Source organism: Ranitomeya variabilis, chromosome 5 (genome assembly GCF_051348905.1).
Source record: "Ranitomeya variabilis isolate aRanVar5 chromosome 5, aRanVar5.hap1, whole genome shotgun sequence".
NCBI classification, from domain to species: domain Eukaryota; kingdom Metazoa; phylum Chordata; class Amphibia; order Anura; family Dendrobatidae; genus Ranitomeya; species Ranitomeya variabilis.
The window spans coordinates 250,413,732-250,520,938 of NC_135236.1; the positions used below are offsets into that span (position 1 = coordinate 250,413,732).

A 107,207-nucleotide genomic window follows, 5' to 3' on the forward strand; every position below is an offset into this window, starting at 1 on the left:
CTATAGCTGATCGCTTCCAGAGCACATACCCCACTATTTTCCTCGACTTCTATACTATGTCAGATGAAGAAAAAAAAAGACATAGTGCCACCCTGCACAGTAGCAGGACCCCCTTTTGTTCTCCCCATGGAAGACAGTAAGTTCAAAAATAAATTACAGCAGTAATAATGTCCCCTGATTGGCCCCTACAGTAATTATGTCCCCACTTGCCACCATAAACCAATAATGTATGTACCTCATCCTGACCTCAATACAGTAATTATGTCACCCCTTTATTTAATAAGTTGCCAGATCCTTGGCCCCTTTATTTAATGTCTCCATCTTGGACCCGAATGTCCACCTTAATAAGGTCCCTATCCTGGGCCCCTTCCAGTAATAATATCCTCATTCTGGGCCCTTTATTTAATGTACCCTCCCTGGGCCCCTATGTCCGTTCCTTGGCCACTACCTTGCCCAACTACAGAGGGGGGATTCTTCTCACCTTCCTGTGCTCCCCAGCATCCTCTTGTGGCTTCATATTCGGCGTGGTCGTTACAATGGCTGCCGACTGCAGCTGTGACAGGGTGCTCTGCTCTGTGACAGGCCGCGCGCTGACGTCACATAGCAGTAGCATTGAAAGGCCGCCGGCATATCAAAGGCTGCACTAGTCTTTTAACAAAACTGCTATGTGACTTCAACACATGGCCTGTCACAGAGAAGAGCGCCCTGTCGCAGCTGCAGCGGGCATTCATCCTGATGTGCGTTGTCGCCAGGGTCGGCTCCAGGTTTTCATGGGCTTCGGGCGAAAGACTATCAGTGGACCCCTTTAACACATGCCACGATTCCTGATGCACAGATAAAAAAAACAGATATAGTACAATATATAGGCACCACACGGTGCACCATACAGTATTATGGTCAACACATAGTGCTCCATACAGTATTATGGGCACCTCATAGTCCTCCATACAGTATTATTGGCCCCATATAATGCTCCTCCATACAGTACAGCAACCACATAGTCCGCCATACAGTATTATTGGCCCCATATAATGCTCCTCCATACAGTATTATGGGCACCTCATAGTCATCCATACAGTATTATGGGCAACCACATAGTGCTTCATACAGTATTATGGGCACCACATAGTCCGCCATACGGTATTATGGGTAACCACATAGTCCGCCATACAGTATTATGGGCAACCACATAGTCCTCCATACAGTATTATTAGCCCCATATAATGCTCCTCCATACAGTATTATTGGCCCCATATAATGCTCCTCCATACAGTATTATTGGCCCCATATAATGCTCCTCCATACAGTATTATTGGCCCCATATAATGCTCCTCCATACAGTATTATGGGCACCTCATAGTCCTCCATACAGTATTATGGCCAACCACATAGTCCGCCATACAGTATTATTGGCCCCATATAATGCTCCTCCATACAGTATTTTTGGCCCCATATAATGCTCCTCAATATAGTATTATGGGTCCCATATAATGCTCCTCCATACAGTATTATGGGCACCTCATAGTCCTCCATACAGTATTATGGCCAACCACATAATCCTCCATAAAGTATTATGGGCCCCATATAATCCTCCTCCATACAGCACATCATGGGCCCCCTGCTCCTACATGCAGTATTGTGGGCCCCGTGCTCCTCCACACAGTATTATGCCCACCCCAGCTCCTCCACACAGTATTATGGGACCCTGCTCCTCCATACAGTATTATGGGACCCCGCTCCTCCACACAGTATTATGCTCCCCCGCTCTCCTCCATACAGTATTATGCATCCCTGCACCTCCATACAGTATTTTGGGACCCCCCGCTCCTCCATACAGTGTTATGGGACGCCGCTCCTCCACACAGTATTATGCCCCCAGCTCCTCCACACAGTATTATGCCCTCCCGCTCCTCCACACAGTATTATGCCCCCCCGCTCCTCCACACATTATTATGCCCCCCAGCTCCTCCACTCCACACAGTATTATGCCCCCCCGCTTCTCCACACAGTATTATGCCCCCCACTCCTCCACACAGCATTATGCCCCCCTCAGCTCATCCACACAGTATTATGCCCCCACTCCTCCACACAGCATTATGCTCCCCCCCCCCCCTGTTCCTCCATACATTAAAAAAAAAGTTAAATTCTCACCTCTCCCATTGACCATCGCTGGTCCGGTGCACTCAGCGTCCCTCCGGCTCTGCAACGCTCAGGACAAAGAGGCTGAGCGTGCAGTGATGACGTCATCGCACCCTCTGCCCTGAAACGTCGCAGAGTCAGAAGGCGCTGAAGACACTGCAGCTGCCGCCGGAACGAGTAGAGGGGAGTATTAGAAGGGGGGTCCGATGCCAGCACTGGCACCAGGGGGCCCATGGTCATGGCGGCAGTCGGCGCCGCCCGAAGATTTAAAGGGCCCGCATCCTTTTTTTTTTCCTCCTCCTCCTGCTCTCTGGGGCGGGGACCACCGGGCATTTCACCGGTGTCCCGGTGGGCCAGTCCGACCCTGGTTCTGATGACAATAGTCTAATGTGTATAGAGACCTTTAGGTTCATCAGGAGACCACACAGAGGAAAGGTACATAAGGCCGTTACATAGTGCTTGACATTCCATTTTTAAGAACAGACAAATGTAATTAATGTCAAAATGAATCTGTTGCGTAAATGATGCTCTTGGAAGCAGAAGGATTCTGTTGATTATTAAGGGATCCATCTGACTTCATTTTTTAGAATGGAAAAAAGTTCTCCATGAAGTGCTGTTTGTTCCATTCTACAAACTGCTAATAAAAGTGATAGAAATACAATGTCCAAATGCAAGTGTGCATGTAGCCTTACATGGGACTGCAATAGCTTTCTGTAATAAGAGAACCTCGTGTGAAAAATACATCAGGGTCGGACAGGGACTGAAAATCAGCCCTGGCACACAAACCAAAGCAGCCTACACGCAAATCTTTTTTTGGCTGTAGGGACCACCAGACTGTATGTGCAGGGGATTATTTTGGGTGCCATTACACTATGTTGGCGAACAGTAGGAGCCATCAAATAGTGTTGGGGCCACTGGAGATCTTAATGTGTGTGTATGGGTGGGGACTGTGGGGTCATCACTGTGTGTGGGCACTGAATGGGAATCATGCTGTACATGTGGAGGGTACTGTGATGGAATTCACTGTGAGGGTATCCTGTGTTCATGGAAAAATGTGTTGGTATCATTCTTTATGGTGACCATTAATGGGTTATCGTAGTGGGTGAGATCACTAAGGGGGTGTAATAGGGGAAAATGACTTTGTAAGGCTACTTTCACACTTGCGTTTACCTGATCTGCGGCAGGCTGCGGACTTCCTCCGTGAAGCCCCGCCCTCGGCCGCACCTCCGCCGCTAGCTTCGCCTACTTCTGCATGCGGCCAGCATGCGACCTCTGTACCTATCTTTAACATTAGGTACGCAGGTCGTGCCGCTGTATGCGGATGCTGCCGCATGCGTCGTTTTGACGATGCGGCGACCAGCGTAGGACGCAGCCTGTAGCATTTTTTTTTCCGCATCGTCAAAATGACGCATGCGGCAGCATCCGCATACAGCCGCATGACCTGCGTACCTAATGTTAAAGATAGGTACGGAGGTCGCATGCGGGCCGCATGCAGAAGTAGGCGGAGCTAGCTGCGGAGGTGCGGCCGGGGGCGGGGCTTCACGGAGGAAGTCCGCAGCCTGCCGTAGATCAGGTAAACGCAAGTGTGAAAGTAGTCTAAGTGCTACATGTCCCTCTCTCTGCCTTTAAGAATCTGGCAGATACAGCCTTCTGTGACTGCACCTATGTGCTGTGAGCCCACTGACATTTTTTAGTTTTGGAAGGGGAAACCCCAAGTAGGATGTCTGCTTTGGAGCCCCATGACTTCTATGTATGCCCCTAGCTGCAGGAGGACCTAAGGTCAGGTCATATTATGATGATTAGACTTTATAGACTCAGCCCATCCTCCCACCTTATTAAAGGGGTTTTCCACCTAGTGAAAATGTTTAGTCACCAGTGCTGAATACTAACAGAGTGCAATGATCAGATTTAGCTTTATTAGGTGGCTCAAGCAGTTGTCACATGGCCATAAGTATGCTTTTTATCAGATTCATTTCCATTTCTCTTAAAGGGGTTATTTAAGTCCCCAAGTCTGCATTTACTCTGTTACTCTATGTGACTGTAGACTTGTGATTCCTCACGTCGTACACACTGCACGCTGTGGGGATTCTTTGGTGTCGGAGCTGGGAATGGTGGTCAGTCGGTCAAGTGACCGCGGGTAGGCGATATGCAAACGCCGGGCCATATTCGCACTTGCAATATACATACTAGTGAAACATAGCATGAATGCAGACACTTGTGGATTTAGACTGGATGACCCCTTTAAGAGATATGGATGAGAATCTGTTTGGTAAAAAGCGTACTTCCAGTCACATGTCAACTGCTAGTGCTCCTAGTAAAGCCAAATCCAAATATTACACTCTGCTCGTATTCAGCACTGATGACTAAACATTTGCACTGGTTGTAAAATTCCTTTAATGTTACAACCATATAAAGAAAAAATTAAAGTGGTTGTCCAGTCAGGAGATATTAATGACCTTTCCACAGGATAAGGCCGGCCTCACACTCAGCGTATGTAAATACGGTCCGTTTTTTACGGCCGTAATACGCAGAAAAGTCCCCAAAATAGTGGTCCGTATGTCATCCGTAGTCAGGGTGTGTCAGCGTATTTTGCGCATGTCATCCTCCGTATGTAATCCGTATGGCATCCGTACTGCGATATTTTGTCGCAGGCTTGCAAATCCGACATAATGGATTTATGTGCTCAAATGTTCGTTAAAACATATATACAGTATATATATATGTATATATATATATGTCATTGAGACACATATATATATATTCTGTATTTATATTTAATTCAGCGCGATATATGTGAAAAGCCGGTAATTCAATTGCCGGCTTCTCATTTCTCCTTCCCAAACCCGACATGATATGAGACATGGTTTACATACAGTAAACCATCTTATATCCCCTTTTTTTTGCATATTCCATACTACTAATGTTAGTAGTGTGTATGTGCAAAATTTGGGTGCTGTAGCTGCTAAAATAAAGGGTTAAATGGCGGAAAAAATTGGCGTGGGCTCCCGCGCAATTTTCTCCGCCAGAGTGGTAAAGCCAGTGACTGAGGGCAGATATTAATAGCCAGGAGAGGGTCCATGGTTATTGCCCCCCCCCCCCCCCCTGGCTACAAACATCTGCCCCCAGCCACCCCAGAAAAGGCACATCTGGAAGATGCGCCTATTCTGGCACTTGGCCACTCTCTTCCCACTCCCGTGTAGCGGTGGGATATGGGGTAATGAAGGGTTAATGTCACCTTGCTATTGTGAAATAAACCAGCAAACTATATAAATTATATATATATATATATATATATATATATATATATATATATATATATATATATATATAAGTAAGGTGAATAAATATAGTAAATCTATCTATCTATCTATCTATCTATATATTAAACAAGATATATGAGGTACAGGGTAAAACTAAAACCCAAAACCATAGACTAAAAGAAGGAAAATAAATCCAGGCTAGGATATACGTATATTTATCTTGATAGCAGAAGGTCAAATTACAAAAAATATAGAAAAATGGAAAAGATGTGCACTTCATGACATATAATAGTACAATTAATAAATATAAAAAAATAGCCCACAGTAAGGTATTACAAGAAAACCTGATGCTGAAAGAAGTAGAATAAATAATGAGTGAACATGAAAAAGTGAGGACCATCCAATAAAGTAAAAAGAATGTTATTTAAAATTTGCAAAAGTGCATCAAACATTAGCATAAAAGTAAATATTGAAAAGGTGAATTAATAAGTAAGGTGCACAAGTGCCACAGCAAAAAAAGGGGGAGAAGGTGTTCACACCGGCCAAGCATAAATAAAAGGGGCCAATATATATATATATCTCAGAGTCAGTGCTCTGCCAAATACAAGATCAGTGAATAATGTAACTAACAATACCAGCATACAGGATACCTTTAGGGGTTAATGTCCGTGTGTATATTGGCACCATTTATTTATGCTTGGCCGGTGTGAACACCTTCTCCCCCTTTTTTTGCCCCGTTTTTGCTGTGTAAAATACCACATCCTAGATATCACTGAATGAAACATTTCAGTTGCAAATCTTTAGTCATTACATAGTGGAATGTGTTGAGAACAATAAAACATAAAAATGATCAATGTAAATCAAAATGAATATCCCATGGAGGTCTGGATTTGGAATGATACTCAAAATCAAAGTGGAAAATCAAATTACAGGCTGATCCAACTTCAGTGGAAATGCCTCAAGACAAGGAAATGATGCTCAGTTCTGTGTGTGGCTTCCACGTGCCTGTATAATCTCCCTACAACGCCTGGGCATTCTCCTGATGAGGTGGCGGATGGTCTCCTGAGGGATCTCCTCCCAGACCTGGACTAAAGCATCCGCCAACTCCTGGACAGTCTGTGGTGCAACGTGACGTTGGTGGATGGTGCGAGACATGATGTCCCAGATGTGTTCAATCGGATTTAGGTCTGGGGAACGGGCGGGCCAGTCCATAGCTTCAATGCCTTCATCTTGCAGGAACTGCTGACACACTCCAGCCACATGAGGTCTGGCATTGTCCTGCATTAGGAGGAACCCAGGGCCAACCGCACCAGCATATGGTCTCACAAGGGGTCTGAGGATCTCATCTCAGTACCTAATGGCAGTCAGGCTACCTCTGGCGAGCATATGGAGGGCTGTGCGGCCCTCCAAAGAAATGCCACCCCACACCATTACTGACCCACTGCCAAACCGGTCATGCTGAAGGATGTTGCAGGCAGCAGATCACTCTCCACGGCATCTCCAGACTGTGTCACGTCTGTCACATGTGCTCAGTGTGAATATACTTTTATCTGTGGAGAGTACAGGGCGCCAGTGGCAAATTTGCCAATCCTGGTGTTCTGTGGCAAATGCCAAGTGTCCTGCACGGTTTTGGACTGTGAGCACAACCCCCATCTGTGGACGGCGGGCACTCAGACCATCCTCATGGAGTCGGATTCTAATCGTTTGTGCAGACACATGCACATTTGTGGCCTGCTGGAGGTCATTTTGCAGGGCTCTGGCAGTGCTCCTCCTGTTCCTCCATGTACAAAGGCTGAGATAGCGGTCCTGCTGCTGGGTTGTTGCCCTCCTACGGCCCCCTCCACGTCTCCTGGTGTACTGGCCTGTCTCCTGGTAGCGCCTCCAGCCTCTGGACACTACGCTGACAGACACAGCAAACCTTCTTGCCGCAGCTCGCATTGATGTGCCATCCTGGATGAGCTGCACTACCTGAGCCACTTGTGTGGGTTGTAGAGTCCATCTCATGCTACTACGAGTGTGAAAGCACAACCAACATTCAAAAGTGACCAAAACATCAGCCAGAAAGCATTGGTACTGAGATGTGGTCTGTGGTCCCCACCTGCAGAACCACTCCTTTATTGAGTGTGTCTTGATAATTGCCAATAATTTCCATCTGTTGTCTATTCCATTTGCACAACAGCATGTGAAATTGATTGTCAAACAGTGTTGCTTCCTAAGTGGACAGTTTGATTTCACAGAGGTTTGATTTACTTGGAGTTATATTATGTTGTTTATACATGTTCCTCACACGCACATGCACATGTTCCTCACACCTAGCTCTATCCACCCATCTTATCCTATCCTTCACCAACCTTGATGCTAATCAAATGTACTATTAACTGCAATCTGTGAATTGCTCCCTGCTGTGAACTGCCCCCCACCTCCTTTCTCCTCCCTCTTCCTCTCTCACCTGGCTTCATTTCATGGACTCTTCAAATGGTATAAGTTGCATGGTACTGGTCAGATATGGCCTTGGTCAGATGTGACATCATTTGAAGTGACATCTTTAAAGTGTCATCAGAAATATTGCAGAAATAGTCCAGAAATCAGACAGACGGTAAGACTAATCACTATCTTCTAAATTTACTTGCCTTTCTTTTCCTCCCCTGCTCTTTAACCATACTCACATTTTCCCCACCGTTTTTGCTCCACTAATCATCACTTGCCTTCACCTACCTGTTTCCCTTTCTCCGCTTATTCTCACTGCTGGCGACACATCCCCCAATCCTGCCCCCCCGCCTCATACATTACTACCCCTCACACTGTCCTTCTCACACTATGAGAAACTTTCGCAACCCCTCACACTTGAAACCTGTGCCACTGACCCCCACCACCCTGCTTCCCCTCTCTGGGGCACTTTGGAATGCCCGCTCTGTCTGCAACAAGCTCCACATGGTCCATGATCTCTTCGCTTCCCGCAACCTTTCCTTCCTGGCCCTCACTGAGACCTGCCTGACGCCCCCTGACGCGGCCTTGCCTGCAGCACTGAGCTACGGTGGCCTCCAATTTACCCACACTCCTCGCTCTGGCAACAGACATGGTGGATGAGTGGGTATCCTTCTTTCTAAAAACTGCTCCTTCAACCCTATCCAACCCCCACCCTCCCTTATCCTCCCTTCTTTCGAGGTTCACTCAGTCCGTATTTACACTCCCTCCAATCTCCAAATGGCCGTCACCTGGCTCAGCCACTGCCTTCATCGACCAATTCTCCACCTGGCTCCTTCACTTTCTCTCTGCCGACATCCCAACCATCATCATGGGCGACTTTAATATCCCTACTGACACCCACCAGCCAGCAGCCTCCAAACTACTGGCCCTTACTTCATCCTTTGGACTCACCCAGTGGTCCTCCACAGCCACCCACACAGACGGACATACACTAGACCTCATCTTCACCCGCCTCTGTTCCTTATCTAATCTCACAACGTCTCCCTTCCCCCTATCTGACCACCATCTACTCACCTTCTCATCCTTGTCCTCCTCACCTGCCCCCCATGTCCAGCCATTACCACATCCTCGCAGAAACCTCACACATCTAGACATTCACAGACTCTCAGACTCTCTCCTACCCCTGTCCTCCATATCTTCACTGCACGACACGGACAGCGCCACCGCTTTCTATAACTCCACCCTCACATCAGCCATAGACTCAGTCGCTCCTCTCATGCATGGCACAGTGCGACAAACCAATAGGCAACCTTGGCATAACAATCTCACAAAAAAACTTCGACAAGCATCCAGGGTTGCGTAGCGGCGTTGGAAGAAAACACGCCTGCCAGACGACTTCACTGCTTTCAAACAAGCTACATTTGACTTCAAATCAGCCCTCACCTTGGCTAAACAGACCTATTTCACTAACCTTGTATCTTCACTATCCTACAACCCAAAACAACTGTTCAGCACATTTAACTCTCTCCTCCGCCCACCACTACCACCTCCAACTCCCTTCATCTCTTCCGAGGACTTTGCCACCTACTTCAAAAACAAGATCGACCAAACAAGGCAAACCTTTACTTGTCCACCACCCCAACCACTCCATATACCAGACCTCTGCCCTTCCCTAATAACCTTCCTCTCCAACATCACCGAAGGACAGCTTACTCGCCTCTTTTCCAAATCACACCTTACCACCTGTGCACTTGACCCCATCCCTTCCCACCTGCTCCCCAACCTCACTAACACGCTTATTCTGGCCCTAACCCATCTCTTCAACCTATCTCTCTCTTCTGGTACCTTCCCCTCTGCATTCAAACATGCCACCATCACACCCATCCTCAAAAAAACTAACCTTGACCCAACTGCTATGCCCAGCTATCGCCCCATATCACTGCTCTCTTTTGCTTCAAAACTCCTTCAGCAGCATGTCCATAGTCAACTTTCCTCCCACCTCTCATCTAACTCTCTCCTTGACAGCCTCCAATCTGGCTTCCGCCCCCACCACTCCACCGAAACTGCCCTGACAAAAATTACAAATGACTTAGTCACAGCCAAAGCTAACAGACAGTTCTCCATTCTCCTCCTTCTTGACCTGTCCTCTGCTTTTGACACAGTCGATCACTGCCTACTGCTACAGATTCTTTCTTCTCTTGGCATCAAAGACCTTGCCCTGTCCTGGATTGCTTCATACCTATCCAACCGCACATTTAGCGTTTCCCACTCCCACACTACCTCCTCATCCTGCCCTCTCTCTGTTGGAGTCCCTTAAGGCTCTGTCCTAGGGTCCCTACTTTTTTCCATCTATACCCTTGGCCTAGGACAACTCATAAAGTCCCATGGCTTCCAGTACCACCTGTATGCAGACGATACTCAGATCTACCTCTCAGGACCAGATGTCACCTCCCTGCTGTCCAGAATCCCGAAGTGTCTGTCAGCCATATCCTCCTTCTTCACCTCTCGCTTCCTAAAACTCAATGTAGACAAAACCGAATTCATCATCTTTCCCCCACCTCACGTATCCCTCCTACCCGATCTATCTATTATGGTAAACGGCATCACGCTCTCTCCCGCTCCTGAAATTTGCTGCCTCGGGGTAACTCTCGACTCTGCCCTGTCCTTCAAACCTCACGTCCAAGCTCTTGCCACCTCCTGTCGCCTCCAACTCAAAAATATTGCCAGAATCCGTTCCTTCCTCAGCCCACAATCTACCAAAACTCTTGCGCATGCTCTCATCTCCCGCCTCGATTACTGCAACACCCTCCTCTGTGGCCTCCCAGCTAACTGTCTTGCACCACTCCAGTCTGTCCTCAACTCTGCTGCCCGGCTAATCCACCTCTCTCCTCGCTACTCCCCTGCTTCTCCCCTCTGCAAATCCCTCCACTGGCTCCCAATCCCCCAACGAATTCAGTTCAAACTACTAACACTGATCTACAAAGCCATCCACAGCCAGTCCCCTCCCTATATCTCTGAACTAATCTCCCAATATCTTCCCTCACGTAATCTTCGTTCGTCCCAAGACCTCCTACTCTCCTCCACACTTATTCGTTCCTCACACAACCACCTCCAAGATTTCTCCCGAATATCCCCCAACCTCTGGAATTCCATGCCTCAACACATCCGATTATCCACCACCCTCGGATCCTTCAGACGGAACCTGAAAACCCATCTCTTCAGGAAAGCCTACAGCCTACAATAACCATACCACTGCCGGAGCCACCGCCGCCAGAGCCGCCGCCTCACCACCGCCAGAGTCGCCACCTCACCCCTACCTTCTGTCTCTTCCCCACTATCCCATAGAATGTAAGTTCGCAAGGACAGGGTCCTCTCCCCTCTGTACCAGTCTGTCACTGTAAACCTGTTTACTGTAAATGATATCTATAACCCTCTATGTAACCCCTTGCTCATGTACAGCACCATGGAATTAATGGTGCTAAATAAATAAATAATAATAATAGTCTGTTGTTTAAGTGTTCCCTTTATTTTTTTGAGCAGTGTATATTGAGTGAGGTTATGCAAGCTATTCAGAATATGTCTGTAAGTATGCATCCTGCATATTTAATCATGTGACCGCCTGCTCCAGCCAGCGCTGGAGAATCCTCACAGCTTGTGTAGTCATATAGAATGCAGAGTGCAGACTTTGCGATAAGCCTGGACAACCCCTTTACGGGTATGTGCAGTCAGTAATTGGCAGCACTTTGGATGCAGCACACGTATGCTGCTGTAACATCCGGACGCTACGTATTGAAAGCTGCGGATGTACGCAGCGTCCAACCTGCAGCGTTTACTGACCGTGTGCACCTACCCTGAAAATTATTGTTCTTAATTATCCTTCAATATACAAGCAGCATTATTGTTTCACACTGTCCTCCCCCAGCCCCATCACATACATCATGCAAAAAAACATTGGTGATCTTTGTAGGGGCTGATTGTGATAGGACTTCACAAAATTTATGGATAGGTAGTCAGTGTGTTAGCTGCACTGTAAGGTATATAAAGAGAACATATATAGGTGCCATCCCTATTCAGAGGGGTACGTATTGTACAGAGTTCAAAAACATAAAAGACCTAGTACGCCCTGCACATTAGGCAGTCTGATGTACTTCATAAACTAGGTGAGCTACAGCTCAGCGCATTTTTCCTTTTGGGCTCATTTATTAAACACGGCCATATGTATACCCAGGACCATTTTCTCCCTGGCCCCATATGCTCTTCCTTGATTATTTCTTACATAAATTTTTTTTGCAGACGCCTACACCATTATTAATTGGTATTCTAGCGACTTGATGCCACAATATACATGTTACAGTCTCCTCACACATGGTGAGGTCTTTTATGTTTTTGAACTCTGTACAATACGTACCCCTCCGAATACCTTACAGTGCAGCTAACACACTGACTACCTATCCATAAATTTTGGAACCACAGTGGATGTATAGCCTCTTCATGTTCTGTCCACACTGAGCGACTTGTATTAGGTGAGAGTTCCTATATATTTCCCATATATTTGGTACTTGTTTGCATCTTCCCTATACAATGGGTATTTACCAATATCTATATGCTATGTTTCAGCCACGGTCGATTACTAACCTGACGCTTTAGGCCCAAATGTGACATTGGTCCTTAACCACACCCGGTTAGTATACAGACAGGACACATTACTTGCGTCACCTATACTGGACACCTAACCACGGAATTCATTTCTCATCATTGCAGGGAAACTATCTTTCCTGTTAAGTCCATCTATGTTCTAATCCCATGTTCAAGGACCCACTTAATGTCCAAAGACATCTAACATATTTACCATATAAGCAGTCGGGTATGTAAAAGTTACCTCTTATCCTCTCCTTAACTCTCCTACCCTCTGATCCATCACAATCCACTCATTTGGTATGAGATTTATCTTGTTATCTCTCTTTTTTTGTTTCTTATTTGACTTTACCTATTATTGTATGATATACAATTATTTGTATTCTGTTATGTATTTGAATGCAGTTTACTGAAGAAGGTCTGGTGTTGACTGAAACGTTTATTAATTTAGGACTGCCACCAAAATAAAAAGCTATTTCAAAATCATCACCATAAACAAGTTGCGTGCCAAGTTATTTATTTCCTATAGAAATCATAGCATCTCTTGGACAAATAAGCTCCTGGTGCAGAACTGGCCACTCACTTTAAGACGGGGAACATATAATTATGATAACTCATAAGCCCCAGTCCCAGTAGGCAGCCTGCAGCCAGTTCTGGAGCAGGTAAGGGAAAAGGCCAGGGAATTAGCTGCACAGCTCGACCAACTGCTGCAGCCTCCGTTATAGGGGAGGGAGAGCAGCGTGCGCTATCTCCGCCCACAAAGAATGCCCTGACGTGCCAATGTCAGAGCGTTCTTAACCATATGAGCATTGACTGCTGCGTATGTGCGCCTATAGATCTGCTGTACTCGCAGATTTAAAGGGCTGGTGGCCGGATGAGCGGGTTGGAGGCCGGATGAGTGGGCGGGTGGCCGGATGAGCGGGCGGGTGGCCGGATGAGCGGGCTGGGGGCCGGATGAGCAGGCTGGCGGCCGGATGAGCGGCCGGGTGGCCGGATGAGCGGGCTGGCGGCCGGATGAGCGGACGGGTGGCCGGATGAGCAGGCTGGCGGCCGGATGAGCGGGCTGGTGGCCGGATGAGCGGGCAGATGGCCGGATGAGCGGGCGCCGCCGTCCTGCATCCCAGTATGAATGGACACATCGCGGCCCAGCGGAAAAATGCCAGGTGGGGCAGATTATCAATCCAAGCCTGGAATACACCCACGCTACACATTAGTAAAGCACTTCCCTTCCTAAAGTCATTTTACGGCCAGGGTCACACAACCGTATTCTCTCATCCCAGGGAATCAGGCTGATTTTGATCATATTAAGAAACAAAAAATTGGAGTTCCATACACATAAATTAGTTAAAAAATATAACACAACAATAGAACAAACAAGAGACCCTAGTAAGAGACAAGTCCCAGGCATGAAAGTAAATTATATAAACCATCACAATGGTACTAGTATAAACCACTGCAAATCATAATGGCTATAAATCTTTCTGACACCCAATACAAGTACTGTTCATATAAAATCAGTGCTAACCTAAGTATTGGATGTCCTTAACATAGTGCGTTAGACTTACTTGTCTCTTACTGGGGTCTCTTGTTTGTTCTATTGTTGTTATATTGTGATAAATTGTGCAATAGTATTTGTAATAAAATGTACACTTTTTTAACTAATTTATGTGTATGGAACTCCAATTTTTTGTTTCTTAATGTGCATTGAGAGTATACACTTATTATCCGGTTACTCTATGGGTAAATACACGAAACCACTTGGATATTATTTGTTACTATATGGGACCCATATTTTTTTTCCGTGAGTTTTAGTATATTACTGATTTTGATCATAGTGTGATCCAATTTTTTAAAATGAGAAGATGGAAAACAAACATGTCTCCATCTTCATTCTGTGAAAATCGTTCTGCACTCATCTGACTGCAGTCCACTGTTTTCCACGCACTCCTTGTTCTGTATGGGTGAGTAAAGTCCAAACATTAAATGCAAACAAGGCATGCTGCGATTTTTACCTCGGACAGACTCCGTCGGAGGACAAAGTTGGATATGTGCACAGCCCCATAGAATAACATTGGTCGGAGTGTAATGTGATGTTTTGTTGGATCGCACTGGGGCCGATACTATGATCGCCTACCCGAGCCTCCCTAGGAAGATTATATTAGGGAATTGCTATTTAAGCATACACTTGGATTAGTAGCTAAAAAGTGTGAGCGTGATCCAAACAGTTGCTCAGTGTGTTCTGTACAGTGGCTCTCCCTGGACTCGGGTGTACCAATATGGCCGCTAGACATACAAGTATGGCCATGAATTTGTGGAGAATAAGTATTTTCTCGACTTCTCGCAATAATCAGTTTTGTGGACACAGAGCGCCTAATCGGTAAATAAGACAAATGCGTCGGTTACGTCTCCAACAGCGCACACTATGGGGCCTATGTGGGTGGAGCAATATGGCCTCCACTACTCAGCCGCCATGCGCGTGGCAGTCAGAGGAACGTGCTGCCGTTTCGATGTGCGCGATGACGTCATTTGAATCGTTCGCAGTACGGGAGGGGCCTAGTGCAGCCTGGAGGTTGGAGTGAGACGGAAACGGAGGGGAAGCCGGGGCGGGCGGCTAAGTGGCTACAGGAGAGTGCGGTGCCGAAAGGCCTGCAGACTGACGGGATGGTGGAGAAGGCCGGCTGCGGGAGAGACTCTATGGTGAGCGGGAGCCCATGCATGCACCGTGGGTCGTACGGGGCTGGAAGTGGGGAGGGGTGAGGAGGGCGGGGGTCAGCGCACACAACACACCGCACCTTGGCGACACTCGCTGCCCGCACCGTGCACTGCTGCGCCCCAAGGTGTGCGGGAGCCGGCGGGGCTGGGCCCCTACGGGCTGTGCTGCGGGGCATCCGCTACGAAGGGCGGATATAGCCAGTGCTGCTGCCGTGGGAGCCGCCGTGTGCCCTCAGCCTGCTGGCCGCCCTCCGGTGCTGTGTGTGCAGGAAAGTTTCTCCCTGGCCCCAGCTGGCATATGTTCCCACATGTCCTGCCCGGCCAGGAGCCCTCAGAGCTGGGGCTGCAGTCAGTCCCCAGTAGGAAGCTCTGACACACCGCAGTGCCTGGAGGCTTCTGATGAGCTGGCCCATTCTCACTGTTTGGGCAATCAGAGTATCTGTGTGAAGGCTCGTTAACAATGGCCGACACCAGGCCATTGTCTGCCCAGAGTGTGATCTGTCATGTCACTGAGCCCACCAGTGAATGTCCTCATCGGCCGATTACAGGGCTTCTGATTTTCTTCTTTTTGTCGCTTTGCTTGTGTTTTTTTTTAAATTTTTTTAAATTAAATATTTTTGTAGTCTGGCTTCTCGATAGGCCAAGTGATCATACAAATGATCAAAAACACAATTATCGCCCCCTTTATTGCTGGCCTTGCATGTGTGGCCCGCTTGTCCTGTGCGCACACATCACATACACTTGCATACTAAGTTGTCATTAGCCGGGCACATAGTGAGAATCTGTTGCATCGCAGCTGGCACGTACTTCAGATCATCTCTAAATCCTGTGAATTCCTGTAGGATGAAAGCTACAATATGGCTGATTGTACATGTAATCAATGCAGAGACTGCATGCGAAGTGGAAGCTCCTGTTGTTGCAGTAGTGACGTCATCACGCCATGACCATTCATGGTTTATATAACATGATGGGTTTGCTGTGACTGTAGTGGGATGAAATCAGCATAAAGTGTATGTTCTTGCATCTTAACAATGTACAGGACACTGTTATTTCTCTAGTTCTGTTTTGTTTTGTAATAAATATGGCAATACTGATTCCAAGAATATAAACTAGTATTCCTATTATTGATTATCCTTTTTTCTTTTTTTTTTTTTTTTTAAATTCCTCTTTGATTGTAGCCCTCACTAATACCAAGTGGATTGAGCCCTGCCCTTACGGGTAGTTCACAGATGCACTCGAAACAGGGCATGAAATTGGAGGCTGTGATGGAGCAACTACAAAAGCAGCAACAGCAAGCTGCTCGTAGTATGCAGGAACGGGAGAGGCAAATAAGAGAAACACAAATGCTGTATGCCCAACAGCTGGCATCACAGCATGCAATGAAATCTACACCTGGTCCTGCCACTTTGTCAGCTGCTAAGGCCCGCCCGCCCATGGCACCTCCACAGGTTCCTAGTGATCCTGATGAAGATGAGGACATGGAAGATGATGAAGGTGATGAAAGAGACTCCTATGAGGAAGACAGTAATCCCAGGGAAGGTAAACCATCTATGTTGGCACAGAAGTATCTGCAGGCACAGAGGGAGCAGCAGGGAATAGTCACTCCTAATCCGCAAGGGAGCCTTGGTCAACGACATCTTGCTGTAAAAGAAGAACCCCAAGATGAAAATGTGAATCGTTCTCCCTCTAAACATCCAAAGCAAAATATAGAGGAGCATATTAAGCCGGTAAGAAAACAGTCCGTTGTATATATTCCATATGTCTGTAATATTTGTAGTAAAAGCAGGTCCAAGACAAAATGTCCTTAAAGCTGCACGCTATTCTCTTTATTTTTACCCTTTATCCAGACGTCACTTGTAAATACCCAAAGTCACAAGTACAAGCAACAAAACTGGAGAAATTGATCCTACATAGACAAGGGGGTAATAACCCTTAAAGCAGATTATATAAACTGAGGCTACATACAAAGATAACGTGAAAAAAATATTAAGTCAATAACCTCACATAGTAACAAGGACATACCTGCCCCAATATAAAATAACACAAAATTACAATAATACGACTGAAAGCTTCAAAGGGGAAGGAACCAGGCTGTACAATTACTGATGAACTCCAAATTAACTACGGTGAAGTAATACCATATTGCACTAATCACCAGATAGGTAAATAAGTAGTTAATATATGTAAGGCTATGTGCACACGTCGCGGATTGGGCTTAGGAATTTTTGGTGCGGATTCTGCATCTCTTGGCAGAAAACATAGGTGCGGACTTTGTGCAGATTTGCTGCATTTTTTACCCCTGCGGATTTCTACAATGGAATGGGTACAAAAACTCTGTAGATCCGCAAAAAAGTGACATGCTACTTTTAATCCGCAGCGTTTCCGCACCATTAGCACAGCATTTTTTTTTTACCATTGATTTACATTGTACTGTAAATCACTTGCGGATCTGCAGCGTTACTGCACCGCAAAAAACGCTGCGGATCCGCAGAAAATCCGCAACGTGTGCACATACCCTTAGTCACTGGACAGGCCATGATAAATTACTCAGCCAGTCCTTGTGGACTAGTCAATGAATTGCCAGTAAACATTCTCCTAAACATCAGGTATTAAAGTGCTTCCCATAGTGCAAAAAAGCTAATGCTTACCCATGTGGGGAGGGGGAAAACGTAGGCAGTTGTGCAAACCAAAAGAAAAAGCCCTGACGTGTGTTTCGCGTGGTGTTGCTTCCTCGGGGGGCTGAGAAATGCATTAATCAACCAGCAAAAATGTATGTAGCCCCATTACCGAGGGATTTTTCCACATGTGACCGTTACACTTTTCCACAGGATAAGTTATAACTGTCTCATCTCCGGAACCCCAGTAATAACTAGAATAATCTAGTCACAATGTCCCCATTCTGCCTCACTACATAACTCCTTGGTGGTCAAGTATGCTCTATGCCTATGGGGCTGAGGGAATTTATTGAGCACTGTGCTCCGCGGTCTCCTGTCAGTCATAGACTTTAAGTGGAGTAATACTGTGCGTGCTCCACTGCCTCTCTTTAGAAACCTTAATCTGGTTAGTGTGGTAGTCCTAGAATTAATACAGCATAAAGGGACTGCAGTGTTGTTGACCCAATGATGGAACATTTATCACTTCTCCAGTGGATAGGTGATAAGTCAAAAGGTGAAAAACCACTTTTATGGCTTAGTTTTTTTCTTTTTATCTCACTGTTTGTTTTTTCATCACTTATAATAACCACCACTCATTCGGATAGTGCCTCTCCTCTGATATGAATTTAATTATTTTTGCACTGAACCTTTCCTGCACATCCTTGCACCCATTTATGCTGATCTTTTGATTAGTGGTACTACTTGTGGGTATTAGCTTGGAATATAGGTTTTTGCCCAATAACATGCAGTGTTCTTGATCGCAAAGATCAATCTTTGGCTACAAGAGAGATGAGTGCTAAGGGGAGATCTCCCATTGATAATAGAAACAGTAAAACTTCCATTCACTGTTCTTCCATTTACTTGAGGTTCTTATTGTCCATGGGTCACATCTTAAATGAGATCCTCCAATAACTGTCTTGTCGGTGGTCCACATTTAGGCATAGTGCTGCTTTATGGCATCACTTCAGTGATATTCTAAAGAGTTGCTTAAGGGGTCCTCTTTATGCCTACTAGTTCTAACATTGTTTTATATTGTGCTACATTTAAAGCTGTTGTAAATGGAAGCTAGCAACCTTTAAGGTCTTCTCTGTCACGTGTAGTGAGTTTACAGCTTTCAATGACAACTATGAAGTACCAAGGCCTCTCAACTTGTTGTTGAGCAGTTTTATTTTAACTAAAATTTTATTGAAGGTCCGTGTGTTTCAATGACTTGTATTCACCCAATGCATATCACTAAAGCTATTTTGCAAATAACCTGGATTAGAAACCTGCTACTGTTTGTGTTTTGCAGCTCCAATGTAAACCTGTTTATCTTCATGTTTACAGACTCCAAACTACTCTTTTGTAGTCCCAGTCATAACTTCTATCCAACTGGCTACTCATCTGCATTATGGAGGCGATCAAAACATAAGTGATTAGTAGTTTGGCTATATAATATTATTAATTTATACAGCACCATTAATTCCATGGTGCTGTACATGAGAAAGGGGTTACATACAGGGTTATAAATATCGTTTACAGTGACAGACTGGTACAGAAGGGAGAGGACCCTGTCCTTGCGGACTTACATTCTATGGGATAGTGGGGAATATATAAAATATATTTATTTTAGAATAATACTGTCAGGAAAGGCTGTCCTTATAATGTGTATGGTGGCACTCTGTCCTGAATGGGGAGACGGATGACGATTGGGCATGTCCGACTTTATTTTCACAGCAAATGTGTCTGGCAGTTGCTTATTCCCCTCTCCCTATTGGGAACGCATGCAAGCTCTACCAAGCTGGGCGGAGAGTATCATGACATCTATTTAAAATATGGATTTTAATTTATTTGCATAAAATCTTATTGGATATAACATCATGACACGTAGAATTGTGTTTTTTAATCAACTCTACTTACAAATATATTTGTGTTGTAGTTTTTATTTTGTTGCATTGTAACATTGATAACAGTGGTATTTGTACCAGTATTGGTCAGCTGAGTTGTTTTACACATACTGTACCTTGCATGCATTTATCTACAGAAGATGACCCATTGTTGCGGACTTGTAATTCACACTGTCAGAATGCCTACAATGCAAGATCCAGTAGCCGTCTTTTATTAAATAAATGTCTCATTAATGTTAGTCTGTGAATAAAATGAGAAGTTCTACCGGCAGCACATATTACACATTTCTCTTCTGTGTCCGCAGTATATCTAAATTTATCTATAGTGTGATGGTGCCTATTAGCCACCACCATCACTCGCCACACCTCGACAGCCTCCCCCCTCAATGGCGGCATGAAGTCTCTCCTTTTTTTTTTTAAATCAGAAGGGGTTCTTCAACAGTTACAAAGTATCACCTATCAATAGATCCTCCGTTCTTGTAATCAATGGGGGTCCCAGCAGTAGAACCAACAGCAATCGGACACTTACCGCCTATCCCACAGATAGGTGACACGTTGTAAATGTGAGACACCCCCTATAAACTCTATGGCTGTGAGAAGGGGGCATGCAGCTGATACAACACCATTCACTGTGTGGTTACAGAAAGATCTGCTTCAATCTACTGCAGTCGAATTTCCCCTGAAGCTTTATAATGAACTGGCACTAGACCTATTGCGAAACTGTCATCTTCCTTAACAATGGAGACAAATGCTGTAAGGGAGTAGTTGGTTGCCCTAAAGGGTTTATGTTTAATATATCTAGCAGAGTGGTTATTAAATGTATAATATTTTTATAGTTCTATATGATATCCTGGAATACAACATTTTTTCCACCCAACAGTGACAGCCTCTTGAAATAGGAATCCTTTTAATGGTAAGCACTGCCATGTGGTAAAGGCTGATTCTTATGTAGTCATTGGGAGGGATCTCCTAATATTTGTCACCTCAAGGTGTGGTCTACTTGGGAGACAAATTATGAAGTTAAGGGACTTTTTAGATGTAGACAAGGCGGGTGAAATCTATATTACCTAAATGTTCATTAGTGCTGAGCTGCACCAGTTTATATTGGCCCTGATTAACCTATTTGAGTATTATTTATTTAGCACAGTTACTTTTACATGTCAGTGGTATTTTAAACCACTGTTGAAGATTTCTAAATTTTCTAATCTGGGTCCAGTGTCCCTCGTACTTTATCACCACAAGATCGGGGGGCCACAGATACTCTGGATCCCTTCTCTAGTTATCGATTATTTCCCATCCGTAAAGGGCATCCTTTGATCATAGATTATCATACATGACGTAGGAAACACTTCAGTATATGTGTATTTGAGAAAAGTTATACACAAGTCATGTGCAAGCCCTAAGTTCCTAATAAAGCTGTCATGTGACCATTTAAAGTAGCTCAATACGTGTCGTCCTTGGTCATTATTCCATTCCAAATACTTGCATTAATATGCTGTGTACCTAGTAAAATGGATTTCGCTCCATGTTTTCACTATACGCTTCCAGATAATGAAATTCTGTCGTGCCAATATCATGTATTTAACTGCGGAGGTCACTTCATGCTGTGCTCGGATTAATCATCATTGTAGCAACCGTGCAATGCAAACTGTTTTCTTTTCAGAGGGAATCTATTTTGAACAAATGGGTTATCCTTTGTGTGCTTTCTTTATTGAGGAAAAATGGTAAATGAGGGGTTAAGTTTTGGTATTTATTATCGACTCCTCCTTCATTACAAGCTGCCACATGTTGGGTATGCAACCCCTAGACACTTTTTAAATGGATTGAGAGACCAGTTTAGCCTGACCAACTGGCCACAGCAGCGCGCAATTCTCCATGCTTTCATACAATCTGGTTTATCTTCTTATTTCAAAACAATCTCTTCTGACCTCCCAGAAGATTGCTGCTTGGTCAGATCTCGCAAAATAGACTGACAACATGTGTGTGTTTCAATTCAGCATTCTCTTTTTTTTTTTTCTTTTTTTTTTATAAATCTTTCAAGCTATATGGCAGCCGACAGGCAACTTGGCATAGTAACTTTCACATTTTCCACTTTTGTAGAACATCAGAATTTTGTAATTTAAAATGATTCTGTACAAGTTAAAAAATGTACCGTAACTCTTTTTGACCTTTTATTCCGCTGGAAGATGAAAATTACATTGATACTTTAAACATTGTCTGATACTTTAACACAATAATATTTAGGTTATATTCACAGTCAGTGCATTTGCAGCGTTTTTTTTTTCTGCAGCCATAACCTTCCCTCCTGGTAGTAAAAATGTTGTCTGTAAAACTACATGCTGCAGTGTTTTTATGGTGTGGATTGTGTGATATGTCTGCAGTACTTTTTTGATAGTTAGTTTTATTCACCACAAAACACAGCAATTACATTTTTGCCATGTTTTTGAATTTTTTAATTGCTGCTTAATTGCAGTAGTCAAATTCTGGAAAAAAAAAACTCGTGGGCATGAGATTTCTGAAATCTCACATCTTTTGCTGATACTGTAAAATGCAGCCTCTTTTCTGCAGAAAAAAATGCAGCAAAAAAAAAAAAACATTCTGCAAGAAACTTCATGTATGCACGTAACCTTATATGGTTTCCACCTTTAGGAATCTCTCTTTTCCTTCCATCTTTTCAGTGCCATTGAAAGGTATCAACCACTGAGGACTCTCAATTCTAAATATTTTTCTTTTCCTTCCACACATGTATGAAAATACTGGAGATAAATGTAAAAATTTTAGGTTAAATATTTTAGGTTGTGTTGGTCTTGCTCTATTCACACTACAGTTGCGCTTTGCTGGATCTTTTTTTATCACAGATACCATTGGTAGCAGAATACCCCATTTTGGGGTCATTTGGGTTTTGGCATAGTTTTTCACCATTGTAGTAGAGAATAGGTGGAGAGAATGTAAAAACACACACTTTTTTTTTTTTTTTTTTTTTTTTTTTTCTTAAATGAAACATGGTTTCTGTTAGTCATAAAACCTTATACAGAAGTCCTTAACACTATTACGGTTTTGTCTGGTTTCACACATCTGTGTTTTGCGGTTGTCTGAGTATATATGTATAGATGCCTTTTGAGGTCTGGGGACCCTTGGCCAGGACTTGCATCCAGAACATGAAGCATGGATGTTTGAATTCTGCCATTTAGTGATAACAAGAATAAACGGTGTCATGCTAGAAAGGTGACATTGCTTATAGTATCCAGCCTGCAGAAGATTTCAGCAGATGTTGTCTGTGTTAATTACCTATGGAATGGGTCGTCATAAGCTCTTAGCTGGCTCTACCTTCTAATTTCCAGGCTTTTGGCCAAATATAGTTTATGACTAGTGCATTTGCTCCTTGATTCCCAGGGGGTGGGGGTGCAGCTGCTGAACCACTTGGGACTTTCTGTTTGAGGTATGAAGATGTTAGTAATTTACAAGGCATTGTGTCTGGGAGGAGGGGAGATGATTGTAGGACAAGTGAAGGGACAACAGGGATGGCTTGACCTCTGATCTCTGACAAGGGTGGATGTTGCTCATCAAAAGGCTGATTAGCTGCCGTCATTATGTATAGTGGCTGGTGCATGTAAGCCAATGTACTGCCTGTTAAAGCCCAACATTTAGGTCAATGAAACACATGAGAATAAAAAAAATCTTGAGTCTGTTAATGTGATCTTTACACATAATTAGAATGCACTACCCAGGACAATTAATCCCACAGTTTTACGTGTGCCGTGTATCAGAGATGCTAATGCTCAATTGGACTAATAGGTGGGGACAAATCGTCATGGAAAATGACGATCAGAAGTCCCCAAATAGTGAAAAAATGTAAAATATTTTGGTGAAGAGATCAGTAACATTTTCATTGTTTGCTACATTGCTTTTCTCCAGGTGAGTGAATGATGAAAGAATAGACATGCTACAGATTTCAAATTCAGCCAGAAGCCAGCCCCCCCATCCCCCCCCCCCCCCCCCCCCAAAAAAAAAAAAAAAAAATCATGTGCATGAGATTTTGAAAAATCTCATAACTTTTGCTGGTATTGTAAAAAGTAGCTTTCAATTTGCCTAAAGCAAAAGCAGGAACAAACGCAACATGTGAATATAGCAACATGTGAATATAGCCTAACAGCATGTAGCAGAACCTAGGTGGAAACCCTAAATTTTCCTCCAAAAACTTAATGTCTGCTGAGAAAACTCTGCAGAAGGACTCCCTTTGCACATATCTAAAGGCATTTTATAGAAATTCTGATTTTTTTTTATTTTATTTTTTACCATGCAAGAAAAACAACCTTTCATCAGTGTGCTAGACCAGATTTTCATCCATCTTTGTGTATATTTTAAACAGTGTGGTATCTGTTTTTTTTTTTTTTGTATCCCCCCCAAAAAAATTCCATGCTTCCCCCTACTTATTGAAAAGTAAAAAAAACAGACTGCTCTTGTATGACAAATAGCATCCGTGCTCGGCTTGTTTTATTTTCACAGACCAATTGCTTTAAATGAGTTAGGGTACCGTCACACAGTGCCATTTTGATCGCTACGACGGCACGATCCGTGACGTCGCAGCGATCGTATGAGTATCGCTCCAGCGTCGTAGACTGCGGTCACACGGTGCAATCACGGCGCTGGAGCGATGCCGAAGTCCCCGGGTAACCAGGGTAAACATCGGGTTACTAAGCGCAGGGCCGCGCTTAGTAACCCGATGTTTACCCTGGTTACCAGCGTAAACGTAAAAAAAACAAACAGTACATACTTACATTCCGGTGTCTGTCCTCCGGCGTCTCAGCTTCTCTGCACTGTGTAAGCACAGCGGCCGGAAAGCACAGCGGTGACGTCAGACGTCACCGCTGTGCTCGCTTTCTGGCTGGCCGGCGCTCACAGTGCAGAGAAGCTGAGACGCCGGAGGACAGACACCGGAATGTAAGTATGTACTGTTTGTTTTTTTTACGTTTACGCTGGTAACCAGGGTAAACATCGGGTTACTAAGCGCGGCCCTGCGCTTAGTTACCCGATGTTTACCCTGGTTACAAGCGAACACATCGCTGGATCGCTGTCACACACAACGATCCAGCGATGTCAGCGGGTGATCAAGCGACGAAAGAAAGTTCCATACGATCTGCTACGACATACGATTCTCAGCAGGGTCCCTGATCGCTGCTGCGTGTCAGACACTGCGATATCGTATGGATATCGCTGGAACGTCACGAATCGTACCGTCGTAGCGATCAAAGTGTGACTGTGTGACGGTACCCTTAGTTTGATCTGCGACTCAGATCAAAAATGGACATTTCTTCTTCTTTTTTTTTTTTTTTTATTTCTTTTTGTGGACTTTCTGCAAAAAACAGCCCTATAAAATTTAATGGGCATGTGTTTGATATATGAAAAAAATGAAGCCTGGACAACAGGGACTTGCCTTTCTTTTGGACCTTGGCCCCAAGTTGCAGAGAACACAGAAGCTTGCTCAGTGATTTAAAAAATACTTTTTTTTTTTTTTTGTGTCCTTTTTTTAAAAAGTTTTTTAATCGCTTCTTGATAGATTTTTTTTTTTTTTCATGAGTTTTTATGATGTCTTATTCTAAATGTCCTTTTCCGGATGTTTTTTTTTTTTTTTTTTTTTTTAACCATTCAATAATGAGGTCACCGACGCTAGCGTTGTCTCCGCCGCACAACGGGGGCAGCGGATGCATTTTTCCAGCGCATCCGCTGCCCCATTGTGAGGTGCGGGGAGGTAGCGGCGGAGTTCCGGCCGCGCATGCGCGGTCGGAAAAAGCGGACCGTCGGGAGCAAAAAACGTTACATGTAATGTTTTTTTTGCTCCCGGCGGACCGCCACAACACGGCGCAACCGTCTCACGACGGTTGCGACCTGTGGCAATCCATCGCAATGCGTCGCTAATGTTAGTCAATGGAGAAAAAACGCATCCTGCAAGCACTTTTGCAGGATGCGTTTTTTTCTGCAAAACGACGCATTGTGACGGATTGCAGTTAACGCTAGTGTGAAAGTAGCCTAACACTGCCCGCATGTAAAGCTGCATTGGTGTCCCGGAGGTGTAGGGCGGCTAACCCTGAGGAAAATCTGCAGGCAAGGAGCGATCCCTGCAGCTTGGCAGCGAAGCGGAGGTGCAGGGATCCGATGCCGTCCTGCTTCCTTCCCGACGCTTCCTGACGTCATCATTCAGAGCGGCTGTTTCAGAAAGAAAGCTGCCTGCGATTAAAATGCTGCTGTGATGTGCTGCGGCTCCGGGGAACATGCGGATCAGTGAGTGTTGCTGTGTCTGTTTTTTTGTCTGCCTGCTTGAATGTGTGTGTGTTGATGTGGGTGATGGCGAGACCAGTGATGGAATGGTGGGGGAGAAGGCAATGTTGGTGGTGGTGGAAAGGATGGTGAGGGAAGAGGCAATGATGGGGGTGGTGGAAAGGACAATGGTGGTTGTGAGTGAGGAGGCAATGATGGAGGTGGAGTTATGGGCAATGATGGGGGTGGTGGGGAAGAAAGCAATGATGGAGGTGGTGGAAAGGAAAATTATGGTAGTGATGGAAAGGACAATAGTGGTGAGGGAGGAGGCAATGATGGAGGTAGTGCAATGGGTAATGATAGGGGTGGTGGGTGAGAAGGCAGTGATGGGGGTGGGGGAGAGGACAATGATGGAGGGGAGCTGCGTTATACTTTGAGGGGGCTACATTATATTCTCTAGAGGGGGCTCCAATATTTTCTGTGTGGGGCCTCATTATTCCTACATTATATTCTGGGGGCTACATCATACTATATGAGGGGGGCTGCATTATGCCCTGAGGGGACTACAGTATATTCTATGGGGGGCTGCATTATACCTTATGAGGGGTTTCATTATACTCTGAGGGGGCTACATTATATTGTGTGGAGGGGCTGCATTATACCATATGAGGTGGGCTGCATTATATTCTATGGGGGGGCTGCTTTATACCTTATGAGGGGTTGCATTATGTTTTGTGGGGTGCTGCATTATACCCTATGAGGGGGCAGCACTGTATTCTATGACGGGGTGCTGCATTGTACCCTATGAGGAGGGCCGCACTGTATTCTATGAGGGGGGGTTGCACTATATTCTATGAGGGCGGGCTGCACTATATTCTATGAGGGCGGGCTGCACTATATTCTATGAGGGCGGGCTGCACTATATTCTATGAGGGCGGGCTGCACTATATTCTATGAGGGCGGGCTGCACTATATTCTATGAGGGCGGGCTGCACTATATTCTATGAGGGCGGGCTGCACTATATTCTATGAGGGCGGGCTGCACTATATTCTATGAGGGCGGGCTGCACTATATTCTATGAGGGCGGGCTGCCCCAACTCCTGCTACATAATTAAGACATGTACTACCTTATACCCTGATATTAGCGTTTTAATACACAATTGGTGGTCTTGTATTTATTTCTTTGTAGCTGCATAGTGGGCCCCAAGAATGATTTTCTCTGGTGGGCTCAAGGTGCTCCAGTCTGACGCTGTGTAGGTTTCCTCCAGTTGACTCCACACTCCCAAGACTTGCTGATGGGTCATTCCATGGTAGCTTACGTTACAGCACAATATAGTAACTTACGTTACAAAGATGATGGTAAGTTACCTTACAATAAGTTTAATCCATTTGATGGTAACTTACTGTAACATAAGTTACCATCAGCTTAGTAACGAAAGTTATCTATATTTCTTGTAATAAAAACTGTTAGTTTTAACTTGAGAGGTTAAAATACATTTTTTAAAGTTGCTGGAACTATGGTGTTTTAATACAATAAAAATATTGCTTCACCCATTAACCAGAACAGAAAATTTGGCAGACTCATGAAGGACAATTGCCTTTCCTTTTTTTGTAATGTAAGTTACCAAGTAATAACACTGTATTTTGTATTTAATTTTATTGTTGAAAAATCAAACTGTGTTGAAATCTATTGAGAATAGTTTAATATACATTCACTCCTTTTTGTGCCTGCCTTCAAAGATCAATCTGTAGCCAGTTTTCGGCTTGTGAATGTAACGTAAGTTACCATGGAATGACTGATGGTGAATTTAGATTGTGAGCCCCAATGAGGACAGTGAAAATGATGTCTATAAAGTACTATACAATTAATAGTGCTATATAAGTGAGTTAAAAGGTCATAAGACTGGACAGTTGGAATACAACCGCCTGAAAAAATGTGCACATACCTGAAGCCTTCTTTTTATATTTCCAATTTCCTTTTAATCAACTTTTGACTTAGACTCAAGTTCATCAAAAACTGCTATGAAAACTGCATTAGTGATTCTAGCCTAAGGCTATGTGCACACGTTGCGGATTAGGCTTAGGAATTTCTGGTGCGGATTCTGCCTCTCCTGGCAGAAAACGCACCTGCGTTTTTTTGTGCGGTTCCGCAGCGTTTTTTTGTTCGTTTTTGCTGCGGTTTTCTATAATGGAGTGGGTACAAAAACGCTGCAGATTCACAAAAAAGAAGTGACATGCTACTTCTTTTAAACCGCAGCGGATTTTCCGCAAAGTGTGCACAGCATTTTTGTTTTTCTCATTGATTTACATTGTACTGTAAATCAATTGCGGATCTGCAGCTTTTCTGCACCTCAAAAAACGCTGCGGATCCACAGCAAATCCGCAATGTGTGCACATACCCTTAGAGTATCTTCAGAGTTTTTCATGGCAGTGCAGTCAAAAACATTATTGAACTGTGCCTAGTTTGCAGCATTTCCATCAGGAGTAGACTTTAACCCCTTAAGCCCCGAGGGTGGTTTGCACGTTAATGACCGGGCCAATTTTTACAATTCTGACCACTGTCCCTTTATGAGGCTATAACTCTGGAACGCTTTGACGGATCTTGGCGATTCTGACACTGTTTTCTCGTGACATATTGTACTTCATGTTAGTGGTAAAATTTATTCGATATAACTTGCGTTTATTTGTGAAAAAAATGGAAATTTGGCGAAAATTTTGAAATTTTGCAATTTTCCAACTTTGAATTTTTATGCCCTTAAATCACAGACATATGTCACGCAAAATACTTAATAAGTAACATTTCCCACATGTCTACTTTACATCAGTACAATTTTGGAACCAAAATTTTTTTTTTGTGACGGAGTTATAAGGGTTAAAAGTTGACCAACAATTTCTCATTTTTACAACACCATTTTTTTTTAGGGACCACATCTCATTTGAAGTCATTTTGAGGGGTCTATATGATAGAAAATACCCAAGTGTGACACCATTCTAAAAACTGCACCCCTCAAGGTGCTCAAAACCACATTCAAGAAGTTTATTAACCCTTCAGGTGTTTCACAGGAATTTTTGGAATGTTTAAATAAAAATGAACATTTAACTTTTTTTCACACAAAATTTATTTCAGCTCCAATTTGTTTTATTTTACCAAGGGTAACAGGAGAAAATGGACCCCCAAAGTTGTTGTACAATTTGTCCTGAGTACGCTGATACCCCATATGTGGGGGTAAACCACTGTTTGGGCGGATGGCAGAGCTAGGAAGGAAAGGAGCGCCATTTGACTTTTCAATGCAAAATTGACTGGAATTGAGATGGGACGCCATGTTGCGTTTGGAGAGCCCCTGATGTGCCTAAACACTGAAACCCCCTACAAGTGACACCATTTTGGAAAGTAGACCCCCTAAGGAACTTATCTTGATGTGTGGTGAGCACTTTGACCCACCAAGTGCTTCACAGAAGTTTATAATGCAGAGCCGTAAAAATAAAAAATCATATTTTTTCACAAAAATGATCTTTTTGCCCCCAATTTTTTATTTTCCCAAGGGTAAGAGAAGAAATTGGACCCCAAAAAATGTTGTGCAATTTGTCCTCAGTACGCTGATACCCCATATGTGGGTGTAAACCATTGTTTGGGCGCATGGCAGAGCTTGGAAGGGAAGGAGCGCCATTTGACTTTTCAATGCAAAATTGACTGGAATTGAGATGGGACGCCATGTTGCGTTTGGAGAGCCCCTGATGTGCCTAAACATTGAAACCCCCCACAAGTGACACCATTTTGGAAAGTAGACCCCCTAAGGAACTTATCTAGATGTGTTTTGAGAGCTTTGAACCCCCAAGTGTTTCACTACAGATTATAACGCAGTCGTGAAAATAATTTTTTTTTTCTTTCTCAAAAATGATTTTTTAGCCCCCAGCTTTGTATTTTTACAAGGGTAACAGAATAAATTGGACCCAAAATTTGTTTTCCAATTTGTCCTGAGTACGCTAATACACCATATGTGGGGGGGAACCACTGTTTGGGTGCATGACAGAGCTCGGAAGGGAAGGAGCGCCATTTGGAATGCAGACTTAAATGGATTGGTCAGCAGCCGTCACGTTGCATTTGCAGAGCCCCTGATGTACCCAAACAGTACAAACCCCCCACAAGTGACCCCATATTGGAAACTAGACCTCCCAAGGAACTTATCTAGATGTGTTGTGAGAACTTTGAACCCCCAAGTGTTTCACTACAGTTTATAACGCAGAGCCGTGAAAATAAAACATCTTTTTTTTTCCCACAAAAATGATTTTTAGCCCCCCCAAATTTTTATTTTCCTAAGGATAACAAGAGAACTTGGACCCCAGAAGTTGTTGTTCAATTTGTCCCGAGTACGCTGATAACACATATGTTGGGGTAAACCCCTTTTTGGGCGCACGGGAGAGCTCAGAAGGGAAGGAGCACTGTTTTACTTTTTCAACGCAGAATTGGCTGGAATTGAGATTGGACGCCATGTCGCGCTTGGAGAGCCCCTGATGTGCCTGGACAGTGGAAACTCCCCAATTCTACCTGAAACCCTAACCCAAACACACCCCTAACCCTAATCCCAACGGTAACCCTAACCACACCCCTAGCCCTGACACACCCATAATTCTAATCCCAACCCTAATCCAAACCGTAAATGTAATCCAAACCCTAACCCTAACTTTAGCCCCAACCCTAACTTTAGCCCCAACCCTAACTTTAGCCCCAACCCTAACTTTAGCCCCAACCCTAACTTTAGCCCCAACCCTAACTTTAGCCCCAACCCTAACTTTAGCCCCAACCCTAACTTTAGCCCCAACCCTAACTTTAGCCGCAACCCTAGCCCTAACCCTACCCCTAACCCTAAACGTGACTGAAATACGTGGCACTGAAATACGTGGCACTGAAATACGTGATACGTGGCACTTAAATACGTGGCACTGAAACACGTGGCACTGAAATACGTGATACGTGGCACTGAAATACGTGGCACTGAAATACGTGATACGTGGCACTGAAATACGTGGCACTGAAATACGTGGCCCTTAAATACGTGGCCCTTAAATACGTGGCACTATGACTGTCAGAAAATGTTCATTAAACGGTTAGGGGTGAGGTTAGGGGTAGAGTTAGGGTTAGGATCCCTTTATCACCTTGATGGTGGTGGGTGGCTTTTCAGTGTGTTTTCTGTTTTTTTTCGATAAAAACGCATGCGTTTTTAACGCAAACAAACGCATGTGCTTAAAAACGCAAGAAAATACTGCAGGTTGTATTTCTGAAAATGAACGCATGCAGAAAAAAAACGCATGCGTTTGAAAACGCGACCAAACGCGTACAAAAAAACGCATGCGTTTTCAATGTTAAATATAAGGAAAAAACGCATGCGTTTTTTTGTGCAAAAAATGCTGCAGACAAAAACGCAAGTGTGAAACCAGCGACGCTTTTTATAGCAAAAAAGTTTTTGCGTCTCCACATTTTGAGACCTATAATTTTTCCACATTTTGCTCCACAGAGTCATGTGAGGTCTTGTTTTTTGCGGGACGAGTTGACGTTTTTATTGGTAACATTTTCGGACACGTGACCATTTTTGATCGCTTTTTATTCTGATTTTTGTGAGGCAGAATGACGAAAAACCTGCTATTCATGAATTTCTTTTGGGAGAGGCGTTTATACCGTTCCGCGTTTGGTAAAATTGATAAAGCAGTTTTATTCGACGGGTCAGTACGATTACAGCGATATCTCATTTATATCATTTTTTTATGTTTTGGCGCTTTTATACGATAAAAACTATTTTATAGAAAAAATAATTATTTTGGTATCGCTTTATTCTCAGGACTATAACTTTTTATTTTTTTGCTGATGATGCTGTATGGCGGCTTGTTTTTTGCGGGACAAGATGACGTTTTCAGCGGTACCATGGATATTTATATCAGTCTTTTTGATCGCGTGTTATTCCACTTTTTGTTCGGCGGTATGGTAATAAAGCGTTGTTTTTTGCCTCGTTTTTTTTTTGTTTTCCTTACGGTGTTTACTGAAGGGGTTAACTAGTGGGGCAGTTTTATAGGTTGGGTCGTTACGGACGCGGCGATACTAAATATGTGTACTTTTATTGTTTTGTTTTTTTTATTTAGATAAAGAAATGTATTTATGGGAATAATATTTTTTTTTATTATTATTTATTTAGGAATTTTTTTCTTTTTTTTTTTTACACATGTGGAAAAATTTTTTTTTTACTTTGTCCCAGGGGGGGACATCACAGATCGATGATCTGATAGTGTGCACAGCACTCTGTCAGATCACCGATCTCACTGACAGGGCTGCAGGCTTACCAGCGTCTGCTCTGAGCAGGCACTTGGTAAGCCACCTCCTTCCCTGCAGGACCCGGATGCCGCGGCCATCTTGGATCCGGGACCTGCAGCCAGGAAGGAGGTAGGAGACCCTCGCAGCAACGCGATCACATCGCGTTGCTCCGGGGGTCTCAGGGAAGCCAGCAGGGAGCCCCCTCCCTGCGCGATGCTTCCCTATACCGCCGGTACACTGCGATCATGTTTGATCGCGGTGTGCCGGGGGTTAATGTGCCGGGGGCGGTCCATGACCGCTCCTGGCACATAGTGCCGGATGTCAGCTGCGATAGGCAGCTGACACCCGGCCGCGCTCCCCCCGTGAGCGCGGCCGATCGCGTATGACGTACTATCCCGTCACCGGGAATTAAGTCCCAGGTCACCTTGACGGGATAGTACGTCTCACGGGATTAAGGGGTTAAAGGAATTACTTACACCTCCATTGGTTGTGTTTGCCTGAAAATGATGCATGACAGAACACATGTTGACTGTCGGTACCATTAGGGTATGTGTCCACTTTCAGGAAACGCTGCGTGTTTGACGCTGTGCAGAGCCGCAGCGTCCAGATGTTACCGCATAGTGGAGGGGATTTTATGAAATCCCGTCTCCACTATTCGTGGTAACACGCACTCGGCGGCCCTGCGATTCCAGACATGCAGCGCGTCTTTTAAGATCACAGCATGTCCGTTTACCTTGTGGCGCCGCTGCGCCGCCGCAAGGTAAATCACAGGGCCCTATGTGTGGGGTGCGATGATGCCGGATGTGTGCAATGAACACATCCGGCATCATCGCGTCACAGAAGGGGGCGGAGCGGGTTTGCCGCTCCATCCAAACTGCCGGCCATCCTGAAAGTGGACACATACCACCCTTACAGTCCATGGCCCTGTTGCACATATGCCCAAATCCCGTCTTGTGGTGGGTTTAAACATTAGCCGTGACGGGGCCAATGAACGTAGGATAAAGCGCAATGTGAAAGCACCTTCAGAAGCTTACCTAGACTGTTTATAAATGTATCCAACGCTGAGAAGTGTTAAGCCGCATTCAGACATGGTGCACATGTACAGTACAATGACTAGATAGAGATTTTTAAATGGTCACAAAATAGCATGTCCTTTTATTTGGTGGATTTGAGCCATGGAGTAAAATTTTGGCATGTGCATATAACTGGCAGTTTTCCCATTTTTTTTTTAGCATTTCATTATTGTTTATTATACAATGATTAAAGACTATGTCCTGCCCGACAGACAGCATGTCACCAAGAACGGGATTATGGGTGTCTCTCATTACAGTAAGCTGATGGGCCACGTTAACGTGCCAATAATTGGGAAAAGAACTTCTATAAGATGGCCTTCTAAACAGGCTGGCAAACGCCCAACAAATGAGCAAAATTCTACTTTGTCAGATGCAATGATTTTTAAGCTGATGTAAAAATATTCTGAAGCCTATCGTCCTGTGTAAACAGGTGATGCACTGTTGACAGCATGATATTTTGTGGCACAGCGATTGTAAACAACCACTGATCTTCAGTCGTTTAATGACCTAAATCGTGGCTTGTAGACCTGCCATTACACTGTGTATGGATTGTTTGTATTCTGTAATCATGGAGACTCATGATTTGAAAGTAATGCATAATTTTTATTTTGGTACATTTCTTTGGTCGATTGAAGCTCGTCCTGCACTGTTATTTTGATAACACTGTTTTGCAGCCAAATTGGTTCAGAGATTAAGAGAGTTAAACTCAACTAATCTTGTGGTGCTGAAAACGAATAAAATGCTTTAAATTTGCTGGTTGGCTCTAATTTTCAAGATCCAGAGCAGGTTGTAATTACTTATCACATCTTTCATGCAGGCTTAGAAAATTTGCATCTTAATTATTTCATCATCATCATCATCATCATCATCATCATCATCATTGCATTGTTAGTAGCTAGTGTATTACATCATCTATTTATCTACTAGCCTTCAGTACTCTAACATCAAAAAACACCAACTCCGCTCCGATGATCTAACCCTAATTACAATGGCATCACCTACTATTATGAGGGTATGTGCACACGTCAGGATTTCTTCAGGATTTTTTGCGTTTTTTTTGCGGATTTCCCTGATAAAAACGCTATAATTCTGCATAAAAAAACGCATACATTATGCATCCTATCATTTAGAATGCATTCCGCATTTTTTGTGCAAATGTTGCGTTTTTTTTCCGCAAAAAAAAAAAAAACGCATTCCGGAAAAAGAAGCAACATGTTCATTATTTTTGCAGATTTGTTGCAGATTTCCCATGAAATTGGAGTGTCAGGAGAAAAACGCAAAAATTCCGCAAAAAAAAAAAAAACGCGCAAAAAAAAACGCATGCAGATTTCTGGCAGAAATGTCCGGATTTTGTCAGGAAAATTTCTGCAAGAAATCCTGACGTGTGCACATACCCTAAATGTTCTGTGTGTAAGGTATGCAGTTTGAGGATTTCTTGTCTTAGGTTCTTAGCATATTTACATGTTTCTATGTTTTTTCAGATATGCCTTGTTCTTGCATTAACAAAGCAGATAGTTTTTGCTACATAGTGTATCTGGAGAAGTCACTTTTGCGTCACAAAAGGCAAAACTTGACTACCATGAGAAGGAAAGCTTACAACCTGTATTTTGGTTGCAGAATAGGAAACAGGACAAGAGTTGGGCTCCACACATATGCTGCAATAGATGTGCATCACATCTTACCCAGTGGTTACATGGGAAGAAGCAATCTTTTACCTTTTGCAGTCGCAATGATCTGGAGCGAACCAACTGATAACACTATTAATTGCTATTTCTGCATGGTGCTCCCCATTAGGAAATGAATTTCAAGGAAGAAGTAATGGATTCTACCACATCCAGACATTCCATCTGCAATACATCCAGTACAACACACAGAAGAACTGCCGGATGCAAAAGCACCAGAAACCTTTTCTGTCCAGTCAAGTGAGTGAGAAAAGGGCACTTGGTATCATGAAGAGTCTTCCTGTAATGACCTAGACTGTCGGCAGCCTCAACTGAACCACCTCTTACAACACAAAGTGAACTGAACGATCGTGCTAGAGATTTGGATATGCCCAAGAGTAATGCTGAGCTCTTGGGTTCCAGGCTACAACAGAGGAATCTCCTAGCTGGCGATGTTCAGGATTTCTTTTTTTCTGCAACAGTGCTAAAGATCTTGTCTAATATTTCTTCATGGAGAGCGATCTTGTGGCATACAACTACATCAACATTTTAATGGAAGCTCTGAAGACATAATCCAGAGCAATGGAGGCTCTACATTGATTCATCCAAAACTAGCCAAAAAGCAGTCTTGCGGCATAAGGCTATGCGCACACGTTGCGGATCTGCAGCGGGTTTTCTGCACGGAATTGCACCAATTCCTCAAAGGAGTGCCCAAGCAATGTTAATCAATGGGAATCCAGAATTGGTGTGCACATGCTGTGGAAAATTCCGCACTGATTCGCAGCGTTTTATTTTCCGCAGCATGTCAGTTCTTTTTACGGATCTGCAGCATTTTTACACCCATTGACTTACATTGAGTCAGTCAAATCCGCAGCCAATCTGCAGGTGTAAAAAGGTCTGCCGATTTGCAGATGCTGCAGAAAGGAAGGAGGAAGAGTATGTGGGCGGAGAATCTGTCTGTCTGCAGGTGTCTGTGTTTGTAGCTAGGCATCGTCTGATGGGACTACTACTCCTATGTCTGCTGTCACATAGAACAGTGACAGCATAAGCTGATGATGTGACAGTAGTCCCATCATCTGGCGACTGTTCAGTTGTAAAGCAAAAAAAAAAATCATACTCCCCAAACATCTAATCCCTGAATCCCACGTCTCCTGCAACAAAAATAAAATAATAAACCAACATATACTTAACCTTTCCGCTGTAGTCCATTTGAGTGTCCCACGACGATCTCACGTGCAGTGTATCGCTGCACTACCGTGAGATTTCACTGGAGTACATCAGCTGATCAGCTCCAGTTCTCACTTTTGGCACCTCTGCGTGACAAAATTCTCATTCAGCGGTGCCGTAAGTGAGAGCACAAACTCCGGTGAATTCTGTGATAGACTGCGGGCGCGATTAGCTCCTGTCACTGTATCGCCGGCAGCCAGGTAGAGCAGTCACATCTCCCGATGTGACTTTTTTACACTTGAGATTGTTGTGGGACACTCGGTAAATGGACTACGTCGGACATGGGAGTATTTATGTTGGTTTATTTTATTTTTGTTGCAGGAGATCGAGGGATTCGGGGATTAGGCGATGCAGTATGTATGGTAAATTAAGATTCAATAAAGGAGTTTGATTATTTGAATTAAGGGACTTTATTCTGGCTTTGTCTTACTATACAACTATAGGATTAGTAATGGATATGTGTCTTATTGATGCTTCTCCTTTACTAAGCCGTGGGTTTGATGTCACCTGTCAATACAAAGGTGACATCAACCCCACAAATATTACCCCACTTGCCACCGCTACTGGGCAAGTGGGAAGAGAAAAGCTAAGTGCCGGAATTGGCACATCTTAGAGATGCGCCATTCCTGGGGCGGGTGGGGGCAGATGTTTTTAGCCGGTGGGAGGGGGGCAATAACCATGGTCCCTTCCTAGGCTATTAATATCTGCCCCCAGTCGCTGGCTGAGGCTAAGTGCCAGAGCCCCATCAGAGAATTGTCACCTTGCTGTGGTTGATATGCACACATGAATTGGCCAATTTATGCACTAAGAACCTCCATTTTTGTAACTGTCTTACTGAGTATCAACACAGCTAGATTTAATGCTTCCAGTGTTTTCATATATCTTGGCCCTCAGAGTGCTGCAGTGTTTCTTTTTAGAGTATGTGCACACGTTGTGGATTTCCTGCGGATCCGCAGCGTTTTTTGTGGTGCAGAAATGCTGCACATCCGCAAGTGATTTACAGTACAATGTAAATCAATGGGGAAAAAAAAAAATGCTGTGCTAATGGTGCAGAAAATTCCATGCGGAAATGCTGCGGATTAAAAGGAGCATGTCACTACTTTTTTGTGGATCTGTAGCGTTTTTGTACCCATTCCATTATAGAAATCCGCAGGGGTAAAAAACGCAGAAAATCTGCACCAAATTCGCACAAAAACGTGTCAAATCCGCAACTGCGTTTTCTGCCAAGAGATGCAGAATCCGCACCAAAAATTCCTAAGCCTAATCCGCAACGTGTGCACATAGCCTCATATGCAAAAAAAGGTGTCACTGAATGAGGATAACATTTTGTAGTGCAATTTTCTGTAACTGTTCATAATTCACAATACTTTTGGACATGTTATAGTTTATTTGAATTGTTGCTAAGTTTACTTTAAATAAATATCAGAAAATTGGCAAAAAAGTCTTCTGCATTTTTATATTTGGAAAAATGATTCAACAAAGTACTGAAACTTTTATGCATCAATTGTATGTAGCAGTAAAAGGAAAACTCTTTGACTATTATAGAAACAAGAGCCAACTAAAGATTTTCATTGTGAGATTTGAATTCAGGAGGTCAAAATCATTAAGAAATGGCTCATTTCATAACTGAACCTGGCAACTTTTCAGAATATGTAGAACAGTGTAATTATGTTAGTTTTCCTTCTAATTTAAAGGGGTTGTCCACTACTTTGACAATCCCTTCTTGATCTAAATGTTTGGCCCTGATAAAATTAATAAAACTATACTTTCCTCCCGTGCTGGCGCCGTTCCAGCAACATCCGCACTCGCAGTCCCGGGGCTCTTGTGCAATTGTTGTGACGTGTGACCCTGGCGCCCAATCAGCACCTGCATCACAGTCCCCGCCTTCGGACAAATCAAACACGAACAGGAAATCCGGGCTGCAGCTGCTCTCTCTCTTCCTCTTCATGATCAATTCGACTGGAGGCGGCATCAGTGATGCCAGTGTGGATTGGGCACCGGGTTCACGTGCCACAACAGCACAGGAGAGAGCAAGTGCAGACACCGCGGGAACGGCGCCAGCACTGTTTTTTTTTTGTTTTGTTTTTTTTTTTTGCGGAAAAAAACGCGTCATGTGCACAAAAATTGCGGAATGCATTCTAAATGATAGGATGCATATCCAAGCGTTTTTATAGCGTTTTTATTGCAAAAAACACGAAAATTCCTGATCGTGTGCACATTCCCTAAGGGTACGTGTCCACGTTCAGGATTGCATCAGGATTTGGTCAGGATTTTTCATCAGTTTTTGTATGCCAAAACCAGGAGTGGAACAATTAGAGGAAAAGTATAACAGAAACATATGCTCCACTTTTGCATTTATCACCCACTCCTGGTTTTGGCTTACAAATACTGATGGAAAATCCTGACCAAATCCTGATGGAATCCTGAATGTGGACACATACCCTAAGACTTGGTTTAATTTGACTGACTTTGATGGTCTCCATATGGATCGCAGACAGGGCTGCAGGTCTCCTGAGCCCATATTATATGCCTGTGAGATTGTTGATTGGATCGCAAGATGTGGTCAGTCTGGCGTTTAGCTCTACATTCACACATCCGTGATTCACAGACTGAATACATGTCTTCTGACCCAAGCTCAACAGCCTCCTGGGTGTAAATATAAGGCTGTCGGATCTGGGTTGGGGGTTCCGCGGCCAGTCCATACATCACAGTCCGTCCTTGGACTGTAACAAGCGGATGTGTGAATCCGGCCTACCAGTTCATACGAAGTGGATGTGATCACATGAAAACTCGTATCCACAGTGCGTTTTAAGACTCTTTTTAACTTTTTGTATTTACCCCCCTCATAGATTTCTGAGAAGAAATGCATGTGACACAGCACATTAAAAATAGCGAATCTGCTTCAAAAATGGGAAATGTAAGGAAAAATGCAATAATCTGTGCAGATTGATAATTCATATTTTTGGTGCAGAAAAATGCAGCATTTTCCCACGTTGTGTACATGGCTTTTCATGCTGATTCTTCAGGTAGTTTACTTTTTCCATGGTAGAATTGCTTGGATAATTACACACCCTAATCCATGATGTATAGGACATGAGATGTGAAAACCTAAATGGTCCTGGCTATGGTTGAAGTACCTCATGAATAGACTTTTTAATAGTAAGCGAGTTTCACAGACCAAATATAGAAATTAACGTCACTTTTTGTGTGTAGAGGTGTTTACAAATGTCCGCATTGTCTGCTTCGTACTTCAATCAATCTTCAAGCAAAAAACTCCTCTTTCTCCCACTATTACATTTAACTGATTTTTCAGTGACACCCTTTTGAGTGTGAATTGGACCTCGTAAACCTGTCATCTGTGTGAGTACAGCAGCTGGACCTCACTGATTTCCAGAATGAGTGGTTTCTGAAAGCGAACTGGGCTATATGTATAGTCCCTCCCATTGTTATAAGGGGGAAACTACTGAAGCCACTCATCTTTGTTACCCAGTATTACTCGTAAGGTCCTGATTACATGACATTTAAAAACCTAGGCTTTCCTATATAAAGGTAACTTTGTTTTATGCTCATTCTGCTGACAAGTCTATCTGCATCAGCCCATACAAGGGTATAGAATGGAAAAGTGTATGGCATGTGCAGTTTTATTTTACCATTGAATCCAATTTTGATGTATCTCATTGTTTCACCATCATCTACAATTTGTCACGCATCATTTTTTCATTTTCGGTTATCTGCTAGGACTGCACGTACAAGTCTGTTTAGCATGGTAGTGGCCTTCAGAGATGTTAGAAATTGTGTTTTGGGGTGTCCAGGTGCTAAGACCACCAATGGTTGCTAGAATGAAGAGGCCCAAGCACTGAATGCTCTGTCTTCTCCCATTGGCTTTCCTTGGCTGAAGACCCTCCGTAAGGATTTCCAGCTTAAGGGTATGTTTCCATGGTTAGTAAACGCTGCTAATTGGACGCTGCGTACAGCTGCAGTGTCCAATCCGCAGCGGTTAGATGTTACAGCATAGTGGATGGGATTTTATGAAATCCCGTCTCCACTATGCATGCACGAACGTCTCTAGCTTCCCTGCGGAGACTGACATGTGGCGTGTCTTTCTAGACCGCAGCATGTCAATTTATCTTGCAGAGACCCTCAGTCTCTGCAAAATAAATATCACTGTCCAATGTATAGGATGCGGTGATTCCGCAAGATTCAATGAGCACATCCGGAATCACCGCGCATACAAAAGCTGGCAGCACTTTGATCGGAGCTGCGTCCAAAGCACTGCCAATACTGACCATGGAAACATACCCTCGGTGTTTAGAATTTATTTCTTCCTTTCAGGTACTGTACCCCCAGATGTGCTTATTCTTTTCTTATTATAACACTTCATGTACAAAGAATAGGAAAGCCATGTTTTCTGCTGCTCCCAGTGCTACTTCATGCTTCCGCTGGTGGTCTACGACAGCTCTGTAACTTAATATAAATGTCAGATTTAATGTGACGGCGTTGCTATCATTAGTACAATTGTAAATATTCTCATGGCTCACTACTGTGCATTCCTTGTTTGGTGCAGAATGGAAGGTGATTGAGGAGAGGGGGCTGGGACATTTCCAGACATCTGAGATCCTTTCTAAGTAGATAGACCAGGTGGTATGGTGGTAATCCCAGCTGTGTCCTCATCTCCTTTAATTGCTATAAACATCTCACACTTCCCTTGATCTGTTGTGGATTTGGAATTGTATAGTTTGCCTGCAAAGTGTGTTTCTGCCTCACATGCTTGCTTATCGCCTCTCATCCTACTTGCAGTGTAGACATGTAGGGTAACTTAGAAGGCTTTCAAAACTACAGGTGGCACAAAAAAAGGCACATTAGAGATTTAATATATAGCAGTCTATAGATTTAGAAACCTTAAACATTTCTGTGGTGTGCTCCAACTGGCTGAATGTAGTTTTGATTTTCTACTGCGAAATCCACATGAACACATTGTGGATAAAATCTGTGGTGTAAATTGAGGGGAATTGTGGATTTGAGATCTACAGTGTCAATTTGTTCTACATATATCACACAAGATTTCACCTTCTGCCGCACAAGGTGTTGAAACACTGCTGTATTTCAGTAACGATCAACAGGTTTGTATTTTTAATGTTATGAATTTCCTGCTATGAGAGTGTGTGTAAAATTAATCACAATTCAAGGTTGAATTTAGCAGTGCATCCCCTCATGGAGCGTGTAGATGTGTCAATTTTCATTAGTCAGTGCTCCGTTAATGAGTGCCAATTGACTATACACAAGTTGTTCAGCATTGGTTTACAGCACGGTGGCTTAGTGGTTAGCACAGCAGCCTTGCAGCGCTGGAGTCCTGGGCTCAAACCTCACCAAGGACAACATCTGCAAGGAGTTTGTATGTTCTCCCCGTGTTTGCGTGGGTTTCCTCCGAGTTCTCAGGTTTCCTCCCACATTCCAAAGACATACTGATCGGGAATTTAGATTGTGAGCCCCAACGGGGACAGCGATGATAACGTGTGCAAACTGTAAAGCGCTGCGGAATATGTTAGCGCTATATAAAGATTATTATTATTACCGTCCTGTTTGCACTGACTGAACAATGAGTGGGACCACAGAATCCCTGATGCATTTGTTCTGTCTTCATATAGTATCATGTTATCGGCAGCACTGTTTTACATGTTGAGATGTGCTGCCGATAACAATGATTCTCTCTTGATGGTAAAAATAATCTGATCACACTACAGACTCCTTTTCACAGATTATGTAATGGTGTTTTTTGGTGTGTTTTTAAGCCTATATTACAGCTTGGCAAGTTGAAATGGCAAATTGTCAACTAGCTTGATTTTAGCGCATATAATGCAGTCGGGAAAATTAGGGGTCGTTCAAATGACCAATTTACATCTGTTCACTACAGCAGAGGTCCCCAACCTTTTTTGCACCAGGGACCGGCTTTAAGCAAGACCAGTTTTCCATGGCCCGGTGGGGGTGGGGCAGGGGCGGGGCTTTGGTCATATGGGGGTGGGGTTATGGAGGGATGGAGCTTATATAACTATCCTGCACTGATACATTATGACGAACCCTCTGCTGTGTGATGGTTCACTAATAATATTGTAACTCAGATGTAGCAGGGCTGGATTTGTTCTTTTTCTTTAGCTCCTTGACAGTTTCCTGATCATTCCATAACATTTCCTCCGGCACGGCGGTGCGGATGTAGCAGACCTGTGTTAGTCATTGATCATGTGCTCTCAAGAGAAGTTATCGGTCCACACTGCACTGATAAAAGTACCACAAAGCTTTAGCATGAGGCCAGATGTAGCAGAGAGGAATGTGTCACTTGTAGATTTCATACACAGAGTGATTCATTTGTCGGGTTTATGAAACACTGAACACAGATGTAGCAGAGCTGATGGTGTCACAGCAGAGTACATTCATTAATGATTAATCAGTTGGTTTTTTACTGATGTAGCAGAGCTGAGTTTGTTATTTATTAAGTTTCATGGCCACTTCATGAAATCATATCACCAAAAAAATATTCAGCACTGCTACATCTTGTACCCCAGCTCCCCACACATGGACCCTGCACAGCCGCCGGTAATACCTTCATTCAGAGGGGCCCAGCCCGCTGTTCCCGCACACACGCACAGGCACCCATGGTGACTCCGGAAATACATGGCGGGCTGTGGAAGCCGCCCGCCCTGCTCGTACAGCGGGAGATGGGAGGAGGGAGTGGCGGATGAGGGGGAGGAGACTTCCGCCCGAACTCCACGGCCGCCCACCAAAGGGGGAATGACGAACGCTGCGGCGCTGGAGTGTGACGAACGCTGCGGCGCTGGAGTGTGACAAGCCGCACAACCGGCGTGTTTAGCCGCTGTCAGCGGCGCCGCGGACCGGCTGCAAAACCCCAACGGCCCGGTCCTGGTCCGCGGACCGGCGGTTGGGGACCTCTGCACTACAGGACCGCAGTAGGGCTTCCATAAAGGCCCATACACTTTCCCATTGTGTACTTCCAAATTCACATTTATGAATCTCACTGAAGAAAAATATTTGCGTACCTGTCACCATGTAAAATGTGGCCAGTTTGTGACCTTGTTTTATTCCTGCTGCTCCCATGCTTTTTTTTTTATATCCTCTATTCAGTTTCACCGATATTGATCCTTTTATTTAGTGCTAATTTTTCTGGTCTGTACCAAGGGACCAGAGTTTACATGGAAGTAATGCTGGTCATCCTAATGACGACCCCCCCCCCCCCCCATTCTCCAGAAAATTTTGTGAGCACTAAATAAAAAGCCCCTTAGCGCTGAAATCATATGGCAGATTAAAAAAAACAAACTAAAAACACTTAACTGGTTACTCGTGAACAGTGGTAATAACATTAAAGTAGAAACTGTCCATTTGTGACCTGCTGACAGGTCCCGCTTTTAAGCATTATATCCTACTTGGTTTGCTTCTAGGTGAGAATATATTCATGAAAGTAAGCTGCTTAGAATATTTAGTAACAATTATCTAGCCAGTTCCTAGTGCTGAAGCTATAAATGACCATTGCTGATATTAATGAACCACTAAAGCCCTTCAGATGGGACTAGAATAATTTATTGGAGGGGTCTCTAGAGCTCATGCCTTGATCAATTGAATGGGGGTTGTAAAAGAAAAGGCTGCTGATCTTGATGGACATGGGATTTCTTTCGTCCTCTTGCAGTATATTTTCTTCTGGTCATTAAAGATCACATACCTGAGATGGCTTCCACACAGCACAAACAAAAGCTGCCTTAAAAGGTTGTCAGTCAGCAAATAAATGCTAAAAAGGGGAAAAATAAGACACCTTCTCCATTTTCCTTTAGATCTTGCATCATCTGTGAAAAAGTTGGAGAAATAGACAGTTAACCTGGAGTCCTATCTTTTACTAAGAATTGCCGCACATTTTGCCCCTTGGTTTCCATGGCTGTTTTCCATGCGTAGTCTAGAGGGGCCTATAAAGCTGACTCCGGTCTGCTGAAATATTTTGGTATCCTCTTTAGATACATATCTAGGCTTGTATTCCGAACTTGTCTCTTCTGTCTTTGTTTTTTTTTTGGTGTTAATTTTAGTGCATGTGATATTTTATTTTTTTTAAATCTTTTACTTTTCAAACTTCCGTTTTCAGTCGCATCTGAGTTCTTCTGCTTATTTCAACCCTAGTTTTGTACAGAGCTGTCACAGAGGTACTTTATATGCTTCTGATTCCAGATGCTCAAATCTGACACATAGTGAGATAATCTGAGATAAATGGTGGAAAAGTACCGTACATGGGATACTATGTGTGCAGATGTATCTTTACTAGAGCTGTTGCTGGTTATTGTACCAGATTGGAGCACTGCTATGGTTTGGCCGATTTAACTACATAGAGAGTTTTACTGTGGGTAGTTGTAATTCTGTTTTTTCAGTTTTGATTTTACACTTTTCATTATGCAGCACAAATGACCTGAGCGCATGATTCTCTGTGTAAATATGCATATTTCAGCAAGACAATACTAAGCCACATACTGCATCCCACACAACATCATGGTTTCTCAGAAGAGTTCGAGTGATGAACAGGCCGCCTGCAGTCCAGACCTTTTACCAATAGAAAACATTTGGTGCATTATGAAACGAAAAATCAGGCGAAGACCCCGCATTTGTTATTCGGCTAAAATCCTACATCAGACAAGATTGGGACATTTCTCTCCCAAAACTCCAGCAATTGGTCTCCTCACTTTCCAAACATTTAGAGAAAAGTGAATGCTACACAATGGTAGACATAGCCTGTCCAAACCAATTTCAGATGTGTTGGTGCCATCAGTTTTTCATTTTTTTTTCAAATGAAATGGAAAAGATTTCTGTTGTGAATAAAATGAGGTTTCCAAATCATTGCGTTCTTATTTACCTTTTGTTTTAAATGTATGTGTACATGTGTTAATGGCTAACAAAACTCAGAATGTTGTTGCAAACTTTTTTTTTATTTTTTTATCAACCTTATCTGTGACATGTAACCTTTTTTTCTTGTTTTGTTTTTAATACCGTTTGATAACCTACTGCAATACATAAGTGTATATAATAAAATTGATGATGTTCTTATGATTGTGGTGACTGGTACCTTCGGGCAGCTCTCGGATGCCATTGTAACCTATTTGCACCCCTCAATCATGCCGCACAGATTACATGTTAAATTCTGCTGTCAGATAGTGACAGCAGCTTCTTAATGTTTAAACATCCGCCTTCTGGATCCAGTGTGTGTAGAGCAGGGCCACACCATACACCTGTACCTGACACAGGGTGTAGTGCTAAATCCTTTTGTCAGGAATGGGTTAGTGGTATTCCATCTTAATGTAAATTTGTCACCCCCAAAAATCCATTTTAATTGGCCTATACAGTGTTGTATTGGGCTTGGCTCCTATAGCAATACTCTGTTATTAGTGCGGTGGCTGAGGAAAAAACTTTACATTCATATGGAAATGAGGCTTAGGTGATGAGTGTTCTCGTCCCAGAGTGAGCAGTGTCTGTATGCTGCCAGTGTGTGCGTGCGCAGCGACGCACGTTCTCCTTGATTTCCTTTCCTCTGATGCTGCCCGCTGCACTAATAAACCTGGAAGTACAGCGAGTTGTATTAGAAGGAAGGAGATCGAGGAGAGCGCACGGTGCTGTACACACGTCAGTAGGATTCAGGCAGTGCAGTCAAATCAGCTTAAAAGGGGGGGTGTCCAAATATGCAAAAAAGTCATAACTGTGCACTGAAGCCTCATTTGCATATTAATTATTGTTTTCGAAGGCAAAGTCCCCTACAGCACTGTATAACCCATTTAAAATGCATTTTTGAGGTGGCAAACTTTTTATAAATAATGACCATAACTGTTAGATTTGTGTGGGTCCTACAGTTTAGGACCCAACTAATCACCAAAACTGTCCCTCGCCTTAACCCACCCACTAGACTGAAACCAGGGAGAGTTAAAAGCCATGTTGGTGGCTCACGCTCACTTCTTCACAATTTCCAATTCTGTGGCACAGATGAAGATAGCCGAGCACAGAGATGGAAATGCATGACCAAGGCTGTTTGATACTTGTAATTTTTTTTTAACGTGAAGACGTTTTTACATTTAACAAATGTAATTACTAGAACTACTAATTTTATTAATTCTCATAATAAAAAAAAAAAAAAAAATTGGGATCTGGTGGGATTCTTTGCAAATTGGTTCATTGACTTCGGCTCTGTTTTATAGTTTTGGGCTTGATAAACCCCTTAGTGACTTGGCCAAATTTTTGAAATCTGACCAGTGTCACTTTATGTGGTAATAACTCTGGAACGCTTCAACAAATCCCAGTGATTTTGAGACTGTTTTTTGTGACACATCATAATTTATGATAATGGTAAATTTAAACATGGTAAATGTTTTGTTTATAAAAAAAATATCAAAGATTTGACAAATGTAAAAAAAAAAAAAATTGCAAGTTTCAAACTTTGAATGATTATCCTTTAAAGGGAACCTGTCACCCCCAAAATCGAAGATGAGCTAAGCCCATCGGCATCAGGGGCTTGTCTACAGCATTCTGTAATATTGTAGATAAGCCCCCGATGTATCCTGAATGATGAGAAAAAGAGGTTAAATTATACTCACCCAGGGGCGGTCCCGCTGCGGTCCGGGTCCGATGGGTGTCGCCGTCCGCTCCGGGGCCTCCCATCTTCTTACGATGACGTCCTCTTCTTGTATTCACGCTGTAGCTCCGGCGCAGGCGTACTTTGTCAGCCCTCAACAGGCGCCGGGAAAGGTAAGAGAGGCCCAGCGCCTGCGCACTGCAGTACTTTGCTCTACCCTCAACAGGGCAGACAAAGTACGCCTACGCCGGAGCCGCAGCGTGAAGACGTCATCGTAAGAAGATGGGAGGCCTCGGACCGGACTGCGACGCCGATGACGTCCTCTTGTCTTCCTGCTCCGGCGCAGGCGTGCTTTGTCTGTCCTGTTGAGGGCAGAGCAAAGTACTGCAGTGTGCAGGCGCCAGGAAAGGTCAGAGAGGCTCGGCGCCTGCAAGAAGAGGATGCCCATTGGACCCGAAACGATCTGGGACCTCCACTGGGTGAGTATAATATAACCTGTTTTTCTTTCCTTTCAGGTTACATCGAGGGCTTATCTACAGCATTACAGAATGCAGCAGATAAGCCCCTGATGCCGGTGGGCTTAGCTCATCTTCGATTTTGGGGGTGACAGGTTCCCTCTAATTTAGATAGTCATACCACAGAAAAACATTAATAAATAACATTTCCCTCATGTCTGCTTTACATCAGTACCATTTGTAAAATGTTATTTTATTTTATCATTTTAGGAGGTTTAAAAATGTAGCAGTAATTTTTCATTTTTTCAAGGAAATTTGCAACATTCATTTTTTTAGGGACTTATCCAGACGTGAAGTGACTTTGAGGGTCCTATATTTTGGAATACCCCCAAAAGTGATACCATTTTAAAAACGGCACCCCGCGACATAATGAAAACTGCTGTCATGTAGTTTATTACCCCTTCAAGTGATATTCAGGAATTAATGCAAAGTGGCATAGCAGAAATTAAAAAGTGTATTTTTTGCCACCTAAATGTCGGTAACTTCTGAACAAGCCTCTATAGCCGGCAGACTCTTAAGGGTATGTGCACACGTTGCAGATTTGACTGCGGATCCACAGTGGATTTGCAGCACTTTTCCATGCGTTGTACAGTACCATGTAAACCTATGGAAAACCAAATCCACAGTGCACATGCTGCGGAAAATAGCGCACGGAAACGCTGCGATTTATTTTCAGCAGCATGTCAATTCTTAGTGTGGATTCTGCAGCGTTTTACACCTGTTCCATAATTGGAATCCACTGGTGTGAAAACGCATGTGAAATCCGCACAAAAACTGTGGAAAATCCATGATCAATCCACAGGTGAAACACAGGGCGTTTTACCTGCGGATTTTTCAGAATCTGCACGGAAAATGCTATTCTCTTATATCTCCGGTCAGTAAAAAGAGGTATTGGTGGTCATTGAGAGGTTAAAGCAGAGTTGTACTTCTTGTTTTGCTTTTAAATATCAGACGTGGCCTAAGCACATGCCTTTTGTAGTGTGACTGTGCCAATTTTAATGGTCAACTATTTTAGTCCATAGAAATTAATAGAGCACATGCAACTAGGTGTTGTCACTGTCGCTTAACAATAATACTGATGTGCTACAAAAATTGTGTGTAGCCCAAGCATGATGTTAAGACTGCAGTTGACCAGTTTGTAGAAGATTCTTTATATGCCATCTTATTATTGCTCAAGAGGTCGTCTGATTCCCTTTCACAGTTGTGTCGAAATCTTATTGGGTGGGATGCAATTGGCATTATGGCACTCGCGGCATGTAATATTCCACCTCTAAGGTGCTAAACACAAACGCAGTCCTCCCTTTTCGTGTTCTATTGTCAGCCCTGCTCACCTAATATAGTAGGGAAGGAATACAGCCTCTTTTAAAGTCTAATCCTGTAAGCTGACTCAATGATTTTGCTCAATAAATGAGGATCGCTGACTGGAGTTTTGTAGGGATTGCTGGCTAATTAAGGTAAAGATTGGTCAAAGAAATCAGCATGGGTGTGTCGAGGTTAAGATGCATGGCTTCCAGATCCTGCAGATTAAACCGTCACGTAATTTACAGCCCATAAGCCTATACGCACGTTTGTTTTGTTTTCCCCCCACTAAACATTTTATCTAGATTAGTACTGATTCTTTATGGTAGCTCTCAAATACGGAAATAGGGCAGGTTAGTTTGCATACGCCTGCCCGCTAGTGTGATGTTCATACATTGCCATATGTACATGGTCCACGGAAGCTAGTGCCTTCTCGCTTCCATCAGTCCCCATTCTTAGTATTGTAGAATGGGATTTTATGTTGGCAGTAGTGTGACTTGTAATCCAAAGAGGCAGTGCACTGAGGCCATGCGGATTCTTTGTATCGGAGCCGCGTGGGCAATTGTATGTACGGATGTGTGGACATGATAGAATATGTGCAAGAAAAACCTGTCTCCATACAAGGCATTCAGAGCTGTAGTAGACGCCAAGTACCCCATTGGAAGCCCCTCTTACTTTGCATACAAAACTTTAATGACGTTATGCACATTAACCCTTAGCCTTCATGGATTTTCTAACATCTTATTTCAGTTGTGGGGAGTCAAAGTGTAAAAACCAGTCCTCCCTTTTCTTGGTTCTTTCATAATTGCACTAAAAGTAAAACCATTTTATTCCAAGGATTGCGGCAGACAGAAGGAATAGAAGATCGGTAGCCGGCAGGGTGCAGCCTTTTGTTCACACTGGAATTCCCATCCCTATAGGGAATGTAGGGAGGGATTTTATTTCCCCATTTCCTTTGGGCAGTAAACAAGCACTGAAATTTGGTCCAGCTTTCCCAACCCCCATTGCTCTTTACTGGGCTAATAAAATTGTTTGTTAATGCCTGAAGGGAAGTGACTGGTGAACACTGAACAAAATGTTTAGTAGACACAGCAGTCCATTGACTGGCACTAGAGCTGAAAGAGGATTAGTAGCTGCAATTTAAAGCTGATCCCTTCTCAAGTCTGGCGGCAACGCTGTGATATAATGGGAATCCTAATTGAACAGCTCTTAACTGTTTTCTATAGGACTATCTCCTGATGATGTCTTTTGTGTAATTAGTCTTTCCAGTTAGGGTGTTTTTTTTTAAATGATGTAACAGTATTTCTGCTTACCTCTCGTTAAATAAAAAAATTAATTTCTATGTAAGGCTGGGTATATTTCAGTTTTTATGGAGAACCCAATGCCCGGAGTTACCTCTGGTCCCTGTACTCAGCCTGAGAGTTGCGGGCCGTATATGGACTGTGAAATACGCCCGTGAACGCGGCCTCATGGCTCGTGCAGACGACTGTTTTCAGTCCGGTCTGCCAAAACATCGTATCGCTCTTGGACCAATAGTTATTTTACAGGGCTGTGCACATGCCCAACATTTTATTTATTTTTCCACCGACCATCTGTCCAAGGGGAAAAAATTGCCATGCAAGTCATTGAGCCTGTAGACAACATCGGACTGCACTTGGATGACATCTGAGTGCAGTGCAATTTTCACAGACTGACAGAATGGAGAAAATGACTATTTCCCCCCTCCAAATAATCTCACCCCCAAAAATCAGATCACACATTCTGAGTAGTGTGATTTAGCATTATTGGATCTTGGTCTTGTGACCCTGGCCTTATTAGGATAGTATGCGCAGTTTCACCTGTCACAGAATGTTCAGGGCTGTGAGTAGGAGTCGTGGGATCGGTATAAAATGGACCAACTCAACCAACAAGGACACAGACTTCACGACTCCTACTCACAGCCCTGATCCATGCCTTGTAGTTTTTACTGTGGCAGTTTTCTTTGTTTTGCATTGTGTGTGGCCAGAGGATTTTGCTTTCTGGATTGATAGCACGGTGTAGGTGCGGCCTTTGTTTGGCAGTTTGTCGTTTTTGTCTCAGATCTTTGTTTTCCGCTTGTTGGAAATAAAGCAAATGTATCTTGTAATGTATCTTGTGTATTTTTTATTTTGTTCATGAATTACAAATCTTGTGATTCGAAGGGTACGTTCACAGGGTGTTTTTGCAGCCTTTATTTCCACATAAAAAAAACACAAGTGTTGACAGAAATAACACTGTGTACATAACCCGTGATTTTTATGCATTTTTTTTTTTTTTTTTTTTTTGAATGGGTGCAAAATGCTGAAGGAATTGATACGATTGCAGATTTAAAAAGAAAAACATGATTTACAAATGCAAATAAAAAATGTAAACATTTTTCGAAATACACAGGGCTTCATTTTGTCGGTGAAAAAATAAAGGAAATAAATTCCTGTTTTTCACATTTTTTTTTTATGACCAATAATGAAGAATTATTAAAGTACATTTAAAAATGTGTTCATTCTGTAACAAATATTTTGATATATTGAACACAGGCCTTTTTTTTACCCCAGCACCAACAAGGTAAATGATCTTTCAGAAATCTCATGCACATTGCTGCTTATTTTTTCCAAGCGGTTTATCACATTTTCAGGATGTCGTTCTTTCAGCGTTTTTCACCTGTTCAAATGAGTTGGGGAAAAATACAAGTAAAAATGTGTCCAAAACATGTATTTTACACAGCAATCTTGGTGCAGAAAAATCTGCTTCAAATACTCAATGTGTGCACATAGGCTAAGGCATAGTTCCACGATGAGTATTTGGTGCGTTTTTGACACTTTTTATTTTCACTGCGCAAAAACTAAGCTTATTACAGTTCTGCAATGTGAATGGGTTTTACAGAAATCTCATTCCCATTGTTTTTTTTTTTTTTTTTTTTTTTTTTTTATACTCAGCATAAACGTTTTTGAAAATTTAAACATGTTAATTTATTTGGCAGTAAATACCGGTATATATTTTATTTCTAGATTTTCCCCATAGAGTTGAATGAGATGAGGAAAATCCGCAGGTAAAGAAAGAAAAAGCATATGTGTTTCCGCAGTGAAAAATCACTAAAAACATGTTGCTAGCACATGACTTTATGGCTATGTTCACACCAGAGTTTTATTCACAAAGAAACTATTTGAAAACGCAGCAAAACATGCTGTTGCATTTTTTGCAGTGTTTTTCACTTTGATTGCTTTCTAAAATTCTGCAAAACTTCAGAAAGAATTGAACATTGTCTATTGTTTTTAAGCAACAAAACTTTGTTATCCCGATTAGTCAAGTGTCCCAAAAGGCAATAAGGATATGAAGAAACAACAACAAAAAAAAATCCACCTGTCAGGACTTAAATTATGACAATATTTGATTTAAAAATTCTTAAAGCTATTATACTGGGTACAGCATTTTAAAAGAACATGCAAAAAAATTCAAAACACGTAGACAAATTGGTGAGTGAGCCACTGTTGGAACCTATATGGTATAAAAAAAAAAAAAAAAAAAAGCCTCAACCATATGACAAGAACTGTATTTACCAAGTAAGCAACAAGAAACCACCATTATTATGTGGGTGTTATACTTTATATGCTTTTTATTGCTTACTTTGTAGACATGTGTCCTATGGTTGGGGCTTTTTTTTTTTTTTTTTTTTTTTTTACCATCTGGGTTCCTACAGTGGCTCACCCACCAATATGTCTGTGTCTGTATGTTGGGATTTCTTGTATGTTCTTGTAATACTTTGTACCTAATGAAGCTTAAACAGTTTTTAAATCAAATATGTAATGATTTCAGTCATCATTGTGGTTTGGTCCTGATGAAGAGGTTTAGAAACGTTGAAACGCGTTGACAATAAACCACATTTATGCTTCACCTTCGTGTGTGATCGTATCTTTGAACCTGCGGCATTGTGGACTCTGAACCACCATATTTCTCATTCAATGGAACCGATTTCAGTCCTGGCATGCGTTTTTTTGTTTGAGTATATTTTTTAGCAAAGCTAAGTAACAGGAAGGAGCCAAGAAAAAGCAGTTTTATTTAAAAACAGATACAACAAGACAAAACAAGCAATAAAAAAGTGCAAATAACCTAAGCTAGCTAACTGACGCAGAAAACCTGCTACATCAAAAACTCAAAAAATACTCATCGTGGGAACATAGTCCGATGGAGCCGTAATTTATTGGGTAACTGCTACATTTGTTATGATGCTTATCTTTTGTGTGTGTAATCCTCATAGGCTCCATTTCTCAGCTTCTCAATCTCCTGTGTTTGGATGCTGAAATTTAATTTATTTTTTTCCCTCCCTATTATCAGGAGAACACCTCTTGGTCTGAACATGGGGATGGACATAGCAGAGAAGCATCTCGGGATTTTGCAAAGGTAATATTGCTAATAAGATGCAGTGAAGGCCCCCCAAAGACATTAGAAGTCTGATTGGTATGGAAATCTACAGTCTGTTCCTGGCATCGTGGAGAGATGCATCTGGCTTCATGGTTTTCCGACGGCCGATCTTTCTGCTCTCCAGGAGATGAGCTTCGGCCAGAGGAGTCCGGCAGCAGCTTTCTGAGAGTAAACGCTGTAGCACTCATTGAGCGGTCTCGTGGAAGGGGGAATCTGGTGAGATAGCTGTTGGCTAAATGATCAATTAGCTGACATTTATCTATCGTGTATGGCAAGTTTTCTTAAAGGGAATCAGTCTCCTCAAAAATCGTATGAGCTAAGCCCACCGGCATCAGGGGCTTATCTACGGCATTCTGTAATGCTGTAGATAAGCCCCCGATGTATCCTGAAAGGTAAGAAAAACAGGTTATATTATACTCACCCAGGGGCGCTCCCGGTGCGGTCCGATCCGATTGGCGTCGCGGTCCTGCTCCTCCCATGTTCATACGATGACGTCCTCTTGTCTTCCTGCTCCGGCGCAGGCGTGCTTTATCTGCCCTGTTGAGGGCAGAGCAAAGTACTGCAGTGCGCAGGCGCCAAGAAAGGTCAGAGAGGCTCGACGCCTGCAAGAAGAGGATGCCCATCGGACCCGAAACGATCTGGGACCGCCCCTGGGTGAGTATAATATGACCTGTTTTTCTTACCTTTCAGGTTACATTGTGGGCTTATCTACAGCATTACAGAATGCAGCAGATAAGCCCCTGATGCCGGTGCCCTTAGCTCATATACGATTTTTGGGGTGACATATTCCCTTTAAAGGGGTTCTCTATTAGAAAAATATGGCTTTGTTCTTCCAAAAACGACGCCTCACCTTTCCAGTGAGTGGTTGTTAATAAGCATATTTTATAATAAAGAAACAATACAACATTAGCCATGGGTTTTTTTATTTTTTTATTTCGACTTATCTTAATTTTTCTAGACAGGTAACTTTGTATCGGTATTAGCTGTTTAGTTTGTAATTTGGAGCTGTGTGTGAGTCATTTGATGATTTATGCTTTTACCTTACAGCTTTATGAGCTCGACAGTGATCCTAAACGGAAAGAATTTCTCGATGATCTCTTTGTCTTCATGCAAAAGAAAGGTGAGCGAATAGCAGCTGCTGTCATTGTTTCCCCTTTTCTCTAATGTTGTTTGATATTGTTTTTCGCTATGTTTTTTATGCAACCAGATGTTACTTGAAAGGCTCATTGCATTACGGAAAACTACATATAGCATTTTTGAACAGTGGGGAGGCCTTGTTTTTGGCTTTTTTTTCTCCGATCAGAATGCTGTAGGCACTAAGTTTAAAACTCGCTTCCTAAGTGTTACTGGAAAAATAAGATGTTAAACATTATTTTTAGACTCTTCTGGCAGCCGTTCAGCTGGGGAAAACCTAAGAATTAAGGTACCTTCACACTAAGGCTAGGTTCACATTGCGTTAGGGCAATCCGTTTAGCGCTAGCGCTAGCGGATTGCGCTAACGCAATGTTTTTTTAGGGGCCGCGTTAGGGGTCGCGTTAACGTCCCCGCTCTCGCAGATCCCCGATCTGTGAGAGCGGGGAACGGACCTCGGGCGCGCCGCGGACGCTGCAAGCAGCGTCCGAGGCGCGTCACAGAAGAACGGCACATCACTAGCGTGAGCCGAAAAAGGCACGCGCTAGTGATGCGCTGCAGGAGAAATTGACATTGCTGTCAATGGGCACGCTAACGGACCCGTTGCACGGCGTTAATTGCGACATTTTCGCCGTGCAACGCTGTCCGTTAGCGTTAACCCATTAACGCAATGTGAACCCAGCCTTAGCGACTTTGCAACGATAACGATAGCGATCCGTGACGTTGCAGCGTCCTGGATAGCGATATCGTTGTGTTTGACACGCAGCAGCAATCTGGATCCTGCTGTGATATCGCTGGTCGTTGCTGAAAGTTCAGAACTTTATTTGGTCGTCAGATCGGCGTGTATCGTCATGTTTGACAGCCAAAGCAACGATGCCAGCGATGTTTTACAGTGGTAACCAGGGTAAATATCGGGTTACTAAGCGCAGGGCCGCGCTTAGTAACCCGATGTTTACCCTGGTTACCATTGTAAATGTAAAAATAACAAACAGTACATACTCGCCTTCTGCTGTCTGTCACACGTCCCTCGCCGTCTGCTTCCCGCACTGACTGTGAGCGCCGGCCGTAAAGTGAAAGCAGCACAGCGGTGACGTCACCGCTGTGCCTTACGGCCGGCACTCACAGTCAGTGCGGGAAGCAGACGGCGAGGGACGTGTGACAGACAGCAGAAGGTGAGTATGTACTGTTTGTTTTTTTTACATTTACAATGGTAACAAGGGTAAACATCTGGTTACTAAGCGCGGCCCTGTGCTTAGTAACCCGATGTTTACCCTGGTTACCCGGGGACCTCGGCATCGTTGGTCGCTGGAGAGCTGTCTGTGTGACAGCTCTCCAGCGACCAAACAGCGACACTGCAGCGATCGGCATCGTTGTCGATACCGCTGCAGCGTCGTTTAGTGTGAAGGTACCTTTTAGGCATTTGAATTCACAATTATAGCACTAGGTTTGCACCATTGTCTAGCAGTGCTGGGGTCCTGGGTTCACCAAGGGCAACATTTGCATCGAGTTTGTATCTTCTTTCTCCCATTGTTTGTCTGTTTCCTTCCACACACCAGACATACTAGTAGAGAATTTAGATTGTGAGCCCAAATAGGGACAGTGATAAATGATGTCAGTAAAGCGCTGCAGTGCTGGCACTATGCAAGCTAGCTTACAAATAAAAATTATCAGGGAAGTCGGGAGGCCTTCATACACATTAGATGATCAACCTGCTCTGCAGCAGATTAAGGCTGTGTGCACACGTTCAGGATTTTTTGCTATGAAAACACTTTAAAAAACACATACATATGCATCCCATCATGTATAATGCATTCTGTAATTTTTGTGCATATGTTGTTTTTTTACGCGAAAAAAAAACGCATCGCGGTAAACGCAGCATGTTCATTAATTTTGCAGATTTCCCGCTATATTATTGCATTGGGAACCTCCGGAAAAAAACGCAGAAAGTCGGCGCAAAAAAAGCGAAAAAAAACTCATGCGGATTTCTTGCAGAAAATGTCTGGTTTTGTTCAGGAAATTTCTGCAAGGAATCCTGACGTGTGCACATAGCCTTAAGGTACCGTCACACTAGGCGATATCGCCAGCGATCCGTGACGTTGCAGCGACCTGGATAGCGATATCGCTGTATTTGACACGCAGCAGCGATCTGGATCCCGCTGTGAAATTGCTGGTCGCTGCTAGAAGGTCTGCACTTTATTTGGTCGCTAGGTCGCCGTGTATCGCCGTGTTTGACAGCAAAAGCAAGGATACCAGCGATATTTTACACTGGTAACCAGGGTAAACATCGGGTTACTAAGCGCAGGGCCGCGCTTAGTAACCCGATGTTTACCCTGGTTACCAGCGTAAAAGTTAAAAAAACAAACAGCACATACTCACCAGCGCGTCCCCCAGCCTCTGCTTCCTGACACTGACTGAGCGCCGGCCCTAAACTGAAAGTGAAAGCACAGCGGTGACGTCACCGCTCTGCTGTTAGGGCCGGAGCTCAGTCAGTGTCAGGAAGCAGAGGCTGGGGGACGCGCTGGTGAGTATGTGCTGTTTGTTTTTTTAACTTTTACGCTGGTAACCAGGGTAAACATCGGGTTACTAAGCGCGGCCCTGCGCTTAGCAACCCGATGCTTACCCTGGTTACCCGGGGATCTCTGCATCGTTGGTCGCTGGAGAGCGGTCTGTGTGACAGCTCTCCAGCGACCAAACAGCGACGCTGCAGCGATCGGCATCGCTGTCGCTATCGCTGCAGCGTCGCTTAATGTGACGGTACCTTTAGACTCAAGGTGTGTTTTTTTATTTAAGTTGCTACAGTGCCCTTGAAGGGAAAAAAATGAAGATTCTTTTTGGTTTGCAATTGATAACATTAGTGTATGCTGCATTATATACATATAGTATATAGCACTGCCCACGTAGTATATAGCACTGCCCACGTAGTATGTAGCAGCCACACAGTACATAACACTGGCCAAGTATTATATTGCAGTGTGGGCACCATGTCCCCATTAAAAAAAAAAAAAAAATTAAAACAAAAAACAGTTATATAGTCACCCTCCGGCGGCCCCCGGGCCCAAGAATGCATTGCGGTCTCGCGAGATGATGACGTAGCGGTCTCGCGAGAGCGCTACGTCTTCGTCTCGCGAGAGCGCTACGTCTTCGTCTCGCGAGAGCGCTACGTCTTCATCTCGCGAGAGCGCTATGTCTTCATCTCGCGAGAGCGCTACGTCTTCATCTAGCGAGAGCGCTACGTCTTCATCTCGCGAGACCGCAATGCGTGGCCCGGAGCGTCGCGAGGAGCAGGAAAGGCCCAGTAGTTGAGTATATCACGATTTTTTTTTATTTTTTTACTATTTTTAACATTAGATCTTTTTACTATTGATGCTGCATAGGCAGCATCAATAGTAAAAAGTTTGTCACATAGGGTTAATAGCAGCGTTAACAGACTGCGTTACACCGCGTTATGCCACGTTGTAATGCAGTCAGTTTAATGGACTGCTAAAACGCTATGTGGGCGGCAGGCTCTGACTGGGGGGTGGGGGGGGTTGAGTATGGAGGGGGCACTGACTGCAGGGGAGTAGGGAGCGGCAATTTCGTGGACAGACTGTGCCTGTCGCTGATTGGTCGCGGCCAGCTGGCCGATCAGTGACTTGGGATTTCCGTGACAGACAAAGACAGACAGAAAGACTGAAGTGACCCTTAGACAATTATATAGTAGATTGTGTTCAGATCAGGAGATCCATGGGCAGTCTGTGCATTGTGGGCTGGGTGCAGACCCCAAAACACGGATGTGTTAAACTGGCTTTTCTGAGTATTCTGATTGGTTGCAGGCCTTTTGGCACATGGACCAAAAAACAATATTCTAAACTGGTCATTTCTCATTCCGGGCCTGTATAATGGGCTCCATGCACTAGTGGTTCATTAATACAATGAACGATGCGATCGTAACTCAAAATTAGCAAACATTGTCAGACAAATGTTTGTACAAGACGAGAACCGTGAATGAAATGTTTGGATAGCGATGGTTACATCAAACATGGTGCACTGTGGTCTCACAGACAGATAATCTGAAGTTTAGCTGTGCTCAACATTCAGGTCCCATCAGTGATACTAATTATTTCTAATGCAAGAATTCATATAGTATTGTACAAAGAAAATGTCATTGAATTAAGGATATGATGTTTGATTTCATGGTTTTATATGAACCGTAGCATTTGCAACAATGATGAATGAGATGACACAAATATGTTCTCGCTCTAAGGCCGGGGTCACACTTGCGAGTGCAATGCGAGAAACTCGCACGAGTCTCTCTCATCAATACCCGGCACTGCCGCCGGCACTCGGGAACAAAGCGTTCAGCTGCATAGAAATACATGCAGCCGCATGTTCTGGTCCTGAGTGTCGGCGGCAGTGCCGGGTATTGATGCGAGAGGTTCCTGTGAGTTTCTCCCATTGCACTCGCAAGTGTGACCCCGACCTAATGCTCCAACTACTGCTGAACAATGGTCTCTGAACACTGTCTCCTAAAAGCTGAAAGCCGTACCTATTTAGGATTTCAAGTTGGAAAATGGCCTCCATTAACATTATACAATTTTCAAAAGATGAATGAGAATTTCTTCGCTTGCATAAATGATTTAATCAATGAGTGTTTTTGGACTGATCCTTCGGTCTCTCACCCATTCACATGGCACAGTTACTGTGAACGATGGGTCGCTTCCATTAGAATTTGAAGGATTATCCACCAGTGTAGAAGGGCCTTGCATATATGTCCCTGACTGCAGGGTATAGAACCAAACCACACTACTCGCTTTCCACCGCCGAGTCACTGCCACAGTTCCCGGTGTCTGGCATTGGCTGCAAAGGTGATGTCAGGTTGACAGTGCTGCAGCCAATCAGTGACTGAGCGGTTCTGCCGTGTAGACATAACACGTCCTTCAGAGCCACTGAGCGCACTGATTTTCTGCCACACTCGATGTTATGTCAGCTCCGCAGTAAATGCCAGACACGGAGAACAGCGGCCGGGAGATTTATTTTACGGACAGGGAACAACCCCTTTTACACACCAGGTCTAGATGACTTTGCCTGTTGTCTACCTGTCACTTGATAACACTTTCAGTATTTTCACTCTATGACTTTTTGTGATATGCTTGTTGGTGTTCTGTATACGCAGTTCATTGTCTGTAATGTGTTGCTTGATCTAATGCCAGTATATCATTTGCACGTTTGGAATGGTTGACTCTTGGCACCAAACACAGCAGCTTTCAGGATCTGTATCCCATTTTACGTATTGGTATATATAATGCTGAGTAATGAGCTGACTGTTCAGGCTGGTGCTTAAACAGTGTTTCCCAAATTTTGTACAAGTTATGAAACCGTAGAATTCACACTGTCATTTTCTGTTTCATTGTCTCCTTTGTTCTGTGGTAACATGGTTGAACCTGTCTGATTTGGAAAAGGTTTTCCAAATATGGACTTTTCTTTTTTAGATGTTTATTGTCCTCTCATTTAGTTGGTTGCCCACTCTGCTACTACTGCTTCCCCTCCCTCCTCAACAGATCTTGAAATCTGATAAGCCTTGAAGGACCTGTCACTATCATTTATTGAGGAAGCTGTTTGTGCTTGGGGGAGGGGAAATGCCATATGAAGCCAGCAGGGTTTGGCAAGTTAAAGACAGGGGGTGGAATCTGTCATTGGGATGTGATTAATGAACCCATTAGCTCCTGTTGGGTGTGATACGCATCTAAGCTTTGATTTCCTTCCCGGAAATTGAAAAAAGTATATTGTAAAACACTGAGTCAGTGCAATGATGTAGCTAGTGAAGTTCACCACATATACTAATCCTCTAGGTATTATTATACCATTATATGACCAACCGTAAAGTGTGGAGGAAGTCTGTACAAGAGCAGATCAGAACTCCGGGTGTTTGAACAAGATCTACAGAATTATTTATCCAGTTGGCATTTTATTCTAGGGCACATATCCTACATGACACTCCCCATTTTCAAGTTTTTTTTGTTTTGTTTTTTTTTATAAGATGTCACCTAAGCATATTAGTGTCATTGGGAGATGAAATGTATGTTTTGGTGAGGTCTTTTTTTGCAATGAGAAAATATGATTTGCTATTAGGACCTACTTACACATCTATCTTTTAAATACCGTATTTGTTTTCTCCTGTAAAATATAATAAATATATATATATTTATTTATTTACCTTGTGTTATATACCTAATCTTTGACAACTCCACAAAAGACGTGTGGGTATCTATCTATCTATATCTCCGTCTTGCAGTGACTAGGATAGCTTCTCATTTGTTCACATGCAATGTTTTGTATGCTTTTTCACATGCGATGTTTTGTATGCTTTTTTCCCTCCATTTTTCAGGAGGCTTGCATATGATCTGTCAACAGTTTGTCTCCAAAAACGCAGCAAAAATGTTACGTTGCTGTATTTCATTATCTTCAGTGTGTAAATAAGCTGAAAGAATTGACACGCCACATGTTTTTATAATTATCGCAGGGTTCAAATTGTCAGGAAAAAAAAGCTGTGGACATGAAGTGTCTGAAATCTCATTTCTTATAGGCCACGTGCGCACATTGAGCATTTGGTGATTTTTTTTTACCTCCGTATTTGTAAGCCCAAACCAGGAGTGGGTGATAAATGCAGAAGTGATGTGTTTCTATTAGACTTTTCCTCTCCTGGTTTTGGCTTGCATAACATGGCCTTACAGGTACTGTAAAATGAAGCATCTTTTCTGTCGTTGACCACGCTGACAAACACCTAGTGTGAACATACCCTAAGCCACTATTGATTTATAGTCTGTCTGTCGGGCGGGGGTGGACATATCATTGGTGCAACCTGTGCGGCTGCACAGGGGCCCAAGAGGTCAGGGGGCCCATTTCTACCTGCAAAGAAGGTGCACATTTGCATTTTCAGGAGCTCTTGGGCTCCTAAGGGCCCATATATTGTTTTTGCACAGGGGCCCTTTTCTGTCTGTGTCCTCCAGTGCTGTTGGCCACCTTTCTTTTACTTGACAGAGCAATAGAAACCTGATGGTAAAGGACTAAGGCTATGTTCACACGATGCGGTTTTTGCTGCGGATCTGCATCCTTTTTCCATGCAGGGTACAGTACAATGTTACCCTATGGAAAAAAAAAACCCGCTGTTCCCACGTTCTTTTTTTCCGCTGGAAAATCCGCGCTGATTTTCTGCGGAAAAAAAGAAGTACCATGTCAATTCTTTCTGCGGATTCCACAGCGGGTTTCCACCTGCACCAATAGAAAAATGCAGCTGGAAACCCGCAGTAGAAAAAGGACTGAAAACCGCAGTGAAAACCACCGCAGGTTTTGCACTGCGGTTTTCACAAATCAGGACCTGAATAATCCGCAGCGAAAAAAAGGATCGTGTGAACAAGGCCTAAATCTCACTGTATACAGAGCCAAAGGTGACCCCCATTTGGGGCAGGCTTTGTGGTTAGCCTGTTTTTTATGGTCCTGGCCGTCTGTAGTATCATTCCCAGACGTCACTTGTGTGTGTTTGTGTCACCCGGACGCACTCACTTGCTCACTTTCGTGCAGTAACAGTTTGTCAGGCATCGCGGTTTGGACAGCCCCATTTTCGTCACATTTGGAAAGTTGTCATTTCCTGCCACTTCTAATCTTGTGGAGTTTTATCTTTTCAAAGGTAAAGATCAGACTATTGTAAGTACAAGTGATTCCTGTCAGATATCACAAGGGATCCCATAATGGAGACATGTAATGCCCTGTTTGTCTGATTGCTCTCGCAGGGATGAGAGCTAATGCAATCCTCTCAAGGTCCATTTTATTTTTTGCCTATAGTTAAGTTGAGTAATGTATTAAATCCTGTCTTCAAGGCTTCCTATATCATGTCTAAATGGACGGTGTAGAGTACCAGGCTAGATATTCCTAGTGACGCCAACCCACAGCTGTGATTGTCACACAGGCTCCCCTCCCCCACAGGCCTCAGGTCTGGAAATAATGAGGGACAGAACAGACATGAGGGAGTCCATCAATCCCTCCCCCAGCCTTCCATCTTTACTGCAGGAATGACTTGCTACCACCTCAATGATTGATGACTGTCATAGGACACTCCCCATGATTAGTGTCACACGGGTCACATAGGTCCATTACACAAGGGACTTCTGGGGACCGGGAGAATGTGATAGTTACAGATAGTAATAAAATGAAGCTGGAGTGATCTTTGTGACAGATGTCAGTATGCATATTTAAAGATGGAAATGCTCAGAACAGACACGGGGGTTTAGCATCTGCTTTTCATGTACAAAGCCGGGACATTGGCTGCCATCTATTCACTAACACTATCGGGTGACTGACTCAGCAAGTCGCATTATCTAAGATGCCTCTTATTCTGAAAAACGTTGTGCCCGCAGCAATAGACACTTGTGTAGGATCGCTAGGTGTTATAGGAAGAGATGGGCAGCGCCCCTGTGCCGCCAGTCATTTCCTTATAATAAAGTCTGACACTTATCAAGTATAATAGACAAATATGAATTGTCTTTTTATGGATAAAATGGAAACTAACCACTGCTTTCCATGTCGGTGATACGTGGTGTAACTAATATGTTCAGCCTATAGCAGGTAAGCATTTAGTCGTTCTGCACGTTGGACATTATTAAAGGCTGCTGTTTTCCTTTCCTCCTTTGATTGAACCAGGCACCCCTATCAGTCGTATTCCCATCATGGCCAAGCAGTTGCTGGACCTGTATATGCTGTACAAGCTTGTGACTGAAAAGGGAGGCCTTGTCGAAGTCATCAATAAGAAAATCTGGAGAGAGATCACCAAGGGACTGAACTTACCAACCTCCATTACCAGTGCGGCCTTCACCCTGCGTACACAGTGAGTACCATGGTAAACTAGGGCGCAAATCGGATATATTACGTGTTTTTCACCATAAAAAAATTATCAATATATTTCACTTCTTAACGACCGATTACATACATTTTCATCATGGGTCTCTAAGGAAAGTATGAATCCAGCTTGAGACTGCTTAATATCAGGCAGGTGCCAGCTGTATTACATAACCTTACAGCCAGAAGATGATCATGTTCATGTTTTTTTTTCAGGCAGGCAAAAACTGAGGTTTTCAAGCTGACATTACTTGTGGAAATGCTTACTTGTGTGTATCTTGAAGTTTTTAACATTTGTATGCGTTCACTACAAACTTTTTAATTATTTGGGGGCATTTTTTAAAGCTGTCTTTTAGTATATTTTTTTAAAGCTATTAAACAATTAAAAAAAACAGCTGTAGCAAAATGCTAAAAGAACCACCACCTTCTGGTAATTTTTTTTTTCTAGCCATCCTATTTTCTAAATATATGCACAGCAAGTTATTTGTGTTAAAAAAAAAAAAAAATATATAGGAATTTAGTCTTGAAGCATTTTCTGAGCGTCAGCTCAAAAATGCCTGGGGATAAAAAAGCGTGAACATGCTCTAGCTCCAAATCACTGCAGCACTTAAACTGCTGTGTTGTGTGCCATATGCATAGTCCTGGGAAGATTCCGTCTATTGGGCAGGGCCTGAGTCAGTACACTGGTATATAGCGAGTCTGCGCCCACTAGACGGCTTCTGCCCGGTAGCATGCATATTGCATATACCACCGCCAGTCCCAGCTGAGAATCCGGCAAATCCCTGTAGCGTACTGTGCATGCGCTGGTGGGGGGATTCATGAGTCTGCACACAGTGACTGCAGACTTTTAACTTTAGACCGGACCACCCCTTTAATAACTTGGTTATCTCACATCGGTTTTGGGAGAGGGTGCTACTGCTGATCGGTCGCTTCTGGATTTTTGCTATATCATTCAAAATTAATTGTAAATGGCTTTCTTATTATTAATGACTGTGCAAAACTATGCGGCCAGTGACAATAAATATCGAATTATTCAGTGGAACGTCACTGCGACTTTAAGGAAGCAAAATTGTCAATTTCTGTGCCTGTCCAGATATCAGAAGTAATGTCAATATAAAATATGTGCACAGTGAGATGCAGAGGAGGGTTGTTCTTCACATGATGCATTCATTCTATTTTGTCAGATACATGAAGTACCTTTATCTCTATGAGTGTGAGAAGAAATCTCTCAGCTCTCCAGCAGAGTTGCAAGCTGCAATAGATGGGAACCGAAGAGAAGGCAGACGTCCCAGCTATGGCACTACCTCTTTTAGCTACTCCCCAACTCCATCAGGACCCACTCCTCTCTTGGGAGCTCCGAAACTTCCTGTGCCCATGCTGGGCGTGCACCCAACATCACGCATGTCACCAGTTACTCCACTGAAGAAAGGTCAGTGCTGCCGTGAGATATACTCAGCAAACCCTGCCTCTGTTCTGTCATTCATTCTTGCATGGAGTGTTAAAAAGGTTCAATATCAACTCATTTTTATCCCTTTTTTTTTCTTTCAAGTTACATCTAATTTTATGCTTAATAGACGGTATATACCCTGACACAAAATGGATTGCCCAACTAAAAGGGATTTGTATGACATAATTTCTGTTGTAAATGCAGTGCTTTGAGGGGTTGTCCACTACTTGGACACGGTTTCCCCCTTATAAAATAACACCTATGCTCCCGTGCAGTGCCAGGGCTGTTGCAGCAGTGTCTGCATTGGCTCTCCTGGGATCGCTTGACACAATCCTTACGTCTAATCTGCGTCTGCTTCACTTTTCCCTCCTTTGGACAAATCAGTCATCCGGCGGAAGTGAGAGAGCAGCCGCAGCTCTGAATTCCTCAGAATGTCAGTTACGTCCGAAGTGGGTGAAGCCGCCACTGATTGGCTGCAGGGGTCGTGTGATTGTAATGCCATGCAAGCCCCGGGAGAGCCAGTGCTAACACCACTGGAACAGTGCGGGCACCGAAGGGGAATATAGCTGCTATTATTGTGTAAGGAGGAAATGGAATGATTGTGATGGGGTTGTTGTGGTGGTGATCGTATGCAAATCATTCCTTTTTCACAGTCATGATAAATAATGAATCAGAAAAACTGGTGTACAGCTTGGATGTATCCTAAATTATCACAGATTTCATGCTTTTTAGGGTTGTGTTCACATTGGGGCATTTATACTGCGAACCCCTTGGGGCAAAATCCACATGTATAAATACCACTGCAGATATTGCTTTGAAAATAATGCTGTTAAGTGACATATGCTGTAATATTTGCAGCAGAAATTGACATGTGCCTGTCGGTTTGCTCTATGAATATTCTCTGCAGCATTGCATAAGATTTCTTAACCCTCAAACGCTAATGCTGTGAATTGCAATTGGTTTTCCATCTGGAAAGCTGCTTAGTTGGAACCCCTTAGAGCGTACCCTTACAGTGAAATACCCAATAAATGTAATCAACTCTGAGTTTGTGTCCTTTGATCTTCCACACTATAATCTTGTTTATTTTGTGGTTGCGTCACAATTTTTACTCCATTGCCTCGTAGGTTGGTTTAGTGAGGATCAATAGGGTAACATTTAGAATAAACAGTTCTGTCGTTTTTTGCTGGATTTGTGCTATACACATGGAGAAACTAAATGCACTTGACCTAGTACCTAGTACATTATCCCCAAACCCCTTGACTTTAGCCTATAGACACATTAACATGTTTGGCTATCCAAAATCAGGATTTAAGCATTTTGATATTCTTAATTTTTTTTTTTTTTAACCCCTTTCTGACCTCGGACGGGATAGTACGTCCGAGGTCAGAAGCCCCGCTTTGATGCGGGCTCCGGCGGTGAGCCCGCATCAAAGCCGGGACATGTCAGCTGTTTTGAACAGCTGACATATGCCCGCAATAGTGGCGGGTGAAATCGTGATTCACCCGCCGCTATTAACTAGTTAAATGCCGCTGTCAAACGCAGACAGCGGCATTTAACCGGCGCTTCCGGCCGTGCAGCCGGAAATGATTGCATCGCCGACCCCCGTCACATGATTGGGGGTCAGCAATGCTTCTGCATTGTAACTATAGAGGTCCTTGAGACCTGTATGGTTACTGATCACCGGTAGCTGTGAGCGCCACCCTGTGGTCGGCGCTCACAGCACACCTGCATTTCTGCTGCATAGCAGCGATCTTATGATCGCTGCTATGTAGCAGAGCCGATCACGTTGTGCCAGCTTCTAGCCTCCCATGGAGGCTATTGAAGCATGGCAAAAGTTTAAAAAAAAAAATGTGAAAAAAATAAAAAAAAAATGTAAAAGTTTAAATCACCCCCCTTTCGCCCCAATCAAAATAAATCAATAAAAAAAAAAATCAAACCTACACATATTTGGTATCGCCGCGTTCAGAATCGCCCGATCTATCAATAAAAAAAAAAAGCATTAACCTTATCGCTAAACGGCGTAGCGAGAATAAAATTCGAAACGCCAGAATTACGTTTTTTTGGTCGCCGCGACATTGCATTAAAATGCAATAACTGGCGATAAAAAGAGTGTATCTGCACCAAAATGGTATCATTAAAACACCAGCTCGGCACGCAAAAAATAAGCCCTCAACCGACGCCAGATCATGAAAAATGGAGACGCTACGAGTATCGGAAAATGGCGAATTTTTTTTTAATTTTTTTTTACCAAAGTTTGGAATTTTTTTCACCACTTAAATAAAAAATAACCTAGTCATGTTAGGTGTCTATGAACTAGTACTGACCTGGAGAATCATAATGGCAGGTCAGTTTTAGCATTTAGTGAACCTAGCAAAAAAGCCAAACAAAAAACAAGCGTGGGACTGCACTTTTTTTGCAATTTCACTGCACTTGGAATTTTTTTTTCCTGTTTTCTAGTACATGACATGGTAAAACCAATGATGTTGTTCAAAAGTACAACTCGTCCCGCAAAAAATAAGCCCTCACATGGCCAAATTGACGGAAAAATAAAAAAAATTATGGCTCTGGGAAGGAAGGGAGCGAAAAACGAACACGGAAAATGGAAAATCCCAAGGTCATGAAGGGGTTAAGGAACCTGTCAGCTGATTTGTTACCTGTACCACGAGCAGCATGAATTAGACTTGGCTTAATTATTGCAGTTGTGGATATTTTATTCTGAAACGCTGTGGAGTTTCAGAGAAAATATGCGTAGGTAAGCCATGATCAGGTCCCCTGAAGCTTCACCCCACTCCTCTGGACTTACAGGTCTGTCCCTATGTGTGTGCGCAGGAAGAGACGTGTCTGACCAGGGTATTGAGGCACGGATAAGCCGCCAGGGACCCACTATGACATAAAGGCCCCAATTCATCATAGTTGCTACATCAGAAATCTGGGGTAAAACCTTCTGAAAGGTAGCCAAATATTTTGGCATTTTTACACTAGTTTCGGCTTTCTAAAATTGACGGATCTACGGGTGGGACAGGGTGCGTCAACGCCCACACGTCTCAGTCCTGACAAACTGTGGCGTACCTTAAGCCACTAATCTTATGTCTGACTGGAGTAAGATTTGTGGAAAGCCACGTGCCCCTTTTAAGATGCACCTGATTTGTAAAAAGGCCTGTGCCTCTAAATGATTCTGTGGCATCTTGGCTCTACAACGCCCCCTCATCTAGATTTGTGTGAACGCCGATCTTGGTAACTCAAGGCAATAGTCCCTGGCCGATGTTCTGAAGTGTTTTTTCTCTGAAACGATGCCACATAATGCAATAACGCAGCCATGGTCTGATTGATTCTGCCCATAGTTCAGACTAAAGTATGTCAGCATCAATCGGATTCCTATTAAGCTATTGTCCAGTCATACTGTTAATAATACGCAGAGGTAAATGTCAGAGAACTCCAGGTCTATTTTTAAAGTATCCAACATGAATCTGGAAATATAGGTCTAAACCCTCAGTCTGGCTTGTGAGGTTTCTTTTTTACGCTCCAGCTTTCGAGCTTAGTACATGATTGCTTTTTATCCTTTCCTTTAGTTCCCCCTACTGGTGATCAGGAGAACAGCATGACCAAATTCTCGTTGCCTTACATAATAGCAAAGAATATGAAGGATGAGTTGGATATGAGTTGGAACATGGCTCTAGGGAACCCTTTTCATGCTTTATTCTTATCAAGCAAGTTCCCTATTTATTTTTAAACCTACTGTATCTGATTAGCTCATGTGCATTTTAGTTAGTTTTATTTAATACATACATTTGTATTATGCTATGGTGTGTACATTTCTGTATATAAATATGTATTGTGGAATATTGATGTACTGCATTACCTTATCTTTGGCTCCTATGAGGTGCATAATGTAATATCACCAGGGATAAGCAGATTCATTGGGGTCTCCTGTAAAGCATTAACAAGGATACATGAGTATATAGAATAAGAAAACGGTTCACATTGAAACTGAATAAAAAAAAGTTTAAAGTTTCTGCCTCGGGGTCTCGGACATATTTTTTTGAGCACGCCAAAGACCCTGTTGGCACACATGCATGCTGGGATAACACTTTATCCGAGCACTTTTGCTCATCACAACTCTTACCCTTTTGTTGCATTTTTAGCCCCATTCCTGCCCATACCATGTTAATGGTCCAGCTCTGCCCTCTTCTGTTCAAACACTGAAAGCTTTCAGCACCTGTGTAGAGGAGACTGGGGTAATCGGTCACGTGGGTAAATCAGAAGTCCATTGCCATCTAGATGGATGCATTAGGGCCACCAGCCAGTGTTATATTGCTGGTATGCGGGCAGCAGAGGTGCTTCAAGTGGAATAAACGTTTAGCAATGGAGGTTTTATAAGTGTAATGACTGCAGTTTACATCAGTAAGGAGAATGGCTGAGAGGTGATGTTTCTTAGGTGCAATCAATGAATAATCAGTTTAGATCTGTTGAGGGAACTCAAATTCCTTACAATGAATTTCCTACAAGTCTCCCAGCTGTTATGGGTTTCTGGTAGTATTGGTCTTCTTGCATGGGTGCTTTGGTGCCCTCTTGACTGCTGGATCTGGGTGCAGCTGCAACCTCTGCATCCACTAAGCCTACAGCAGGCCAAATTGAAAAATACTGTAACAAAAATTGTGCTCTTTTCCTTGTCCCCACTACTTCACTTCTGGTCTGTCACATCCAAGTGGTTTGTACAGGCAGAAGATGGTCTGCCCATCTCCATTCATTAGCTTTACTTCCACTGTAAGGCAGTGATAATCTGCAAGTCATGGACCTACCTGTTTTTTAATTGCCTTTGGTTAACAGACTAAAGCCAAAATCTAACTGCTGTAACATTTATCCATTCTAGGTGATAGTCCTGTAAGCATTTTGCCAAACCGCATATCTATGGCCTCTGGGGCTTTGAGTATGCAGCAGACTCCTACAGGAGTGCGGACCTCTTCAGTGGAACTGCTGAAGGAGAGGCCGGAGTCTGGTGAGCCTCCAGAGAAGCGGGCATCTCGGCCCTCATTAGAAGAACAGCAGAGGCTCATGCAGCAAGCGCTTCAGCACAACTTGCTGAACATGGCCCGGCAGATACCAATGAAACTAAAGATCAATGGGAAGGGTAAGTAGAATTTTCTGGTAATGCCTGCTATTGGAGCCTAGGTACTTGTGAAGCTATTAAACTTGCAAAATGTTGAAGTAATGCTTAGTCATTTCCCAGCAGCACAGGATCGGCAGGACACTTCACTCAACCTGGGCACTGGCAGCATCAACATGTCCATTGAAATAAATGGCACAATGTACACAGGTGAGTTGGAACATGTCTAGACATGGTCAGGTCAAATATTCCCGGTTAGTAATTTGTAGCATCAACATTTGCAGATACCAACCCCCTCTTCATCCCCCACAAAATAATTTTTTTAAATATTAAAAATAAAATTTTTACTAAACCTTTTTGGTCATAAAAAGATCACAAAAATGGCAGAGCAGCTCAGACAAATCAGCAAATTTTAGACTTTCAGCTGTCATTGCATTTTAACAAGAATGGCATAAGCCAACCTTAAAATTTATTTACTCAACTGTTTTTTTCCATCCATGTGCACATGAGCGATTTTCCATACACACCATGTGTGACCCTTGCAACGGTCGTGTGAGTACACCCTTAAGATGTTTCCGTAAGCATACGTTATATCCTAGAAGGGGGGTCACGGGAGTGGACAGGCAGTAACACAGAGCATGTATTTGAATGGCAAGCATATAATATTACATTTCCCCTACAGCCGTGTACAGCTGCCTGCGGTTTGTCCCAGTGATAACAATGAATTGTCGTGGGCATCTAAAACCAGACTCATTCTGATGAGCTGTGCACTGGGCCACCATCTGTAAAAAAAAGGGTTAATTATTATTATTATTATTATTATTATTCATTTTTATAGCGCCATTTATTCCATGGCGCTTTACATGTGAAATACGGGGCAAATATGGACAAATACATTAGACATGAGCAAAAAAAACAAGGCACACGGGTACATAAGGAGGGAGGACCCTGCCCGCGAGGGTTCACAGTCTGCAGGGGATGGGTGATGATACACTAGGAGAGGGCAGAGCTGGTTGTGCGGCGGTTCAGTAGGTTCAGGATCACTGCAGGCAGTGAGACTTCCCCCTCCTTTTTAAAGGGCACCTGTCACGTGAAAAAAAACGCTAATAACGTGCAGATATATCCGCCGATCTATCAAAGTAGAAAATTAATCTGATCTGTAAACGATGTAATGAAAATAAATCTATAGAAATAAGGTTTTTTTGCCTGCCGTAACATTGCAATAAGAGGCTATCAAAATATTGTCTTTTATCCAAAATGGTATCCGTAAAAAAAAAAAAAAAAACACTCTGCTCAGGGCCCCAAAAATAAGCCCTCACCTTGCTAAATTGCAACAAAAATAAAACATGTTTTTCATGCAAATTACTCAAATTTCTTTCACCACTTCAGTTAAAAAAAATAAACCTAACCATGTTTAGCATCTGCATGCTTGTACTGACGTGGATAATCATGTTTGCCAGGTCAGTTTTATCATATAGTGAACATGGTACAAAAAAAAACTGTGTGATTGCACTTTTTATTTGTGATTTCACAGCACTTTTTTCCCCTTTTCCAGTATACTATGTGGTAAAATGAATGGTATCATTCAAAAGTACAACTCGCCCCACAAAAAAGCAAGTCCTCACATGTCTATATTGACGGAAAAATAAAAAAAGTTATGGCTCTCGGAAGAAAAGGAGGTAAAAAGACAAACTGAAAATGGCCCCTGGTGAAGGGTTTAATAGCGTTTTGTCACACGACAGGTTCCCTTTAAATGGCCTTTAGTTTAGGATGTGAATGAATTTAAAAAATAAACAAACGTGTACAAAGCACTCGTTTGCATATATCTTGTAAATCTTGTGTACATATTTTCTCTTGTAGGCATCTTATATGCTCAGAAGCCTGTTCCTTTAATTGCTGGCTACACTGGGCAAAGCGGGGGAAGTGGCAGCAGCAATACCTCCCAAGCGTCTCAAAGCCCCACTTCCTCCAGGGGAACCCCAGGAGCTGAGCCCTCCACCAGCTGGTCCCTCTGAATAGGAGGGGATAAGCATGATGATACTACTTACCTCCTCTGCGAGAAAGCGTTACACAACCGTACCTACCTCAGCTTACAGGAAGACTTCAACTCCGCTTACCTCAACTTAACAAAAGGTTTCACAACCGATTTTTACCTCATGATCTGAAGGCATTACATAAATTCATCAATGGGCAGGAAGACTACTAGGCGAAGACCCGGTGATCAGCCTGCCTTGGAGCGTCAGCTCTGACCTACTGTTTGGTGTTTTGGGAGCATACATATGCAGTAGACCTGCATCATTCTCTGTCCCTTCCCCAAGTTTTGTTAACATGAGAGGTAAACTTTGAACCGCTGCGTCATCAAGATCTTGTTTGATTGATGGCAGCAATCCTTTTCTTGTTCATTCACACATGTACATGGGGAACTCTGGGGACGTTTGTGGTACCCCTATCCTCTGTATCATTTCAGCACCAGGATCTCTGTTCCTCGGCTAATGGTGCTGGATATGAAAAAGTGCTTGAGACAGTAATGATTTTACAGGACAGTTGGCTAAGACATGTTAGGTTTTAGCGTAGTTCAATCTTGTGTTCAGAAGCAAGTTTTAAGTTCACCTCTGTCTTTGAGAGTGCTCATGTTTTAACTCCTGGTATCTTCTGATGTGCTGTGGTGTAGGTTTGACACCATATAGCGTCAGTTGCCTCATGTTACTATATTGGTAAAAAAATAATGATTACCTATACAATCGGATTGATGGTGGCAACTGGAGCTGACATTTTAGGACAGCCATCAATAATGATGTTTTGTTATGCCTCCCTCCTTTTGTGCTTAACTAGATTACGAATGGCACTAAATGTAAATCTGCCCAGATACATACACAGGTGGCCAAAATTGTGGAAACCTTTTAGCAGAAAAAGTGCATTTTTAATGCTTGATCTCTCATAACACCAGATTTTTTTTAATACCATTAACATTATATATATAAATGGAAAGCTAAACGTTGAACGTAAAGCAACACATTTTCTGAAAGAATTCATAGTACTGGAGTATAACAGTTATTGAGAAGAATTGAACACACAGAACTACACTACTTGGACAACTTCTGGTCATATCCCTCTCTTCGCCCTAATAAAATAATAAAGCTTATACTCCCGTGCCTGTGCCATTCCTGTGGTGTGGGCACTCGCTCTTCCACGGATCCCGTGCGGTTGGTGTGACGCCGGCGCCCAATCAGCGCTGGCATCACTGTCCCCGCTTCCTGTTGAAATGAGCATGAAGTCAGAGAGCTGCTGCAGCCCAAACTTCCTCTTTCATGTTCGATTTGTCTGAAGACGGAGAGAGTGATGCCAGCGCTGATTGGGCTTTAGGGGTCACGTTTCGCATCAACCACACAGGAGCCCCAGGAGAGCAAGTGGTGATACCGTGGAAACTGCGCCGGCATGGGAGGCGAATATGTGTAGGCTTTATTTTATGGGGCTAACTAAGGGATCATTTACTTGTACCAACCAGTGGCAGTAAACAGCCACAACTTAGTAATCCTTCGCTGATTTGGCTGTCATTTAAAAGACTGTTCACAGAGGCAAGACTGCCTTAACCCCTTACCAACATATGTATATGTTATATGTCAGCTCCCTGGCTGTTTCCAGGCCATTGTAGCCGTTCATTATCCCGAAACCTCTGTATACACCCAGCAGCAACATGCATGAAATGTAAAAGCTTCATCATGTTGCAAAAGATCACATGCAGAACCCTTTAGTTTCAGTTCAGATATTTCATGCATTTTTTTTGGGGGGGGGGGGGGGGGGCATTTATTGTTCTATTAATCACAGAAATTTTGTCCACACATTTGTCCACAGATCATACTAACTGGGTGCGGCATGCTAGGTGTAACGCAGTATGGATGCAAATCTTCACTAATTCTTCTCCTGTATCACCCCCAAATAGGAGCATTCTGGTCTCCTCAGTCAAGAGGATTATATCCCATTCCTCCTCTTTGCAGTTTACTTAAATTTTAACCCATTGTAATTTTTTCACTTAGTGAAAAAATTGCATTTTTTTTTATCGCATACTGCTAGCATTTTTTTTTATATATTCATTCTTTGTCTGTGCAGAACAGACCTTTCCCTCCACTTTAAACCAGCTTAAGACTGTTCACTTTCAATACATTCATGTGCACACATATTTCAGGCGAGTCCACTCTGAAACCCATCTGAAAACACTGTAAAGAATGAACATCTGTAAAATCAAATGGCTGTACTTATGCTCAGTCTTTCAGGTTTTTAACATCTTTAGGTTTCTAAAGATGCCAAATGGTTAAAAGCGGTGACCTGACCATTTTTCAAGCAATGGGATGGCTCAAAAAATAACAGAAGGCCAAAATGATGGAAAAGCACTCCGGAAATGACCCCCCAGAAAAAATTCAGGAAAAAATACAGCCCACATTTCCTGAAGCGTCTTCTTCTTTTAAAACTGTGGGTTCGGCCATGCATAAAAGACCCTTAGGGTATGTCCACACTGAGTGTTTGGAGCAGAACTGAGCAAAAAACAGTATTTGGAGTTTCCTTTCAGATTCTGCTCCAAAAACTGCTCAAATAACTGTGTGCAAATACCCTTAGGTAGTGAGTTTGTGACGCTGAGTGTTTTATCTGTGCAATAAATGCAGCGTCTTAAAGTGCCAGCAAAGTGAATGGGATTTATAGAAATCTCATGGCCCCTTGTGGGTTTTTTTTTCTTTTTCTCTGTGTAAACTGATCTGCACTGCATTTGAAATCTAAAACATGTCAATTTATTTTGCTGGTACTCTTAGTTTTTACTTACGCTTGATGCAGAAAATCTGCTTGAGAAAGTCCCATATGTGTTAATGTGTTTCTGCAGTGGAAATTAACTAAACACTCGTGTAAACCCCACCTTTCTGTATCAATAGTCTATTAAAGCCATATCAGGAAATATCAAAAACAGAGCAGCTTTATTTAAAACGTGACTCGCCAAAAAGAGACAGAAAGCCAAAACACAATAAAATCACTTGTGGAAAAAAAAATAGAAAACCAATAGGAAAAATAAAAGTAACATAATTTAGCTATTAGGAGCAGAAATGGTGCAGAAAATCTGCAACATCAATAATTCAGGAAACACTCAATGTGGAAAGGTAGCCTTAGGGTATGTTCACATGTAGTGTTTTTTTTTGTTTGTTTCCATCTGTTTTTTTTTCTAGTTGGAAAAGAAGCTGCATTGTACAGTAGCGGCAAAAACAAGATTTTATAAATTTCATGCACACAGCTGTTGTTTTTTCCCTGGCTGTACTGTATATGAACACTGGCGTTTTTTGAAAATTTGCAGCATGACAATTTTGTCAGTGTTTTTTACCTATTGAAAGTAATGAGACTCTGCAAAAATCCAACATAACGTTTGTGCTGCATTTTTTTTGCAGCATTTGTGGTGAATAAAACTTTTAACGTGTACTGTAGGCAAATCACACATAATCGTACTGAAAAAATGCCACCAAAAGCTCCATTGTTTGCTGCTTTTTTTAAAGCAGTGAAGGTTTTGGCAGCAGAAAAGCACTGCATAAACTGTTTGTGAATGTACTATTAGGCTATGTGCCCACAGTGAGTCTTTGGCGCTGCATATTTTCCCTGCTTCAAAAACACTTGGCTTACAGTTCTAGCAAAAATGTATTTTTATTTTTTTTTTAAATTCAGTGTTAACTGAACTTCAGTTCGCATGTGAAATCTGCAACCTCTCTGTCTCTTGCGAGTAAGCAAAGTTTTATCTGAAAACTTTTCCCCTAGACTTGCATTAGATTTGGAAAATCCACAGATAAAAAAAGAAACGCACATGCATTTTTAGAAGATGTTCATGGTGGAAATGCATCAATAACTCGTGCAATCCACACATGACTATCCATAAATTTTTGTCAAAGCCGAATGCCAGGAAGTATAAAAGACAAAGCAGCTTTGTTTAAAACATGACACGCCAACAAAAGATAAAACGCATGTAAAGCACTCAAAAACGCAATGAAAAAATACAAATAACCTCACATACATAATAGGTGTAGAAATGAGGCTGGAAATCTGTAACGTTAGAAACTCGCCAAAAGCTCATTGTTGGAACGTAGTCTTAGACCGTCTTTAATTACTATTTTACCACCCTGCTGTTGTGCACGTTATCCTGTCCTGATTGGTCTGTTTTTTAGTTACTGATTATTATACTTCAAAAGTTTCAAAATACCTTGTTTGGCGCCATTTCCTTTGATAGTGATTTTTCTTCTAATTTCATCATAGTTGTAGCATTACAGTATTTATTTTTTTGTGTTTTTTTTTTTTTTCTCTCCAGTGTTTCATTTCTTTACTTTAACTGCTGTCCTCTGAATTATTTCATAAAATTACATTCTACATTACATTGCTTCCAATAATACACAATTAATATAGTAATACAAAAGAAACTGGTGTTATTAATGATCAATCATTCAAAATGGTTATTTTTTATTTTTTCCACAATTTTGGCCACTATTGTAGTTACAAAGTTGAACTTTAGAACCTTACATATCGAGTCTGAGAGGATGAATTTTACAATTAAATATTACAAAACTGCGGTATAAATTGCCCCGGAGCTCTGGGCACACTATACAGAAGATTAAATTGAATTTCAAATCACATACTAGGTGATAATTCTCACTCAGGAATCCTTCTTCCTTTATCAGTTTTATTTATAAATGTCATTTTTTTTTATTTAACACGTGTAGTAATACAGTTCACATTTATTCTGGATTTTAACTTGATTTCAAAATATACAATGCAGGAGTACAAACAATGTAGATAAATTAATATGCTAGAAGATGTAAAAAAAAAAAAAAAAAAAATTAAAAAAAAAAAAAAAACTTTTAGCTTTTTTATGTGAAAGATATATTTGCTAGATTTCCAAAATATGGGTCCTCTGTGTATGATCAGCTGGCAGTTTAGTTTGAAGTTAGTGTTATGTTGGATAAGCCAGAACTATACACTGCATGTATACAATGCCCAAGTGGTCCCAGAAAGCACTGTGGGGGGGGGGGGGGAGGGAAGGGTGGGTTTGGATAGCACATTCTCACAGATGCCATCTTTATGACAATCTTGTTGCCTGACAAGGCACGTTGCATCTTCAATCATATATGTGAACATTTTTGCTTCTTTTATTGCATTTTATTATCCTAACGGATATTTAATAAAAATGAAAACCAAGAAAAGGGGGGTGGGTAGTCCATGAATTTGGAAAAGAGAGCTGAAGGAGTATGTTAGCTAAGTTTTCCACTGTTAAGAGATTCCTCATACTTTATTCCTAAAGTCGGATTAACTCCACCACGTTTTGAGGTCCTAGTGCGGATGACAATGCATGGACCGGATGTGCATCTCCTGACGTGACCTCCAGAACTTCATATAGGTCTATGAGGCTGTCGACTTTGCTTCAGGAGATCTGCAGCTGGGCCCTGTATCGCAATAAATACTCAGATCTCAAGATATGGATGTGTGAAATTGGACTCAAAGTGATGCATGTGGCAGCTCTTTGTTTTTGAAGGCTTTTTGTGGAAGGCAAAAATGTGCCTATTGCTTTCTATCATCTCTCGTCAGCCCTTAGGTCTTCTCTTTCCAAAAACATTCTGCCTTTCTCTCTAAGTAACTTGAACTGATTACCATTTGTCCCAAAGACTACATGAAGGCATCCCAGTCAATTGGTGTTCTGCCCTTTCTCCCCTCGTCACTGTCACGGTCATCCATGGTGTGTCTACCTCACGTGTCAGCACACTAGCTGTCATTTGGTGAAGAGAAGAATATTTTCCTGTTACTTCAGTTAATTTAGGATGAGACATTTTAGTTGCTCTGTAACAGGTACAGAAGTTTCACTTTTCTGCTGCTAATTTTAGGAATGTAAAGTAGTGACAAACACCAGCAGTCATTGTGTAGTTCTACAGAGTAATCTACTTTCTGGCTTACTCATATTTTACTTTTTTGGAAATGTTTTATTTTACTTCTGAAGTGTAGATTTTCTTTAATTTCCTTTTTTTATGTATAAGAATACTTGAAGCACCAGGCGCTTGATATGTAAATTTCACTAACCACAAGTAGAAGTTTCCATTTTGTCTCCTTCTGAGTACTTGTACCCAATTTGGTTTGAAACCTACATGAATATATCCGAAAACTGTGCATCATCCAATTTTGGTGCAGGGCAGTGAAAAACGTTGATTTATATGACTTATTACACATTTTGAGCAGCTGGTGCTTTTTTATTTTTATGTTTTACTAAACATACCTCAGATACCAAATAACCTCTCATGGAGATGAGACACTGAATTTATCCCGAAGACTTGCAGTGAGACCTACTGACAGTCCTAAAGAAAAGGAAAATGGGTGTAGTGTGTCCGTTGGAATCTTTGCGCAATGGACACAGTTCTCATTCTGTAGGCCTGACTTGCAAACCTAAATCATTACCTCAGTAAAAGTTTTATTCTATTTTTAATTGTTATAAATATTTCAGCCTTTTAAGTGCCAGAGCTTGAAAGACATCACTTTGGCTTTTGAAAAGGTTTATTTTATTTTTTTTGTAATATTTGTGTGGTCTTGTGTATTTTTTTTTTTCCTGTGTGTATATTTTTTATTGTTGAACCAAAGAACCTCGGGGAAAGGGGGGTATGTGTTTTAATCACTATTCGCAGCCTTAGAAGTAAAGTCTGAATTCCAGCCATGCACTGGATGTCAGAAAGAAAGGGTGGGGTGGGAATAAGGGGAGCAAAAATTTGCCGCTGGTACAAAGATTAACATTTGTTCAGGAAATTTTTATTGATTTTTTTTTTTTTTTTTTTTTTTTGCAGTAAAGTCACTATTAAATGAGAAAAAAGGTCAAAGTCTTTGTGTCTTCATTTGTCCGCTACATTACATTTACACTCACAATATACATACTTGCGGGCATTTGACAACTGCAAACTGAGCCATATCTTAACGGTATGTATCTTGGTAAAAAGAGGGGAAAAAAGGATTTTCCAGCACTTCCATTCATAAAATCAATCTTTTTATTAGAGAGTCATTTGGAAACAGGGGGACCATCATAAGGTTAAAACCTTAAATGTTTCTGGCATACACTTCTCCACTTTATTGGGGTATCAGCATGCTCAGAGGAAATTACACAACAAATTTTGGGGTCAATTTTTTCCTGTTAACCTTGTCAAAATAAAAAAAAAAATGGATCTAAAAGTACATTTTTTGTGAAAAAAATGTAAATGTTGTTGTTTTTTTTTCCCCACTTTACAAAAATTATCGTGAAGCACCCGAAGGGTTAAACTTTTTGAATGTGGTTTTGAGCACCTTGAGGGGTGCAGATTTTAGAATGGTGTCACTTTTGGGTATCTTCTATCATATAGACCCCTCAAAGTGACTTCAAATGTGCTGTTGTCTCTAAAAAAAATAAAATAAAAGTAAATTTTGTTGGACAAATAGCTGGTCAAATTTTAACCCAAAATCAAACATACATATATTTGGTATCTCCGCGTTCAGAATCGCCCGATCTATCAATATAAAAAAAAATTACCCAATCACTAAACGGCGTAACAAGAAAAATCAAAACTCCAGAATTACGTTTTTTTGTTTTTTTTTGGTCGCCGCAACATTGCATTAAAATGCAATAATGGGCGATCAAAAGATCGTATCTGCACCAAAATGGTATCTTTGAAAATGTCAGCTCGGCACACAAAAAATAAGCTCTCACCCGACCCGAGATCACAAGAAATGGAGACGCTACGGGTGTAAGAAAATGGCACAATTTTTTTTTTTTTACCAAATTTTGAAATTTTTTTCCACCACTTAGATAAAAAAAAGAATCTAGACATGTTTGGTGTCAATGAACTCAAAATGACCGGGAGATTCATAATGGCAGGTCAGTTTCAGCATTTAGTGAACCTAGTAAAAAAAAAAAAAAAAAAAGCAACACAAAATTGTGGAATTGCACTTTTTTGGCAATTTCACCGCACTTAGAATTTTGCTGTTTTCCAGTACGATATGGTAAAACCAATGGTGTCGTTCAAAAGTACAACTCGTTCCACAAAAAACAAGCCCTCATGGCCATTTTGACCAAAAAATAAAGTTATGGCTCTAGTAAGAAGGGGAGCAAAAATGAAAATGCAAAGTAAAAAATACCTGTGGTCGTTGCATGAAAATTCAAAGGTTTAAAATTGCAACATTTTTGCCAAATTTCCGTTTTTTCACAAACTCCACTCCTATCAAATAAGTTTTACCACTATCATGAAGTACAATATGTCATGAAAAAAACAATCTCAGAATCACCGAGATCCGTTGAAGTTATTACCTCATAAAGTGACACTGGTCAGAATTTAAAAAATTTGCCGGGTCATTAATGTGCAAACCACCTTCGAGGGTAAAGAGGTTAAACAACCACAAGACTGATTTCATCACCCCAGGTATCATTTTAGTCAGAACAACAGTGCCATCCTGACAGTGTCTGTAGTTTACTTATCAAAATTCTGCTGACTGGTTCACTTTAAAGCCAATGTGTGACATTTTTTACCAAGTTAGGGGTTCTGACTCTCACCAAGATGCATATAGTATATGGAGGCTTGCAGGTAATGCTCTGTGGGGAAAAAGGTATGCTATTAACTCTTCAACAGAAGGAAGAACACTAATATTAACCAAGCCAGACTCCTGCCTGTGTACATGGCTGTTTCAGGGTACTGCTTGTCAGAATGTGATGAAGTGGGGACACTGGTTATATAGATAGTGGGGACACTTACAGGGAAGGATCTCTTCAATGAGTAGTAGTAGTTTTTCCCACCCAAGGCTGTGTCACAGGCATCTCATCTGGGCAACCAGTTCCTTACTTTGTCATTATGAGAAGCAAGGACCCTGAAACGGCTGTTAACAAATGGGTTTTCTTCCTTGTGCTGGAGATCCAATTTACGTACCACCACACCAGGGAAAGCGGAGTTGCAACCTATAGGATTCTTTTACTGTTAAGTAAAATGTAAACTATGACACTGCCATATAGTATATCAGAAGCACTCCCATGAAATGTTGTATCCGCTAAACCTTTCAAAATGTTTGTAACGAGTGAAAAGGTAGGGTCACACGACTGTTTTCTCCACATCTGAGATGGTTTGATTATTCTGATCACTTTGATAAGAGTGGCACCAGTTTTTCATGGACATGGAGAAAGTTCTCCACCCTCTCCATTCTGTCATCAATAAAAATTGGACCGCATTCAGATGTCATTTGACTGCGGTTTGATTTTTATCGCGGACCATTAGATTTGCATTGCCAATTTTGATCCAATAATTGAATCAAGATCAGACATGTCACCGATTTTTATTTTATTTTTTTCCTCTCCTTCGGTCCGAAGAAAACATTCGGACATGTACACTGCCCCACAAAATCTCATAGGTACGAGTGCGATCTGTACAAACTGCGGATAGCACTCCCGAGAAGATCAGTTGGGTGCATGAGCCCGAATTGCAGAGTGTCAGAACAAGGCATTTAGGCAGGTTGGAGGAGTAAAAAATTAGTTGGCCCATGCGTAATTTTCACACATTGGTTGTCGGGGGCGCAGGCAATTTCAGGAAAATCAAGCTGGTCAAATGTAAATATTTAATGAGATGATGAACACAGAGAGGTACTGTATGTGTCTCACTGATATATACAGTCTCTCTCTCTCTGTGTGTGTGTGTGTGTGTGTATATATATATATATGTTTTCACGAATATTTCAGCCCATGGATCCATCATATGTCCATTTTGCAAGCCAGCGAGAAAATCTCGCCATATGGATGTCACACAGAAGCTTACATGTGAGAAAATCGCATTCTCGCACTGCACACGGATGAAATACGGATCACTGTTCAGGGAACATTTCTGTGATTCCCCTCTGTGTAAAACGGACCAATTTTTTTTTTTTTTAAACGTGTGTGACTCCAGCCTAAAGGAGATCCCCAACATTAAACATAATGGTATATTTTATTTACTGATCAGAAGGGGTTTGATTGTCAGGGCCTTGCAAAAAGACAGGGGCAGCAGTACTGCCATCTATCTGCAGTAGGGAAGTGCAACACAGCCCCCTGTATGTGAACGTTACAGCTCCCTGTACAGCAGTGCCACTTTGACAGTAAAAATGGAGAATTGACCCCATAACTGAGCGTATTTATACCATTGTTTAAGAACTGGGAATATCCCTTTAAAAAAAATTCTGCAGATTATTTTACCTTTTTTTTCCCTACGGTTGGATTTTTTTTCAATTTTTGCAAGGTTGTTTCCACCAATCTCTCCCATGGGAAACAATGTACAGTCTGAGTTATGTCAAAGCTGCAGTTTTTTACTTGGAACCAGAGGTGACTCCAGGTCACCAATAAGCTGCAACCTTAGAAGGAAGATAGACTTTTCTATGACTGTCCAATAATAAGGAAAATCTGATGGTGTAGAACTTGTCCAGTCCCTTTTAGGCTGCATTCATTTATATCTTCAGTTTTAAAGCTGAAGTCTTAAACAGGTAAGGTTTTACTTTTATTCTACTTCCACATATGTAGCAAATATTTTATATGTACCTGCCTGAAATCGGCTGGGCAAGGAGTTCGTCACGCTGGAAAGCCCCCAAGGCAAATGTTAGATTTTGTTTCAGCTTTGTGGTATTGTGCTTTGTGGTAGTGTGGTGCCACCTGCAGGTCATTTTTCCTTACTGCAGGTTTATGAAAATGAATGTTTAAAATGTCTTTTGTGATAACATCGTGGATGTGTGGTTTGTTTGGCAAGTTTACATTTCAAATGGTATATCATTTGTGTGTGTGGGTGCAGTATGAACGGAGATTCAAAGTAATCACTGAAAGAGTGTTTTGAAATAATATAGGATAGATAGATTGTGGGAGTGCTTCTCTAATAGCTTGTTATGCAAAATGCTTTTTTTTTTCTGCAGTTGTCTGCACCAAACTATGCAGTAGAAATCTGCTATTTTTGGTGCAGATTTTCAAACAGTTTTTTTTTTTTGTGCAGAATAATTGGTTATGCACTTAAACGGATTTGTGTTTCCTACATTTATTTTCAGGCTTCCCTTAGAAATCCCTTGGGAGAAAACACCATAAAGCGCAAAGTTCAACAGCATAATTAAAAGCATAGTTGGCATGAGTTTTCATGAAAAAGCATCCACTTTGCTTGAACTGTTAAATGCAGTGTAAAAAATGCTGTCATTTTATACTATGTAGGAACATGCCCTGAAACAGAATCTCTTAGCAGATTTATATTGCACTGAGGTCAATATAAAGTAGCATCATGGAATGCCAATAAACCGCTGTGGACGTTAATGGTGCTATATAAATGAGTAAAATAAATAAACCTGCTCCATGATTTAAGTATTGTGTTACCTCTCTGTTATGTTAGGTTGGGATTTTATGAAAATTCCATCTGATGAGCTGTGGGGTATTAATAAACTGTGGGATCAATCAGCTCCCTGACTTATTGTTTTCTCACTATGCACCACAATGCGGAGAATGGTGTCAATCAGTGGCGGTGGGTAAGAGAGCCTGCAGCTCATGAATATATTACAATATATAATTATATGTAATTTTATATATTTTTTTATTTTAGAACAATAACATTGAAGACTTTGAGGGAAGTACTGTCACAAAAACACTTTTTATAGCTCCTATTATGCGCATGGTGTGGTATAACTTACATAAAGTTATAGGCAAGTTCTAATTCTTGTGCCTTAGTTAACTGTTTTTATGTAGTTTTTTTTCCTTTTTTTGGTAAGGGGGGCCATGATATAAGTAAAAGGTCATGTTTTAAAATGTTATCCTACAACTTCAAAAGTGTCTTTCCCTCCAGTTTCAATAGAGCTAAGGAACAGGCTATTAAATGTTGACACAGGCTGATGTGAACGATCCTGCCTGCCTCCCTCCCCCCTTTCTTATCAGACCGGTTCCAATGCCCGCTGTGTAGCATACCTTTCCATCATCTGCTCTGGGAACACGGTCCTTGAAAGTTCTTTCTCTATACTGCATGACCCGAGGCTTCCATGTTTGATCCTGTAATGGACACCAAGGGTCTTGGAGTAGCAGCTGATCCAACTCTGCGAGCCTGGGAAGGTCAGTTACTTGAGTTAATTTCTATGCCATTCCTTCTACTTTTTAAACGTGGACTGCTTTGCTTGTAGATTTAAGTGTTCGAAACGTTCGTACTGTTAGATGTAGTTAATAATTTTGTTAGTCAATTTTTTTATGTTGCTATAAAAAAAGCAAATGAAAAAAAAAATATTTGTACAAAAGATTTAAAAAAGAAATGTTTCTTTGATGTTTCGCTAATAATAAACTACTGAAAAATTTCAGCAAATTTTTATGACACTTGGAGTTCTTCCAGCAAAAATGTGTTCATTATTACAAAGAACAATTAGAACTTTGTTCACATTGGGTCCATCTCATTTACACTGATTCAAAGCCAGTAATGTCTGCTTATCAACTTTGTTCAAGTCGTGCGGCTCTTGTTTTCTGGCTTGTTAACACAGACTAACAAACAGAGATGGGGACAGAGCGATCGCTCTTCTGTCCCCACATACAGTACATGTTATTTGCACGACGTCTGCTTTTCACAAGTTGATGTGACGGCATTAAAATCAAATTGCCTGAAGAACACGTGTTTTGCATACCACAGACTGATAATCAGGATCAAGCATTCCTATGAATGCTAATTATTGATAATTCTAGAAGGGCTTTTATAAATCCTTTATCCAGTGTCTCCACTCCTATAGGACACGGGCGCACAGAAGTACTCACTCTGTAAGACCCGGGCTGGGATTGACCAAACCTGATACGTGTTCACACTTATGCCATTTCAATTTTCATACCGAAGATGGTTAAGAAACGACTCCTTGATTCCCTTCATTGATTGGATTTTTTTCATTGTAAAAATATTTTTATTTCTTTGAATTGTATCATAGAAACTGTAGTTTGGCTTTGACGTTTTGCCCTTAGCGACCACCAATAACGCCTATTAACGGCGGCAGTTAAAGGTACTTATTCCTCAGCACTGCTTTTTAATGGTACTGACAAATGTATAGCACCTCCCAGCATCAGAATATCTCGGGGGTCTCTGCTACTCGCCGTAATTAAAAAAAAAAAAAAAAAAAGAAAAAACATACCAGAGGAGAGAGAAATGTGGTCCCCTGAGCCCCCCCCCCCCCCCCCCCCCACCACCACCACCAGTACCTTTGCCATCCCCGGGTCCTCCTGCTCTGTCCCCCAACCCTCCGAGATCTGCCTGCTGGTATCCGGCAACAATAGATTTTTCCTATTGGCTCATTTTGATCACTGTGATAGGGTCTACTACAGTGATTAAAAAAAAAATACTAAACTAAATACAACCCCCCCCCCCCCCCTTGTCGCCTCCTTTTTTTTTTCCATTCTCTGCAGCTAGGGTTAGGGCTGTGTTGGGGTTAGGGCTACGGTTGGAGGTGCGGTTGGGGTTATGGGTGTGTTGGGGTTTCAGGTGGGTTAGGGCTGTTAGAATTGGGGGGTTTCCACTGTTTAGGCACATCAGTGGGTCTCCAAACACGGCATGGTGCCCGACATTGATTCCAGTGAATTTTGCATTCAAAAAGTCAAACTGTGCTCCCTTCTGAGCTCTGCCATGCGCCCAAACAGTGGTTTTCCCCCACATATCGTACTCAGGAGAAATTACACAACAAACTTTGTGGTCCATTTTCTTTTTTGTGAAAAAAGTAAAATGTTCATTATTTCCTTCCACTTTGCTTTAGTTCTTATGAAGCACCTGAAGGGTTAATAAACTTCTTGAACGTAGTTTTGTGCACCTTGAGGGGTGCAGTTTTTAGAATGGTGTCACTTTTGGGTTATTTTCCGTCATATTGACACACACACACCCCACACCCCCCCAATTCACTTCAAATTTGAGGTGGTCCCTAAAAAATGGTTTTGTCAATTTTGTTGGAAAAATGAGAAATCGCTGGTCATCTTTTACCCCTTGTGACTTCCTAACAAAAAAAAAAAATTGCTTCCAAAATTGTGTAGATGTGCCACTAAAATGAGGTACAATATGTCACGGAAAAACAATCTCAGAATCAGTGGGATCCTTTGAAGCGGTCCCGTGCTATAACCTCAAAGGGACAGTGGTCAGAATTGTAAAAATTGTCTTGGTCAAGGTCAGGAATTCAAGTGTTTTGAATTGTACTATCACTGTATCTAACTGGACTACTCCAGGTCCAAGCACAGACCTGCACTACATTGTTCTGCAAGTGCTGGCAGCTTGAATCTTTGTTGCTTGTGTACATACTTCTTGCTGATAAGTAAATGTATCCGCAAGTCCTATTGAAAGGAAATGGTTTTCAAGTAGCTCAGGATGTGGTGCAATACAGACATAGGGATGTATTGCCATACCTGTCATAACTTTGTTTTTTCCTGTGCCCATAGTGGTGAATGCACACTGTTCGCATCTCCAACATTTATGGCATGATAACAAGATGTGCCATAGATGTTCGATATAGGAGTAGTCTTATCTCTGGGAGCCACATCTAAGTCTATGATCCTTTTAAGATTTTTTTTTTTCTAATTTCTTATCATTGTGGACATGTTGAATCAAAGCCAACTGAATAGAAAAAAAAACCCTAAATCAGTTTTCCCATGTGAATCCATGATATGAAGCCTTTGTGCCATGCATTGATAAATCAGTCTCTATCCATAACAGCACGTCCACATTTGCAAGGCTCAAATGCAATAAAATTCTGATTCATCATTTGCACATGCCTCTTCTTAACCCCTTCATGACCTTGGGATTTTCCGTGTTCGCTTTTCGCTCCCCTCCTTCCCAGAGCCATAACTTTTTTTTTTTTTTCCGTCAATATGGCCATGTGGGGGCTTATTTTATGCGGGACGAGTTGTACTTTTGAACGACATCATTGGTTTTACCATGTCGTGTACTAGAAAACGGGAAAAAAATTCCAAGTGCGGTGAAATTGCAAAAAAAAGTGCAATCCCACACTTGTCTTTTGTTTGGCTTTTTTACTAGGTTCACTAAATGCTAAAACTGACCTGCCATTTGGATTCTCCAGGTCATTACGAGTTCATAGACACCAAACATGTCTAGGTTCTCTTTTATCTAAGTGGTGAAAAAAAAATTCCAAACTTTGCTTTAAAAAAAAAAAAAAAAAACATTGCGCCATTTTCCGATACCTGTAGCGTCTCCATTTTTCATGATCTGCGGTCGGTTGAGGGCTTATTTTTTGCGTTCCAAGCTGAAGTTTTTATTGATACCACTTTTGTGCAGATACGTTCTTTTGATCGCCCGTTATTGCATTTTAATGCAATGTCAAGGCAACCAAAAAAACATAATTCTGGCGTTTTTAATTTTTTTTCTTGCTACGCTGTTTAGCAATCAGGTTAATGCTTTTTTTTTTATTGGTCGGGCGATTCTGAACGCGGCGATACCAAATATGTGTAGGTTTGATTTTTTTTTTTTTTTTATTTTATTTTGGATGGGCCGAAAGGGGGGTGATTTAAAGGACCTCTATGGTTACTATGCAGAAGCATCGCTGACCCCCGATCATGTGACGGGGGTCGGCAATGCGCTCATTTCCGGCCCGATGGCCGGAAGCGCTGGTTAAATGCCGCTGTCAGCGTTTGACAGCGGCATTAGGCATTTAACTAGTTAATAGCGGTGGGTGAATCGCGATTTCACCTGCTGCTATTGCGGGCACGTCAGCTGTTCAAAACAGCTGACATGCCCCGGCTTTGATGCGGGCTCACCACCGGAGCCCGCATCAAAGCGGGGGTTCTGACCTTGGACGTACTATCCCGTTCGTGGTCAGAAAGGGGTTAATTAAGCAAAGAAAAAAGCCATCTCACGATTGCAGTGAGGAAATCCTGTATGCACAGATCCACGTCAAGCTGTACATGAAATAGTTGTGAATCGCTGCTATACAAAATACCAGTCTTAATGAATCGTGTCCTAATACTAAACGGCAACACATTCAACACATTACACAACAGATGAGTTATTCTGCACTTGTGCTTCTCATACCCAGAAAACAGCCCTGCTCTAAACAGTCAATATAATGTATTGCATGATTGTTGAGTCATCGAAACATTAAAGAAGCCCTCCTCCCATCAAGGTTTTTATCCTCTTAATATATTGCAGTCCTCATGTTATATAGCAATATGAACTTACAATTGCTCATTTTGCCTTTTTACTCAGCTAATGTTTCTTTTCTCTGCGCAGTGTAGAAATTGGAAGTCTCTTGCCCCAACATTTACCATTCGCCTCTTCAACTCTTGACCTTGCTGCTCCCTCCTCTCCCCTGCCAGGGACTTTTGCAATGACTTGTGACTCATACAGTGAAAATTGATCTCCTGTTTCTACATAGAGCTTAGAAGGATTCAGCTAGTCAGTTTTTAATCACGTGATGTCATGGACGTAATAGAAAAGAGAAGAATTATCTGGGTAGAAAGGCAAAATAAGCAATTGTAAGTACACAGTGCTATATAATCTGGCTGCAATAAATGAAGAGGAAGAACATTTTTATGGGAGTGCTTCTTTATTTTTCATGTAATCATATTTAGAAGTCTAGCCATTAGGGCTACTAGTTATTAAATTCATTATGCAAAATGCTTCTCACAAAAACCGCTTATAAGAAGTCCAATCTCTAAGTCTACATGTAATGGCATTTTATAATTAATTTTGTACTCTCCAGACAAGTTTCAGACAAAATAACTTTTCATAGGGCAGCATGAGTAGTAAAAAATTTGGTGACTTCATCAACTGTTAAGCTGTTATCTATATTATCGCATGTACTGTAGATGACCCTGTTGGATGCACAGAACACAAGCTAAAAAAAAGGATAAAATAACACTTATCTGACATGGAAAAAAAGATGTGTAATATATTACACTGGGGAACAATTTAGAATATAATTTGTTGCATTCGATTTTACTTCTGATTTAATAAGCATGCTGATTTCCAAACTGCGGTTAGTTTTCTTCTATCACATCAAGTTTTTTTTTCTCTACAGTTTATTTTAATGCGATGGCTCTAGGCTGGATTGAGATTAGCACTAGTGCTCTCCTTTAAGCCGAAAACTTCATGATCATAATAAGTTTTGGGGCCCTCCCAAGGTGTGCAAGCAGTGTGTCGAGAGTTTACCAATGTGGACAAAGGGAACACATAAAATGCCATTTAGTGCACCTATGCTTTGGCGAGAATGAAAAGATCATTCCAGTGACAGTTACTTTTATAAAGATGAAAACTTCAGCATGTAACAAGAAAAATAATTATAAAATAGAGTATTCTAGTCTACCATCAGCGTATGTTCACTGCCTCATTCAGTTGAAAATGCTACAAAATGCTTGCAACATGAGCGTCAAGGTGTATTTTCTGCGTAGTCATCTTGTTAACTTCCAGGAAAACCTTTGATGCGGTCAGTGATGAGCAAGGTGAACAATTCTACCAAAATCTGAAGGTCATGGAATGGACGGTATCTGGGTAGATGGGATGTGCGTGTGATGGCAGACTAATGTTGGAGAGTCGGGTGAAACTGAACACTCCAGGAAACGCTAGAAGTGTAAATTTAACTACTTTCTCATTTCTAATTTTACTACTTGCACACAATTTGACTAAGAGTAACAATATAGCTTTTGTATGAACAAAATAGCTTTAACCTCTTCACACCATGGTAATTTTCCATTTTGTGTTCGTTTTTTTTCCTTACCTTCTTCCAAGAGCCATAACACATATATACACTGTGTGTAGAATTATTAGGCAAGTTGTATTTTAGAGGATTATTTTTATTATTGATCAACTATATTCTCAATCAACCCAAAAGACTCATAAATATCAAAGCTTAATATTTTTGGAAGTTGGAGTGTTTTTTTGTTTTTTTTAGATTTGGCTATCTTAGGAGGATATCTGTTTGTGCAGGTAACTTATTACTGTGCAGAATTATTAGGCAACTTAATAAAAAAACAAATAACTTCCCATCTCACTTGTTTATTTTCACCAGGTAAACCAATATGACTGCACAAAATTTGGAAATAAACATTTCTGACATGCAAAAACAAAACCCAAAACAATTAGTGACCAATATAGCCACCTTTCTTTGACACTCAACAGCCTTCCATCCATAGATTGTCAGTTGCTTGATTTGTTTACGATCAACATTGCGTGCAGCAGCCACCACAGCCTCCCAGACACTGTTCCGAGAGGTGTACTGTTTCCCCTCCCTGTAGATCTCACATTTTATGAGGGACCACAGGTTCTCTATGGGGTTCAGATCAGGTGAACAAGGGGGCCATGTCATTATTTTTTCTTCTTCGAGACCTTTACTGGCCAGCCACGCTGTGGAGTAGTTGGAGGCATGTGATGGAGCATTGTCCTGTATGAAAATTGTTTTTCTTGAACGATACCGACTTCTTCCTGTACCACTTCTTGAAGAAGTTGTCTTCCAGAAACTGGCAGTAAGTCTGGGAGTTGAGCTTCACTCCTTCCTCAACCCAAAAAGGTCCCACAAGTTTATCTTTGATGATACCAGCTGATACCAGTACCCCATCTCCACCTTGCTGGCATCGGAGTGGAGCTCTCTGCCCTTTACTGATCCAGCCTCTGGCCCATCAAGAGTCACTCTCATTTCATCAGTCCATAAAACCTTTGAAAATCAGTCTTACGATATTTCTTGACCCAGTGAGATGACTACCTCTTGAGGCTCATCAAGAGAAAGCCAAGAGTGTGCAAAGCAGTCATCAAAGCAAAAGGTGGCTACTTTGAAGAACCTAGAATATAAGACTTTTCAGTTGTTTCACACTTTTTTGTTAAGTAGATAATTCCACATGTGTTAATTCATAGTTTTGATGCCTTCAGTGTGAATGTACAATTTTCATAGTCATAAAAATACAGAAAAATCTTTAAATGAGAAGGTGTGTCCAAACTTTTGGTCTGTACTGTATATAGTGTATTTTCCGGCTTATAAGATGACTTTTTAACCCCTGAAAATCATCTCAAAAGACGGAGGTCATCTTATACGCCGGGTACGGTGTGTGCAGGGAGCGGTCCTGTATGGTTCCCAGGATCTGGAGGAGAGGAAACTGTCCTTCAGGCCCTGGGATAATAATAATAATCTTTATTTATATAGCGCCTACATATTCCGTAGCACTTTACAATTAAGTGGGGACATATACAGACAGATTCAATACAAGTTAAGACAATTTAAATAGTGACATTAGGAGTGAGGTCCCTGCTCGCAAGCTTACAATCTACAAGGGATCATATTCATGTAAAAAAAAGAATAAAAAATATGGAATATACTTACCCTCCTACGGCCCACGACTCTCAGCGGTGCAAGCGGTGGCCTCCGTTTCTAAGGATGCATTGAGCGAAGGACCTTCGATGACGTCGCGTGACCGTCATCGAAGGTCCTTCGCTCAATGCATTCTTAGGAACGGAGGCCGCCGCTTCCACCGCTGAGAACCGATGGCCGTCGGACAGTAAGTATATCCCATATATATATATTTTTTTTTTTTACATGAATATGGATCCCAGGGCCTCTCCTCCAGACCCTGGGAACCATCCGCACTGCACACGCCGTATAAGATGACTGGGTGTATAAGATGACCCCCGTCTTATACAGCGAGTATATCCCAAACTCCATATTTTATATGGAAAAATTTGGGGTCGTCTTATACGCCTAGTCGTCTTATACACCAGAAAATACGGTATATATTTTTCTGTCAATATGGCTGTATGAGAACTTTGTTTTTGCTGGATGAGTTCTACTTTTGAATGACACCATTGATTTTACCATACAAGTTCAGTGAAATTGCAAAAAAAAGTGCAATTCCACAATTTTTTTTTTTTTTTTTTTTTTTTTTTAATTAATCATGTTCACTATATGGAAAGACTGACCAGGCAATATGATTCTCCACGTTAGTACGAGTACACATACCAAACCTGTTTAGTTTTTAGGGTTTTTTTTTTATTATTTAAGTGGTGAAAAAAAAAATTCAAAAATTTGTATGAAAAGTTTTTGTCGTCGTTCTCATCATTTTCAAAGACCTGCAGCGTTTCCAGTTTGAGACATGGGGTTGTGTGAGGACTTATTTTTTTTGCACCCTGAACTGATGCCTGTATTGATACCATTTTGAGGTAGATGAGATATTTTGAATGCCTCATTGCATTTTATTTCAATGTTGCAGCTGCAAAAAACATAATTCTGGCGTTTTGATTTTTTTTCTTGTTATACTATTTACTGATCAGATTTTTTTAATATTTTGATAGGACATTTCTGAACATAGCGATACCAAATATGTGTACTTTTTAAATTGTTTTATTTTTAATGGGGAAAGGGCGATTTTAACTTTATTTATTTTTTTCATATTTTTAAACTTTTTTTTCTAACTTTTTTTTTCCACTTTAATAGTCACCTTTGGATGATCACGGCTTCAAGTCTCCTATTGCCTGTGTTGTTCACAGCAATGTTTCAGCACTGATATGTATATCAGAAATCGCAGACAGGCATTCTCAGGAGTATCATAACAGGCAGACCCCCAACTGTCTTCACAACCCATCGATACCCCCCAATCACATGACGGGTGCCGATGGGTGTCTGGAATCAAGCGCTGCTGGCCTGAGAGTGGTAAATTCCACTGTCCGAGATCAACAGTGTGATTTATCGTATTTTTCAGTCTATAAGACGCACCCCAGGTATACACAGCAGAAAATGGGAAAAATATTTTGTTTCCTATTAAAACTCCCCTGGCGATGTAAAGTGGAGGAGTAATTATTAGGGATGAGTGAACATGCTCGGTGATACTCTTATCAATGGAGTATCACTGTGCTTGTTACTCTGCGAGCAATGTGCTCGATGTAAAACTCGAATGCCTGCCCCACATCTTTGGTGCCTATTACGCTGCCAATAAGCATGCAGTCACTGTAATGCTGTAGCCATCTTGGTTGCAGCATTACGGTGATTGACCGACCGTCTGACCTCATCAGGGATTATAGAAGGACAGGCGCCGCCCAGCTCAGCACACTGACAGCATTTCACAGCTCTGTTACACTTCGTATTGGAGAGAGAGAGTGCTTGTCTAGGCGTGTGTGCCCAGTATAATGAATCGGTGGCCTGTAGTCTTGATTCTGGTGCTGAATCTGAGCCATCATACTAACAGCCCTTCTAAGGGCTAATCGTTTGCTGTTTATATCACATAGAATCTGTTTTTAGCCTAGGGAGCGAGAGTCGCAGTGGGAGGGAGAGTGACAGAACCCAGTCTGTAGACAGTGATTAGGACCATACAATCCATTGGCAAGTATATTGCTGCAGTTTTTTTGTGGGGGCTGAAAAAATTAAGTATATTTTTATCTATCAAGTATTACGTGCTTTTAGCTCTTTTTTTTATGTTTTATAATACACCCAAAAATCGTTGAATCATTTTCCTGGGCTACATTTCTCAGCCATACACTATTCCGTAGCGTGAAGTGCATTTCTGTGATCTCTAAAACAAGAAAACTTTTACAAAGTTTGAAAAATGTTGTACTGTCAGTCATACAGTATTATCTGGTCTATGTACGTGTCTGTGATGTCTAAAACTGAAAAAAAGCATTGAAACATTTTTCTGGAATTTGATTGTCATCCATACACTTGTGCGTTCTTTCTGTGACTTCTGTTCCATTTCAAGTTGAGTTAACTCCCAAAAACCACTTTGAGTACTGAAGGTGCCTAATTTTTTCTTTTATTAAAAATAAACTTTTTTTTCAAGAGCCCTAGCAATTATAAAATGGGTAAGTCGTGCATTAAGGGATGGACAAGTGGAAGTGCTGATAATGGTGCACGCAGATGCCAAGGACATGGGGCAGGTGCGACTACGCATGTTGATGGAGCACAGGAAACACGCCCATCCATAACACATAGGTTCGTGTCCCACTTTGCACTGCTCTGGCTTCATTAGTGGTGTACCATGCCTCCCTGGAAGCAGGTGGTCGGTTGGATCTCAAATTATGTTTCCAGTAGGCTTGGCAGCACCACACAGTCTTCCACATGGTCCAGTGTCACCAACCTAAAGTCTAAATCCTCACCCTGATCCAGCAGCAAAGTCAGGAACATTACCTTTGACTTGTATGTACATCATGTGACTCTAGTCACTTCTCATGGCCAAGCCGTGAGTCAGAGTGGTCATGGAGTCCAAGGTCAGAAGCCAGGAGGATACGTCATAAACTGAAGGTAGAGACAAAAGCGTAGTCAGGTAACGTTCTGAGGTCAGAGTACTGGGAGGATAACGGATCAGAGCAGAAGGGGTTAAACAGGAGGATGGTCAGAACAAAGTCCAAGGTCAGGCAACAGATCAAGCATACAGAACTCAAGGCACAGGAGAGCACAGCACAAACCTCACAAGTTGAATGTATGTCTGGCAGAGTTCTGGAATACACAGCTCTGTTAAGAAGTATGGCAACTGGAATAATAAACACATGGAGACAGCCGACGCCTCAGTCTCAGATTGGATAGCTGAGCTGTTAATCAACACACTGACAGTTCAGCATGCCCTCCGTACCAGATTAGATGGCCAAGCTGTCAATCAACGTACTGACCGCTTCACCACACCCCTAAATCAGATTGAACAGCCGTGCTGTCAGTAGCTGCATCCCAGGCACACTGAGGGGTGGAACCGTGACACATAATATGTTGTGAAGGGGTTAAAAAAAACCTTTATTTCAGGTTACTTTTTGCTATGTTTTCCATTGTGTGTACATTTTGTATGGTTTTTCGAGACAAAAGGAGGGTATCCAGTAGCTTAGAAGGGAAAAATGGGTCATTTTTCGATTCAGAAGCCAAAAGTTAGTTAAAAGCAAGTGTCAGATCTAATGCAATGAAAATGATGTTCCCTAGTAGTATTAAAAAGCAAGCCTGCTTACGTTTTTTTTGGGGGGTTTAGAAAAGCTTCTCAACAATTGTGATACATTGTATTAACAGTTGTTCGAACAATGCTATTTTCTGGGCACAGATAGCATATGCACAGACTAATCAGTTTCTTGGTAAAATAAAACAAATTGGATCTGAAGTAAAAATTTTGTGAAAAAAGTTAAATGTTCAATTTTTTTTAAACATTCCAAAAATTCATGTGAAGCACCTGAAGGGTTAATAAACTTCTTGAATGTGGTTTTGAATACCTTGAGGGGTGCAGTTTTTAGAATGGTGTCACTTTTGGCCATTTTCTGTCATATAGGCCCCTCAAAGTCAGTTCAAGTGTAAGGTGGTCCCTAAAAAAAAAATGATTTTGCAAATTTTGTTGTAAAAATGAGAAATCGCTGGTCAACTTTTAACCCTTATAAGTTCTTAACAAAAATAATTGTTTCCAAAATTGTGCTAATGTAAAGCAGACATGTGGGTAATGATATTTATTAACTATTTTGTATGATATAACTCTCTAATTTAAGGGCATAAAACCTAAAAGTTTGAAAATTGCAACATTTTCGCCAAATTTCCATTTTTTTCACAATTAAACGCAAGTCATGTCGAACAAATTTTACCACTATCATAAAGTACAATATGTCTCGAGAAAACTTTCTCAAAATCACCAGGATCCGTTGAAGCGTTTCAGAGTTATGACCTCATAAAGTGACAGTGGTCAGAATTGAAAAAAATGGCCTGGTAAGGAAGTTGAAAACAGGCTTCGGGGTGAAGGGGGTTAACCCCTTAACAACTGCCTATACGCCTTTTAACCGCGGCAATTAAGGGTACTTATGCCTCAGTGCTGCTTTTTAACTGCTTCGGGGTGAAGGGTGTTAACCCCTTAACAACTGCCTATACGCCTTTTAACCGCGGCAATTAAGGGTACTTATGCCTCAGTACCGCTTTTTAACGGCGCTGAGAAATGTGTATAGCGCCCAGAGTCGGAATTTCTCTGGGGTCTCGGCTACTGGGGGTAGCGGAGACCCCAGAGAACGTGATTCGGGTCAGTTTTTACTGACCCGAGTGTTGCGATCACTGTTACTAACTGTATAACGACGTCCGCAAAAAAAAGCCTGATTTTCAATTTAATTTCTCCTCTGATGTGATCGCACATCAGGGCAGAGAGATATAGGGTCCCCTGATCCACCCCGTTACCTCTGGTGTCCCTGCAACCCCCCGTGAAGCCCCCAGGCCGCCGGTGTCTTCTTCTGCAGGGAGGTGGCTTCACTGCGCCTGCTCAGAGCAGGCGCCGGGAAGCATAGAAAAAGTGCACGTCAGATCGGTGATCTGACACCGTGCACAGCAAAGTGTCAGATCACCGATCTTACACTATAACATGATGCCCCCCCCCCCGGGGCAATGTTATAGTGTAAAAATAAATATTCCAATATGTAAAAAAAAAAAAAAAAAAAAAATCCAAAAAAAAATAAATATATATATATATATATATATTGTCCCTATAAATACATTTCTTAATCTAAATGAAAAACAAACAATAAAAGTACACATTTAGTATTGCCGCGTCCGTAACAACCCCACCTATAAAACTATATCACTAGTTAACCCCTTCAGTGAACACCGTAAAAAAAAAAGGCAAAAAACAACGCTTTATTCTCATACCGCCAAACAAAAAGTGGAATAACACGCGATCAAAAAGACTAATATAAATAACCATGGTACCGCTGAAAACTTCATCTTGTGCCGCAAAAAACGAGCCGCCATACAGCATCATCAGCAAAAAAATAAAAAAGTTATAGTCCTCAGAATAAAGCGATGCAAAAATAATTATTTTTTCTATAAAATAGTTTTTATCGTATAAAAGCGCCAAAACATAAAAAAATGATACAAATGAGGTATCGCTGTAATCGTACTGACCCAAAGAAATAAAACTGCTTTATCAATTTTACCAAACGCGGAACGGTATAAATGCCTCCCCCAAAAGAAATTCATGAATAGCTGGTTTTTGGTCATTCTGCCTCACAAAAATCGGAATAAAAAGCGATCAAAAAATGTCACGTGCCCGAAAATGTTACCAATAAAAACGTCATCTCGTCCCGTAAAAAACAAGACCTCACATGACTCTGTGGACTCAAATATGGAAAAATTATAGCTCTCAAAATGTGGTAACGCAAAAAATATTTTTTGCAATAAAAAGCGTCTTTCAGTGTGTGACGGCTGCCAATCATAAAAATCCGCTAAAAAAACGCTATAAAAGTAAATCAAACCCCCCTTCATCACCCTCTTAGTTAGGGAAAAATTAAAAAATTTAAAAAAATGTATTTATTTCCGGCTAGGGCTAGGGTTAAGGCTACAGTTAGGGTTGGGGCTAACGTTAGGGTTAGGGTTGGGGCTAAAGTTAGGGTTAGGGTTTGGATTACATTTACGGTTGGGAATAGGGTTGGGATTAGGGTTAGGGGTGTGTCTGGGATAGAGGTGTGGTTAGGGTTACCGTTGGGATTAGGGTTAGGGATGTGTTTGGATTAGGGTTTCAGTTATAATTGGGGGGTTTCCACTGTTTTGGCACATCAGGGGCTCTCCAAACGCGACATGGCGTCCGATCTCAATTCCAGCCAATTCTGCGTTGAAAAAGTAAAAGTGCTCCCTCCTTTCCGAGCTCTCTCGTATGCCCAAACAGGGGTTTTCCCCAACATATGGGGTATCAGCGTACTCAGGACAAATTGGACAACAACTTTTGGGGTCCAATTTCTCCTGTTACCCTTGGGAAAATACAAAACTGGGGAAAAAAAAGGATTTTTTTATTTTCACGGCTCTGCGTTATAAACTGTAGTGAAACACTTGGGGGTTCAAAGTTCTCACAACACATCTAGATAAGTTCCTTGGGGGTCTAGTTTCCAATATGGGGTCACTTGTTGGGGGTTTCTACTGTTTAGGTACATTAGGGGCTCTGCAAACGCAATGTGACGCCTGCAGACCAATCCATCTAAGTCTGCATTCCAAATGATGCGCCTTCCCTTCCGAGCTCTGCCATGCGCTCAAATGGTGGTTCCCCCCCACATATGGGGTATCAGCGTACTCAGGACAAATTGGACAACAACATTTAGGGTCCAATTTCTCCTGTTACCCTTGGAAAAATACAAAACTGGGGGCTAAAAAATAATTTTTGTGGAAAAAAAAAATATTTTTTATTTGCACGGCTCTGCGTTATAAACTGTAGTGAAACACTTGGGGGTTCAAAGCTCTCACAGCACATCTAGATGAGTTCCTTAGGGAGTTTACTTTCCAAAATGGTGTCACTTGTGGGGGGTTTCTACTGTTTAGGTACATTAGGGGCTCTGCAAACGCAGTGTGACTACTGCAGACCATTCCATCTAAGTCTGCATTCCAAATATCGCTCCTTCCCTTCCAAGCCCTCCCATGCGCCCAAACGGTGGTTCCCCCCCACATATAGGGTATCAGCGTACTCAGGACAAATTGGACAACAACTTTTGGGGTCCATTTTCTCCTGTTACCCTCGGGAAAATACAAAACTGGGGGCTAAAAAATAATTTTTGTGGGAAAAAATTTTTGTTTTATTTTTACGGCTCTGCATTATAAACTTCTGTGAAGCCCTTGGTGGGTCAAAGTGCTCACCACACCTCTAGATAAGTTCCTTAGGGGGTCTACTTTCCAAAATGGTGTCACTTGTGGGGGGTTTCAATGTTTAGGCACACCAGTGGCTCTCCAAACGCAACATGGCGTCCCATCTCAATTCCTGTCAATTTTGCATTGAAAAGTCAAACGGCGCTCCTTCCCTTCCGAGCTCTCCCATGCGCCCAAACAGTGGTTTACCCCCACATATGGGGTATCGGCGTACTCAGGACAAATTGTACAACAACTTTTGGGGTCCATTTTCTCCTGTTACCCTTGGTAAAATAAAACAAATTGGAGCTGAAGTAAATTTTGTGTGAAAAAAAGTGAAATGTTCTTTTTTATTTAAACATTCCAAAAATTCCTGTGAAACACCTGAAGGGTTAATAAACTTCTTGAATGTGGTTTTGAGCACCTTGAAGGGTGCAGTTTTTAGAATGGTGTCACACTTGGGTATTTTCTATCATATAGACCCCTCGAAATGACTTCAAATGAGATGTGGTCCCTAAAAAAAAATGGTGTTGTAAAAATGAGAAATCGCTGGTCAAATTTTAACCCTTATAACTCCCTAACAAAAAAAAATGTTGGTTCCAAAATTGTGCTGATGTAAAGTAGACATGTGGGAAATGTTACTTATTAAGTCTTTTGTGTGACATATCTCTGTGATTTAATTGCATAAAAATACAAAGTTGGAAAATTGCGAAATTTTCAAAATTTTCACCAAATTTCCATTTTTTTCACAAATAAACGCAGGTAATATCAAAGAAATTTTACCACTATCATGAAGTACAATATGTCACGAGAAAACAATGTCAGAATCACTGGGATCCGTTGAAGCGTTCCAGAGTTATAACCTCATAAAGGGACAATGGTCAGAATTGTAAAAATTGGCCTGGTCATTAACGTGCAAACCACCCTTGGGGGCGAAGGGGTTAAAGGTAAATTACTCATCTTATGAGGCTGAATATATAGAAATAGTAGCACTGGCAAGACCCAAGTCCTCTTGCTCTTGGCCATCCTGTAGCCCACTCATCCTAACTGCTACTTCAGTCAGAGCCTCTTTTCCTTTAGTAAGTTATTGATCATCCCGCAATATACAATGACTTCTAACGGAGCCAATCTTAAGTTGCCCTAGCTGTGTGTTTCGGGTCATTGTCATTCTTTAAGACCCAGCCATGACTCCTCTTCAATGCTCTTTCTGAGAGAAATAGGTTGTTGGCTAAAAACTTGCAATACATGACCCCATCCACCTCCAATATCGTGCAATCATCCTGTCCCCTTTGCAGAAAAGCATCCAAAATGTATGATGTTTCCCCTTCCATACTATTTCCTCCAAACCCAGCGAGTGGCATTGATACGAAAAATTTCTATTTTTGTCTCATCTGACCACATGGCCTCCTCCCATGCCTCCTCTGGATCATGCAGAGTCATTGGCGAATTTCAAATGCAAATAGGCCTGGACATGTTCTGCTATGAGCAGGGCGGTCTTGTGTGGCTTGCAGTATTTTAATCCATGACGGCTAAGTGTATTACTTAAGATATTGTTTGAGACTATGGTCCCAGCTCTCTTCAGGTCATTAACCAGGTCCTCCCAGGCAGTTCTGGGCCAATTCCTGACCTTTCTCAGAATCATCCTTACCCCACTAGACAAGATCTTGCATGGAACCCCAGACTGAGGACGATTGACAGTCATCTTGTGTTTTTTCCATTTTATAATTCCTCCAACAGTTGTTGCCTTCTCACCAAGCTGCTTGCCTATTGTCCTCTAGCCTATCCCAAGCCTTAGGCTATGTGCACATGTTGCGGATTTGGCTGCGGATCGGCAGCGGATTTGACGCTGCGGATTCGCAGCAGTTTTCCATGTATTGTACAGTACTATGTAAACCTATGGAAAACTAAATCCGTAGTGCACATGCTGCGGAAAATTCCCCTCGGAAACGCTGCTGTTTATTTTTCGCAGAATGTCAATTCTTTGTGCGGATTCCGCAGCGTTTTACACCTGTTCCATAATTGGAATCCGCAGGTGTAAAAACGCAGGTGAAATCCACACAAAATCTGCGGTAAATCTGCAGGTAATCCGCAGGTAAAACACAGGGCGTTTTACCTGCAGATTTTTCTGTATCTACGTGGAAAAATCCGCACACGAATCCATAAAGTGTGCACATAACCTTATGCAGGTATACAATTATTTTTTTTTTCTTGTCCCTGGTTTCTGTAGACATCTCTTTGGTTTTGGCCATTGTGGAGAGGCTGGAATGTGATTGAGTTTGTTGACAGGTGTCTTTTATACAGGAAACAAGTTTAAACAGATGCATTTAATACAGTGAAGAGTAGGAGGGCTTCTTAAAGAAAAACGAACAGGTCTGTGAGAGACAGAATTCTTGCTGGTTGATAGGTGATCAAATACTTATTTCATGTAATAAAATACAATTTAATTTAAAAATCATACAATGTGATTTTTTTTTTATTTTTAGATTTTGTCTGTGACAGTTGAAGTGTACCTATGATAAAATTACAGACCTCTCCATTCTTTGTAGGTGGGAAAAGTTGCAAAATTGGTAGTGTATCAAATACTTCTTTTCCCCACTGTACTTGTGCATAGTGGCTCAGTGGTTAGCACTATAACCTTGAAGAGGTTTGCTTTTCAGATTCAAATCCAAATAAGGATATCTGCAAATAATTTTGATATTCTCTCCGTATTTGCGTGTTTTCCTCCCGGTACTCTGATTTTCTCGCACACTACAAAGACATACAGATAGGGAATATAGATTGTGAGCCCCAATGATGTCTGTAAAACGCTGTGGAATTAATGCTGTTTATAAGCAAGTAAAATAATAAATATTGCAAGCACTAGTACAAATCTGTTTCGCAATCTACACATAAAGCTGAATAGATATTTGTCTTCATCGGATGGCGTCCAACCATTAGAAATGTTCAGCTTTTTTTCTTGCCAACAGCACACCCTATGCTTCATTCAAGGCACACTAGGCATGGGACCGCTGGCATTTTTATTACATTTAGAAAGGCCTGGATGTGTACTGTTTGCTATTAGTAAGACATATCATTTTTCATGCTAGCTTTCAGAAATTCATGCAAATTCAATGCAAAAACTAGAAAGTGATTATTTAAATAAGCACGTCAGACATCATTTCAATAGCCTGGTGCAACTAGAGAAAGACATGTTGTCATCACTTACAACATGCAAACTCAAAGTTGGAGGAAAACCGGTCTCCACTGGAGCATGATATTCTTTACAATTTTCTAGGAATAATGGCAAATATAATCATTATATGATGTTGTTTTAGTACATTTGAATAAAATCTGAAACAAGGCTAGAAAGGACTTCACCACACTGCACTTCCTGCCTGACTTATTTTAAAGGGAATCTGTCAGTAGATTGTTCGACCCCCAACCTAACGTCATCCTTGTAAAGTCCCTGTAATATTAATTATGAGCATACCTTTTTGTTTTTATAAGCCTGTACCTATGTTTTATAGAAAACCATTGGCATTTTTGTTATGCAAATGAGCAGCAAGTTTTTTACAACTCGAGATCTCGATGCTCTTCTCAGTGACTCAGGCCACTCTTCTTTGTAACCCACTGGTCCTGCCTGAGATCTTGCTGAAGTGCTGTAATTCCTGGAGGCAGTGCACATGCACAGTAAGGTCCTGATAATGTTTGAGAACCAGACAATCTATCTGCGAATGACCGCACTTGCCTTTAGATCTTGGGCAGGGAAGCAGATCACAGTCATCTGAATAGCCCTACAGGTCACTTAAATCTGTGTCCATGTGAAAAAAAAAAATCTCAGCATGCGCAATTCTCTTGAGTCTTGGACGAGACTGACTCATTCAAGTCTATGGGTGCTCACAGAAAAACAGATATGCCACAACATTTGTGCCATCAGATTTACATGGATACGTTTCTGAAACGTAATTGATCATATACATGTTTGAATATAAATGTATGAAAATGGAAAGCACACTGATGTAAAAAACAAACACAAGGATGACCATATAGATTAAATAATTTTTCATAGGCTCTTCTGACCACAACCTTTTTGTGTTTTTTGTTTGTCCACCCACTTTTTGAGATGTGACCACAAGTTCTCGGTGGTATTGGAATCTAAGGGTATGTTTCCACGGTCAGGAAACGCTGCTTGTTTGACGCTGCGCAGAGCTGCAGCGTCAAACAAGCAGCGTCCAGATGTTCCAGCATAGTGGAGGGGATTTTATGAAATCCCGTCTCCACTATGCGTGGAAACCCGCATGCGGCGGCCCTGCGACTCCGGACATGCTGCGCGTCTTTTCAGATCGCAGCATGTCCGTACACCTTGCGGGGACGCAGCGTCCCCGCAAGGCATATCACAGGGCCCTATGGGACAGAGCGATCATCCCGGATGTGAAGAGTTAACACATCCAGCATGATCGCGTCCCAGAAAGGGGGCGGGGCTTAGCGCCGAGCGGCTTTGCCGCTGCGGCGATACCGCCGGCCATCCTGAACGTGGAGACATAGCCTAAGAGGTTTTCTGGCCATGAATTCAAAATTTCATTGTTTTGGTCAGTAAGCCAAATAGTTATCACTTTTGCCTTGTGACAGGGTGCTCCATCATGCTTGAAAAATAATTACCGTATTTATCAGATAAGACACACTTTTTCCCCAAAAATTTTTGGTGGAAAATGGGGGTGCATCTTATAATGCGGATATACCTTACCGGCCACTGTGGAGCAGGGTTGCTGCTGGAGCAGGCAAGAGTGGAGCATTGCTGTAGGCCGCAGGCTGGGATGAGGGGGTGCTTGGATGTGCGGTGCGCCGCTGCTGGGGCTCTGCCAACATTCTATGAAAGCCCAGAGCCCCCGCAGTTACATGGTTTCCTATGCGGTGGACTCTGGGAAAATGGCTGGGGGCAGCACATGCGCAGATGGAGATCTCGGCACCAAGATCTCAGAAGATGAAATCTCAGTTGTGTGGATAAAAAAAGCACAGAATTTCAGGAAAAGAACATTTCGCTAACCATTAAGCATGGGGGTGGATCAATCATGCTCTAGGGTTTCCTTGTAGCCAATGGCACAGGGAACATGTCAAGGGTAGAAGGAAGAATGGTTTCAATGAAATTTCAACAAATTCTTGACGCAAACATAACACCATCTGTAAAAAAGCTGAAGTTGAAAAAAGGATGGCTTCTACAAATGGATAATCCTAATCCACAATAGACTACTGCAAAAGGCGCAAGCTGAAGGTTTTTCAATTCCTTCACAGTCCCCTGATCAGAACATCATTGAAAGTCTGTGGTTACACCTAAAAGTAGCAGTGCATGCAAGGCGACCCATGAATCTCACAGAACTGGAAGAATTTTCCAAGGAACAATGGATGAAAATCCCTCAAACAAGAATTGAAAGACTCCTGGCTTGCTAAAACATGGGTTTACTAGCTGTGATACTTTCAAAAGAGGGTGCTGGTTTCATGCAGGGTGCACAAACTTTTGCACCAGCCCATTTTCCTTTTTGGAATTTTTAAAATGTAAAAGATGACTATATATTTAAAAAAAAAATAAAAATACAAAGGAAGTGTGTCATCTTTAATTTTAGCCATTTTAGAGATAATTTCATCTTCAATTTTCTTATCTGTTCACAATAACAGTAATTTTTACCTGAGGAGTCCAAACTTTTACATGTCACTGTATTTCCTTCCCCCTCTTCTTTGAGTGACAGTTCTGGCTTCATAGAGACAGGGAAGGGAGGAGATAGACTGAAACCAAGCTGGTGGGAAGGTGTATTTACCGTATTTTTCGGACTATAAGACGCACTTTTTTCCCAAAAAAATGTGGGAGGAAAATGGGGGGTGCGTCTTATAGTCCGAACACAAGCTTACCGGGGGGTTGCGTCAGTGGTGTAGCAGCATCCATTCCTCAGGGAACTGTCGGCAGCAGAAGTGTGTTGATGTCAAAGCTTGGTGTCGGCAGCGAGCAGTGCGGAGTGCATCGTTGGTTTCTCTGCCCCCATCTTCCTGAAGCCGCGGGCCGCCAGAGGTGGCGCATGCGTGGATTGAGATTTCGGCTGGGCTACTTGCGCTCCAATTTTCCTGAGGCTGTGGGTTTCACGAAAATGGCCGCCGGAGGCCGTGCGTGCGCAGATTGAGATCTTGGCGGCCCTCAGCTAAAGGTAAATAGCTTCCAGAGGCCGTGCGTGCACAGATTGAGATCTTGGTGGCCCTCTGCTTCAGGAAAATGGCCGCCGAGAAACCAATGATGCACTTAGCTCTGCTCACCTGTTACTTCCTCAGGACAAGCCTCAAAGGTCTCTGCATTTGAATTTATACGTTTTCTCTTTGCATTCAATACTGTTGCCAGCGCGGATTTACCGCCACATTTTCTCCAACTTCTACATGATATACTATTGTGGATCTACAGCAGACTATACCTTTCCAAATTAACATAGGAGTTGTGATGATCACATCCCCGCCAGGTGAGCATTTCCTCTGCAACTTTTTTTTTAACCTGTAAAGACTCTATTGCTCTTTTTATCTTTACAGATTTATTTATAATAAAGAAGTTATCACTAAGGCTACTTTCACACTGATCCGTTGGTACGGGCCGTCGCAATGCGTCGGGCCGACGGACGCTGTGAATAACCACAAGAGGTGGGCAGCGGATGCAGTTTTACAACGCATCCGCTGCCCATTCTGCAGTCCGGGGAGGAGGGGGCGGAGTTTCGGCCGCGCATGCGCGATCGAAAATGGCGGACGTGACATGGAACTTTTTTTGTGCCGACGGTCCGCCAAAACACGACGCAGCTGTCGCACAACGGATGCGACGTGTGGCAATGCGTTGCAAATGCAAGTGTATGGAGAAAAACGCATCCTGCGGGCAACTTTGCAGGATGCGTTTTTTCTCCAAAACGACGCATTGTGAGTGTGAAAGTAGCCTTAGAGACCAAGATTGCTGATTAGTTCAGCAACTATGCACCTCACTGTGTATGGATTATGTACACAGAGAGCCTTGTGTGGGCGGGGTTAGCTTTCTCTGCTCTGCTCCATTCCATTCCAAATCTAAAAGCTCTCATTGTATCAGAACTGCTGCACCCAGTAATCTACGTGATATATCGTTGGATTTAGCTTTTCTTTGCCTACATCATGCTGCTTTCAGATGAGGCAGCAAAACCTGCTGACCCATGACACTATACATCTAAATGCTACTGCGCAGGCATGGCTGTCTGTTATGATCCCAATGGCAGGGGACCTCAAAGATTACAGCAAAGTCTGCAAAACATAAATACCAGCTCATAGTGAAGTGGTAACTAGGCTGACCATATACCTGATCCTAGCGCAAACACTAACAGCAGCCGGGGAACGTGCCTACGTTGATCCTAGACGTCACGCGCCAGCCGGAGAACTAACTACCCCTATCAGGGAAAATAAGACCTCTCTTGCCTCCAGAGAAAAGACCCCAAAGTAATACAAGCCCCCAACAAATAATAACGGTGAGGTAAGAAGAAAAGACAAACGTAAGAATGAACTAGATTTAGCAAAGAGAGGCCCACTGACTAATAGCAGAATATAGTAAGAAGACTTATATGGTCAGCAAAAAACCCTGCAAAATATCCACGCTGAATATCCAAGAACCCCCAAACCGACTGACGGTGTGGGGGGAGAATATCAGCCCCCCTAGAGCTTCCAGCAATAACAGGAATCACATATTGTACAAGCTGGACAAAAATATGAACAATGCAAATGATCAAGAGTACGAAAGCAGGACTTAGCTTATCTTGCAAAGAACCAGGACCTGAAGACAGGAGCAAACAAGTGAACTGATTACAATGATGCCAGGCACTGGACTGAGAATCCAGGAAGTTTAAATAGCAACACCCCAGGCCTAACGAAGCAGGTGAGCACCAACCTGGTAAAAGACAATCCAAGTGCCAAATCACTAGTGACCACAAGAGGGAGCCAAAAAGTATAGTTCACAACAGTACCCCCCCTTTAAGGAGGGGTCACCGAACCCTCACCAAGACCACCAGGGCGACCAGGATGAGCAGCGTGGAAGGCACAAACCAAATCGGCCGCATGAACATCAGAGGCGACAACCCAGGAATTATCCTCCTGACCATAGCCCTTCCATTTGACCAAATACTGGAGCCTCCGTCTAGAGAGACGAGAATCCAAGATCTTCTCACCACGTACTCCAACTCGCCCTCAACCAACACCGGAGCAGGAGGCTCAACAGCAGGGACCACAGGCACAACGTACCGCCGTAACAAAGACCTATGGAACACGTTGTGAATGGCAAACGACACCGGAAGATCCAAATGAAAAGAAACCGGGTTAAGAACTTCCAAAATTTTATAAGGACCAATAAAGCGAGGCTTAAACTTAGGAGAGGAAACTTTCAGAGGGACATACCGAGAAGGCAACCAAACCAAATCCCCAACACGAAGTCGGGGGCCCACACCGCGGCGGCGGTTGGCAAAACGCTGAGCCTTCTCCTGTGACAACTTCAAGTTGTCCACCACATGATTCCAAATCCGCTGCAACCTATCCACCACGGAATCCACCCCAGGACAGTCAGAAGACTCAACATGACCCGAGGAGAAACGAGGATGAAAACCAGAGTTGCAGAAGAATGGCGAAACCAAAGTAGCGGAACTAGCCCGATTATTAAGGGCAAACTCCGCCAATGGCAAGAAGGTCACCCAATCATCCTGGTCCGCAGAAACAAAACATCTCAAATAAGCCTCCAGTGTCTGATTAGTTTGCTCCGTTTGACCATTAGTCTGAGGATGGAAGGCAGATGAAAACAACAAATCAATGCCCATCTTAGCACAAAAAGATCGCCAGAATCTGGACACAAACTGGGATCCTCTGTCGGACACGATATTCTCCGGAATGCCGTGTAAACGAACCACATTCTGAAAAAACAAAGGAACCAGATCGGAAGAGGAAGGCAACTTAGGCAAGGGCACCAAATGGACCATCTTGGAAAAACGATCACACACCACCCAGATGACAGACATTCCCCGAGACACCGGAAGATCAGAAATGAAATCCATG

General features: G+C 42.3%; 1 protein-coding gene across 2 annotated transcripts; it reads left to right on the top strand.

The window, feature by feature from the left end:
* The first annotated feature begins 14,972 nt into the window (after nucleotides 1-14,972).
* Nucleotides 14,973-74,653, top strand: ARID3B (AT-rich interaction domain 3B). Of its 2 annotated transcripts, XM_077264024.1 has the most exons (10): nucleotides 15,001-15,158; nucleotides 16,352-16,900; nucleotides 52,993-53,058; nucleotides 54,127-54,199; nucleotides 62,884-63,067; nucleotides 64,263-64,507; nucleotides 68,095-68,232; nucleotides 69,396-69,653; nucleotides 69,756-69,839; nucleotides 71,490-74,653. In XM_077264024.1, the coding sequence occupies exons 1-10, from the start codon at nucleotides 15,123-15,125 to the stop codon at nucleotides 71,642-71,644; spliced, it is 1,788 nt and encodes a 595-aa protein (XP_077120139.1). In that variant the 5' UTR covers nucleotides 15,001-15,122; the 3' UTR covers nucleotides 71,645-74,653. The 2 variants fall into 2 exon arrangements, with proteins under 2 accessions (XP_077120140.1, XP_077120139.1); XM_077264025.1 differs by lacking the exon at nucleotides 68,095-68,232 and having other exon boundaries at nucleotides 14,973-15,158.
* The last annotated feature ends 32,554 nt before the right edge of the window (nucleotides 74,654-107,207 follow it).

What these genes read in the sequence shown, in the direction of transcription:
- ARID3B (XM_077264024.1), top strand. Translation starts at nt 15,123, where the DNA reads ATGGTGGAGAAGGCCGGCTGCGGGAGAGACTCTATG. An exon ending in GCTGCGGGAGAGACTCTATG is followed by an intron (nt 15,159 to 16,351) that starts GTGAGCGGGAGC and finishes CTTTGATTGTAG; the next exon opens with CCCTCACTAATACCAAGTGG. An exon ending in CATCTCGGGATTTTGCAAAG is followed by an intron (nt 53,059 to 54,126) that starts GTAATATTGCTA and finishes TTTACCTTACAG; the next exon opens with CTTTATGAGCTCGACAGTGA.